General features: G+C 45.1%; 1 protein-coding gene and 1 pseudogene across 3 annotated transcripts; both read left to right on the top strand.

Annotated features, from left to right (window-relative positions):
* The first annotated feature begins 51,805 nt into the window (after positions 1-51,805).
* Positions 51,806-58,605, top strand: LOC147902239 (uncharacterized; annotated as a pseudogene).
* Positions 58,606-85,051: 26,446 nt separating this feature from the next.
* LOC147902238 (uncharacterized) lies at positions 85,052-131,686 on the top strand. Of its 3 annotated transcripts, none has more exons than XM_087374812.1 (5): positions 85,052-85,425; positions 129,638-129,812; positions 129,957-130,276; positions 130,615-130,992; positions 131,265-131,686. In XM_087374812.1, the coding sequence occupies exons 1-5, from the start codon at positions 85,402-85,404 to the stop codon at positions 131,601-131,603; spliced, it is 1,236 nt and encodes a 411-aa protein (XP_087230938.1). In that variant the 5' UTR covers positions 85,052-85,401; the 3' UTR covers positions 131,604-131,686. The 3 variants fall into 3 exon arrangements, with proteins under 3 accessions (XP_087230938.1, XP_087230936.1, XP_087230937.1); XM_087374810.1 differs by lacking the exon at positions 85,052-85,425 and adding an exon at positions 111,003-111,116; XM_087374811.1 differs by lacking the exon at positions 85,052-85,425 and adding an exon at positions 113,595-114,567.
* The last annotated feature ends 12,493 nt before the right edge of the window (positions 131,687-144,179 follow it).

Below are 144,179 nucleotides of genomic sequence, written 5' to 3'. Positions count from 1 at the left end.
CTTGGCTTACTCTTTCAGGGCCCCAAGTATTTTTTGAGAAACTTGATTCCTCTTGGGCTCTTCACATCCGACGACACCTTGTGGAGTCATGCTCTCTAGAGGATGTTCCGGCCACTCTTTTCAGGGCTGCTCACTCCTCGGTTGACTCTCCATGGGAGATCCTAGCTAGCATTGCAGCATGGCACATTTGGAGAGCCAGATGCACTGAGGCTTTGGAGGGTTCTCAGGTTCACCCTTCTCAGATCTTGGCCAGTACTTGGACAGATACGATACACACTCTGATGGCCATTTGGGCGACCATGCAGGGATCATCTCGAGCAGCCTCCTCCAGGAGAGTTACTTTTCTCAGAGATTGGAGAGACTCTCCCTTCTTTGCTGAGACTTCTACAGGGTTAAGATGGCATTTTCAGCCTCAGCCTTGGTTTCTTTCTACCTCATTCCTCTGAGGTGTTTTTTATTACATGCTTAGCATGGTGTATTTCCGCACAAAGCTTGCTCTAGCAGGTTTCTTTCTTACTTAATAGAAGTCTCTTTTTCGGGGAAAAAAAAAAAAAAGAGTTTTTGGCTCAGTGGCATATGCTTTGGTTCCAGATGCACATCGGACAAAGCTTGATGACAAGCATTGGAAGCAGGGGATTTAGGCTTTATAATCCCGCTACCAGGAAGGTAATAATCAGCAGAGATGTTCTCTTTGTTGAGAATGAGTGCATGCAGCCCGCTAGTGCAGACTTGCCACCATACGATGACACCCCTTTGGACATCATCCAGTTTGAGGATGATGAGATGGAGTCTCTTGATGCTTCCCCTTCTACTTCTCATAGTTCAGATGGCTTGCCACATGTTGAGGATGGATCTCCCTCAAATGTTTCAGATTTGCAGCCAATTAATGAGAATAGACAGCCTCATGTTTGGAGGCATTATCAATGTCGTAAGGCCACTAAAGATCCAAGTGGTTCAACAGAGAAATCTATTTCACGTTGGGCAAGGTTGACCATTCAAGATGCTAAGGATCAGCCTACTTTGGGGAAAACCAGGGCCAGCACTCAGAAAAATCAACAAAAGGTTAATTTTGCTTTGATGACCTCAGTGATGGAAGCTGAAAACGAGCCTTAGAGATTCAAGGATGCTCAGCATAACCTGGCATGGCAAAAAGCTATGGAAGAGATTAAATCCATTGAGAAGAATGCCACATGGGACTTGGTTGATGCGCCCATTGGGAAAAATGTGGTTGGCACAAAATGGATTTATAAGGTGAAATACCATTCAAATGGCACAGTTGAGAAATACAAAGCCCATTTGGTTGCCAAGGGGTATGCACAAGAGGAGGGGATAGATTATGAGGAGACTTTTGCTCCAGTGGCCAAGATGACCACCATTCATTCTGTCATCTCTCTTGCTGCGTTTTATGGTTGGTCAATGTACCAAATGGATGTCAAGACCGCTTTCCTCAATGGAGATCTTAAAGAGGAGGTCTATGTACATCAGCCCCAAGGTTTTGAGGTGAAGGGACAAGAGCACAAGGTATGCAAGCTCAGGAAGGCTCTATATGGGCTGAAGCAAGCACCTCGTGCATGGTATCAGAAGATACATCAGTTTTTGCTGTCCCAGGGCTTCGTAAACACTCATACAGAGCCAAATCTGTATGTTTTGCAGCAAAAATCAGAATTGGTCATGTTGGTAGTATATGTGGATGACATCATACTCACTAGTAGTGATTTGCAACAAAATACAGCAGTGCAGTCCGCTTTATGTCACAACTATGACATGACAGATTTGGGCCTATTGCATTATTGTCTTGGCATTGAGTTTTGGCAGACCCATGATGGGATTTCTATGTCATAGACAAAGTTTTTTTTTTTTTTTTTGCAAAAAAGAGACTTCTATTAAGTATTAAATAAAACCGTTAGAGCAAGCTCCATACGGGATACATCATGCAATGCATGAAAAGCTCAAGAGCCAAAAAGAAAGGATTGAGGCTGATAGTGCCATCTCAATCCGGTAGAAACCTCCGAGAAAAAGGGGGAACCCCTCCAAACTCGAAGAAATATAGTCCTTCTAGAAGAGGCTTCCCGTGAAGGGCCCTGCATGCTAGCCCATATGGCTATCAAATTGTGAACCGTGTCAGTCCAAATACCCGTGAACACATGTGATGGGTGTATCTGGGTGCCATCGAAGGCCTCTGTACATCTGGCTCTCCAAATGTGCCAAGAGGAAATGCTAGCCAAAATCTCCCAAGAGGTGTCCACTGAAGCATGAGAAGCTCTGAAGGGAGTAAGTGGTACATCCTGAAGAGAGCAGGGCTCTATCACCTGCCGGCGGACCGAGAGTGCCCAAGAAGAAGGCTCACCCTCATAAAACACCTGGGGCCCAGTAAGGGATAACCATGCGACCGAGCCCCGAGTCATGAAGAAAGGGAAAGTATGAAAGATGCTCAGTATCCGAGCAACCCCTTTCCAAACAGTCCTCGCCTGACTACAGTCCCAAAGGCAATGTCGCACTGGCTCCTCTGCAGAATGACAGCGAGGACAAGTGGGATCAACCCCAAATAGTGATCTCCATAGGTTCACTGCAGTCCCTCCATGAATAGAAAGCCAAAAGAAAAGAGTGATCTTTCTATTTCTGAGGGATTTCCAGAGCCTCCTCCAGAAATTTCTACGCAAATCTCCGGTGATGAGGAAGCTTTCCCAATGGGGGGCTCTGGAGGGAATCTAACCCCTATTGTTTAGCTGAAATCTCCTGGCATTACCAACCGTGAAACGAAAGAAGGGAATCCCCCTCTCTCGGTGGCCATGATCTATCCACTCCCACTCTCCTGGGTCCCACTGCAAGCACCTGATAGGTGCACCTCCATATAACCACAACCTCCAGGATCCCAAGGCCAAGAGCAGAGGGTCGGGGTCTAAGTACCACTGCACCGCTCCATGGTCCACAAAACCAGCAATCTTGACAGGCTGAAAGGCAACCTCTAGAAGAATATCATCCTTGGATGTAGAGAGTATACCTCCATCCCCAACGTCAAAGACCAGTGCATCTTCCCCGAGACCTCGAAGATCGATCACTTGTAAAAAAACTGCTGTCCTCGAAAAAGCTCCCATCCAAGTGGTGGAAGTAATAGGCAACTCAACTGTCCATTCCATCGGGATGGCTGCTGCGTACAGGGTTGTTGTAGAAATTTAAAATGGAGAACTGTAAGCCTGTGGCTACTCCATTGGAAAAGGAACTCAAGCTGAGTAAGCATGATACTGCTGAAAAGTTTGATGGCACTTTGTATAGGTAGTTGGTTGGCAGTTTGATATATCTATGCTCCACACGGCCTAATATTGCCTATGCCATAGGCCTTTTGATCCAATTCATGCATTGTCCCACAATCACACATTGGAATGTCCATGGCACACTCTCTTGTGGCTTGCATTATGCTTCAGATTGTGATCTAAAGCTGAGTGGTTTCACCGACTCAGATTGGTCAAGGGACATTGACGATAGACTATTGCGGTCCACTACTGGCTATTGCTTCTCATTGGGTTCAGCCTGTATCTCATGGCTCAATAAGAAGCAAGAGCGAGTCTCTCTTTCCTCCAATGAAGCAGAGTACAAAGCTGCAAATTCAGCCACTAAGTTGATGTGGTTAAGGAAGCTGGTGGAGGCTTTGGCTCTACGGGGGAGTTCCCATTAGGTATTTGCAGTGGGACCCTAGAGAGTGGGAGTGGATTGACGCAGGGCATCGAGAGAAGAGCATCTCTTTCTTTCGTTACACGGTCAGTAATGCTAGGAGATTTCAGCTCAATAGTAGAGGTTGGAGACCTTCTAGAGTTCCTCATTGGGAGACATTTGATATCACTGCGGATCTGTAGAGGTGCTTCTGGAGGAGACTCTAGAAATCCCATAGGAATAGAAAGATCACTCTCTTCTTTTGGCTCTCTATCCATGGTGGGATTGTAGTGAACCTTTGGAGATCCAGGTTTGGAGCCGACCCTACTTGCCCTCGTTGCCTCTCTGCTTCGGAGACTATTCAGCATTGTTTATGGGATTCTAGACAGGCGAAGAATGATTATTATTTTTTTCAAAAAGAGACTTCTATTAAGTATTAAAGAAAAACCGTTAGAGCAAGCTCCATACGGGATACATCATGCAATGCACGAAAAGCTCAAGAGCCAAAAAGAAAGGATTGAGGCTGATAGTGCCATCTCAATCCGGTAGAAACCTCCGAGAAAAAGGGAGAACCTCTCCAAACTCGAAGAAATGTAGTCCTTCTAGAAGAGGCTGCCGTGAAGGGCTCTGCATGCTAGCCCATATGGCTATCAAAGTGTGAACCGTGTCAGTCCAAATACCCGTGAACACCTGCAATGGGTGTATCTGGGTGCCATCCAAGGCCTCAGTACATTTGGCTTTCCAAATGTGCCAAGAGGAAATGCTAGCCAAAATCTCCCAAGAGGTGTCCACTGAAACATGAGAAGCTCTGAAGGGAGTAAGTGGTACATCCTGTAGAGAGCAGGGCTCTATCACCTGCCGGCGAACCTGCCGGCGGACCAAGAGTGCCCAAGAAGAAGGCTCACCCTCATAAAACACCTGGGGCCTGGTAAGAGATAACCATGCGAGCGAGCCCCAGGTCATGAAGAAAGGGGAAGTGTGAAAGATGCTGAGTATCTGAGCAACCCCTTTCCAAACAGTCCTCGCTTGACTATAGTCCCAAAGGCAATGTCGCACTGACTCCTCTGCAGAATGGCATCGAGGACAAGTGGGATCAGCCCCAAATCGTGATCTCCACAGGTTCACTACAATCCCTCCATGAATAGAAAGCCAAAAGAAAAGAGTGATCTTTCTATTTCTGAGGGATTTCCAGAGCCTCGTCCAGAAATTTCTACGCAAGTCTGCGGTGATGAAGAAGCTTTCCCAATGGGGGGCTCTGGAGGGAATCCAACCCCTACTGTTCAGCTGAAACCTCCTGGCATTACCAACCGTGAAATGAAAGAAGGGAATCCCCCTCTCTCGGTGCCCATGATCTATCCATTCCCACTCTCTTGGGTCCCACTGCAAGCACTTGATAGGTGCACCTCCATATAACCACAACCTCCAGGATCCCAAGGCCAAGAGCAGAGGTTCGGGGTCTAAGTACCACTGCAAACCCGCTCCAAGGTCCACAAAACCAGCAATCCTGACAGGCTGAAAGGCAACCTCAAGAAGAATGCCATCCTTGGATGTAGAAAGTAAACCTCAATCCCAACATCAAAGACCAGTGCATCTTCCCTGAGACCTCGTAGAGCGATCACCTGTAAAGGAACTGTTGTCCTCGAAAAAGCTCCCATCCAAGTGGTGGAAGTAATAGGCAGCTCAACTGTCCATTCCACCGGGATGGTTGCATCTATCTGCTGAATCCTACGTGCTACCCCTCCGAGGTGACTCACGGACTGCAATCTCTGATCCACAGGTAGCCTGATAAAATATTTCCAAGTGCCTACTGTGTAGGCGGGGTCTCTCTCCCATTTAGACCACTGCATGTAATGGGAAGTGCCCAGTGGTCTGGCATGCTCGTCAAGAATACTATCATTCCAAATGATCGGCTGCCTATCAATCTCTTCGACGGTAGAAGGCGGAATCCTTCGAAGAGTGTTCCTGAAGCTCCCCCAAGCTTTCAGGATGGCAGTCATGAGAGGAGAGGCAGGAGATCTGAGAGGGGCTGATGTGAAAATCCATCGAGGGCTGTCCACCCAATCATCTCCCAAGGTTGGTGTGCAAGCTTGAATGCATCCAAAAAAGAAATCCTTCCAAGGTTCCTGCCCAGGCATGAGTCCCCTCACCACCACCTTACAAAGCAAAGCCCTACACTGCAAGTCCGGGTCAATGACATTAAGGCCCCCTTCACATGTAGGGAGAATAATAGTCTCCCAGGCCACCCTTGCTGCAACATCTGCTGTGCCATCAAGTCCACTCCATAAAAAATTCCTGACTGGTCTGATGAGCTGAGTGATGCAATCCCTATACCGGCACCAGCAAGAACACACGAACCAAGAGGTGGTCAAGAGAACCTGGTTCACTACCACAACTCTAGATGCAAGGTTGAGTTTGGCAGAGCTCCAGAAAAGTAGCTTTTTCCTTATACTTTCTAGTACTGGGGCAAACTGTTGTGTTGGAGAGATGTCCAATCCTACCTGGCATCCCAAATACCTGATAGGAACACCCCTCTGAATCTAGGAAAAACCAATGTCAACTCCCTAGCCTTGAGTGTCCTCATCATTGATCCAAAAGCCAAAGGATTTATGCCAGTTAATGTGTGCCCCTGCAACTGAGCAAAAAATATCCAAGGCTGTCCGGAAAGAATCAAGTGACTGCAAGGAGGCCTGAATAAAAATAGCAGTGTCATCAGCCAACTCACAGTCAAAAAGCTCCTGCTCCTGTCTCAAGGGCAGTCTCAGCCCAAAAAGCTCAGCCTGAGATCTAAGGAAGATACTCAATGCTTCTGCCACAAAAAGAAAGAGGAAGGGGGCTAAAGGGCATCCCTGACGAACTGATCTGGAACTCTGAAACCTGTCACCCCTTACCCCTCCAATCAAAACCTGGTTGTGGGCTGATCTATAAAGGGAGCCCACCCCTCTGATCCAAGCATCTGAAAATCCAAACCGTAGAAGAGTGCCCTCAAGAAAACCCCAATCTACTCTGTCATAGGCTTTCTCGAAGTCCAAGAGTAAAACTGCTAGCCTCTGTCCACTCTGCATAGCCAACTCTGTGGCTTCCCAAAAGGAAAAGATATTATAAAAAATGCTCCTGCCATGCACAAAGCATGTCTGAGTATCATGGATGAGATCTGGAAGAAGGGCGGATGCTGATCGCCTTGGCAAGGATTTTGTAAAGAGTGCCCAAAAGAGTGATGGGTCTCCAATGGGATACAAAATTCATGTTGCCACCTTTCGGGATAAGGTGAATGAGTCCCTCGGTGAGTGAGTCAGGCATCTCGCCTGAGTCCCAAATGCCCTGCAGGGCTGAAGTAATATAATCACCTATCATATCCCAAAAGGCTATAAAAAAAGAGGGAGTAAGACCATCGGAACCAGGGCACTTGCCCTTATGAAGGGCAGAAAGAGCAGTCTTGAATTCTGTGTTGGTAAAGCGTGCATCAAGTGAGCATAACATCTCTGGGGTGACCAACACAGGTAAACTCTGTCAAACTTCATCTCTAGCCACCTCTCTGGCCTATGAGTTCGCATCTGTGGAAAGAAGGGAGGTATGAAAATCTAGCGCTAAATGCATGACGGTCTCCGGATGGGACTGCAAAACGTCGTCAGAGTCAATAAGCTGCCTGACACTCTCTCTACTATGTCTGGGGCCAAGTGTAGAGAAAAAGTGTTTATTGACTCTCCCTCCCATCTATATCCAAAAGGACTCCCGTGCATGGAAGGCATACTCTACTCTTTGATCAAGCAAGGTTTGCAAGTGAGCCCTTGCCGCAGCAAGGCGCTCCTGTATCCAAGCATCTGAAGGTCGTTTCTGCTCCTCCCTCTGAAAGGCTGCCAACTGCCGGCGGATACCGATCTCTCGCGTGAGTATCTCACCTCGCCGAGCACTAGCAACTGAGTGATAGAAGTCACTGATACTGTCAAGTGCTGTGGCCACATGTGAAGGACCGGCCACCCCCCCCTGCATATGAGAAACCCAGATCTCCAACACTGCCTCTGTGAGAGTCTCATCCATGTATAAGGCGTCTGGGATCCTGATACTGTGAGACCGTCCTCTCAGATGAGGCTCTGAAATGGACAAAATTACCAGAAAATGGTATGAAGTAGAAACACCAGGTGCAATGCAAACTGTCCCCCCTCTATCAAGAGCCCAGTCATCCACATAGAATCTGTCAATCCGAGCATGGATAGGCATCTGCACCCTATGGTTTGACCATGAAAACAAAAGTGACTGAGACTGAATAAGAAATGCATCATCTGACCAAACATCTCTGCCACTGAACCTGAACAAGAAGGCATCCCAGGCTGCTCTCTCAAGGGAGTGGATACCACCTTCTCTGCCCCCTTTCTTATCCGAAGGTGCCTCAACCATGTTGAAGTCACCTCCAATAATCCATGAATCCGCAATGTCAGCCCACAAGAGCAACTCTTTCCAAAACAAAACACGGTCCCCTCTGTTGTTCGGAGCATAAAGGTTGAGGAAACCAACCTTACGTCTGTCAATCAAAAGTAAAACCCACTGGGCCCTAGAGGGGGTTATGGTACCGTGTCCAATGACCAAAGGGAGAATAGAGTCTGAAACTGAAATGCATGTACCTCCTCTGGTTCCCAAGGCAGGAAGCCAAAAAGTCCGGCCTGAGAGCAGCTTACCTGACTTGGAGCAATCTCTGATATCCAGTTCGTGTTCCTGAAGAAAAAGAATGTCTAGGGAACCGCATGAAACACCTGGATGGAGCTGATTCCCAATCAGCTGTCTGCGATGGCGATGAGGGATGCCGCCCAATCCCTGTATATTCCAACTGGCTATCCTCATCAGCGGGAGGAAGTGGGTTGGAATACCTTACCTGACCTGGTGGCGGAAATAGAAGCCTCTACCGGAGCAGACCTCCTGCCATACACACGAGGTCGGAGGGGAGGAAAGTCCACAAGTGAGAGAGAGGATCTCTCAACAGGGAAGCCGATAACTGGCTCTCCAAAAGTAGATGGTACAAAATCATCATCTGGGAGGCTAGAGAGGTCCTCCAAAGCGGAAAAAGAGTTTCGCTGAGCCAGTCCTAGGGAGGGGGTACGATGGATTCCTACCGAAGCAGGAAGAGAATGTAAAACCCCCTTCCCTCTGTCCAAAGAGGGAGGCACCTGTACTGGATCTTGATCAAGAAGTGGTGCAGACGAGGTGCCAACAACCTGCGCTGTTGAGGAAAGTACAGCCTGATCCAAGGGTGGAGTCGAACAAGGCTCTTGAACAGTAGTCTCCTCCTGAGGCTCCAAGGGGGTAGCCTCCGAAGAGGTGGAGGAGTGAACTAGAGTAGAGGGCCTAGCCGCGACCGGAGCCCACCGTGGGCTAGAGGTGGCACGGGGTGCCGAAGGGACTCGAGTAGCCCTAGGAGAGGGGGGAGCCCATGTTTGAGGCCGTGTCTATGGAGCGGTATGTCTTGCTCCAGCTCTCTCTCGTAAGCTAGTACGAGCTGGTTGCTTTGTGGGCCTCTTTTTCTTCTTTGGGCAATCTCTGGCGAAGTGTCCCGAGGATCTGCAAATCCTGCACTGGTCTTGCCGACCTACAACCTCAAATCTCTGGCAGAAGAAGGACCCATCGGGTCGTTGTAGCATGATGTGGTCATCTGAAATATTGGGGTCCTGGACAATGACCCTAACCCTGGGTACCCTGTCCATCCTAACCGCCTCAGCAACGGAAGAGGGCTTGCCAGGGAGCGGGGGGATCTCTGCCACCACACCAAACCTCTCGCCAATAACTGAAAGAAGCCGGTGATAAACTGAGGGAAGACCAGGGAACCTGATGAAAACAGAAACTTCCTGCTTGTCCTCTTCAACTGGGTCAAATCCCAGTTGAAAGGAAACAAAAAGATCCTCTTGTAGCCTAGAAGTAGAAACCCGGCCTGTAGCAGGTCTCTTGTGACGTCCGGGGAATCTAGGCACACCTGAAAGAAACCCCGTCCCAACAAACGAACATCCTTGAGGTGGGGGGCGAGGTCCTGAGGAAGCGCCGATAGCATCCAATCTCTAGCTTGTGACCTAGAGGGGTGTGAGCCATGAATGCGTGCGAAGAGAGTCGTGGAACACTCATGTTCGAAATCCTTTTGCAACTGCTGTAGCTCGTCTTTTGAAAAAGTGACAGTTCTCGTGGCCGGTGTGAGCGGAGACGGATTGACTGAATGGGAACCCATTCGTCAATCGAGGTGTGTTGGCCGATTCAAACACAAAAAATAAAAACTCCGTCCGCTTTCCTGAATCCCAGGAGACCCCTATAGGAGAATAGGGGTAATCCAGATGAAGGAGAGGGTGAAGAAGAAGGGAGAGAGAAGAAAAAACCAGGGGGAGACAGCGGGGAGGAGGGAAGAGGAGGGGAGGATAGGGGAGAGGAGGAGTGGAGGAGAGGGGGAGAAGAGGAGTAGAGGAGAGGGGAAGGAGAAGGGAGGAGAAGCAGCAGCAGGCTGCAGTGGGGGGAAAGCAGCAGCAGGAGCGGGGGGGGAGCAGCAGGCTGCAGCGGGGGGGGAGCAGCAGCAGGTGCGGGGGGGGAGCAGCAGGCTGCAGCGCAGGGGGAGCAGCAGCAGGCGCGGGGGGGGGAGGAGGCTGCAGCGCAGGGGGGGGGGGCTGCAGCGCGGGGGAAGGGGCAGTGAGGGGGAGAGGGCAGGTAGGAGGGGGCAGCGAGGAGGGAAGGGAGGGGGCAGCGAGGAGGGAGCAGGAGGAGCAGCAGGGAGCGGGGAGAGAGGCAGCAGGGAGTAGGGAGAGGAGCAGCAGCAGGAGGGAAGGGAGGGGGCAGCGAGGAGGGGAGCAGGAGGAGCAGCAGGGAGCAGGGGAGCAGCAGTGAGCGGGGAGAGCAGCAGGGAGCGAGGAGAGCAGCAGTGAGGAGGGGAGCAGGAGGAGCGGGGAGCCAGGATTTTGCACATTCCACTGGCATACTTCAAAGAAAGCATGGGTCATCATAATGTACCTGTACTAACTAAACAATATGTCAAGGATCCCAAACCTCTATAGCCAGTTTTTCACCATAAGCACAGAGCTGGGGGACAGCATGTTAGATTGCCTCACAAAAGAGAGATTAACTTGATGCAATGCTCATAATGTGGAACCTATATAGTTGCCAATGCTCATGCTCAATATTTTGTCTGAGGATTTTTAGGACCTTAGCATAACGACTTTAAAAAGGTCAAGGCACTCACCTTTGAGGAGTTAAGGGCCATGGTGGTATAGATTAAGCTAGAGAAAAGATTTATGATGAGGAGAGAAGCAATGACTAAGCCTTTATTGCAAAAGGAAAAAGGAAAGGCATAGGAAAGGGAAAAAGCACAATAAGAAGAAAGATGAAATGTTTGATGCTCATTAGAGTAGGATTCATTTATGCTATTGACAAAAGTGATTGGTTGCTCCCTATCATGGTGGTCCCAAATAAATGCTTGAAAATATTTTAGAAGATATGTCATTGATCTTCTTTTCTTTACCTTTTTTGTAGGCCATTGGTTTGTGGTTGTAAGTTATGTCCACTGACCAAACCTTAAGACTGGCATTGGTTTATAAATTTTAATCAAGATGAATCTTCCAAATGCAGTTATAAAATAAACTATATAAATGGTGTTTCTAAACACCTTCTTTATTTGGGAATGGAAAGAACTTGTTGGTGAAACCTAAATATCAATTTATTTTTTAATTACTGATCAAATCATGCACATTTATGTGTTTTAGATGCACAACCAAATCCTAGAAAAAAAGACAATTTTGTTCACTCAAGTGCAATATAATTAAAACCCCTCCTAGATTCCCAAATCATTGAGGTTTTTCCAAATTCTTTAGTATAATGTTTGTAGCTTTTACGAGAGTTTTACTTTTGTCCTTTTAGCACTATTGTTGTCCTTCTTTGTATCCTACCTATCCTTTTTCCCATATTTTGGGATGTTTTTCCATGAACGTGCAGGTCATAGCTCACAAGGTTCACAACTTCCTTTGTAATGCTATCCAAGTCCTCTATATCTTTTTCATGAGCTTCTCCAAGACTTTGCGTGCATTTTTTACCCTTGTCTATAGTGCCAATTAGAGCAAGGTTGATTCCATTGAGACTACAATTGAAATCAAACACATACAAGTCTCACGATGTACATGCTTAGATTTACTTGTATACCCTTGTTATAAGTCTCACGATGTGCATCCTTGGATATAATTGCATACCCTTGTTATTGTTACGCTCAAGTTGAGGTGACGTGACCTCGGAAGGGTCAGTCGACATTTTCTTTAAAGGATCAATGTTTGTATTATATTTGTTTGAACTTCACATAAATGATAAAAAAGGAATCAAGGTCAAGGTCTTTGGTGAGGGTGACATGGCACTAGACTAGGTGGATCTAAGGCTAAGGGGTTTAAATGCATTAAATGTGCCAAGGGGCAAATGATTTCAATGATCCCAAGAGAGGGGTAAATGATGCATTTAGGAGGTACTTTAAAATGTAGACATGTGGCATCCTAGATCCATCTAGGGAATTGTGGGCTTTGGTATTCAGCTTGCAGGTCCTTCTCACGTTTTTTGATTGTAATGAGCTTGCTGAACCAGAGAAAGGCTGGGTGGTTATTCGTAGTGCTATCACCTGTTAATTGGTGTTCGTCCAATTCGTGGTCTTGAATGAGCTGTAATTTTTAGTTTTATCATTTTGGTATTAGAGCCGCAGGTGATTAGAAAAGGGGGATCACGAGAGTTATTGGACGAGCTGTTGGTCATCGCATAGGCGTGGACGTAGGCTGGTGATCTATGATGGTGTGAGAACGATTGACGTGACGGAGTGTCGGGCTGTTTGCGCCGTCTGGTTCACATTATATCCAGTAGTTTGTCAACGTTGGAGCTGTGTGTGAAAGGATAGCAGGATCGCGTACAGTCGCAGGTTTACAACTTGGTGTCTTAAGGGCTCTTTGGCATCATGGGGGGCTAGCTATTGCAAGGAGTCTGTAACTCAAGGAAGCGCCAAAGACGCGTGAAACAGTTACGGCTTTGGGCTGAGGTCACGAAAGTATTTCGAAAGTGAGTTTGGTGGTAGTGGTGCGCTGACGATTTTTGCCCTTTTGCGGTGGTGAGAGAGCCCGTAAGCGGTTCACATATTCTATCTGGTAATTCAATCGAGGTGACCTATGGGTCAATAGCTCTGCAATGTTCATGCGTTGCGATGGACAAATGGTTGTGTTAGTCTGTTGAGATACGTGCATTTTGCTGTGAACGAATATTAAGAAGCTTGGTTATATTTAGTCATATCAAAAGATTAAGGACTGTGTTCACGAAGGCCTACAAGGTCAGCAATAGCCAAATCGATGTCACATACATGAATTCGTTCAAGGAGTCTGACTGAGAATGATGGAGTGGTTGTAGGGACAAGTTAATCTCTTCATGCAGCAGAAATATGACTAGGGAGCTTTCTATGCCTTCTAAGTTTGTTGGAGTATACGCTCTTTTATTTGCCTTGGTGTTTGAGTTGTTTGAAATTGCAGATATTTCCCTAGTATAGGGAAAAGATTTCGGTTTGGTTCTCAACTAATTTTAGTTGATGGTTACGCCTGTTGAGACACCTTTTGTGGTTATGAGATTGGAAAGCAGTCTGTAAATACAGTTTTAGGCGATGTTTGATTTATTTATTTTTTTTAAAAAAACACCCATCGGCCTAAATAGAAGTAGAAGAATAAGCTTCTAGGGTGGATCCCATAGAGTCAGGAGTCCGGCTAACCCCGCAGGTGTCGCGCCCAGCAAGCCATACACTATCTGGCAGAATTGCATTATCGGAGGATGCCTTGCAACAAATTTTAGCGCAACAGTTACAAGCAAATGTAGGGCAATCCGAGCTCAGGAAAATGGTTCATAGTATGTCTGCTAGACCATCTCGAGAAGAGAAAGGTAAATCTCCAATGGAGCCTGAAACCAGTGTTCATACGGTCGAGCCTGAAACCAGTGTTCATACGGTCGAGCCTAGGAGGGCTAAGGTGCCTAATATTGCCAATTATAGGCCAGAAAAGTATTCTGGTCGGATGTCTGACCGTAGTTCTGATATCATAGAGACCTGGTTACACAAATGGGACGAAGCCTTCGCCATTTGTGAAATCAGGAATGATATAAAGAAAATCTGCGAGGCCACCCATATGTTTAATGAGGCAGCGGATAGGTGGTGGATAAAACAGCAAAAAGATGGAGTGGCATCTACTACTTGGGAGGGGTTCAAAAAAGAATTTAGAAAACACTTCTTACCTCTTGACGAAGCATCCCAAGCTTGGGATCAGTATCTAAAACTTCGTCAGAGAAATTTATCAGTGGTGGAATACACTGATAAGTTCATAGAAATTTATCAGTGGCGGAATACACTGAGTTGGCTGATGACACTGCTATTTTTATTGAGGCCTCTTCGCAGTCACTCGATTCTTTCCGGGCAGCCTTGGATATTTTTTGCTCAGCCGCAGGGGCACACATCAATTGGCATAAATACTTTGGCTTTTGGATCAATGATGAGGACACTCTAGGCTAGGGAGTTGACATTGGCTTTTCTTGGATTCAGAGGGGTGTTCTTGTCAGGTATTTGGGATGCCATGGCATCTCTCCAGCACAACAGTTTGCCCCAGTATTACAAAGTATAAGGAAAAAGCTCCTTTTTTTGAGCTCAGCCAAACTCGACCTTGCCTCTAGAGTTGTGGTAGTGAACCAGGTTCTCTTGGCCACCGCCTGGTTTGTGTGTTTTTGCTGGTGCTGGTCTAGGGATTGCATCACTTAGCTCATTAGACCAGTTAGGAATTTTCTATGGAGTGGACTTAATGGTACGGCAAATGTTGCAGCGAGGGTGGCCTAGGAGACCATTATTCTCCCTACATGGGAAGGGGGCCTTAATATCATTGACCCGGACTTGCAGTGCAAGGCATTGCTTTGTGAGGGGACTCATGCTTGGGCAGGAACCTTGGAAGGATTTCTTTTTTGGACGTATTCAGGCTTGCACACCTACCTTAGGACATGATTGGGTGGACAGCCCTTGCTGGATTTTTTCTTCCACCTCTCTCAGGTCTCCTACCTCTCCTCTCATGATTGCCATCCTCAAAGCTTGGGGGAGCTTCAGGAACACTCTTCGAAGGATTCCGCCATCTACCCTTGAAGAGAGTGATAGGCAGCCAATCATTTGGAGCAATAGCATACTTGATGAGCATGGCAGACCTCTGGGCACTTCCCATTATATGTAGTGGTCTGGATGGGAGAGGCCCCGGCTACACAGTAGGCACTTGGAAGGCTTTTATCAGGCTGAGGATCAGAGACTACAGTCCGTGAGTCACCTCAGAGGGGTAGCACACAGGATTCAGTAGATAGATGCAGCCATCCTGGTGGAATGGACAGTTGAGGTGCCTATTACTTCCACCACTTGGATGGGAGCTTTTTCGAGGACAGCAGTTCCTCTACAGGTGATTGCTGTTCACGGTTTCGGGGAAGATGATTTGGTCTTTGACATTGGGGATGGAGATATACTCTCTAGATCCACAGATGATATTCTTCTAGAGGTTAAGCCTGTCAGGATTGCTGGTTTTGTGGACCATGGATAGGGCTTGCAGTGGTACTTAGATCCCGACCTTCTGCTCTTGGCCCTGGGATCCTGGAGGTTGTGGTTATATGGAGGTGCACCTATCAGGTGCTTGCAGTGGGACCCAGGAGAGTGGGAGTGGATAGATCATGGGCACCAAGAGAGGGGGATTCCCTTCTTTCGTTTCACGGTTGGTAATGCCAGGAGATTTCAGCTGAGTAGTAGAGGTTGGATTCCCTCCAGAGCCCCCCATTGGGATAGCTTCTTCATCACCGTAGATTTGCATAGGAATTTCTGGAGGAGGCTTTGGAAATCCCTCAGAAATAGAAAGATCACTCTTTTCTTTTGGTTTTCTATTCATGGAGGGATTGCAGTGAACTTGTGGAGATCACGATTTGGGGCTGATCCCACTTGCCCTCGTTGTCATTCTACAGAGGAGTCAGTGCGACATTGCCTTTGGGACTGCAATCAAGCGAGAATTGTTTGAAAAGGAGTTGCTCGGATACTCAACATTTTTCATACTTCTCCTTTCTTCATGACATGGGGCTCGGTCGCATGGTTATCCCTTACTGGGCCCCAGGTGTTTTATGAAGGTGAGCCTTCTTCTTAGGCACTCTCGATCCGCCGACAGGAGATAGAGCCCTGTTCTCTTCAGGATGTACCACATATTCCTTTCACAGTGGAAACCTCTTGGGAGATTTTGGCTAGCATTTCCTCTTGGCACATTTGGAGAGCCAGATGCACAGAGGCCTTGGATGACATCCAGATACACCCATCACAAGTGTTCACTGGTATTTGGAGTGACACGATTCACACTTTGATAGCCATATGGGCTAGCATGCAGGGCCCTTCACGGGCAGCCTCTTCTAGGAGGACTGTATTTCTTTGAGTTTGGAGGGGCTCTCCATGTTTCTCGGAGGTTGCTACCAGATTGAGATGGCACTATCAGCCCCAATCCTTTCTTTTTGGCTCTTGAGCTTTTCATGCATTGCATGTGTATTCCATATTCCCGTATGGAGCTTGCTCTAACGGTTTTCTTTAATACTTAATAGAAGTCTCTTTTGTGAAAAAAAAAAGTGTAATGAAAGTTTATGAACCTCTACCTCAGTCAATCAAAGTAAAAGATTTTATCTTTGGATTGAATGATCGGATCAAGATGGAAGTTCGGGCTAAGTATGCGAACACGCTTGATGAAGCAATTGCCATAGCCCTGAACTATGAGGATGCCAAAGGGAACAGACCAAGTGGGTTTGTGCAGGTTGGGACTCGGTATGAGTACCCGAAGAAAACCGGGTTTAAGAAGAAGTGGATTAACAAAGGGAGTGTCTCACAGCCTAGTGGTCAAGCCAAGCAGGCGAAGCCAGTTGAGACTCCTAAATCAAGTAACACCATTGGAATGAAAAGAAAAGTAACACCAATGGCAGCCTGCTGGGCTTGGTTGAAGTCTTCTTTGAACCTAGAGCAAAGAGAAAAAGCGAGGAGAGAAGGCTTGTGTTTTGGATGCCTTCGGCCTCATCAATGGAAAGATTGTCCACGAAACAAGGATCGTCGGGTGGCTGAGATGGTGATCTCAGAATGCGACGTGGAAATGGAGGGAAGTGCCAGAGCAGAACAGATGCAGATTCAGCTAGCGGGATCTTCTCAAAGGTCAGTGCCTATTTTGTTATGTGTGTCTGTTGCTAAGCTAGTAACTAGTGCACCTGATAATGTCCTGTCAAAGCCCGCAGCAACGGGGTATACAACCTTTAACAATACGGAGTTAATTAAGATGAAAGGGCAAGTAGCCAATCATGATGTCATTGTGTTGTTTGACTCAGCGTCAACACATAATGTAATCAACTCCAAGCTTGTAAGGAGGCTGAAATTAAATACTAGCCCATCTGATTATGCATATACAGTCAGAATGGCAGATGGAAGTTCAACTGAAGTATGGGACCAAAGGGTTACCCAATTGGAGCTTCAAATTCAGGACTATACTGAGAAGCTTGATTTTAATATGACAAAGCTTGCTCATGCAGACATAGCCCTGGGTAAGGCTTGGCATTCTAGGAAAAATCTAGCCATAGATTGGAAAAAGCACATTTATCAATTCAAGATGAATGATGTGCTGTATGTCTTACGAGGTGAAAAAGATATACCTCAAGGACCGTTGGTTTCCGTAATGGAAGTTCGAAAAGCTCAAGAAGAATTTTTGTTTCTTTGTACAGCATCGGCAGAGCTGATTGATGGTCCTTCGGCTAGCACTGATGTTGCCCAAAATGGAGAGATGGCCAAGCTGGCTAATCAAATAGCAGAGGAGTTCTCTGATTGTTTTAGGGATGAGTTACCTTATGGGTTACCTCTAGAGCGGAATGTTCAACATAAGATTGAACTAATCCCAAGGGCAGAACCTGTAAATAGACCTCCCTATAGGTTAAGTTTTACCAAAGAAGCGGAGGTACGAAGACAACTAGAAGAATACCTCAAGTTGGGGCAGTTTTAACCCAGTTTCTCACCTTTTACTTCGCCAGTGATATTAAAAAAGAAGAAAGATGATACTTTTTGCGTCTATATAGATTACAGAGCATTGAATAATGTCACTAGTAAGCACAGGTATCCGATGGCTCGGATCGATGATTTGCTAGATGCATTACATGGGGCCGTAATTTTCAGTAAGATAGATCTTAAATGTGGCTACCATCAGATCCGTATTAGAGCCGAGGATGTGCATAGAACCGCTTTTAGAAGCAGGTTTGGACATTATGAGTTTTTGGTAATGCCGTTTGGACTTACCAATGCTCCAGCTACATTTGTCATGCTTATGAACGATTTACTACGTCCGTATATCGGAAAGTTTGTAGGACACTTTATTGACGATATTCTTATATTCAGCCAAAGTATTGTTGAGCATCACGAACACTTAAGAAGAGTGTTCACTACTTTGAGGAAAGCCAGTCTTTATGTAAATAAAAAGAAAATTGTACTGTGTATGGTAAGACTTGAACATATAGGATTCATTATTGCTCCTGAGGGGATAGAAATGGATCCAAAGAAAGTGGTTGCAATTCTGACTTGGCCAATCCCTCAGAGTTTGACCGCTTTGCGATCATTCTTGGGGTTTGTCCAATTTTATCGAAGGCATATTAAATGATATTTCGAAATAGTATCACCATTGACTGATCTGGCCTCAGATAAAGTACCTTTCATATGGGGACAGAATCAACAAGAGAGTTTTAACACCATAAAACAAGCTGTGGTCTCACGTTTGGTGTTAAAAATCGTTGATCCGCAGAAACCATTTTTTCTTGAAACCGATGCAAGTGGCATTGCGGTAGGAGCAGTTCTCCTCCAAGAGGGAAGACCAGTAGCCTTTGAAAGCAAGAAGCTTTCTCCCTCTCAATGAAACTGGCCAACTCATGAATTAGAGTTGTATGCTGTTGTCCATGCTCTAAAAACATGGAGACATTATTTATATGGATCAGAGTTTTATGTTGATGTTGATCATAATACTCTGAAACATTTTTGTAAACAACCTGACTTGAGAGGCCGCCAAGCTAGGTGGGCAGAACTCATGCAGGAGTTTAACTTGACGATTCAGTACCGAAGAGGGAAGGATAATAAAGTTGCTAATGCGTTGTCACGCATTGTGCATAATATGAGTTTCGGTATTAGAGAGTGCTCTAATGACCGAGATTAGAGAAACTCAAAAGGTGGACAAGTTCGTCTAGAGCCTTGTCCAGAGCCTTTGGCTTAAGGCTCATGTATTCAAACCCCGGGAAAAGGATGACCTGGCATCCAGAAAAGGTTAAACTTATGCAAGATATACCATAAGAGATGGTATGCTGAAAAGAAATGGCAAGGTAGTAGTATCTAATCAGAATGGTCTCAGGCAGAGAGTCATTCAACAATGCCATGATAGCCCATGTGCGGGACATCCAGGAGTAAAGAAGACATATGATCTCGTGAAGCGAGATTTCTTTTGGCCAAATATGAAAAAGCATATTCATGGATATGTGACACATTGTTTTTCATGTCAGGTAAGTAAGGCAGAGCGGGTGGAGCCACCCAGACTTTTACAGCCTTTGGAAATACCACTAGGTAGGTGGGAGAGCATTTTCATGGACTTTATTGTAGGTTTGCCTATGACACAAGGTGGATATGATTCTATCCTTGTGATAGTTGATGGTCTTACCAAGATGGCTCACTTCATTCCAACTAGAGAGTCTGTTAGTGTCCCGCAAGTTGCGGATTTGTTTATTAAACATATATTTCGTTTGCATGGATTACCCAAATCCATAGTGTTAGACAGGGATGTCAAATTTATCAGTCATTTTTGGACTGCAATGTTTGAGACACTAAGGACTGAGTTGGGAATGAGTAGTGGGAATCATAAAAACCCCAATCTACTTTGTCATAATCTTTCTCAAAATCTAGCAGTAACAATGGTTCCCAGTTATATCCCAAAAACAAACTAAAAAGGAAGGTATCAACTCATCTGAACCCGGGCATTTGCACTTGTGGAGGGTGAGAAGTGCAGTCCTGAATTCTAGATTCAAAAAAGGTGCATTATGAGAGACTCTCATGTCTAGTTTGTGATAAGTCCCTTTTTAGGTCACCTAGTGGAAAATTTACGAGTGTAAGGGCCATTAAGCATCCCCTCCCCAGAGGATTTTGGAAATCTGTCCTATGCATGGCTACAGGACAGGGCGTGGAGACCCCTAGAACTAGTGAGCGTGTGTTGTAGGTGTGTGTGTGTGGATGACATATTTTTTGGTCTAAAGTATTCCACCCCCCTTTGGCCATACAAGAACCCCGACGTTCTTATTTTCTCTCCTTCAAAGGCATTTCATCTGTGGCGGATGTACTTCAGGATGATGGCACAATTTTATCTTTTTCTATGGCTGCTCGCAAATATGGCTTGGGAGCTCATTATCGTCCTTTATGGCATAGAATTTCAGCAATGCTCCAACCGTACTTGCCGGTACCTCATTTGGAACTTCAGAATTGGCTTGAGGATTGGATTTTGCGCTCTCCTTCCTTATACGCCCGTCCTCTGAAGCTCTCACATATCACGGTGTCATCACTGTATAAAGTGCTATTACCTCCGCCTTGGATTTCCCACAAAGCAAATACTGTTTGGCATATGGATCGCCCAATGAAGTGGTGGAGAAAAAGGCTGCGTCTCCTTTGGCATTACAAAGTCCCTCTTCGACAACAGCTTTTCCTATGGCGAGCTCTCCTTGGCATTTTTCCATCCGGACAGTTACTCGCACACAGACATATTGCTTCAGTTGTTTGTCACAGATGCCAGCACTCTACTGAATCAGTGTTTCATATCTTTTGGTCCTGTCCAAATACTTCTGATCTCATTGCTCTCATCAAACAGAGGCTTCGACAACGATTTCCTACTGTTACTTTTGGCAGATTTTTCTGGTTGTTTGGCTTTCATCCACAGAGACAGGGCTTTGATTTATTTTTTGTATGGGTGTGCTATTGGACCCTATGGACTTTATGGATGGACAGAAATCATAGAGTCTTTGGTGATCCACTATTTTCATCTTTTCTCTGCAACAATCATTCTATGATTGTTTTTAGACTCGTTTGATTGATCAGGATGTGTATACAGCTTATACTGAGATCTTCAGTTAAGTAGTAGCTACTTCATTTTTTGAAGTGACTATGAATGTAATTATTCTACAGCAATAAAAGATTTCTTCCCACAAAAAAGTGTGTGTGGATGACATATGGAGTCCCCTATGCTCTAAGAAGCATGCATACATTTCTACCTATTCATGGATCGAGTAATTCGCTGGTTATTTAGGTTCTTCCATTTGTTGTTGGCACTTGCTTCTATAGGCACCCTGGGTAGTGAGCTAAGACCCTACGAGGTAGGCTGCAAGACAGCTGGCCTTTTTCAACACCTTACACAATTGGCTTTTTGTATTGTGTTTTTTTACATGTAATAGATGGTTCTTTTCTCTTTAAAAAAAATGGCATTGTTAAATATATGTAACTCTATCTATGAGGATAAACGTGGACTTAATGGTCGATGGTCTTGGAGAGGTTATGGGTAAAGAATACCATTCACCACAAAGTTTCAAAATCATGAATTTTGCTATTATTGGTTATTTGGCTAATTCTATTTAAGTGCACTCATAACAAATTTGGATTTAATGTTGCAGATGGAAGAGCTACCAATGCCTTGGAATTTTGAGCTTGATAGTTTCCAAAAGATTATAATATTAAGATGCCTAAGATCAGACAAGGTTTGTTTCATCTTCCATCGATTTACTGATAGATATTGTCATAAAATGAAGTATGTGTGGTTTCAAAATGGGCGTTTTGACTCTGCAGTAAGTTGCACCTAGCAAATCCATTTTGGCACCTATTGAATTCGACAGGTTTATATTGAACTTCCTATTGGGAAAGAAAGGAATGCAAAACACGTACAAATTCCAAACCAACTTGCATTCAACCACACAGCTGAAAGTACAAACGTGTCTTTTACAATGAAGCCAATATATACTAACCGAACGAACATGGTGAAGAGGGAGAGAGAGAGAGAGGGTAGGCTAGGGAGAGAGGAAGTGATACTCAAAGAGAGACATAATGAAATGGAAATGAAATGACTATAGCAAGGAACCAAAATGAAAGTACTCACATGTAGACCAAAGAGCTTGTAGCTTGATACTTGATTGTTTTAACACTAGACAAGTACAGCTCTTATATAAGATCACACACACACATATGAACACCTTTGCATATGGGATAACTCCCAATATGACACGTAGCATCCATAGGACACACTAGACTAGAACTCATACTAGAACACACTAGAACGCACCAAACTAACTCAACTTGGCTTCATATTCTAACATCCCCCCATGAAGGCAAGGTGAGAGACTGCTGGAATGGAACCAAGGAATGAACATGACAATGACGGTATCTACTACTCTGTGCAATGTCTGAATTAGACATGGCTCTCATGCTAACGCAGAGGCTGAAGTTTGAGCATGGTTCAGAGGTCGGAGTGAGCACTCACATGGCTTTACGTCCCAAACATGACTCAGAGGCTCATGTCTCAGCATGGATGCATGAACAACTCAGAGGTCTAGAAGACCAATGCACCAACATCCTAAAACTCATATGCTAGGCTTGATAACTAGACCCTATCAATGCCATACATGGCTCCCACAATACATCCCCCTCTTGACTCCAGGGACTAACTAGGAACATGGAGTCATGCACCAAACATATAAGAGAAAATACATCATTTTAGGAGTACTATCCAAGGTAGAGCACCTTTATTAACTTTTCGAACATTCTTTTTAGAGGGACTACTCAAGGCAAAGAACCTTTATCTTAAGCATACTCTGCAATAGCCTCCAACGTCCTCAGAAATCTTCATCCATCCATGACCTCTACTCCATCGTCATCCGGATTCGCAGCATAGCAACCCAGGTGGTGGGAGGATTCACTGGTGGAGACGGAGGCATAAGCTGAGGTAGGGAATCCATGTTGCGATTGTGAGTGCAGACAAATTTGGAAAGCTGTGGATACCAAGGACTCTAGGGGATGCCGGCTTGCGCGACCAGTTGTGCCAAATGTTGAATGCCGAGGCAAGCATCATCTAGCAGCTGCCATTGAAAGATTGCCTCTCATCGGATGTTTGTGACTCATTGTTGCAGGCCATCGGGGGCACGCTGTAGCTCATACAACCTGCAGCTTACATTTATCCTCAATGAGCTGCATGCACTTCTGTATGGTGGTTGTGTTCTTTTCTCCGTTTTGGAATTCTAGGGTGGCTACAGGAGGAACCATAGCTGCTCTTAGCCTGCTATCTTCAGACTGCTGCTGCTCCCCACTGCTCTTGCTGCCCTCCTTCCTGCTCCCCTCCTTGCTGCCCCCTCCCTCCCCTCCTTGCTTCTCCTCCCTCCCCTCCCCTCTACCTTCTGCTCCCCCCACCTCCCCCCCCGACTCCCCTCCCTCGCTGCTGCAGCCCCCCTGCGCGCTGCCTCCTCCCCCCCCCGCGCAGCCTCTTCCCTCCCCTCCCTCCTACCTGCTGCTCCCCCCGCCTCCTCCCCCGACTCCTCAACAGCCCAGGTTGTTGGCACCTCATCTGCAGCACTTCTTGATTAGGACTCAGTATAGGTGCCTCCTTCTGTGGATAGAGGGAAGGGGGTCTTACATTCTATCCCTGCTTCGGTAGGAATCCTTTGCACCCCCTCCCCAGGACTGGCTCAGCGGAACTCCTTTTTTGCTCTGGAGAACTTATCTGACCTCCCAGATGATGATTCTGTACCTTCCACTTTCGGAGAGCCAGTTATCGGCATCCCTCTTGAGAGATCTTTCTCTCTCTCACCTGTGGACTTTCCTCCCCTTGGACCTCGTGTGTATGGCAGGAGGTCAGCTCCGGTGGAGGGTTCTTTTTCCGCCACCAGGTCGGGTAAGGTATTCCAACCCGCTTCCTCCCGCCGATGAGGATAGCCAATTGGAATATACAGGGATTGGGCAGCATCCCTCATCGCCGTCACAGACAACTGATTAGGAATCAGCTCCATCCAGGTGTTTCAGGTGGTTCCCTGAAAATGTTTTTTCTTCAGGAACACAAACTGGATGTCAGAGATTGTTCCAAGTCAGGTAAGCTACTTTCAGGCCAGACTTTTTGGCTTCCTGCCTTAGGAACCAGAGGAGGTACATGCATATCAGTTTCATATTCTATTCTCCCTCTGATCATTGGACATGGTACCATTACCCCATTCAGGTCCTAGTGGGTTTTACTTCTGATTGACGGATGTAAGGTTGGTTTCCTCAACCTCTATGCTCCGAACAACAGAGAGGACCACGTTCTATTTTGGAAAGAGTTGCTCTCGTGGGCTGACATTGCAGATTCGTGGATTATTGGAGGTGACTTCAACATGGTTGAGGCACCTTCTGATAAGAAAGGATGTAGAGAAGGTGGTATTCATTCCCTCGAGAGAGCAGCTTGGGATGCCTTCTTGTTCAGGTTCAGTGGCAAAGATATTTGGTCAGATGATGCAATTCATGTTTAGTCTCAGTCACTTTTGTTTTCATGGTTGAACCATAGGGTGCAGATGCCTATCCGTGCCCGGATTGACAAATTCTATGTGGATGACTGGGCTCTTAATAGAGGGGGGACAGTTTGCATTGCACCTGGTGTTTCCACTTCCGACCATTTTCCGGTCTGAGAGGACGGTCTCATAGTATCAGGATCCCTGATGCCTTATACACGGATGAGACCCTCACAGAGGCAGTCTTGGAGATCTGGGTTTCTCACATGCAACGGGGGGTGGCCGGTCCCTCACATGTGGCCACAGCACTTGCTAGTATCAGCGACTTTTATCACTCCGTTGCTAGTACTCGGCGAGGTGAGGTACTCAGGCAGGAGATTGGTATCCGCCGGCAGTTGGCAGCCTTGCAGAGGGAGGAGCAGAAACGACCATCTGATGCGCTTGGGTACAGGAGCGCCTTGCTATGGCAAGGGCTCACTTGCAAACATTGCTTGATCAGAGAACAGAGTATGCCTTCCATGCGCGGGAGTCCTTTTGGATACAAATGGGAGGGAGAGTCAATAAACACTTTTTCTCTACACTTGGTCCCAGACATATTAGAGAGAGTGTCAAGCAGCTTATTGACTCTGACGGCGTTTTGCAGTCTCATCCGGATACCGTCATGCACTTAGCGATGGCTTTCTATGCCTCCCTTCTTTCCGTAGATCTTGACACACAGGCCAGAGATGTGGCTAGAGATGAGATTTGGCAGAGTTTACCTGTGTTGGTCACACCAGAGATGATATGCTCACTTGATGCACGCTTTACCAACACAGAATTCAAGAGTGCTCTCTCCGCCCTTCATAAGGGCAAATGCCCTGGTTCCGATGGTCTTACTCCTTTTTTTACAGCCTTTTGGGATATGATAGTGATCATATTACTTCAGCCCTACAGAGCATTTGGGACTCGGGTGAGATGCCTGACTCACTAACCGAGGGACTCATACAACTTACCCCGAAAGGTGGTAACAGGAATTTTGTATTGCATTGGAGACCCATCACTCTTTTGGGCACTCTGTACAAAATCCTGGCCAAGGCGATCAACATCCGGTTGCAGCCCCTTCTTCCAGACCTTATCCATGATACTCGGACAGGCTTTGTGCATGGCAGGAGCATATGTGATTGTATATTTTCCTTTTGGGAAGCCACAGAGTGGGCTATACAAAGCGCGCAAAGGCTGGCAGTTCTACTCGTGGACTTTGAGAAAGCCTATGACAGAGTAGATTGGGGTTTTCTTGAGGGCACTCTTCTACGGTTTGGATTTGCAGATGCATGGATTAGAGGGGTGGCCTCCCTTTACAGATCAGCCCACAGCCAGGTTTTGATTGGAGGGGTAAGGGGTGACAGGTTTCAGATTTCCAGATCAGTTCGTCAGGGATGCCCTGTCAGGGATGCCCTTTAGCCCCCTTCCTCTTTCTCTTTGTGGCAGAAGCTATGAGTATCTTCCTTGATCTCAGGCTGAGCTTTATGGGTTGAGATTGCCCTTGAGACAGGAGCAAGAGCTTCTTGACTATGAGTTGGCTGATGACACTGCTATTTTTATTGAGGCCTCTTCACAGTCACTTGATTCTTTCTGGATAGCCTTGGATTTTTTTTACTCAGCTGCAAGGGCACTAAATCCTTTGGCTTTTGGATCAGTGATGAGGACACTCCGGGCTAGGGAGTTGACATTGGCTTTTCTTGGATTTAGAGGGGTGTTCCTGTCAGGTATTTGGGATGCCAGGTAGGGTTGGGCAAGGGACGAGCATTTTTCGAGCGAAATCTTCCGAGCGTCCAAGCGAAGGGAAAAAAAAGCTTCCAACTATGCAAAAATATGACAAAAATGGATCAGAAGAAAACATAGTTTCACTTAGAAATATGAAAAGTATTATAGGAATGCCTATTTTATACACGAATATTTATGTGAATCTTTGGGAATGGTGAGAACATAATGGGATGGCTTTTAAAGAAACCCACATGTAGAGTAGACTTCTCTATGAAAATTCCCTTACGATCCTTCTTACAACTTTTTACTTAATAGGGGGTGACATTGAAAAACCTCTCTCAACCTATCTTTATGAAAGGGTTTCTTCAAAGAAAACTCATTGAAGCAAGCCATCAAGGTAGTTTCGCCAGCGAAACCCCTTTGAACAAGGTCTTTCAAGGTAGTTTCACTGGCAAAACTACCTTGGACAGCACTTTTAAAAGTGACATAACTTTCACATCCAATGTCCAAATATAGTCATTCAGCCACTCAAATTGATCGAAAAACCCCATTTGAGCACCTCTATGGGGTTATATTTTGGAAAACCTTGCATATATAGTATTAAATATTACATGTATTTTATGAGAGTGATATATAAGCCCAAGTTAATACTTATTTACAGTAATTTAAACTTCTGTAGAAACATGTCCATAAATATCTTTTTATTAATACTATAAAAACACTTGAAAGATATTGCCATATGATATAAATGTGTTTAATAAGTAATTATTTATGTATAATATTATTATGCTGAGAGTGATTATGAGAGACATTTCTTAAATGAATTATTTTTCAATACTTTTTTAAGGTAATAACAAGGGTACAAAGGGATGTCTATGAATAAGAAGATTTATATAATGTAAAAATGAATGAGTGACTAGTCTGTATAATTTTATGATAAAGGGATCTAGTTCTAATGAAAGTAAAAGTGTAAAAACCATGTTTCCTAAAGAAATACTATTTTTAAAATCTCTTGAAAAACACGCTCGTATAAACCTGCTCATAGGTTTTTGCTCGTAAAATTGACTGTTGACTCTGTGCCAACATGAACTTATGAAGAAAGAGAAGGTGTTACAACTTTGTGATACAACTTTGTGTTACAACTTTGTGTTACAACTTCTAGACACAACTTTGTGTTACGACTTTGTGTAACAACTTTGTGTTACGAGTTTGTCTACATGAAGAGAGAGAATGTGTTACGACTTTGTGACACAACTTTGTGTTACAACTTTGTGTAACAACTTTGTGTTACAACTTCTACATGTAGAGAGAGAATGTGTTACAACTTTGTGATACAACTTTGTGTTACAACTTTGTGATACAACTTTGTGTTACAACTTTGTGATACGACTTTGTGTTACATGCAGAGAGAGAAGCTCTCCAACTTGTATAAATACCCCATAATGGAATGAAGCCCACACTCTTTGGGGCATTGTGTTGAGTCTACTTTGGTATTCCAAGCATTTGTCTCAAGTGTCCATGCTTCCTTGCACTGCACGTCCAAAAGCATGTCCTAACCTTGCAACCCTTCTCCCCTCTCCTCCAACCCTGCAACCCACCCTCTCCCTCTCCTCCTTCCTCCTCCTCCTTCCTCCTTCTCCTCCTCCTCCCTCCTCCTCCTCTCTCCTCCCCCTCCCTCCTCCTCTTCCCTCCTCCTCCTTCCTCCTCTCTCTTCTTTCACCCATGCTCTTACACCTTCTTCCTCTCCCACTCCTATGCTTTCCTAAACCCTTAAACTCCATGATCTACGAGGGAGACGAGTTCTCCACCATGTACTCTACTCTGAACCTTGGAATCCTCCTTCTAACCCTGCACTCCTTCTAAACCTTGGAACCTCCTTCTAAACCCTGGAACTCTTTTTAAACCCTGGAACCTCCTTCTGAACCCTGGAACTCTTTCTGAACCCTGGAACCTCCTTCTGAACCCTGGAACTCCTCCTAAACCCTAGAACCTCTTTCTGAACCCTTAAACTCCTCCTAAACCCTACAACCCCCAATGAAGGCGAAAGCCTTCATTACCTCAACAAAGATGGTTTACGTGCCTTTTACACATGCTTGTACTTTGTTTGCTTACCACACTTAAGCCTACGTCTCTCACCGGAATACGACTCGAGGTCCTAAGCTACACATATACTACAATCGACAATCCCAATATATGTGTAGGTGACAAAAAGCCTCGGAATCCTGCAAACATAGAATACCCAGCTCTTCCTACGAAAGCAGCACCCCTCGCCGCCCGCCCGCGGCGCGGCGCCGCCGCCCCGCGCACCCCCCAACCCCCCGCCGCCCGCCCGCGGCGCGGCGCTGCACCCCCCAACCCCTTGCCCCCGCGCACCCTCTAACCCCCGCCACCCCCCGCTCACCCCACTCCCCCACCCGGCCCCGCCAGCGGGCGAGCCGCCAACGGCGGCGCCCCAGCGCCCTCCCCCATCGCCCTGCCCCCGCCACCCCCCGCCCTCCCCCGTCGCAAAGCCCCCCTCTCCCCTCACCCCCTCACCCCTCCGCTCGCGCCCTCTCCCCCGCTCACCCCACTCCTCCGACCCTCACCCCTGTTTCCCCCCGCCCTTCACCCCCTGCGCACACCCCTTCCCCCTGCGCGCAACCCCCCTGCGCCATTCCCCCCTTGCGACATCCCCCCCGGCGCGGCCGTCGGACGCCCCCAGCACCCCAAAAAAAAAAAACTAACCTAAAACTAACCTCAAGTTAGTGACTAACTGCGGTTAGGTTAGTTGGTTAACCTAGGTTAGGCTAGGTTAGTTGGTTATCCCTAGGCTAGTTAGTCTAACTCAGTTAGACTAGGTTAAGCTAGGTTAGTTAGCAGAAACCTAGACTAGGTTAGTTTTGCCTTTGGTTCGGTTAGTTTCACCTAACCTCAGTTAACTTAACTGTAGTTAGTTACACTAACTAAGTTCGACTATGGTTAGTCTAACCCTCCCTAGGCTAGGTTAGACTAACTGATTAGTCTCTAACTAGACAAATAGGTTAGTTAGTCTAACTAGAGTCACTTGGTTTCAACCCCTCAGTTGGACCTAAAGTCCCTTCCCACCACATTAGGACCCCCCAAACGCAAAATTTACCCCTCGAAACTCATCCGTTTGGGACCCAAATTGAACCCCGTTTGAACCCAGATTTCACACACGGAAACACCACATTACGGGGTATTTTTTCAGCCCATTGCACACCATTTCGGCATCCCTAGCACACGTTCATTCGCGCCCCTGTGTGGGCCTCATCTTGCATTAATTCACTCGTATTTTCACGCCGTGACCTCCGATTAACGATCCGTCTGCACCGGCACAATTCCCTACACACGTAGGACAATCTTAGGCACATTATTAACACGACGCTCCCTACACAAACTAACACCACTCTAACTCTCCTAACCACACCACATCCACACCCGCCCTTGGGGTAGCGACACCCTTGGCAAATCACGCACTATCTGCATGCAGTTACGTTCCGGCCAACGACTTCGACTCCAACGCTCACCCCATCCGCAACTAACTCCATTGCAACAACCGCCCCCTCCAATCCTCTACCCCGAATCCCCCCCTGAGATTCAACAACTTCCTTTAACTCCTCCACGCCCCAACATGGCTAGACGCCGTCATGACCATGATGGGGATATCGAGCTCGATGCAGAGGCTGACAACTTCTTCAATCGACGAAATCACAACAATCAAGGCCGACGCCCCTTGGGAAAACTGGAACTTCCCAAATATAATGGTAGGGGAGACCCAGCTCGCTTCCTCCAGCATTTTGATGCCGCATGTCGAGCAGGTGGTGATCAATCCCATGAAACCAAGGTGGCTTGGTTTCCAATGGCCTTAACTGATGAGGCGTCAGAATGGTACCTCGACCTTCTCGTGGAAGAACGTGCCACATGGGACCTACTTCAAACCGAATTCAAACGTCGCTTCCAAACAGAGAGGCTACAAGATGATCCTGCTCTCCAACTCAGCAAGATCGAACAAGGCCGGAGGGAAGATGTACGCACATACCTGGGAAAGATGAAGAGATTAATCGCCAAATGTGACCCACGCCCAGATGCAAAGTACCTCACGGCATGGTTCATAGCAGGGCTAAGAAAGAAAATCCACAAGGATATGAAAAAGATAAGTAGCTATGAAACATTCAGTGCTGCTCATGCAGTAGCCATTGACATCGAAGATGGCATGACAGATTCAGACACTAGCAGTGATGATGCCAGATCAAATACACGAGATAAACGCTCGAAAAAAGGTAAATCAAAGGACACTACCGAAACATCCAATGAAGATCGCCTAGAGGCCATGACCTTGAAGCTGAAAGAAGATATGATGCAGGCCATGGATCAAAAACTCCACTTGTCTCAGCCGCCAACTCAAACATATCCACGACGAGAAAATGTCTGGTGCCCACACTGCTTGGCAAATCATACAGCAAATGAATGCCCAGTCCTAAGAGCAAGGATCACTGCACAAGCAAATCCACCGCCACGGTTGTGGTGCCATATCTGCGTCGTCGGCGGTCATGATGAGAACAGTTGCATCTTCAACATGCGCAACAATCCGCCTCGACCACCACAATACCAAGCGGCACCCATGCCAGTATACAGGCAACCGGCACTTGCACAAGCGCCACCAGCTCCGAGGCTAAATCCTGTTCCCGTTCGGACACAAGTCCCACAACTACTCAGGAATCCGAATCCACGACCGTATCCAAGAGCACCAAATCCAGCTCCTCAGGCAGTTCCCATACATCAATTACAAGCCGAGGAAGTAGACTCGCTATTTGAGTATGAAGCAGAGTACCCAGTGTACTATGTAGAAGGTGCAGAGGGTCTAATACCAGTCTATGTAAATCAAGTGCGACCCAACACATTTCGAGCACCAATCAAGTGTTACGGTTGTGGAGAAAATCATAGGATCGCAGAGTGCCCTCATCGTGGTAGCCCAGCCACTTTCCAACCACTCTGCAGAGATTGTGGCATAGGACATGCCTGTATGGATTGCCCCATGAAAAATAAGGTCCCAGAACAAACAGAGGTTAAGCCTGACATCCCCATCGGCATCATTGGGGTGGACCATCAAAGTCTGGGTCCGGCAAGTCTAAGGTCACAACCTATCAATGTAATTACACGCCAACAGAAAGAGGCCACGAAGGACCCTATCATTCCAATCCAACCGAAGCGACTTCTGAGAAAGAAAGCACAAGTGCCTCCACCTCCGCCAAGCAATGAGCAGCCGAGTTCATCCACATTAACTCCCGAGCCTCGAATAAAAGAAGCTCCATTCCCGAATGCAGAGGTGGAGAAGGCTCGTTTTCAGGTACTTCAGCAATGGGTTCAAAATGAACAAGCTCAATTTGAGGCTCAGAAACAAGCTCAAGACCCACTCCATGACTTGGCCCCACAAAGTATTGATACTGTACTCGAGTCTTTGTTCCAACAACAGACTCCACAACAAAATGTACCGCCACGTCAACTTGAAGGAGCTGCACTCTCTAGCATCCTGAGTTGCCCTGTGTCAATTCCCATCGGAATCCTCTTACGGAATTGTCCCAATCTCTGGGCGAGTTTCAAAGGATGGATTGAACTCGCAAATCCCCCTCCACCTATGAACGACATTGAAGATATCCCTATGCGAATGGGTGAGAGAGATGACATACGCAATATCACTGTGCCTTTGATCCACAAGGCATATAATGAAGTCCAAGCCATAGTGGATGGTGGAGCAGGTGTCAATGTCCTATCAAAGGAGCTTTACGAAGAATGGGGTCTCCCACCAATGCAAAAGGCTAATTTCAACATACACCTTGCCGATGATTCACGAGCTAAACCCTTGGGAATAGTGAATGGCGTGTCCACAAAGATTGCAGGAGTCCACTTTTCCCTTCAATTCACAATCTTGGATCTCCCAAAAAAATCCTATCAAATCTTACTGGGACGTCCTTGGTTACGGGAAGCATCAGTCCTCCATGACTGGGGAACTGATAGATTGACAATCCAGAATCGAGACACTGCAGCCCGGGTGAATGTGGGGACAGGAGCGATTAAACCAATTGTTCCTAGAGCATTGGATGACACATCTTCCACGACAATCTCAAGCAAATCAGCTCCCTTGCAACAGCATGCCATAGCAGGTGACTCACAAAGAAATGTCAATAACTGGATACAAACATTGGCAACCATCGACAACTGCCATTCATTAGACCCCATCTTCTCACAGATAGATGCTAACGCACTACAGGTCGACACATGAAGAACCAATCGATCTAGAGATGCCATTCTTTATGGCTGACCTCGAATGGGATAATGAACCTGAAGAAGGTACCCATACCAATGATGACTCAGATTTTCCTTGGGACCTTGAAACAGAGGCTGCGAATGCTGCAATTGAAGATCAAATCTTTGATAATGACCTAGCCATTCTGCATGCCCTAATGGCAGTTGAGCTCTCAAAAGTTGAACCTCCACAGTTGAATAACAGCAGAAGATCCCGCAAGAAAGCTGCAGGAGGAAATCGCAGAAAAGCCAAGGCCGAGCACTTCAATGAATTCGAATGAGTCCAAACAAGGATTGTCGAATTGTACCTTGCAAAGGCAGTTCCCTCAAAATCAAAACCACCACCTCTTGAATGGTCCCCTGAGGGACTGGAAGGAGTATGTACAGCACATGAACCCTTACTTGGAAACACCTTACCAGTGGAAAAGTTACCCCACAGTTCCCAACGTAAGAAGTTTCGGAAATATAAGCCACATGTGCAGATGAAGCTCAATCAAGAGACTTTAGAAAAAGAAAGAAAAGAAGAGCCTAACAAATTACTAAATGCAACTATGCCACCCAGTACACATGACACCTGCCAGGCTAGTTCAACCCCATCAGAGGCCGATCTTCGAGAAGTGCCGGAATACTTTAAGAATTATACAAGTGGCAGTGCACCAATAGCAATGCCAAGACCAATCAGAGAATCTGAAGTTCAAGAAACCGATAGCATTGGAGAAACTCCAATCTATGAGGGACCGGCAAAAACACGCACAATAAACCTCGCCCTTGAAGGGGAGGAAGAAAAGTTGGTTTTCATTGGGAAACAGCTCCGTCAAGAAGATGAAATCAAACTCAAAGACCTCCTAATGGAATACCGTGACTGCCTAGCATGGTCATACAAAGAGATGAAAGGAATTTCACCAGAAGTGGCAGTTCACACGATCCCTATAAGGGAAGGTGCTCGCCCTAAGGTATGTGGACCTTATCGCACAAATCCTAAATATGGCACCATGGTTTATGACGAGCTGGAAAAACTCCTAGATGCCGGATTCATCTATGAGATAGAGCACACTGATTGGGTTTCACTCATTGTCATTGTGCCTAAACGCAACAAGAAGCTCAGAATATGCGTAAACTTGAAAAATGTGAATGCCGCCACAATTAGGGATCACTACCCCCTACCCTTAACAGAAACAGTGTTGGAAAAGGTGGCAGGATCCGAAATATATAGCTTCTTGGATGGCTTCAATGGCTATAACCAAGTGCAAATTGCTCCTCAAGACCAATCAAAAACAGCATTTGCTACAGAATGGGGTATTTTTGCATATAGAGTCATGCCATTCGGCCTTTGTAATGCCCCAGCCACATTCCAGCGAGTCATGTTCACAGCTTTCAAGTCATTTTTGAATAAGTTTTTACAGGTGTTCTTGGATGATTTTTGCATCCATTCAACCAAACAGGACCACTTCAAATGTCTGGAAGAAGTACTAATCAAGCATCTCCCTAAATCCAACAAAATGCCAGTTCATGGTCACCCACGGAGTTGTTTTGGGACACATCGTCTCTCAACATGGGATTGCAACTGACATGGACAAAATCAAAATCATCATGGAATTGCCTCCTCCTACAAATTCCAAAGGTGTACAGGTCTTTATGGGACATGCTAGCTATTATAGAAGATTTATATTGCGGTATGCCATGATAGCTAGACCACTTTACAAATTATTAGTGGAGTTCTTATGGACCGAAGAGTGCAACCAAGCCTTTGAGCTTTTAAAGTGGCGCCTAATCACAGCACCCATCCTTATATCTCCCAATTGGGATATTGATTTTCATGTTCATACTGATGGATCCAAGTATGCAATTGGGAGTGTGCTTTGTCAACCTGGTGAACATAAGAAAGACTACCCCGTCTACTTCGCCAGTCGACAACTCAATGATGCAGAGATCAACTATACAACCACAGAAAGAGAAGCCCTAGCAATTGTGTATAGCGTAAAGAAATTTCGGCACTATCTACTTGCAAATGATTTTGTCTTCTACACCGACCATCAAGCATTGCTTTATCTTGTGAACCGTCCGTGTACCACAGGAAGAATAACCAGATGGCTCCTCTTGCTGCAAGAATTCAACTTCAAAATCGTGGTCCGCAAAGGTGCCCAACACTACATTGCCGATCACATGTCTCGAGTCAAGACAGGAGAAGAAGCCACCACTGGAGTAGAAGACGACTTACCAGATGCCACACTATTTCAAATAGATGCTGTTCCAGAATGGTGTGGAGATATCATTGGGTACTTGATGGCAGGAAGACCACCCCCTGACATGAAAGCAGTAGATGCCAAAAAATTGATTCTAAAAGCTGTACCCTATCAACTCATTGCAGGACAACTGTACAAGATGGGCAAGGACCAGATATTAAGAAGATGTGTAATGCCTCATGAGATCCTGCCAATCCTGAGTGAAGTCCATGAAGGCATTGCAGGAGGACACTTCCAAGGGGAAGCCACAGCAAGAAAAGTTCTCCTCGCAGGCTATTGGTGGCCAACACTGTGGGCAGATGCCTATGAATATGTAAAAGGCTGTGATGTATGCCAACGAACTATTAAACCACAACACAAAGACTTCAATCCCCTAACAACAGTTGTTGCACAACAACCATTTGAAAAATGGGGGATTGACTATGTGGATCCCATACATCCAGCAGCAAAAGGAACACAGGCACGCTACATCATTGTGGCCACTGATTACTTTACAAAATGGGCTGAAGCTAAAGCAGTCAGAAAGGCAGATGCCAAAAGCACAACAAGATTCTTGTACGAACATGTGATCACCCGATTCGGATGCCCGATTGAAATTGTGTCAGATAGAGGCACACATTTTGTCAATGAGGTAATCCAAGAACTCTTGTCTGGCTTCATGGTCATTCATAGAAAAAGCACACCCTACTACCCCCAAGGGAATGGACTAGCAGGATCCACAAACAAAATCATATGCAATATCCTCACCAAGGTAGTAGAACCACAGCGTTCTGATTGGGCAGAGAAACTGAATGCAGCCTTATGGGCATGCAGAACCACATTCAAGGCTAGTACAGGGAACACACCTTTTCAATTGGTGTAGGGCCTTGAAGCCGTGGTCCCACTCGAATTTGTAATACCAAGTCTACGCATCGCAGTACAGGAACGCTTGGGTGATCATGAGTCCTTGAAAGAAAGGCTCTGTCAGTTGGAAAAGCATACAGAGACAAGACTAGTCGCTTATCATGCCATGACAACAGAAAAACGCCGGAGAAAGGCATGGTTTGATAGGAATCTGAAAGCTAAAGACATCAAGGAAGGCGACTTAGTCCTGTTATACAATGCCAAAGTACACAAGGGAAAACTGAAGTATCTAGGTCAAGGACCCTACCGAGTACGAAAGATGAATCCCATCGGAGCTGTGCTACTTGAAACACTAGATGGAGTCCAATTCAACACAACAATAAACGGGAGCCGACTGAAGCGCTACTACATCAACACGCAAGCCATCCTCGACAAAAACGAAGATTTGGGAAACCAAGTCTTCCTTAGTTAGGATTAGATTGTATCACAAGCACTCACTCGCATATGCACGTTTTCGCACATATAGTTTGCACTAGACTGTTACACGCACACTCACTGCATACCCACGTTTTTTTGCACATTAGGGATGTTTGAGTCTTAGTTTCCCTATCAAATCCGACAAATAAGCATATAGTTAGACACATCACATGCACTCACATGATTTTGCATAGGCACATAATAGATTGCATTAAATTAGTATCACACACTTTCATTCCATACTCTCAAAGCATGCAATGAATTCACAAGCAGTACACGAAGCTATGCCAAAACTCAAGATGAATCGGCAACAGAGTCTGCAGCCTCCGCAACGAGACCCCCGCCAAACATCACAGCCGTCTCCTATATGCAAAAATATCAAACTTGCATACTAATTATCTACAAGCTCAATGCTACGGGTGCAATCGCATCCAACATGTATGCAAGATAGCAAGAAATGCCAGCCTCAACAACGAGACCCCCGCCAAACCTCTTCCCAAGAAGATTCGATGGCAGAGTCCGCAACCTCAGCAACGAGATCCCCTCTGACATTCACAGTCATCTACCCCTCCTTAAGAGGAGATAAGCTTCTTGACCAACATCCTTTTATACCAATCCTCCACAACGAGACCCCCGCCAAACATCACAGCCATCTCCTATATGCAAAAATATCAGACTTGCATACTAATTATCTACAAGCTCAATGCTACGGGTGCAATCGCATCCAACATGTATACAAGATAGCAAGAAATGCCAGCCTCAACAACGAGACCCCTGCCAAACCTCTTCCCAAGAAGATTCGATGGCAGAGTCCGCAACCTCAGCAACGAGATCCCCTCTGACATTCACAGTCATCTACCCCTCCTTAAGAGGAGATAAGTTTCTTGACTATTGACTATAAATTGTATGGTGCAAAAGCATTACAGCAGGAACGACTCGCATACCACAAGCTAAATAGCCACTGGATTACGCACATGGCATCCCAACTCTGAAATCAACATAAGCCATAACCCGAGGACGGGTAATAAAATGGATCCGGGAGTATGTTGACTCTGTGCCAACATGAACTTATGAAGAAAGAGAAGGTGTTACAACTTTGTGATACAACTTTGTGTTACAACTTCTAGACACAACTTTGTGTTATGACTTTGTGTAACAACTTTGTGTTACGAGTTTGTCTACATGAAGAGAGAGAATGTGTTACGACTTTGTGACACAACTTTGTGTTACAACTTTGTGTAACAACTTTGTGTAACAACTTTGTGTTACAACTTTGTGTTACAACTTCTACATGTAGAGAGAGAATGTGTTACAACTTTGTGTTACAACTTTGTGATACAACTTTGTGTTACAACTTTGTGATACGACTTTGTGTTACATGCAGAGAGAGAAGCTCTCCAACTTGTATAAATACCCCATAATGGAATGAAGCCCACACTCTTTGGGGCATTGTGTTGAGTCTACTTTGGTATTCCAAGCATTTGTCTCAAGTGTCCATGCTTCCTTGCACTGCACGTCCAAAAGCATGTCCTAACCTTGCAACCCTTCTCCCCTCTCCTCCAACCCTGCAACCCACCCTCTCCCTCTCCTCCTCCCTCCTCCTCCTTCCTCCTTCTCCTCCTCCTCCCTCCTCCTCCTCCTCCTCCTCCTCCTCCTCCCTCCTCCTCCTCCTCCTCTCTCCTCCCCCTCCCTCCTCCTCTTCCCTCCCCCTCCTCCCTCCTCTCTCTTCTTTCACCCATGCTCTTACACCTTCTTCCTCTCCCACTCCTATGCTTTCCTAAACCCTTAAACTCCATGATCTACGAGGGAGACAAGTTCTCCACCATGTACTCTACTCTGAACCTTGGAATCCTCCTTCTAACCCTGGACTACTCCTAAACCTTGGAAAATCCTTCTGAACCCTGGAACTCCTCCTAAACCCTACAACCCCCAATGAAGGTGAAAGCCTTCATTACCTCATCAAAGATGGTTTACGTTTCTTTTACACATGCTTGCACTTTGTTTACTTACCACACTTAAGCCTACGTCTCTCACCGGAACACGACTCGAGGTCCTAAGCTACACATATACTACAACCGACAATTCCAATATATCTGTAGGTGACAAAAAGCCTCGGAACCCTGCAAACATAGAATACCTAGCTCTTCCTACGAAAGCAATAGGAAAGAGCAAACATTGACGCATCCGGTTGGGCATCTCTTTAGCACAGCAGTTTGCCCCAGTATTAGAAAGTATAAGGAAAAAGCTCTTTTTTTGGAGCTCAGCCAAACTCGACCTTGCCTCTAGAGTTGTGGTAGTGAACCAGGTTCTCTTGGCCACCGCCTGACTTGTGTGTTCTTGCTGGTGCCGGTCTAGGGATTGCATCACTCAACTCATTAGACCAGTCATGAATTTTCTATGGAGTGGACTTGATGGCACGGCAAATGTTGTAGCAAGAGTGGCCTGGGAGACCATTATTCTCCCTACATGGGAAGGGGGACTTAATATCATTGACCTGGACTTGTAGTGCATGGCATTGCTTTGTAAGGTGGTGGTGAGGGGACTGATGCCTGGGAAAGAGCCTTGGAAAGATTTCTTTTCTGGACGCATTCAGGCTTGCACACCTACCTTAGGAGATGATTGGGTGGACAGCCCTCGCTGGATTTTTTCTTCCGCCTCTCTCAGGTCTCCTGCCTCTCCTCTCATGACTGCCATCCTCAAAGCTTGGGGGAGCTTCAGGAACACTCTTCGAAGGGTTCCGCCATCTACCCTTTCAGAGATTGATAGGCAGCCGATCATTTGGAATCATAGTATACCATGGCAGACCTCTGGGCACTTCCCATTATATGCAGTGGTCTGGATGGGAGAGAGGCCCCGCCTACATAGTAGGCACTTGGAAGGCTTTTATCAGGCTACCTGAGGATCAGAGACTACAGTCTGTGAGTCACCTCAGAGGGGTAGCACGCAGGATTTAGCAGATAGATGCAGCCATCCTGGTGGAATGGACAGTTGAGGTGCCTATTACTTCCACCACTTGGATGGGAGCTTTTTCGAGGACAGCAATTATAGGTGATCGCTCTTCAAGGTTTCGGGGAAGATGCTTTGGTCTTTGATGTTGGGGATGGAGGTATACTCTCTAGATCCACAGATGATATTCTTCTAGAGGTTGCCTTTCAGCCTGTCAGGGTTGCTGGTTTTGTGGACCACGGAGCGGGCTTGTAGTGGTATTTAGACCCTAACCCTTTGCTCTTGGCCCTGGGATCCTGAAGGTTGTGGTTATATGGAGGTGAACCTATCAGGTGCTTGCAGAGGAACCAGGAGAGTGGGAGTGGATAGATCATGGGCACCGAGAGAGGGGGATTCCCTTCTTTCGTTTCACGGTTGGTAATGCCGGGAGATTTCAGCTGAGCGCAGTAGAGGTTGGAGCCCCCCATTGGGATAGCTTCTTCATCACCGCAGATTTGCGTAGGATTTTCTGGAGGCGGCTCTGGAAATCCCTCAGAAATAGAAAGATTACTCTTTTCTTTTGGCTTTCTATTCATGGAAGGATTGTAGTGAACTTGTGGAGATCACGATTTGGGATTGATCCCACTTGCCCTCATTGTCATTCTGCAGAGGAGTCAGTGCAACATTGCCTTTGGGACTGCAATCAAGCGAGAATTGTTTGGAAAGGAGTTGCTTGGATACTCAGCATTTTTCATACTTCCCCTTTCTTCATGACTTGGGGCTTGGTCGCATGGTTATCCCTTACTGGGCCCCAGGTGTTTTATGAAGGTGAGCCTTCTTCTTGGGCACTCTCGATCTGCCGACAGGAGATAGAGCTCTGCTCTCTTCAGGATGTACCACATACTCCTTTCAGAGCTTCACATGTTTCAGTGGACACCTCTTGGGAGATTTTGGCTAGCATTTCCTCTTGGCACATTTGGAGAGCCAGATGCATAGAGGCCTTGGATGACACCCAGATACACCCATCACAGGTGTTCACTGGTATTTGGAGTGACACGGTTCACACTTTGATAGCCATATGGGCTAGCATGCAGGGCCCTTCACGGGCAGCCTCTTCTAGGAGGACTGTATTTCTTCGAGTTTGGAGGGGTTCTTTCTTTTTCTCGGAGGTTGCTATGGGATTGAGATGGCACTATCAGCCCCAATCCTTTCTTTTTGGCTCTTGAGCTTTTCATGCATTGCATGGTGTATGCCGTATTCCCGTATGGAGCTTGCTCTAACGGTTTTCTTTAATACTTAATAGAAGTCTCTTTTTTGGGAAAAAAAAAAAAAAGAACCATAGCTGCTCTGGTCAGGGGTGGGATGGGGTTTCAAGGTGGTCACAAGAGTAACTAGAGCTGCTCTAGTCGGGGGTAGGGTGGCCAGCGGCTTCTAGATGAGGGAGGGTGCTCCAGCTACCTAGGCACTGGTCCTCCATGGTCATATACATTGTACCTCTCATGGGTGTAGATTCTGTTAAGTTACTTTGTGCTAGACACAAAAGATTTATACAAGTGTTTTGTATGTGTGGTGTGTGTGCGTGTGAATGTGTGCACATGTATCCTACTATAAAGTGTTCTTTTCTCATTATAGCCATCACATTTAGCCCTTTCTGCTTAGTAGATTTTCTATTTGTTTTTGGGTATTGTTTGGTCCAATTTGTTGGAAATCATAAGACTTTGGAGATCTAGATTGAGAAATATTTTATTTTATTTTTGTCTCCTCTAGATGGAGTAATTGTTATCTTCTAACTTCCGAAATGTATTGTTTATTGCACACAGCTTGTGTTGGCTATCATAAATTATGTTGCAGAGACATTGGGTCAAAAGTTTATCGAGCCATCTCCCTTGAACCTTGAAGTCTGCTACAATGATTCTTCTCCTATGACTCCTTTGGTGTTTGTACTCTCACCTGGTTCTGATCCCATGTCTGCTCTGCTGAAGCTTGCTGGAGACCACGGTGTAAAACTGCAGTCTGTTTCTCTTGGTCAAGGACAAGGACCAGTGGCTATATCCGTGATGAGTGAAGCTTCTCAAAATGGTTATTGGGTTGCATTACAAAATTGCCATCTTGCTCCTTCTTGGATGCCTATGTTAGAAAGGTATTGGGAGAGTGAACTTACGCCAGAGAAAACAAACCCCGGATTCAGGCTTTGGCTGACCAGTTATCCATCAGAAGCATTCCCTATATCAATCCTCCAAAATGCAGTGAAGATGACCAATGAACCTCCCAACGGCTTGAAGGCAAACATAACTGGCAGCTATCACATGTATCCCATCTCAGACCCCGATTTTTTTCAAAATTGCTCCAAGGGGAAAGAGTGGAGAAGGATGCTGTATGCATTGTGCTTTTTCCACGCTGTTGTTCAGGTACGTAATAGCTTCATTTTGTAGTGACTATACCTTAAACCAAGAAGAATTCTGTACATATTTTTTCATAAACCTGCAAATTTTACAGTGAAGTGGAAGTTTTATCACTACATGATGCTGTATATATGTTTTTGAAGTTGTAACCATTACTTTCTTTCAAATTAGATGTTCATTCTGAGTATCAAGTACACTGGATGTCAGGGTTCCCGGTGTCGCTACTAGGCTTTATGGTCGCTGTATCATGCCCAAAATTCTCAACATTATGGCTTTTCTTCTGTAGTTCTTTATAGGTTTTTCCTGATCCTCCCTGCATCGCTCCCTTCAGGATGCTGATGCACAAGGAAATCTTTCTCTGGCCCAATTAGAATATTTTTTTCACTGTTTCTTCTTTGGAATAGGAGTTTCTTCTCTTTGGTGCAACTTTGAATGAACATTTTCCTTTGTTTTTCTTTTCATCCTCTTCTAGTTTATGAGTAGTATCTGACTCAATTTGGGACAGCTACGACTGTATATTCTTCTCAATAAAAGGTTTGTTTTCCAAAAAAAAAGTGTGTGTGTGTTGTGTGTCTTTTTCACTTGGGTTTGTTACTAAGCACTCAAGACTCTGTGGAAAGATAGAAATCACAGTCTTTGGTGATCCCACCTTCCCTAAATTTAGTTTTTTAAAAGTCTCTCTATGGATATATTTCTTTGATTGTGTACAAACCCATCATATAGATCATGTTGTCTCCTTGTCATATAATGAAATCTTCTGATGGTGTAATATTAAGCTCCCCACTCTAGGGACTCCTTTTCATGATATAACATTTTATTTTATTTTTTGCAAAAAAGATGACTTCATTAAGTATGAATGAAAGCCGCAAGAGCAAGCTCAATTGCGGGAGTACATCATGACATGTATGAAAGAAAAAACAGCTCAAAAAGAGCTAACAAAAATCCGAGGTGGAGGCTGAAAATGCCACCTCAACCCTAAAATAGTCTCAGAGAAGAAAGGAGATCCTCTCCAAACTCTGAAAAAGGTATCTCTCCTAGCTGTAGCTGCTCCGGAAGATCCCTGCATGCTCGCCCAGATGGCCATCAGTGTGCGTATAGTATCAATCCATATACTGGCCATAGACTGGGATGAGTGGACCTGTGAACCCTCCATCGCCTTCGTACATCTAGCCCTCGAAATATGCCATGCTGCAATGCTAGCCAAAATCTCCCAAGATGTGCCTACCGAGGCATGAGCAGCTCTCAAATAAGTGAAAGGAACATCCTGGAGAGAGCATGACTCCACAAAGTGTCATCGTATAATGAAGGATAGTCTGAGTCCTGTCCCTCGAAAAACACTTGAGGTCCAGTAAGAGATAACCATGCCACTGATCCCCAAGTCATGAAGAAGGGTGCTCTATGAAATATGCAAAAAATCATGGCAACACCTTTCCATATCGTCCTCGCCTATCTACACTCCCAAAGGCAATGCTGAACTGACTCGACTGCTGCGTGGCATCGAGGACAAGTAGGGTCAGCCCCAAACCTGCTGGATCTCCACAGTTTCAGTGCAATCCCTCCATGAATAGAAAGCCAAAAGAAGAGAGTGATCTTTTTATTTTTGAGGGATTTCCAGAGCCTCCTCCAAATGTTTTTCTGCACCTCTACAGAAATATGAAAACTATCCCAATGAGGAGCTTTGGAGGGCCTCCAACCTCTACTGCTAAGCTGAAATCTCATGGCATTTCTAACTATGTAACGAAAGAAGGGGATGCCCTTCTCTCGGTGCCCTTCATCAATCCATTCCCACTCCCCTCTGGGTCCCACTGCAAGAACCTGATGGGAGAACCACCATATAACCAGATCCTAAAGCTGATCTTAAACTTCTATCGACAGTTGTTTCAGTTGAAGAAAGAGTCTTCTACAACTCTTTTAGCTCGTGAGGTAGTGTGGGAGTAGGTTCCTTCAGGAGTCACGCAGAGCTTGAGTAGAAGGCTATAGGCGCCTTTCATAGATGAGGGCAAACCCTTCTATAAAAAAAGTGTCCCGAGGAGGATGGTCTAACCTCGAACTTATATGTATGCTTCTGAGAGCACATACTTACCCCGCTCAGGTTAGCTTGCCAGGAGATCTTTGACTCAGGCTCCCTTCCGCAGTCTTTGAGTAGACACTGGATCTTCCTGATTCCAAAGGGAGGGGATAGATCGGATATTCATAGTGGAGACCAATCACCTTGCTTGACATGCCAAGGTCTTGAGCCTATGGTTGAGATCCCACTTACTAGACATCATCCACAACACCCAGAAAAGCTTGTTCGCATCCTGGACAACATCTTCACCTTCTGGGAGGCCGTGAAATGGGCTAGGGAGGAATCGTAGCCTCTAACCATCCTCCTCTTGTATTTCAAGAAGGCATATGACAGAGTGGAGTGGCACTTTTTGGAGGTAACCATGTAGAGACTTGGCTTCCCAGAGAGATGGATCAGAGGGTTCTCTGCCCTTTATGCAAGAAACTCTAGCCAAATGATCATTCGGGGACATACAGGAGAGGCCTTTCCTCTTTCTTGTTTGGTGAGGCAAGGATTCCCTCTTGCCCCCTACCTCTTTCTTTTCATAGCTGAGGCACTTTTTGCGGTCTCAGGCTTCCGGCATCATAGGGATGAGGCTCCCAATCTGGCAAGAGGAGGAGCTTCTAGACTTCTAGTTTGCAGATGATACAACCTTGTACGTGGATGATTCAGCATCCAATATGGAGAGGGTTAGAGGGGTACTGTCTATCTATTGTGAGGCTTCTGGAGCTCGCATCAACTGGAAAAAATATGTTGGTTTCTTCGCAGCAGGTGTAGAGGTGGTCTAGGACGTCCGAGACTAGGTGATAGATTTTATATTTCATTGGATCACAAGAGGAGAAATGAGATACTTGGGCTGCCAGGTTCGCATTGATATCTTGGCAAAGCAACAATTCACCCTAGTTTTAGAGAGTGTTCAGCGCAAGCTCTTGTACTAGAGCTCTGCCAAACTCTTCCTAGCAGGTAGAGCACTGGTGTAAACTAGGTCCTCCTTGCTACGGTCTAGTACATCATCTTTTCCTGGTGTTTCCATCGGGGTTGTATGGGGCAGCTGAGATTCTTGGTGTGTAATTTTTTGTGGGCAGGATTGGATGGCACACGCAACACCAAAGCTAGACTAACTTAGCAAAACAGACAGTGATCATGCTGTAGGCACGTGGCAGGTTGGGCATTATTGACTACTGGGCAAGTTGGTGGTATGAGGCCTCACCCCAGGAGCAAAACCCTATAAGCTCCTTCTCCAACAGGGGTTTCTTGAGAACACTCTCTGCACAGGAGTGCAATGGCAACAGTCTACAAGTGGATCTTCTTTGAGGCTCCCTTGACAAGAAAAGGATCTCCTTTGATGAGGAGCCTTTTTAGAGTGTGGCAGAGATTAGCGAGGGGTCTCATCAGGGCCATCCTCATCTTGCAGCGAGGAGTTTGAGAGATAGCTGCTCATATGGCACCCAGAGGTCCAAGACTTAGAGGGACACATGCTAGGACAACGGACACACATTCGATGGGCATAGTGGGGCAGTGGACCACCCCAATCCTTCAAGGCCTGGATTCAGCTCCTAGGGAGGCTGAGATCAAAATGCAAGCCCTCTATCACCTGAGGGGGGGGGAGGGGGGTATCCCGATGGCAGAGATTGATGCTATGATTTCTGATTCCTTGTGGGAAGGGATTACAGAGTCCCTAGATCCTGCTGGTCAGGTTCACGGAGAGGGATACCTCTTGGGATCCATTTCTTTCAAGAGTCTCTTGGGTCTTCTCACTGAATGCAGATTCTACATGGTTGGACCAAGAGGCTTATTACAGGTAAAGATAGAGTCGGATGATGAGGCAGAGGTGGCTTGGAGGGGTTGAAGTGGCAGAGAGTCAGGATAGTGGGTTGCTTGGATAGGACTTGGTACATAGACCCTACCATAGGGAGTAGTGTGGCCCCTATAGCTCTAAAAGGACATACCTCTCTGTGACCTCTCTATGACATATTGTGGGATCCAAGAGAGTGGTTTTGGCCACCTCGAGTAGCGCACTCAGACAGGATGGAGGAGGTCTCTTTATTTTCTTACACGACTCGCATTGGGCCCCGACTACAGCTCAAGGCAGCAACGTGGACTGCCTCAAGGTTGAGTAGGATGTCCCAAGAGAGGTTATCTCCCCCTTTTGGTCTCATCTTTGGACCGGTGATAGGACAAAACTTGTATCAAGTTTTTGAGCATTGTATATAGCTGTGGGTAGGCACATAGTTGTACACATCTAGGGTAGGTGTGGGCTTTTGGCATTTGTGGATTTTTCTTTCACAAGCATGATGGACTAATGTATAGTTTTTTGAGACAATAAAGTATGTTTTGCAGGGACTTCATGGGAAATGATGAAATGCAATGTGGTTGTACCAGATTTCCAGAGCAAGGGTGTCCAGTGTGTGGTCAAGTGAAATGTTTTTGGGGTCATGAAAATCAAGTCATGAAGGGTTTTTTAATTTTATTTTCCTAAGTCAATGTGCACTTGCATGTTCCAGGAATTTGACATGTTTTGGTGCCCATGTCAAGGGGCGTTTCAGGGTGGTCCATACACTGGCGAATGTGGAGAGAGAGTGTGTGTGTGTGTGTGTGTGTGTGTGGTGTGTGGAGAGTATCTATGTGTGTGTGTGTGTGTGTTGCCATACCTCCTCCAATGGTTCAGCCAGCTCGCAAGCAAGAGACTATTGGGTCTAAGAATCAGGATAAAAATGCCTCTAAAGCTGGAAAAGTGGCTTCACAAATCCCAGCCATATTCAAAGCCAAGGACAAAGGTAAAGAGAAAGAGAAGGCTCCTGATATTGATGGCTTTTTACAGCCCAAGCGGGTTCTCAGGCAAAGACCCCTTCAATCTCGCCACTGGGATGCATCTACTCCTACTCCAGGCCAAGCTTCTACCTCAGCCACTCCCTCGCCCTTACTCAATTGGGTTGGAGTCCTTAAAAAACATATTCCTGTCTGTGAATCTGAGGAAGGGCTATCTTTTGACCCAGGGAAGGAAGGGCTGCAGCCCATGATGGCAGATGATTAGCACTCTTTGGTTGTACATTCTTGGCCCTTTCCTTTGTATATATCCTCATGCCTGATAAACTTCTCTGTGTTACTTTTAATGTACAGGGTCTCTGCAATCCCTCTAAGTGGAGGTTAGTGTGGAATTATGTTTTAACCAGGCAGCCAGACATTCTCTGTTTGCAAGAACATAACCAGCATTCTATGGCAGGCCAAGTTGGCCATTTTGGGGGTTATGATATTCACTATGCAGGCACTAAGCTTTTCTCCGGTCTATGCATATTGGTCAGACATGAGCTGCAGCCCCAGCTTGCCTTTAATGACTGTGATGGCAGATGGATGGTGATTCAATGTGATGTCAATGGTGATATTTGGGAATTTGCCTCGGTTTATGCTTCACAAACTTCTGCCTCCAGAGCCTCCATGTGGCATGCTATTGCTTCTTACCCATGGCGATCTTGTGCTCTTCTTGGTGGAGACTTTAATAACTCTCCCATGTCTTCTGACAATACTACTCAAAGATCTCATATGATCCCTTATGAAAAGCAATCATGGGAAGAATTACTCACCACGACACATGCGCAAGATTTATGGACAGCCATGCACACTGGAATTGGGGGCTACACCTATCATCATAATGCCTTTACTAACTACTGGGCTCGCCTAGATAGATGGTATTTACTGCAGGCTCAGCAATATACAGATTTCTGCCTTCATATTGAGATTGATCATTCCCTTGGTCTCTCTGACCATGCTCCTTTATGCCTGCACATTCAGTTTGATCAGCCCTGGGATGACATGCCCTTGCATTCCATTCGGATGAAACATATCAATAAAGGCTATCTGCAGCATGCACATTTTCAACAATTGATCCGACATGCCATAATTCCCCTTGCAGCACATATCCATTATGACAGTAATTTTGCATGGCAACGCCTTGTGGACAGGCTTCAGCATGCCATACATGAATATGGGAGTCATTTTATGCTTGATTGGAGAGCTAAAGTTCGGCATGCTAAAGCAGTGGTTCAATCTTTGACTGTACTTTTTCAGATGCAGCCCCTTTCTTCCCAACAAATGGACACTCTCGCTCAGTCAAAAGCTCTTTTGCAAGCTAATGACCGACGTAAATTGGCCAAGTGGCAGGTTCGGGCAAGGATGACTCAATTTTTGGATAAAGGATGCTCTTCTAAATCCTTTTTTCAAGGGTTACATGCTTTCAGGAGAAAGACATCTTGCCTCAGAGTCCGCAAACGGGATGGGGAATGGACTCGGTCTTTCTCAGAGCTTCAACATGAATGCTTTTCTTATTTTCAGAAGCTATTTGCACCCCCTGATACTACTTCTTTGCAAGAATTACAAGCTCGGGAGATTCTTTTGCATCAAGTGCATCCCATTATCAACCCACAGGAAGCTCTCAAACTGGATATGCCTTTCACTGATAAGGAGCTTGATGATGCCTTGTCTCATCTTAGCCCTGGTAAGGCTCCGGGGTATGATGGTCTCACAGTGGAGTTTTTCTTACACTTTTGGGAGGATCTTAAAGGTGTCATCCTACAAATGATTAATAACTCTTGGCACACAGGAGTACTCCCCTCCTCATGGAAGCATGGCATAGTTAAACTCATTCCCAAGAGGAAATTGTGTGAGCATCTTATGGATTGGAGGCCCATCACATTGATGCCCGTTATTTACAAACTCTTTGCTAAAATGCTAGTGCACCGCCTTCATCAAGTGCTCTATGAGGGCTTGCATCCTTTGCAATATGGTTTCGTCCCTCGGAGGCAGATTCATGATAATATTGGCAATGCTCTCATGGCTATTGAATATGCAAAATATTCTGAACAGGATGTTTTTATTATGCAAGTGGACTTTGCCAAAGCTTCTGACACGGTCAACTGGGACTTTATCTCACAAACAATGGCTAAGATGGGCTTCGGGCCGAAAATGGCTAATGTCATCTACTGTTTATATGCTGGCTCTACAGCCCAATGCATCCTTGGAAATCATCTTTCGCAATCTTGGTCCTTGGGTCGTTCGGTCCGGCAAGGATGTCCACTCAGTGCCCTGTTGTATGCCATTGCCACTCACCCACTTCTCTCATATTTGGATCATCTTACCGCACAAGGTCTTCTCACTGGTCTTCAGATTCCTGGAGCCCCTTCCTTTATTGCTCAGGCCTATGCAGATGATTCTTTTTTTATGCAACATAATTCTCCACAGCAGTTGAAGACTATTATGGACACTCTTTCTTCATATGGCCTGGCTGCTGGCATGAATGTTAATTTCGATAAATCTAGCCTCATACCGTTGCATTCATATGATTGGCATACTCTTCTATGGCCTGGGCACATTATGCAGCCCTGTGATGTGGTCCGCCATCTTGGTTACCCTATTGGCTGGCACATCACTAGGAAACAACAGTTAAAATGGATTTTTGATAAGCTTCATGCCAAACTCCATTATTGGAAGCTCTCCACTTGGCCACTCCATGTTAGGCTCCGGATTGTCCAGTCGATTATTATGGCTTATGTTCAGTATTATTTGCCTTTGATGCACTGGACTTCTCAAGACATTTCTGCCTTTATGTCTCATGCTATGGAACTGTTATGGAAAACAAAGTCTTCTGCTAAAGCTCTAAGACTTATGAGGATGACAAAAGTCTGTTCCCCAAGGATGCACGGTGGATTGAATGTGCTGAATATTGCGCACCATGTCTTGGCCAGGAAAATTCCTCTTCTACTCACCTTTTTTCGTCAGAAGCAGCCATGGACTCATATGCTTGCAACCATGTGCACGTCCTTACGTACTACTGCACATGGTGCCTGGATCACTGATTTTTGGGAGGTCATTTTGGGCAGATTTGTAGGCTCTATCCCGGGTTGCCCCTTTGCTACTTCACTTATTAGCGATTGGCAACAGGTCCTTTCGCATGCTCATTGGGCCCCTTCCGTTTTATCTCATGCCAATTCCCTTCGGCAAGAAAGTATTTATTGGAGTGCTGTTTTTGATCCTCCATTGGCCCTCCAAGAGCCGATTCGGGCATATAATCTCAGCAAATTGGGGATCAGGTGTATAAATGACGTTGTTGATGCTACTGGTCACATGCTTTCCTTCCCTCAAGCCATGGCTTCTTATCCACTAGCCATGCATCACAGGTTTATTTGGGGAAAAATTGCTGAATTACTGCAGCCTTTTCTTCCCATCCCTCCTTTATCTAACAGGGACCGATTACATGATTGGCAGTTACACCTGGTGGGCTCAAATTCTCGTCCTGTTCCTCTTCCTAACCTAACGGTCAGCACGACATACTCTTTCCTCCAGCCGTCACCATGGATTCACTTACATGCTAATTCTCTTTGGCATATGGCAAAATCACTTGCTTGGTGGCGAAAGAATCTCCGCAATTTATGGAGAAGCAAATTGCCTCTCAAGCAAAAGCTTTTCCTATAGCGTTGTCTTACAGGAACCTTATCCGTGGGGGTCACTCTGGCTCAACGAAGGATTGCATCTGCTTCCTGTCTTCGATGCATGGCCCCTTCTGAAACGGTGTCTCATTTGTTTTGGATGTGTTCCAGCACTAAGACCTTCTTATGCAAAATTTCCATGTCGCTTCGCCTTCGTTTCCCTAACTCACCTTTTGGGAAACATTTTTGGCTTTTTGGCAGACTTCCGGCAACCCTGGTCCATTACTCCTTATTTTTGAACTGGGTCAGATATTGGGCTTTTTGGACCATCTGGCAGGATCACAACATGCGATATTTTGGGAATCCGTTCTTGCAATCTTATGAATATTTCAGACTCTCCCTACGGCAATCTATCTATGATGCTTGCCATCAAGGAGATCTTCCTCAGTCATGCCTGGAAATAGTTTTTCTTTGCTTTTGATTTCCTGTTGAGGCTCTCTGCTTTTTTGAGACCCTCATGTAAATTTTGCTGATAATATGATCATGGATTTACCAAAAAAAAAAAAAAAGTGTGTGTGTGTGTGTGGAGTGGGACTCTCTCTCGGGCAACTCTTTGAGGGTAGAGAATATTTTTTGGTCTAAAGTTTTCCACCCCCCTTTGGCCATACAAGAACCCCGACGTTCTTATTTTCTCTCCTTCAAAGGCATTTCATCTGTGGCGGATGTACTTCGGGATGATGGCACAATCTTATCTTTTTCTATGGCTACTCGCAAATATGGCTTGGGAGCTCATTATCGTCCTTTATGGCATCGAATATCAGCAATGCTCCAACCGTACTTGCCGGTACCCCATTTGGAACTTCAGAATCGGCTTGAGGATTGGATCTTACGCTCTCCTTCCTTATATGCCCGTCCTCTGAAGCTCTTACATATCACAGTGTTTGGCATATAGATCACCCAATGAAGTGGTGGAGAAAAAGGCTGCGTCTCCTTTGGCATTACAAAGTCCCTCTACGACAACAGCTTTTCCTATGGCGAGTTCTTCTTGGCATTTTTCCATCCCGACAGTTACTCGCACACAGACATATAGCTTCAGCTGTTTGTCACCGATGTTAGCACTCTACTGAATTAGTGTTTCATATCTTTTGGTCCTGTCCAAACACTTCTGATCTCATTGCTCTCATCAGACAGAGGCTTCGACAGTGATTTCCTACTGTTACTTTTGGCAGATTTTTCTGGTTGTTTGGCTTTCATCCAGAGAGACAGGGTTTTCATTTATTTTTTGTATGGGTGCGCTATTGGACACTATGGACTTTATGGATGGACAGAAATCATAGAGTCTTTGGTGATCCACTTTTTTCATCTTTTCTTTTTTTCAAACGATCTCTGCAACAATCATTTTATGATTGTCTTCAGACTCGTTTGATTGATCAGGATGTATATACAGCTTATACTGAGATCTTCAGTTGAGTAGTAGTTACTTCGTTTTTTTGAAGTAACTATGAATGTAATTATTCTACAGCAATAAAAGATTTCTTCCCACCAAAAAAAAAAAAGTGTGTGTGTGTGGAGAGACGAGAGAGCGTGAGAGAGGAGGTCGACGCAGAGCCAGGTCCCCGTACAGCTCCCTTTCCGTCCATACATCTGTACGGACGACATACGGTTGTACGGCGTTGTACGTATAGTTTCGGCTCATCCCTGCGACGCCTCGTCTGAACCCGCTGCTGTTCAACTCGCTATCGAATTTCCCCTTCTGAACTTCCTTCTGTTCGTCTGTACCTCCTTGCCTCTTCCGTACAGTATCGCCCCTTCGTATCCCATCAGCCTCTCTTTTCCGTACATTTCTGTCTATCTTCTCTGTTTCAGCATTCCGTAAGGTTCAGTCCGTATCTCCGTACAGGGCCTCCGTACGTCCGTACATCCCTAGCTCCTCCGTACAGCTTAGCCCCATCGTGTCCCCTCAGCGCCTCTGTTCCATACAGTTCTGTCAGCTTCTCTGTGTCAATATTCCGTACTGTTCTGTCGCTTCTCCGTACATCTGTACGTACCACACTCCGGTGTCCCTCCCGTACAGTTCTGCTAGCTTCTCCTTTCGTCAGTATAGTGCTTCAGCCCTCTCTCTTTCTCATCCCGTAGCCTCCATGGCAGAAGCAAACAAATATTCTCCCCCCATAGCTCCTTCTTCTGAAGATGCTTCCTATGTGTTTGATATGTTGAATGAGGATTTTCAACAAAGTAGAAGGGAATGGATTCAACTTGCTCCGGAACTCACTTACAAAATGAAGTTGCCTTCTCTTGTGCATCCTTTGAAGAAGCTCTCTCAAACTGCAGTGATCATCTTTTTCCCAGGAAAAATTCCCTCTGCTAATGATGTGGGACAATGGGTGAATTCTCTCCTAGGTGTATGCTATGTAGAAGGAGTCTATTTTGCCTCCCGAGGATTTTATGAAGTACATCTTTTGGATGCCTTGACAAAACAAAAGATGTTGGAAATGTCTCCTTTATTTTTTGGCCGACAAATGGTGCATATTATGCCCTGGTCCTCTAATAAGGACTATCAAAACCTCATCAAGCATCATTGCCCTGTATGGGTTGAAGTGGTTGATTTTCCAGATTACATGAGAACAGAGCTTCCAGGTTTAGCTATGACATTGGGACAAGTGATCTGTCCTCCTCGTCCCACAGGTAATAAAAATCGTTTTTGCATCTTGTGGGATACTGATAGACCGACCCTCTCCTCTATTGCAGTTGAGATTGAGGGTGTTAATTTGGGAAAAAAATATTTCACTTTAAAATGGGGCATTTTTGCTGGAGCTTGTTTTTCTTGTCACAAGTTTGGGCATCTTGCTTCAGAGTGTCCCTCTATCCTTCATCCACCTCCTCCAGCAGCTATCCCTCTGCCATCTAATAAAGGAGGTCAGAAGACATATGTGGAAAAGATTGAAGTTAAAGGAGCGAAGCCTTCAGTTCATACAGGGAGCCAGGCCAATTCAGCTCAAAATAAGGATAAAGGAAAAAGCAAGTTAGGGGAAAATAACCCATCTTCTCATGAGGGATGGCAGACTGCAAAGAAGACAGTGCCCCTCAAACAAAGACCTCTCCAATCTCGTAATTGGGATGCCTCTGCTCCTTCTCCAGGACAATCTTCTACCTCTCCAAGCAACCCCATCTTAAAGGCATGGGTTAATGCAGTCAAGAAGGGTCTTCCCCTTTGTGAAGAAGATGATATTATCACAGAATTGGATGTTGAGGGTCAGCAAGACCCTGTGGCAATGGCAGAGGCTTGAGGCCTCCTGTTCTTTTTGAGGACAGAACATCTCTTGTATATATTTTCATGCGTGCTTCTCTTAAATGTTTTTCCTATAATAATATACAGGGCCTCTGCAACTAGAATAAATGGAGGCTTTTATGGCATTATATAAATACAACTCATCTGGATGTTGTGTGTCCACAAGAGCATAATCAGCATTTTTTGGCTGGCCAGCATGGGTTTTTTTCTGGATATGATATATTTTATTCAGGATCTGAACAGTTCTCTGGGCTGTGCATTTTAGCCAGACATGATCTGCAACCCTGGATAGCATATAATGATCTTGGTGGACGATGGATGATTATCCAATGTATGATTAATGGAGAGATTTTTGAAATAGGATCTTTGTATGCTTCTCAAAATTCAGCTTCAAGAGCTCAAATGTGGAACTCCATCAAGCAATATCCTTGGTCTTCAAATGCACTACTTTGTGGTGATTTCAACAATTCTCCTCACTGGAAGGACAACACTACACATAAATCCCATATGCTGCCCTCTGAAATTCAGCAATGGGAACATATGACATCATCTCTTCAATTTGCAGATTTATGGACAGCAACTCACCCATCAGTTATGGGATTTACATATCATCATAATGCTTTCACAGAATATTGGGCCAGGCTTGATAGATTTTATCTCATTCATGCTCAGCAATATGATGAATATACATGTCAAATGCGGACTGATTATTCACAGCAATTATCTGACCATACTCCATTATGGCTCATTCTTTCTTTTGGTATGCCTCTGGATGACTTGCAGCTCTCTTCAGTCAGAAATTTACAGGTCGATCAATTATATCTCTCTCATGAAAATTTCCAGCATATGATCAGATTGGCTCGCAGGCCATTGCTTTCCCATGCTCAGGAGGATCTGGACTTTGCTTGGACCTCTTTCATACATCGTATTCAAAATGTCATTAAGGAATATGGAAGATGGTACATGGCAGAAACCAGACAGCATATCCAGTGGGCAAAATCATACAAGCAGTATTTGGTACAGATTAGTCATCAAAGATCTCTATCTGATTCTGAGCAGCATTTATTGTCTTGTGTTTCCTCCATAATTGATGCCAATGATAAACGCAAGTTGTCCAAATGGCAGATCCGGAAACCTATGCTAGATAAGGGCTGTTCCTCGAAATCTTTTTTTCGGAACTTACATGCACATAGACAAAGCCAATCTATCATGAGGGTCAGGAAACCAGACGGCCTTTGGACCCAAACTCTATCTCAGCTAGAAAAACAATGTTTGGATCATTTTGAGCTTCTCTTTTCTCAGCCATCTTCTTCTACACCTCAGGTTATTTCAGCCCGTAACAAATTTACTGAGTTTGTTTCTCCTATTGTCTCCTTGCAAAAAGCCTCAATGCTGGAAATGTCTTTTTCGGATGTTGAATTGGATGAAGCTCTTAGGCATTTGGGTAAACATAAATCCCCTGGTTGGGATGGTCTGACGGTTGAATTTTTTAAAGCCTTTTGGCCTGAACTGAAGGGTCCAATTTTGCAGTTTATAAATGTAGCCTGGGAGCATCAACATCTTCCCTCAGCTTGGAAGCATGGTCTGGTTAAGCTTGTGCCCAAAAAACCTCTATGTGAGACTATGGACGGCTGGAGACCCATCACTTTGATGCCGGTTATATACAAACTGATTGCCAAAATGTTGGTACATCGGATAAAGGATATGCTTCATGAAGGCCTTCATCCCAGGCAATATGGTTTTGTTCCTAGATGGCACATACATGACAATATCTCTAACACTATCATCGCAATGGAATATGCAAAATATTCAGATCAAGATGTGTTGGTCATGCAGGTGGATGTGGCTAAGGCTTTTGATACAGTACAGTGGGATTATGTTTCTCAAATCATGTTAAAACTTGGTTTTGGGCCAAAGCTAGTTAATGTCATATATTGGCTTTACTCAGATTCCACTACACAATGCTTTATAGGGAATCATTTGTCTGAGTCTTGGACTCTTGAACGCTCAGTTCGACAGGGATGCCCTCTCAGTGCTTTGCTTTATGCCATTGCTTCACACCCTTTGCTACTTTATATGGATCACATGGTTGATACTGGACAGCTAGCGGGGCTTCAGATTTCTGGTTCACGACCCTTCCTTGCACAGGCCTATGCAGATGATTCATTCTTCATGCCAAAGAATAGTCCTTTGGAGATTCGCCTCTTGATGGATACCCTTTCAGAATTTGGGTTAGCAGCTGGTCTTAAAATTAATTTTCAGAAATCAAAACTCTTGCCACTCAAGCATTGTGACTGGCATGCTATCTTGTGGCCAGGCCAGATTGTTTATCCGGAAAACATAGTAAGACATTTGGGCTATCCCATTGGCTGGAAAATCAGCAATAAGCAACAAATGTCCTAGGTGGCAAACAAAATTCAGAACAAATTAGAATATTGGAAGATCTCCAGTCTATTGTTCTAGCTTATGTCCAGTTCTATCTTCCTCTATTGCATTGGTCATCTCGAGATCTCACTTCCTTTATGTCTCAAGCCATGGAGATTTTTTGGAAAACAAAGCTTCATAAAAAAGCTTTACGGCTACTCAAAATGGACTTGCTCTGCTCACCAAGAATGCATGGTGGTTTGAATATAATAAACATCAAATTTCATGTGTTGGCAAGAAAGATCACTATGCTCAAGACATTTTTTGAACAAGAGCAGCATTGGTCTATCATGTTGGCAATTTTGTGTGGACAGATGAGCACTAATGCTTATGGACACTGGCTAGTTGATCCATCGGAAGTAGTGCTTGGCAAATTGCAAGGTAAAATCCCTGGTTGTCCATTTTCTAATTCCTTGATTCAGGACTGGAAGCAAGTACTCTCTCACATCAAATGGTCTCCCCATCCTGCTTCTTTAGCTTCTTCACTCAGAATGGAAAGTATTCATTGGAGTGCTGTGTTTTCCTCTCCCCTTGCTGTTCAACAACCCATCAGAGCTTACAATCTTATGAAAATGGGTATCCGGTTCATTGATGACGTAGTAGATATGCAAGGAAATATTCTCACTTTTCTAGTAGCATGTCGACAATACAATTTGGGGATGCATCATAGACCCATTTGGAAAGCTATTGCTGATCTCTTACTCACTCTAATTCCGATTCTGACATTGAATGTCAGAGACAGGCTTCAAGATTGGCACCTTTGGTCTTCAAATACAAGCATATCCTCTAAGCCTTTGAATTTATTGACTTCTATACAGGCTTATGTTTGATATTACCTCCTCCCTGGATTGCCCATCATGCTAATTCTCTATGGCATTTGAACAAGTCATTAGCCTGGTGGAAAGGAAGATTGCAATTGATATGGAAGTTGAAAATGCCTTTGAAGCAACGACTCTTTCTATGGCGATGTATTGTTGGTATTCTTCCAGTAGGGGTGAAATTGGCTCAAAGAAGGATAGCTTCGCCCCTTTGTCCAAGATGTCATCTTACATCTGAGAGTATTCTGCATTTACTGTGGTTTTGTTCATATTCCAGAGACCTTCTAGACAGAATCTCCTATTTCTTATCTCTCAGATTCCCAGCTCATAGGTTCTACAGGTTTTTCTGGATATATGGCAAACTATCAGCTTCTTTATCACAGTATTCTCTTTTCTTCCACTGGATCAGATACTGGGCCTTATGGACCCTTTGGTGACAGCGCAATCAAGCATATCTGAATTCTCCACTTCAGCAGCCATATGAGTTCTTCCGAGCCTCATTGCGGCAGTCTTTATATGATGCCTTACATGAGGAAGATTTAGATGTTTCTTGTATTCAGCTTTTCTTTTACTGCTTTTGATGGATAGGGCTTTGGCTCTCTTTTGAGCTCTGCCCAAATGTAAATGAATGTATCATAATATAAGTATCTTGGTTTCACCCAAAAAAAAAAAAGTGTGTGTACAGGGGTGCATGCAAGTCTTAATGTGCATGCTAATGTGTGTGGGAATTGTGTGACTGAAGGTTCAAAATGTGCATTTAATGTGCCTTGGGGGGATATTTGCATTTTTTTAAATGGGAGAGTGGTAAAAAAAGGCAAAGGTGAGTGGCATATATCAAAGAAGCATGCATGTACGTGGCTACATGAGGATGACGGAGAAGCTTTTGAAGGCGAGGTGGCGGCTAGGAGCTGGGAAACGTGGTGGTTATCGGAAGAAAGAAACGTGATGGTGGCATGTGGGAGTAGGGGAGGCGACTCGATTGCAGGCGTGGGGAATTCTTTTGTGGAGAAGAGAAACGTCGTCACTACTGCGCTCTGGATGATAGAGAAGGAGAGGCCTTTGGTTGGGGGTACGTGACAGTGTGGTAATTCTCAAAGGAGCTTGGTGAAGGCAGGCGCAACAGTGAACTCGTACGGAAGACGTGAGCTTGGTGAAGGCGGGCGCAACAGTGAGCTCACAGGGAAATGATGAAATGCAATGTGGTTGTACCAGACTTCCAGAGCAAGGGTGTCCAGTGTGTGGTCAAGTGAAATGTTTTTGGGGTCATGAAAATCAAGTCATGAAGGGTTTTTTTATTTTATTTTCCTAAGTCAATGTGCACTTGCATGTTACAGGAATTTGATATGTTCTGGTGTCCATGTCAAGGGGCTTTTCATGTGTGTGTACGGGGGTACATGCAAGTCTTAATGTGCATGCTAATGTGTGTGGGAATTGTGTGACCAAAGGTCCAAAATGTGCATTTAATGTGCCTTGGGGGATATTTGCATTTTTTAAAAGGAAGAGTGGTAAATTCTACGTGATGAGGTGGCTGGACTGATTGGGAAGGCATCCTGCTCATGCAAAGGTGGCTACGTAGCAAGGAATGTAGAGCTTCTAGATTGCGATCAATCACGTGTAGAGAAATCTAGAATTTTTGAAGTAAAGAGGAAGTGATGCACGTAACTAGGAGTCTGGTAGATGAAAGCGAAAGGTGAAGCGCCCATCAAGAAAAGGCCTACGTACGTGATGGGAGGGGGATTTTCCGACTGCATGCTTGGCACAAAGGGACTCCAGGTTTGGAAAGGATAAGCTCTGGGTCTGGGGTTACAGCTATGTGGTGAATTCAAATCGAATGGGAGAGAAGGGCTATTCCGGACGCTGCTGGTTATCTTCACGTAAGGGAGTGTGTGAGCTTGTGTGCGCTGAGAAGACCTTGGCGCTAGAGATCTCCAGAGATAGCGAGCTGTTTATAGTTGGCTGAGCATGGCTACCACACAGGCAGGATGGTCGTCGTTTGCACGTGAGCTGATGCACAGAATGTATGGTCTGGCTAAGATCATCTAAAGGACTGTTGGTGGCGCTACGATGCAGCACGGAGTAATCTTAGCGACAGAGACTCCATGAATTCCGTATGCAAGAGATAGAGGGACGAAGAAATTGCAGGCTAAGGGCAATGGAACATGACCTTCATCGATGATGGTTGTCCTAAAGGAGCTGGGCACTCTTCGTGGAAGAACGTGAGATTGATGCTTGCTGCAGATGTTCGTCAATCACTGATCTTCTGCTTTGTGAGGGAAGAGAAGCTATCCTGAAGGAATTGGAAGCCTCTTTGACATGATTATGATCTTATGCTGATTTGATCATGGGAGATTCCTGGGTACTGATAGAGAAGCAGAGGAGGTGGCGCTGTTGCAGCGTTGTGGGAGTTACGAGCTGTTGTTTTTGATGGAAGCTTAGGAGTGTGGGCTGTGGGTTCATAGTATTGAGGCTGACTATTCTTTGAGTTTTGGGAAAAAGTTCAGTTCTAAGTTTATCTGTTTCGGGCTATGTAGTCTTTTGGCTCTCTTTGAGTCTGTGTGATCCATGTTCTAGTCAGATTGTGTGGGAGATTGACTTGTGAATTTGTGTATGAGGATATCTACTCTGGAACCTGGCTCATAAGCTCATCATCTACGAGCCCACATTGCAGCTGATCCCTATGAAGTCTCAACTATTTGACGTGGTGAAGTACATAATTCCTGGTTGTCTTTCCTTTTTTTTCCTTATCATCTTTTTGGCGATCCTGCTGGGGACAGGAGGAGTTTTGAATTGAGATTGGGTACTCAAGACAAAACGGCCCAGAAGAATTGGCTAGGGAATGTTGCTTGAATTTCTGTGTGGTTAGGGATTGAAACTATGAAGACAAAGCCTTGCATGAGAGTTATTCATTGTGAGTTATGTGGGGAGTGTGGACATAGGAGAGAGAGATGCCTTGATGTTGAACTTCGGGTGATACGTCTCCGTGCTAAGGTTCAAAAGGCTTTGAAAGTGATTGCTCTTAGGAAGAAGAATGCTAGTCAGATGCAGGGTAAGTTTTCTTCAGTAGAGTGATTATTTTTGTTTTCTTCCCAGAAGAGGTTGGATGGTATTTCTGGTTGGAAGTGTGTTTGAGATAAGTTAGTCAAGAGGAGAGATGGCTCATGAATTTCCTCGATTTCACGGGTTGCCCAATGAAGACCCAGAGAGGTTTTTAGAGTGCTTGGAGTTCATAGCTCTTATTAAAGACAGGAATGCTCCAGAATTCCTTCTTCAGATTCTATCCTTTTGTTTGTTGGGAGAAGCGAGAACTTGGCTATAGACTTTCTCTGCAAGGATGCGAGATGATCAGAGTGCTCACAGAAACCCGACTTATCCAGGGGTGAGGACAGCTTCCCTAGACAGGTTTATGTGTGTTAGAGATCTTGATGGCATTTGGAGAGACCTATGTTTATTGCAGCAACAGCCGACTCAGTTAGTGGATGAGTATGTCGGTAAGTTCACTGTGTTGTGGAATAAATGGCAGGTGGCCTTACTACCTGAAGTTCCTCCCAGAGTCATAAAAAAGGATAGGTTTGTTGCTGATCTGAAGCCGGAGATTAGGATAAAGATTGAATGTAAAGAGCTAAGGTAGCAAAAGAGAAGGAGAGGAAGTAGATAAGATTGTCACAAATGATGCAGGAGATGCCAATGGTTCAGCATGTGCCTGAAATTCTCTCTCATGTGAAGCCAAAAATACAGAAGCCTGAAGTCAGGAAGGAGGAGAATATAAAAGAAGAAATTCATGAAATGGCAGAGCTTGGAGTTTGAATTTGATGAATGGTAGGGGAAGAGGTAGATCATCGGGTGGTTATGGCAGAGGCAGCATGCCTTCTTCAGATAATTCAGGCCCGTGGCAGGCAGGACGAGGTCAAGGGTCATTTACACCTTGTGTCCAGTGCTTTAATTGTGGAGAGTGGGGACATTACACCACACACTGTGATAAGCTTCCTCATGCTGGAGATGATGTTTATATATTTCCAATAGGGTGAATGATCATAGTGTAGAAGTAAAAGATGCAAGTCAGCCTAGTACCTCTGGAATCCGTAAAGCCACTGCAGAAGAGAAAGGGAAAGGTAAGGCAGTTACATTTGGCTTGTTGAAGTTGGAGGAAGTTAAAGATGTCATTCCATTAGGGAAGAGAGATAGAGAAGGGAGGTTGGTCCAAGTGCAAAGAAGGGGAAGCAGTCTGAGGAGATGATGACCTACCAAAAGAAGAAGAGCAGGAAGCCCAGAAGGAAGTACAGAACTGTAGATTATCCCATGGGGAAGGAGCAGGGAGATTATGATTTGGTGGAAGATCTTTCAGGGAGGAAACCGGACATTACATTTGCCCAAATGATTGGTCTATGCCCAAAGCTTGAAAAAGCATGGAGGCGGGCTGTAAATCCAGCAAAGAAGAACTCTCATAAAGGTACAATTAAGTTGATGTCTGTCTCAAAGTTGCCAGATCTTTTACCTGATGTAGAAGCCTGGCATAAAGGAAAGGGTTTTGGAGAGGCCTATATAGATGGGGGTGCAGAGATTTGTGTGATTACTCAGGATTGTGTAGAGAGATTAGGACTGAAGATATCCCGCTCCTCTAGTTATCGCATCAGAATGGCAAACCACTCCAAGGTGAAAACTTTAGGGATAGTACCTGGCCTAGAGGTTGAGGCATTCAGTGTTTCATGTCGAGTGAATTGTCATGTGATGCCTACCGGGTTGGGAGCCTATCCTTTGATTCTTGGAAGGCCATGGTTGAGGAAGGTAGGTGCAATTCAGAATTGGCAAAAAGGAATCTTTTATGTACATACGAATGGGAAGAAATGGAATTTCGATATGGTAAGCAGGGCTGAAGTTTCAGATTCAACAAGTGAAGAGGAAGAGAGAAGTGAAACTAGCAGTGAGGATGAGAGTTCGGTGACTTCAGAAAGTGATGAAGGAACAATAGCATTGGTGGATTTGGTAGATGAGGATTCACAGGTAGATTTTGTGGGGGCAGCAAGGTTTGGTGAGGAAGAGGTGGATAGGTTTTAGGTTATCGAGGATTTAATGCAGCCCAAATGTTCTCAAGAATCAACCCAGGTGTTGATTGAGCAATCATTGAATCCTGATCTCAATGTTGAGGAGAAAGAATAATATTTGAAGATGTTGCAGAAATACCCCAATTTTTTTATCACCTCTTATGAGGAGATTAGGGGATTTAAAGGGAAGCCTATGAGGATTGAGCTAAAGGAAGGTGCCAAACCTGTTTTTCAGAAAATAAGGAGATTAATCCCGGAACAGAGAGATGTGCTGAAGGAAGAGGTAGATACGCTTCTCAAGGCAGGAATAATTTATCCTATAGTTCACTCTGATTGGATAAGTCCTGTGGTCATAGTGCCAAAAGGGGTAGACAAATGGAGAGTCTGTCGATTACAAACCTCCGAATCCAGTGACAAAGAGAAACCACTATCCTCTGCCTTTTCTGGATGATATTGTTGATAAAGTGGCGGGTCATGAAATGTACAGCTCGTGTGACGGATATTCAAGGTACTTCCAGATAGCCATAGCCCAGGAAGATCAAATCAAGACTACTTTCATTACCCCCCTGGGGCTGTTTTTGTTACAGGAAAATGCCTTTTGAAGTTACCAACGGCCCCTCGCACTATCAAGAGAATTCAGATCTGATTTTATCACCTTTCCTGGATAGATTTTGTAAGTGTTTATTGATGACATTTGTGTCTACATTGGAAGAAGGGAGCACTGTGACAAGTTGGATCAGGTATTTTATGAGATTGATAATAATGGTGGTCAATTAAATCCTAAGAAGACTCAGTTAGCTCAGACCAGCATTAAAATATTGGGGCATATTGTATCTGAGAATGGGATATAGCCAAATCCAGGTAAAGTGAAAGCTTTAGTTATGATGTCCTCTCCTGAGAATACCAAGCAGTTGCATACCATTCTCCAGAAGGTGAAGTATCTGTCGAGATTTATTCATATGTTATCTCAGATTTTGTATCCTCTTCAGCAGGTGGTAAAATCTGAGCCTTTGAAATGGACGACAGAGAGTGAAGAGGTGTTTGAGGCAGTTAAGGAATCCTTGACTCATATTTTAAGTGTAAAGCCACCAGATTATTCCATGACTTTTTATGTGAATCCATCTGTAGGACCATATGCTATTGCTGCTATTCTTTTGCAGCAGGGAGAGGGTTCCAGATATATGAGGCCAGTCTATTATGCCAGCAGGGTGAAGAGTGAAGTAGAGAGGAAGTATTCAGCAGCTGAATTGGTCCTGGCTAGCCTCTTGTATGCCTGTAGGAGATTTCGGTCTTATCTATTGTCCAGGCCTTTTGTGGTTCTTACCTCATGTTCACTACTGCCTCATATGTTGAATAGTACAAACATCTCCACGAGCATGATTAAATGGATAGTAGAGTTACAGGAGTACTCTTTTACCTTTTTGGTTGAGAACTCTACCAGAGATTCCTTGGCTGATCTCCTCACCTATAAGGAAGGACCTATTTTAGTTGAAGATGTGGAGAAGAACACTGACATGAATGAAGAAAAAGTACTAGAGGATGCATTTGTTTTACACTTTGATGGATCTTACAAAAAGAGTTTAAATGAAAGTACAGAAGGAATTGTCATTTATGATCCTGGAGGACAGGAAATTCGAAAAATGGGAATTCAGCTCGAAGCCAGCAGTAATAATGAAGCTGAATATGCAGCCCTCTTTGAAGGTTTGAAAGTATGCATTAGTCTAGGTATAAAGAGACTCATGATTAAGGGAGATGCTTTGTTGATTGTGAAGCAAATTTTAGGTGTCTGGAAGGTTAAGCATGTTCATTTGAAGAGATGGATAAGTGCGGTGAAAAAACTATTAAATCAATTGGATGCCTGGACACTCCAGCATATTGAAAGAGGTAAGAATGTAAATGCACATGATGCTGCACAGGAAATTACAGCAGCTTATGTTGATGCAGTAGGAGTGCAGGAGCCCTTATACAAAGGAAGGGAGACATTAGCTTGTGAGGAAAGCTTCCTATTAATTGGTAAAGTGCCTGAAGAAGTTTTGAAACAAAGAAAATACAGATTCATTAAAAGCTGTACTTCTTATTGTCTGATAGATGATGTTCTTTACATGAAAGGGGCTGATCTGGTGCTCAAAAGAAAATGGAATGGACCTTTTCGTGTGATGAAGAAATTCAAAAATGGCTCATATCAACTTCAGGATTTGGATGGTCAGTAGCATAAGAATAGAGTCAGTGGCTTCAGACTAAAGAAATACATTCATAGGATCATGAGTATGGGCAGCTATGGACCTACTGTGATGAAACCAGACAAGCCGGAAGACCTCATGGATGAGGATATCTCTGAAGAAATGCAAATCTTATATACCCCTATCTGCAAGACATGAATGTCTGCAGACTTGGGGATGGGCAAAATGATAGGACAAAACTTGTATCAAGTTTTTGAGCACTGTATATAGCTATGGGTAGGCACATAGTTGTACACATCTAGGGTAGGTGTGGGCTTTTGGCATTTGTGGATTTTTCTTTCACAAGCATGATGGACTAATATATAGTTTTTTGAGACAATAAAGTATGTTTTGCAGGGACTTCATGGGAAATGATGAAATGCAATGTGGTTGTACCAGACTTCAGAGCAAGGGTGTCCAGTGTGTGGTCAAGTGAAATGTTTTTGGGGTCATGAAAATCAAGTCATGAAGGGTTTTTTAATTTTATTTTCCTAAGTCAATGTGCACTTGCATGTTACAGGAATTTGATATGTTCTGGTGTCCATGTCAAGGGGCTTTTCATGTGTGTGTATGAGGGTACATGCAAGTCTTAATGTGCATGCTAATGTGCGTGGGAATTGTGTGACCAAAGGTTCAAAATGTGCATTTAATGTGCCTTGGGGGATATTTGCATTTTTTTAAAGGAAGAGTGGTAAATTCTACGTGATGAGGTGGCTGGACTGATTGGCAAGGCATCCTGCTCATGCAAAGGTGGCTACATAGCAAGGAATGTAGAGCTTCTGGATTGCGATCCATCACATGTGAAATCTAGAATTTCTAAAGTAAAGAGGAAGCGACGCACATAACTAGGAGTCTGGTAGATGAAAGCGAAAGGTGAAGCGCCCATCAAGAAAAGGCCTACGTACGTGATGGGAGGGGGATTTTCCAACTGCATGCTTGGCACAAAGGGACTCCAGGTTTGGAAAGGATAAGCTCTGGGTACTCCGGGGTTACAACTATGTGTTGAATTCAGATCGAATGGGAGAGAAGGGCTATTGCGGACGCTGCTGGTTATCTTCACGTAAGGGAGTTTGTGAGCTTGTGTGCGGCTACCACACAGGTAGGACGGTTGTCGTTTGCACATGAGCTGATGCACAGAATGTATGGTCTGGCTAAGATCATCTAAAGGACTGTTGGTGGCGCTACGATGCAGCACGGAGTAATCTTAGCGACAGAGACTCCATGAATTCCATATGCAAGAGATAGAGGGACGAAGAAAGTGCATGCTAAGGGCAATGGAACGAGTTGGGCACTCTTCGTGGAAGAACGTGAGATTGATGCTTGCTGCACATGTTCGTCAATCACTGATCTTCTGCTTTGTGAGGGAAGAGAAGCTATCCTGAAGGAATTGGAAGCCTCTTTGACATGGTTGTGATCTTATGCTGATTTGATCATGGGAGATTCCTGGGTACTGATAGAGAAGGAGAGGAGGTGGCGCTGTTGCAGCTTTGTGGGAGTTACGAGCTATTGTTCTTGATGGAAGCTTAGGAGTGTGGGCTGTGGGTTCATAGTATTCTGAGGCTGACTATTCTCTAAGTTTTGGGGGGAAGTTCAGTTCTAAGTTTATCTGTTTCGGGCTGTGTAGTCTTTTGGCTCTCTTTGAGTCTGTGTGATCCATGTTCTAGTCAGATTGTGTGGGAGATTGACTTGTAAATTTGTGTATGAGGATATCTGCTCTGGAACCTGGTTCATAAGCTCATCATCTACGAGCCCACATTGCAGCTGATCCCTATGAAGTCTCAACTATTTGACGTGGTGAAGTACATAATTCCTGGTTGTCTTTCCTTTTTTTTCCTTATCACCGGTCTACGACCACATAGGATCTCGTATTTCTTCTGGTTGTTGGCGCATGGGCATCTACCCATTGACTCCTGGGACCGGAGCAGATGCGGATAGTTGGCAAATCTATATGCTGCACGGATGGAGTTCTGGAGACAATTCCCCTTTGCCTTTGGGGATGACACGTTGCACAGAGGATCTAGCTGGCCTCCCTTAGGATCGTGGCCAACATGCAGCGGATACAGAGGGACTTCACTTCGGGAATGGTAGCTTGGCTCACGAAGGGAGGACATGCCTACTCGACCGACCGAGTATCACCAGTGTACAGGATTCATGGACATCACATCTTTCGGATAGAGATCTACAATGCATGGCTGCCTTCTTGATCACACCTGTCGCATTCACTAGAGGATAGTGTTTGGGAGATAGTGTCAACATTACTTCTTGGAACATTTGGGTCGCTTGTTGCAGTCGACTGATGGAAGGCCTGGTAGTCTCTGCAACGGCCATCATAGTTGCCATTTGGTAGGACATCTTTTTCACCTTGCCCGCCACTTGGGAGGGCGGTACTCTAGGATCGAGAGCGACCGCCAAAAGTTTCAGCAAAGCCTGGCCTGCAGGAATCTTTTACACCCTTTCCACGAGGGGTATTCACTGGATGTATAGACCACCACCCTGGTTGCTAGCTTCTATTTCGGAGTCTCTCTAGGCAGTGAGCTGGGAGTTTTGAAAACAAACCGGATTTCTGCTAGTAGCTGGCAACCAGTTCCTTTATTCTGTACTTACCACCCTTTGCTCCTTTTGAAAGCCGTTTGTATGTTTTTTTAAAGCATTAATAGAATTTTATTTTCTCTAGAAACAAAAAAAACCCAATCCAAGCAGAGGGCTACATCAATGTGCTGAAAACCCAATCCAAGGATAGGGCTATAAATGTACTGAATTCTGCTTTCAATTCTATGAGGTGACTTATTAACTGCAATTTATGATCATTTGGAAGCTTTTTGAATTCCTTCCAAGAACCCACAAAGGTAGTGGGTCCTCTCTCCCATCTACACCATTGCATGTAACGAGAAGTACCAAGAGGTCTGCCATGATCATCAAGTATGCTGGCATTCCACATGACTGACTGCCTATCAACAATCATCAAGTATGTTGTCCTTCCACATGACCAACTACCTATCAATCTCTTCTATTGAAGAGGGGAGACTCACCGGAGATTATTCTTGAAGCTGCCCCAATCTTTTGAGGATGGCAACAATCGATAAGAGGGAAAGACCGGATCTTTTTTTACCCCCAAAGAAAAGGACTTCTATTAAGCATGAAAGAAACTACCAGAGCAAAGTAGTACATCATGCAAGCATGAGAAAACAAAACCCAAATAGGGTAATAAACTCAAGCTCCCATAATAGAGCTAGAGAAAATATAAGGTTGAGGCTGAAAGTGCCATCTCAAGCCTTTCGGGGACTCCAAGAAGAATGGTGGGCCATTCCACTCTCTGAAGAAAGCAGTCCTCCTGAAAGAGTCTCCTCATGAAGACCCTTGTATACTCTCCCAAATGCTCATCAAGGTGTGTACTGTATCTATCCAAATACTAACCAAAGTGTATGCTAGATGGACCTGGTAAGCATCTAAAGCCTATGTGCATCTCGATCTCCAAATACACCATGCTGCTATGCTTGCTAGATCTCCCATGAAGGATGCACATAGGCATGCACACGTCTATATGACAGCTAGGAATGTCATCCAGTGATCACGACTCACAACCAGATGTCATTGAACGGAAAGAGCCCAGGAAGAGTCATGTCCCTCTTAAACCACTTGACAGAGAGAGCCAAGCTACTGAGCCCCAAGTCATAAAGAATAGAGAACTAATGAATGTGCTCAATAAACTAGCGATTCCTTAATAGATAATCTTCATGTATCTGCAGTCCCATAAGGAATGCTAAACAAACTCTCCGATAGAAAGGCAACGAGTACATATGGAGTCTACCCCAAACTTGGATCTCCACTAATTCACTACAATCCCTCCATGAATAGAAACCCAATAGAAGAGAGTGATTTTTCTATTCCTAAGGGATTTCCAGAGTCTCTTCGAAAATCGCTTTTGCAAATCCTCAAAAATCTGAAAATTCTCCCAATGACGAGCTCATGAGCCTCTAGTCTTTGAGACTAAGCTAAAACCTCCTCATATTACTAACTATGTATTGACAGAAGGGGAGGCTCTTCTCTCAACGCCCTACATCGATCCATTCCCAGTTTCTAGGATACAAATGCAAGTACTTTATAGAGACACTTCCATAGTGAAACCCTCCTCGTAAAAGACAGCAGAGACACTCTCATTTCTCTCCCTCTCTCAACAGATACACTAGGGCTCAGGACAATCATTGGGCTAGACCCCCCCGAAAGGTTTTTATTCATCAAAGAGAAATCAAGTACATGAGTTCAGTGTGGAAGCTGTGTCTACCAATTCCAAAATGTGAATGAATTATTACATGAGCTCTTAGGCTCCCTTTCTTGGCACCAAGCCACTTGTCAAACTCTACATTACTTTCCTAATTACATGCCACTAAGGGCAACTCTAGAGTCTTCGAAGCACTTGGTCACGCGAACCACCTCCTAGACTCTTGTTAGGCTCCATTGCGCTTAGGAAAATCACTCTTCCTAGTACTTGCAACAATTAATTAAAGCACACCACCATGGCACCCATTAATTGTTAGTGCTTTGCATGCAAATAACACATTGTGGACTAATTCTAGTCACGGTGGGCATCCCCACTGAACACATGTGCACACATAACAAATATAAATATAAATATATATATATTTATTCTCTGGTTGACCGGAGTCAACACTCTTGATTATAATTAAGAGGCTTTCGAGGCGCCTTAATTATAGTCAAGTGTCTCCAACCGAAGTTGTCACATCTTGGTTAACCGTAGTTAACCTCTTGGTGCATGCCAAGTCTCATTGACTGAAGTCAACACTCTCTGACCGTAGTCAGCTCTGTGATTCTCTGGTTAACCGCAGTTAACCCTCTTGGTAATAAACCAAGTATCCCCGACCGAAGTCAGGTTTACTTGACCAGAGTCAAGTATCTTTGACCGTAGTCAATTCTCTAACCATTAAAAGAACTCTTTGACCATAATTACCACAAATGGAAAACTCTTTAATTATGATCAAATAAATGGTCAATTGTACTTTGACTTAGGATATTTGCATTGTGGTGACATCCCCTCGGCTTCTATTCAGTTGACCTCAACTGAAAAGCTTCCTTGTAAACATCCAAAAGTTGTGGATGATCGGACAACATGTCTTCATCCATCCACTTGGCATCTAATGCCGTATAATTCTTGAATTTTACAAGATACTTGTAAAACTCCTTGCCCTGAGGGCCTTTGCATATAGTATGGTACACAATCTGCTCTGGCTGAAGGACCTCCTCCAACTCATCCACTTCTGGTGGATCCTCTGATACTGGCTCTGTAGGCTCTGGCCCCTGGAATTTATTTAGAAGACTCACATGGAATGCATTGTGAATTCTGCAATGCTCTGGCAGTGCTAACCTGTATGCAACTTCATTTATTCTTTCTGTAACCTTGAAAGGGCCATAGTACCTGGAAGATAACTTTGCATACACTTTTTGTTTGCCTTTAAACTTGCGGAGCCTAGCTTTCTCGAACTTCAAAAGTACCCAATCCCCTTCCTTGAGATTTAACTGTCTCCTATGCTTATCTACAGCTCTTTTATGCTTCTCTTGAGACCGTTCAATTGCTGTCCGGACTTGGCTATAAGCTATCTGGAGGTCTGTCACAAACTGATCAGCTGCAAATATTTCATCCTTGGTCCTCAGGATAGGTGGCAGAATCACCTTCCCATAGATGATCTCAAAGGGGGCTTTCCTTGTAGAGCTGTGTACTGTATTATTGTAAGCAAACTCTACCAATGGTAGGTACTTTTCCCAGTCTGAACCTTGGTCACCCACATAGCATTTCAGCATATCCAATGTTGTAGAATTTGCTAGAATAGACTGGTCATTCAGGGATCTCGATCACTAACAATGGACTTAGGCATACCATGATGCTTAAAGATCTGCGCCATAAAAAGCTTAGCCATATGATCTGCCTTTATTATTTAGCGAACCGGAATGAAATGAGCTTGCTTGCTGAATCTATCAATGCTAGTTCAAATCCCATCATTTCTGACTTTGATCTTGGCAAATCAAAAATGAAATCCATTGTAATACTTTTCCACGGTGCCTAAGGCACGGGAAGAGGCATAAGTAGGCCAGGTGCCTTCCATCTAGCATACTTACTTTCTGACACGTAAGGCATTCAGTAACAAACTGATGTATATCTTTCCGCATCCCTGGCCAAAAGAAATACCTCTCTAGTGCTAGAGTTGTTGTTGTAATTCCTCTATGTCAAGCATAGGGAGGTGCATGGCATTCCTCCAAAATCTTTTTCCTCATCTCTAGGGTGATGCATAGGCAGTCATCTTTCATTAGATACCCATCTTTCAGGGAATAGTGACTGGTGGACTGCCCCTCTTGCATTTGCTGTAAAGTATCGCCAAAATCTGCATCATTAGCATATTGCTCCCTCATGCCTTCCAGGTCATGATGATAAAAAATAGTCACATTGTTGACCTAGGGTCTTTGGGACAAGGCATCTGCCACTCTGTTCTGAATTCTTGGGGTATGCACAATCTGAAAATGATACATTAAACTTGACTTGGCATACAGAGTAGTGGCATCATTGACCCGGGCTTGCAGTGCAGGGCATCGCTTTGTAAGGTGGTGGTGAGGGGACTCATGCCTGGGCAGGAACCTTGGAAGGATTTCTTTTTTGGACGCATTCAGGATTGCACACCAACCTTGGGAGATGATTGGGTGGACAGCCCTCGCTGGATTTTTACTTTCGCCCCTCTCAGATCTCTTGCCTCTCCTCTCATGACTGCCATCCTGAAAGCTTGGGGGAGCTTCAGGAACACTCTTCGAAGGATTCCACCTTCTACCGTCAAAGAGATTGATAGGCAGCCGATCATTTGGAATGATAGTATACTTGACGAGCATGCCAGACCACTGGGCACTTCCCATTACATGCAGTGGTCTAAATGGGAGAGAGGCCCCGCCTACATAGTAGCCACTTGGAAGGCTTTTATCAGGCTACCTGAGGATCAGAGACTGCAGTCCGTGAGTCACCTCTCAGAGGGGTAGCACGCAAGATTCAGCAGATAGATGCAGCCATCTCGATGGAATGGATAGTTGAGTTGTCTATTACTTCCACCACTTGGATGGGAGCTTTTTCGAGGACAGCAGTTCCTTTACAGGTGATCGCTCTTCGAGGTCTCGGGGAAGATGCACTGGTCTTTGACGTTGGGGATGGAGGTATACTCTCTATATCCAAGGATGATATTCTTCTAGAGGTTGCCTTTCAGCCTGTCAGGATTGCTGGTTTTGTGGACCATGGAGCGGGCTTGCAGTGGTACTTAGACCCCGACCCTCTGCTCTTGGCCTTGGGATCCTGGAGATTTTGTTTAGATGGAGGTGCACCTATCAGGTGCTTGCAGTGGGACCCAGGAGAGTGGGAGTGGATAGATCATGGGCACCGAGAGAGGGGGATTCCCTTCTTTCGTTTCACGGTTGGTAATGCCAGGAGATTTCAGCTGACAGTAGGGGTTGGATTCCCTCCAGAGCCCCCCATTGGGAAAGCTTCTTCATCACCGCAGATTTGCGTAGAAATTTCTGGAGGCGGCTCTGGAAATCCCTCAGAAATAGAAAGATCACTCTTTTCTTTTGGCTTTCTATTCATGGAGGGATTGCAGTGAAAATGTGGAGATTACGATTTGGGGCTGATCCCACTTGTCCTCGCTGTCATTCTGCAGAGGAGTCAATGCGACATTTCCTTTGGGACTGTAGTCAAGCGAGGACTGTTTGGAAAGGGGTTGCTCGGATTACTCCCTTCAGAGCTTCTCATGCTTCAGTGAACACCTCTTGGGAGATTTTGGCTAGCATTTCCTCTTGGCACATTTGGAGAGCCACATGTACAGAGGTCTTGGATGGCACCTAGATACACCCATCACAGATGTACAGAGGTCTTGGCCTTGGGATCCTGGAGATTGTGTTTAGATGGAGGTGCACCTATCAGGTGCTTGCAGTGGGACCCAGGAGAGTGGGAGTGGATAGATCATGGGCACCGAGAGAGGGGGATTCCCTTCTTTCGTTTCACGGTTGGTAATGCCAGGAGATTTCAGCTGACAGTAGGGGTTGGATTCCCTCCAGAGCCCCCCATTGGGAAAGCTTCTTCATCACTGCAGATTTGCGTAGAAATTTCTGGAGGCGGCTCTGGAAATCCCTCAGAAATAGAAAGATCACTCTTTTCTTTTGGCTTTCTATTCATGGAGGGATTGCAGTGAAAATGTGGAGATCACGATTTGGGGCTGATCCCACTTGTCCTCGCTGCCATTCTGCAGAGGAGTCAATGCGACATTTCCTTTGGGACTGTAGTCAGGCGAGGACTGTTTGGAAAGGGGTTGCTCGGATACTCACCATCTTTCATACTTCCCCTTTCTTCATGACTTGGGGCTCGGTCGCATGGTTATCCCTTACTGGGCCCCAGGTGTTTTATGAGGGTGAGCCTTCTTCTTGGGCACTCTCGGTCCGCCGGCAGGTGATAGAGCCCTGCTCTCTTCAGGATGTACCACTTACTCCCTTCAGAGCTTCTCATGCTTCAGTGAACACCTCTTGGGAGATTTTGGCTAGCATTTCCTCTTGGCACATTTGGAGAGCCAGATGTACAGAGGTCTTGGATGGCACCTAGATACACCCATCACAGGTGTTCACGGGTATTTGGACTGACACGGTTCACACTTTGATAGCCATATGGGCTAGCATGCAGGGCCCTTCACGGGCAGCCTCTTCTAGAAGGACTATATTTCCTCGAGTTTGGAGGGTTTCTCCCTTTTTCTCGGACGTTCCTACCGGATTGAGATGGCACTATCAGCCTCAATCCTTTCTTTTTGGCTCTTGAGCTTTTCATGCATTGCATGATGTATCCCGTATGGAGCTTGCTCTAACGGTTTTCTTTAATACTTAATAGAAGTCTCTTATTGCCCAAAAAAAAGTCTCTTTTTTGCAAAAAAAAAAAAAAACAATTTATGGCAATCACGGTGGGAAACTACTGGTGTTGAGTAGCATGAGTGAAGTGGTATTCTAGGGTCCTAGAGAGAGGCCTTATGCCGAGTAGTTCTGAATCGTTTGAAGGAGCTAGTGAGAGAGCTAGGAGGTACTTGAGGAGGGTGGAGAAAAGACTTCCCACAGACCAAACCCAATACAAGAAGCATTATGTGCAATGGAAGTTCGCGAAGTCCTCAGGGTGAGCATAAAGTGAGCCCATTGGAGCGGTAGCCAAAGCAAGTAACTTGATCGACACTCTTAATGACTTGGATCAACAGGATCCTTGGTGGTCAGATACGGACTCTAGAGAAGAAGAAGTACAAAGTGGAGAGTGGGTGAAAGAGAAAGGTACGAAGGCCGAAGGCTCCTCATTGACTCATCAAGGTCAAGACAGCTCCTCTCCTCTTGCAACGATGTCTTTATCAATGACCACTTTTGCAAGAGTGGTGACTCACTCTGCTCCCGACTTGACATCTGTTGGTCAAGCTGCTAAGGAGCTGTAATGAGTGTGGGTGCTACAGAGGACAAAACACAACACCTCCTGCAGAGAACCACAATGGGGAAGTCACTGCTGATGTAGCCATAGAGGAAGTGTACACAGATGGTACTGCATACGCGGAGGGCCTCGGTGTTGCTGAGGGAAAGGGTGAGAACATAGGAGATATGGGGCTTACAGAGGATGGGAGAGCAGTTGGGAAAGAGAGGGACAGAGTTGAAGTCATGTCGGATGAGTAGGAAGTTTGGAAAGAAGGAGGTAGTGGAAAAGGTAGCATAGGTGTAGATGGAAATGGAGATGAAACCTTTATGGTAGGTAAAGGCATAGCCAGAGCAAAGGTACCCTCGAGTGGGATAGATGTGGAAGTAAGATTTGGTAGGAACCCAGAGCTATGCATAACGGATGGCCCTACAACTCTTGCACATGCTTCAGCCTCTAGGGTGGGGGTGGGGGTGGCGGTTCTCCAGTCCTGCAGAAAGAGCTAGACTTCTCGAGTTACTCAACAAGGTCCATGTGAAGACTCAAAAGTTCAAAGGCCACCCCCACGAGGATGCAGACGCTCATGTAATGAAATTCCTCACTGCATGTAGAGCTAAAGGTGTGGAGAACAAGCATGTCTTCCTTCACATCTTCCCCTCGTCATTGGAGAATGTTACTGATGTATGGTACAATCAGTTTGCCCCATACCATTTCCAGATTTGAAAAGACCTAAGGGAGGAATTCTTATGCACTTTCAAGTTGGAAAAGTTCGAACATATGATTGTCTAGGAGTTGTCCACTCATACCATGAAACTTGGCGGGCGAACGCATCTCGAAGATGTGCACAAGGATGAGGGTCCTGGCTGCAAAGATGTATGTGCTACCCATCAATGCCGTCATGAAGGGGTAGTTTTTGAAGGCGTTACCTTCCACCATTGCTATAAGGCTGGCCAACAAACTCCCATAGCATGCCTCACTACAACTTCTTGGGGGAAGCGCTGAAGATGGAACGACAGCCCCAGTTCAGTTTTGCCTCAACATGCACTTCAACCGTCGCTGTCGAGCTTTCAAGAGAAGAGGGCTCACTGGCATGGCAACAACTCAAGAAAGAGTTAGAAGAAATCAAAGAAGGTCTGAAAGATAGAACAAGGGTGGATGGATAGTCACCCTTTGAAGCGCAGATAAGAAGTGGCCTCTAGTGCATTGACTGCAACAAGGTTTCTTGCCATGGCTACTGGGAATGTCCCTCAAAGCGTAAGGTACCCACTTCGATCTCCTTTTGCACATTTTGTGAAATTCATGGACATGATGCCTCCGAGTGTAGACGCTTCTACCAGAGTATCCGACTAGGGAACCTTTGGTGGCTACAGTCAACAGAGTTGCACACCGACCACTTCGGGACCAGTACCCCTAGTTCTTGCCCTTGGGAAGGCACCTGAACCACCTACCCCTCCTACTATTCCACCTCCACTACTTCCTAATCCTCCTTTTCTCCAAGCTCCCCCTCCCAATCAGATTGGGGCTCCATACTTCTATCCTTCGCCCTACAATGCACAGTATCAACCACCTATGTCAAGGGGTGGATATGGATCCCCTTATCAACACGGTAGGCGAGGTGGGTTCTGAGGTGGACGTGGAGGTGCAGGCAGAGGTACCAACATCCACAAACCTCAATTTCCTTGCCGCAAGTCCAAAATAGTGAGGTTTGCAATGGAGGTGACAACTATAGGACAAAAGTGTGAGAAGGAGGCACAAGAAGTCATATCCACTTTCTCCTCAGGAAGAACACTCAACAAAGAGAAGGAGATGGGGGTGAGACCCGAAAAGAAGAAGCAGGTGATGGAAGAGACACTGATTCAAAATTTAGAGTTACATTCTCTTCCTCACTCGAGCTTCGACCCTCGGTCAGAAGCTCGGCGGATGGGGGAACAAAAGGCTACTGCTACTATCCAGCCCTATTCTTTGATTGAAGATCTGATGGATTTCAGACCTCAACATCAACCCTATGACAACTTTGTCTATTGTTTCCACAGATCAAGCATCAGACTATCGCATTCCTAAATCGCATGCTAGGAGGTCGGCAAAGAGGATCTGTTCAGGGCGGACCCACACTAGAGATAGTACCAGTTCACAACGGGCTGATGCCAGATCACTGCTCAGCCTATGCTACTCTCACGTGTGAACAAATTCCCAAGATCAAGGTGGAAATCAATTGGGTGGAGCTGAGAGACGTCTTCTTGGATGGTGGGGCAGCTGTGAACATCATCCCAAAAGGTACGCTCCAACAACTGGGTTTAAAATTGACGAGTGACGTTCATTTTCAGGTGCACGTGGCTGATCAACGTAAGGTGAAGCCTATGGGGGCAGTCAAAGGTGTTCACGTGAAGATTGGGGGAGTTACATTCTTGTCCAATTATTGTACTTGATATAACGGAGGGTGAGCAGAAGTATCCTCCACTTCTCGGTAGACCATGGTTGCGTTCGGCAAGAGCTATTCAAGATTGGTCAAGTGATGAGGTTCGGCTGCCCTTGGGATCCACATCCATGGAAATAGATATGATTACTGGTAGGGCTCGTCACCGACCTGTGGAACTTAGGGAAGAGGATTTTGAAGAAGTAGGGGTGGAGGATGAGCAATGGGCACTTGGGATTGGCCCATACGAAAAGAAGAGTTGGCCTATGTGGAGGACTCACCCTTCCAAGACGAAACCTATGCAACAGCAGCCCGAGATGATGGTGAGAGCTTGACGTACTTATTGGACCAGACGAGGAAGAACTTGTCATCTTGGATTGGGTGGGGGGGCCTGGGATCCTTAGCCATCAACATGGTGGAGTTATGCCCACGAGAGGATCCTGAAGCCCATCTTGGTACTTCATGGACGGCGGTGCAAGAGGTAAGCCAGGAAGCATCTGCACCTAGTTTGGCTGATCTAATGTATGAACGGATGCTTTTTGGTCTTTGTAATAATCCCCACGTGTATCAGCAGCGGATGATGACCACAAGTACCAGACAAGGTGGTGGAGAGGTCAGTGGGGTGACTCAAAGACAGGACCATGATGCAGCAATGGAGACACACGACATGGATGCCTCACGACAATAGAGGAGGAAGAGAAATCTGATGAGACTAATAGTGCTATACAGGAGAATGATGAACTGGCTGAATAGTGATGAGACTGGAATAGAAACTGATGGTATTGCAGGAGACGCTCTTGGAATTGCAGAGGCCATCGACCCATGGGATTCCTCCAATACCGAAGAAGAGGATGACCACATACTTATTAATGTTACCTGAAGGCCGGTGGTGCCGGAGATGACTCTTGGAAGGATAGTTGACTCCATTGTGCATACTAACCAACCTAGGAGGGGCCAGGAGACTAGACAACTTGGAGGAACCTTTCACATTCTCACTAAAGTCTGGAAATTCAGACGTGACGGGCAATCCCACAAGACACAAGGAGAAGAAGATGTCACAGACCTTGCTCTACTCGACTTATACCCGTCAGAAGATGACCTCCCAACAACACAAGACATATGAGGTGGAAGGACTACCATACAGAGGAATCCTCAAGCAAGCACAAAGAGGCACAAAGAAGATGGCCCCAAGTGCTGCCTCCACATGTCAATCATTTCAAGAAGACACCCAGCCATCCTTTCCGAGGTCTTGGATGGAAGTAGTAGCGGGGGATTTTCCTTTGGATGTTACCCCTACGCACCAAGCAATGGAAGCAGAGGAACGAAACAACTACACATCAACAAGCATACCCCAAGTTGACCATGCTCGGGATTGGAGGTATCTCAACATTGGGATAGAGGACCAAAACTGCGACATCTCAAGGTAGCCAGTTGGGTCTGGGAGCATGATTATCTCCTTGATGCATTGTTTGACTTTTTTTAAGAGTATGTCGATGTCTTTGCCTGGTCATATAAGGATTTAAAGATAGTACCATCTGAGTTCATGGAACATCGCATCGATCTATATCCAGAACCAGACCCGGTGATCAAGGGACCATATCACATGAATCCTAACTATGGCAAGGCTGTCCATGCTGATGTCCAAAAGATGGAGCAAGCAGGGTTGATCTATCCTGTTGACTACTCTGAATGGGTCAGTGGCATTGTAGTGGTGCCCAAAAGAGAGACTCACAAACTCTGTGTTTGTGTCAACTATAGGAGTTTGAATGCAGCCACATGCCGGGATAGGTTCCCTCTCCCCTTTTTTTTTTCCATGAAAAAGACTTCTATTAAGTAAGAACAAAAACCCGCGAGAGCAAGCTCAAAGCGGAATACATCATGAAATCATGAGGATAATAAAAAAAACCCCCTCAGAGTGAGGTGGAAAGAAACCAAGGCTGAGGCTGAAAGTGCCATCTCAACCCTGTAGTAGATTCAGAGAAGAAAGGAGAATCCTTCCATTCCCTGAAGAAAGAAGCCCTCCTAGCTGAGGCTGCACGGGAGTCCCCCTGCATACCCGTCCATACGGCCATCAGAGTGTGTACGATGTCTGTCCAGATACTAGCCAATGTGTGCGAGGGATGAACCTGAGTACCCTCCATAGCCTCTGTGCATCTGGATCTCCAGATATGCTAGGCTGCTATGCTCGCTATAATCTCCCAAGAAGTATCCACAGAGGCATGTACAGCTGTAAAAGGACGGTGTGTAACCACATCCAACGAGCAGAGCTCAACCCGATGATGTCGAACTGAAATGGCCCGGGAGGAGTCAAGTCCCTCATAGAAAACCTGAGGTCCTGTAAGAGAAAGCCAAGCCACCGAGCCCCAAGTCATAAAGAGTGGGGAATGGGCAAAGTGACTGAAGATCCTGGCTATCCCCATCCAAATCAATCTCGCCTGTCTGCAATCCCATAAGCAATGCTGAATAGACTCCGAAGCAGAAAGGCAACGAGGGCAAGTAGGGTCGGCTCCGAATCTGGACCTCCAAAGGTTCACTGCAATCCCTCCATGAACAGAAAGCCAAAAGAAGATAGTGATCTTTCTATTCCTGTGGGATTTCCAGAGCCTCCTCCAAAAGTACCTCTGCTGATCCGCAGTAATACCAAAAGTCTCCCAATGAGGAACTCTGGAGGGTCTCCAACCTCTACTACTGAGCTGAAATCTCCTGGCATTACTGACCGTGTAACGAAAGAAGGGGATGGTCTTCTCTCGATGCCCCGCGTCAATCCACTCCCACTCTCCGGGGTCCCACTGTAAATACCTGATGGGAACTCCTCCATAGAGCCAAAACCCGGTGGAGAGTAACTGGGGGTCAGGGTCTAAGAACCACTCTGAAGCTGATCCCTGCATGAAAAGGCCTACGACCCTGATAGGCTGAAAAGCAGACTCAGGATGAGGGTCTCCCAAGCCACTCTGGCTAAGGCATCTGCTGTGCCATCAAGCCCACTCCAGAGAAAGTTCCTGATCGGTCTTCTGAGCTGAATGATGCAGTCCCTAGAACGGCACCAACATGAACAAATAAACCAGGCCGTGGCCAAGAGGACCTGGTTGACCACCACAACTCTAGAGGCAAGATCCAGCTTGGCTGAGCTCCAAAAGAGAAGCTTCCTTCTGATGCTCTCCAACACGGGAGCAAACTGCTGCGTGGTAGAAATACCCAAGCCGACCTGGCAGCCCAAATACCTGATAGGCACACCCCTCTGAACCCAAGTGAACCCTATGTCAAGTCCCCAAACTGGAGTGTCCTCATCACTGATCCAAAAGCCATTGGATTTATGCCAATTTATCTGCGCCCCTGCCGCCAAGCAAAATAAATCCAATGCTGTCCTGAAAGAAGTCAATGTCTGTGGAGAGGCACCCAAATAAATTGCTGTGTCATCAGCCAACTCACTGTCAAGCAGCTCCTCTTCTCTTCTGATAGGAAGTCTCAGCCCAAAGATGTCAGCTTGAGATCTAACATAGATGCTCATAGCTTCGGCCACGAATAAAAAAAGGAAAGGAGCAAGGGGGCATCCCTGACGGACTGATCTCGAAATCTGAAATCTCTCACCCCTTACCCCACCAATAAGTACCTGGCTATGGGCTGATCTGTACAAAGAGGAAACACCTCTGATCCAAACATCAGTGAATCCAAAGCGTAGTAGGGTGCCCTCCAAAAAACTCCAATCTACTCTGTCATAAGCTTTTTCAAAATCCAACAGTAGAATGGCAAGATTCTGGCCACTCTGCACGGCCCACTCTGAAGCTTCCCAAAAAGAAAAAATGTTATCAAAAATACTTCTGCCATGCACAAATCCCGTCTGAGTGTCGTGGATAAGATCAGGGAGAAGTGGCTGCAATCAGAGGCTGATAGCCTTGGCCAGAATCTTGTAACAAGTCCCCAGAAGTGTGATAGGCCTCCACTGGGACAATAAATTTCTGCTACCTCCTTTTGGGATAAGGTGGATGAGGCCCTCTGTAAGCGATTCAGGCATCTCGCCAGAGTCCCAAATGGCCTGCATGGCTGAAGTAATATAGTCTCCAATCATATCCCAAAATGCAATGAAAAAAGACGGAGTGAGGCCATCTAAACCTGGGCACTTGCCCTTGTGAAGGGCTGAAAGTGCAGTCCTGAACTCTGTGTTGGTGAAAGGTGCGTCAAGTAGAACATGCATATCCGGATTCACCAACACTGGGATACTCTGCCAAATAGCCTGTCTAGCATCCTCTATATCGTGTGTCTCAGGATCAGCAGTAAGGAGGGTGGCATAGAAATCTGAAGCTATGCGTAAGACGTCATCTGGCTCTGTCTGTAAAACCCCATGTGAGTCAATAAGCTGAGATACACTCTCTCTACTATGTCTAGGGCCAAGAGTAGAGAAGAAGTGTTTATTGACTCTACCACCCATCTGAATCCAGAAGGACTCCCGTGCATGAAAGGCATACTCTGCTCTCTGATCAAGCAATAACTGCAAGTGAGCCCTCGCTGCAGCAAGGCGCTCCTGAATCCAAGCATCTGAAGGCCGTTTCTGCTCTTCCCTCTGCAAAGCTGCTAACTGCTGGCGAACACCAATCTCACGTCTGAGAATATCTCGTCTCCTGGTAGAAGCAACTGAGCAGTAAAAGTCGCTAATACCAGAGAGGGCAGCGGCTAAATGTGAAGGATGTGGCTGCCCTCCCTGGACATGAGCAAACCATACCCGTAGGGCTGCCTCTGTAAGGTCCTCCTCTGTGTAAACGGCATCTGGGATCCTGATGCTGGCAGATCGGCCTCTCAAGTGAGGCTCTGAGATAGCCAGAACAACAGGGAAATGGTCTGAGGTGGAAACCCCCGCAGCAATGCATACCGATCCCCCTCTGTCAAGTGCCTTCCCTCTCCCCTTTCACTGAAAGGGTGCTAGAAACCGTAGCTGGTCATGCTCTATACTCCTTCATGGATGGATACAGTGGGTACAACCAGGTTCGGCAGGGCAGAGAGAAATATCAGTTAAAGACTACCTTCGTCACCCAATGGGGAACGTATGCTTGCCAAATGATGCCCTTTGGTCTGTGCAATGCGCCGGCAACGTTTCAACGTCTTGTCGCAAAAACTCTTCTAGGAGAACATCAGGAAGTTTCTTGAGGATTCTTGGATGACTTCTTGGTGTTCAATGGTAAGAGTGCAGAGAAGCTAGGTTGTGTTTAAATCCTGACAAATTCTTCCTCGCCTTGCATCTCCTTGGCCACATTGTCTCGGCTGAGGGAATGACCACGGACCTAGCGAAGGTGGAGGTGATATTGACCTTGTCTCTTTCTTGCACACCCCGAGAAGTCAAGTCCTTTTTGGAACATGTGGGTTATTGTAGAAGATTCATCCGGTTCTATGCCGACATAGCAGTGGCACTGACATAACTCCTTTGCCAGGAACAATCCCTCATCTGGTCCGCACCTCAGCAACTTGCATTTGACAATCTCAAGGACTGTGTAGTAAAGGCGCCCATCTTGCGGCATTGCCAATGGGATGTTGTTTTCCATGTACATGTACATGCAAGTGGGCTGGCAATTGGCACGATATTGGCCCAACCAGATGAAGAGCACAAACTGGACCTACCTGTGTACTTCTCGAGCAGGCAACTCAACGGAGCAGAAAGAAACTGAACACAAGTGCATGGGCATGGTCTATGCCATGACAAAATACCAGCACTATATCTTGGGTAGTGAGTTTATTATCATTACTAATCATCGAGCTCTCAAATACTTGTTGAACAAACCCACGCTTGGGGGGAGACTGAGCAGGTGGATACTTCTTCTTTTTCAAGAGTACTTTGACATCCTAGTGAGAGCATGCCGATTGCATCAACTTGCACATCATTTGTCATGAATCTCCTCAGATGAAGCAACCACAAGAGTTGATGATGACCTACCGGATGTGGGCCTCTTTCATGTCGGGTCACAGTACTAAAAGATGATTGCTTGTTTCCGGTCGACTGCTTCCCACCATGGTATGCAAACATTGTACATTTGTTGTCTATAGGCGAGTTCCCCAAAGTGCTAACCCCAGCACAAAAGCAGCGACAGATTGTTTAGGTTGCTCCTTTCAAACTGATTGTAGGACATCTGTACAAGCTGGGGAAAGACCACATCTTGAGGCGGTGCATGCTCCCTCACAAAACACAAGCCATCCTTGAAGAGGATCACTGAGGTATGGGGGTTGGTCATATTGCACTAGAAGCCATTGCTAGAAAGATAATGCGCTCAGGGTTGTGGTGGCCAAAGCTGCTGTTCCAAGACTGCTATGCCTATGTGCGCCGCTGCAACTTATGTCAAAGAGGTGGACCAAAGCCTAAATGACAGGAGTACCTTCCCCTTCAGCCATCCAGCCCTGTACCACACTTCTATAGATGGGGATTGGATTTTGTTGGACCCATCTCTCCTGCCACTCGAAGAGGGAACAAGTATGCCCTGGTTGCTACAGACTATGGCACCAAGTGGGTGGAGGCTAAGGCCGTGAAGACATGTACTGCTCAAGTCGTGGCCTCATTCTTGTATGATCAGATCACCTCTAGGTTTGGATTTCCTATGGAATTGATGAGTGACAAAGGTACCCATTTTTTCAACGATGTCATTGCTGACCTCATCACCCAACTACAAATTATTCACAAAACATCTCGTTCATACTACCCTCAAGCCAATGGCTTGGCTGAGAGCTCCAATCAGACCATGTACTATATTGTGGCTCATTTATGTCTTCATTCCTTGGCGGCTTGGGATGTTCTACTACTAGCCGCTCTTGTCGCCTACAGGACAACATACAAGGCCAGCATTGGGTACTCACCATTTCAACTAGTTTACGGCTTGGAGGCGGTTATGCCCTATGAATTTCACATGAAGACTACTAGGGTCATGGCATAGATAAATGATAACTTGGAGGCATGCACACTTGAGCGATTATGGGATCTTGAAGCCTTGGATGACGAACAATGTTGTGAAGCGATCCTTGCACAGGAAGTATGGCATAAGAGGTAGAAAGCATGGCATGACAGGAACCTCGAAAAGAGGGAGTTCAAAGTTGGTGACTTGGTCTTGTTATATTCCAGTAAGCTCCTGAAGCATAAGCCTAAGTTCATTAGTGGGTGGACAGGTCCTTTCTACATCACCAAAGTTATTCCAAGTGGCGGTGTTTACTTGGCCACCTTGGAAGGCAAAAGTTATTTGCACCCGTAAATGGATCTAGGGTACGGAAGTATATGGTCATTTTCGTATATATTATAATAATTATTATTATCATTATCATTATTTTAAAGGTGTTATACTCTCTCTCACCTTGGTCATGTGAGTGACAACCTTCTCACCCCTTTTCACCATGTTCATGCTTGTCACCTTGATCACCTTGTCACTGTGATAACCAAGGTGAACAGAGTAAAGAGTGTGTGCATAGGGTGGAAGGGGATGAAGTGGGTGATAAGAGTGTTCATGGTGAAACGAGGTGAGAAGGTTGCACTGGAATGACCCAGTGACAAGGAGATGACTAAGTTGAACATTGTGAAAGGGGGTGACAAGGTTGTCACTGGAATGACCAAGTGACAAGAGTGAACATGGTGAAGCAGGGGGACAAGGTTGTCACTGTGATATCTGGGGTGACAAGATTGAAGAGTTTGTGAACAGGGTGAAAGGGAATGAAGAGTGTGTGAAAGGGAATGACAAGGTTGCCACCTGATTGTCACCCCGTTTCACCATGAACACTCTTGTCACCCACTCCATCCCCTTTCACCCTGTTCACACACTCTTTACTCTATTCACCTTGGTTATTCCAGTGACAACCTTGTCACCCCGTTTCACCATGAACACTCTTGTCACCCACTTCATCCCCTTTCACCCTGTTCACACACTCTTCACTCTGTTCACCCTTGTTATCACAGCTACAACCTTGTCACCCCGTTTCGCCATGGACACTCGTGTCACTTGGTCATTCCTATGACAGCCTTGTCACCCCTTTCACCATATTCAACTTAGTCATCTCATTGTCAATGGGTCATCTTGTGACAACCTCGTCACCTCGACATCCCAATGACAACCTCATCAATTGGTCATCCCAGTGAGACAACCTCGTCATCCCAGTGACAACCTTGTCACCTCGTCATCCGAGTGATGATAACCTCTTCACTTGGTCATCCCATTGACAACCGCATCACTTGGTCATCTATGTGACAACCTTGTCACTTAGTTATTCCAGTGACAACCTCGTCACTTGGTCATCCCAGTGACAACCTTGTCATCCCAATTACAACCTTGTCGCCTCGTCATCCCAGTGACAACCTCTTCACTTGGTCATCCCAGTGACAACCGCATCACTTGGTCATCCTTGTGACAACCTCGTCACTTGGTCATCCTAGTGACAACCTCGTCATCCCAGTGAAAACCTCTTTACTTGGTGATCCTAGTGACAACCTCCACCTCGTCATCCCAGTGACAACCTCGTCACCTCATCATCCCAGTGACAACCTTGTCACTTGGTTATCCTTGTGACAACCTCGTCACTTGGTCATCCAGTGACAACCTTGTCACCTCGTCATCCCAGTGACCACCCGTCAAGATTGCTATTTTCGGCGATACTTGCTAAAATTGGCAAGCTCTCACTATATTTAGCAATTAGAGCTGGCTATTTTTATCAAGCCTTGCTATTTTTAGCTCACCCCCCTCTATTTCAGCCACCACTCGCACTTTTTATGCTCTCTTGCAACATTTGGCAGCTCACGTGCCTCCCTATCATCATCTTCTTCCCCTCTTGCCACCCTCTCCCTTCCTACCCGACCCCTTTGCTCCACCCTCTTCCCTCCCCTTGCTCCACCCTCCCCCTGGCTTCACCGTCTTCCCTCCCCTTGTGCCACCCTTCCTTCCTACCCACCCCTTGCTCCACTCTCTTCCATCCCCTTGCGCCACCCTCCCTATCCTATACATCTCCCCCCTCTCTCCCTCTCAGCCTCCCCTCCCCTCTCTTGCCTCTCCTATGCGCACACACCCCCTACCTCTCTCAGCCTCCTCCTCCCCTCCCTATCCTACGCACACACCCCCCTCTCACCCTCTCAGCCACCTCCTCCCCTCCCTCGCCTCTCCATCTCGGCCTCCCCTCCCCTCCCTCCTATCCTACGCACACCCCCCTCTCTCCCTCTCGGCTTCCCCTCCCCTCTCTTACCTCTCCGACGTGCACCCCCCCCCTCACCCTCTTAGACTCCTCCTCCCCTCTCCATCTCAGCCTCTGCTCCCTTCCCTCCCTATTCTACGCACACCCCCCCTCTCTGCCTCTTGGCCTCCCCTCCCCTCTCTCGCCTCTCCTACGTGCACCCACCCCCCTCACCCTCTCAGCCTCCTCCTCCCCTCCCTCGCCTCTCCATCTCGGCCTCCCCTCCCCTCCCTCCCTATCCTACGCCCACCCCTCTCTCTCCCTCTTGGCCTCCCTCCCCTCTCTTGCCTCTCCTACGCACAAACCCCCCGCCCCCTTTGCCCTCTCAGCCTCCTCCTCCCTTCCCTCGCCTCTCCCTCTCGGCCTCGCCTATCTCACCTCCTATGCATACCCCCCCTTTTCACCTCTCGGGCTCCCCTCCCCTCTCCTACGCACCCCCATCTGGCCCTCTTGGCCTCCACTTCCCTTCCCTCCCCTCTCCTACACCCTCCCTCCCCTCCCCCCTCTTGTGCATCTCTCAGTCGTCCCTTCACACCTCCTCATAACCTAGTCTACCTCCTCCTCATCTTTCCTACACCACTCCCCCTCATCCGAAGTACAAGCCTCGTCTACCAAAGGATACCCTCTTCACTTTCTTCTATGCCATGAGTTCCAAGGCTCATCGTGATCCCACACCCGCGTCTTCTCCTCTTCCCACGTAGGTTTCCCAGGGCATGACTTCCATGAACTTCCCCGAAGACATTCCACGTCCAAAACGCCGTCGAGTAGATACTCGACCAGATATCACGGTGATTTCGAAAGAGGATCGTGTCCATCCGTCACAAGGAGCTTCACCCATCTCATCTCGCAGTGCTTCAACATCCAGTTAGGATCATGGTGGTTCGGACTACACTCCTCCAGCCGGATCTCATGCCCTCGGCGACACCTCTTCTTCTCGTCCCATGTCGAATCATTCCACGGTGAAGGTGGCCTTCAAACTCCTACTTGATCCCAATCTCTCACTCTCATCTGTTTTATCCTCGTTGGCAACATCGTCTAGCATGCACCATCGGTGACACCAGTGGCACTTTCCTAATTGCTCCTCGCACCAGTGGCCCTAGGCCTCCGGTAATACTTTCGGAAGTGGTAGGACCCCCCACCCCTTCGACATTGAGTGATGCAATCCATAGAAAGGCACCAACAAGAGAAAACAAACCATGTTGTGGCCAACAAGACCTTGTTATCCACCACCCTAGAATCAAGGTCAAGTTTGGCTCACCCTCCAAAAAAGAAGCTTCTTCATGATACTCTCCAACACAGGGGTGACTTGCTGCAGAGGAGAAATGCCCATACCGACCTAGCAGCCCAAGTACCTAACGGAAACACCCCTCTAGATCCAAGTAAAACCAAAATCAGCCTCAAGGCTGGAGTGTCCTCATTGCTATTGGTTTTGTCCCAATCGATATGTGCACTTCCTACAATACAAAACAAATCTAAGTGTGCTCTAAAAGATGTAAGGTTGTGCGTGATGGCATCCAAAAAGATAGCAGTATCATCAGCCAATTCACTATCCAAGAGCTCCTCACCCTATCTGATGGGAATTATCAACCCAATAATGTCTGCATGGGATCTCAAAGATCTTCTCATTGCTTCAGCCATAAGTAGATACAAGAAGGGGGCAAGAGGTCATCCCTGGCATACTGATATGCAATCTAAAATCTCTCTCCCCTTTCTCCTCTCTGATAAGCACTTGGCTGTGGGCTGACCTGTATAATGAGGAAACCTCTCTAATCCATGCATCTAAAAATCCAAAGCATGCAAGTGTATCCTCCAAGAACCTCCAATCTACTCTATCATATGTTTTTCCAAAATCCAAGGGTAGAATGGTGAGGCGCTGGCCACTCCATAGCCCAATATGAAGTTTTCCAAAAAGAAGAAATATTATAAGAAATGCTTCTACCATGCTTTAAACCCGTCTGCAAATGTAGACTGATAGATTTGGTTAAAATCTTGTAAAAGGATCCCAACAAACTGATGAATCTCCATTGGGAGATGAAATTTTTGCAACCTTCCTTTGGGATAAGATGGATGAGACCCACTGTAAGTGAATCAAGTATAGTACTAGAGTCACAAATTCCCTATACGGCTGAGGTAATATGGTCCCCAATCATGTCCCAAAAAGCAATAATATAGGAAGTGTCAGCCCATCTGTCAAGCCCGGGCATTTGCCCTTGTGCAGGCCAAGTAGTGTAGTCCTGAATTTTGAATTGGTGAAAGGGGCATCAAGTGAGTCTATCATATGTGGTTTCACCACAACATTGGAATACTCTACCATACCCTATGTCTGGTATCATCTCTAGAAGGTGAGTTAGGATCTACTAAGAGAAGGGAGCCATAAAAGTCTGTAGCAATCCGCATGATAGCATCATATTTGTCTACAAAGCCCCGTTAGAGTCAATAAGATAAGATACATCCTCACTAACATGTCTCTGGACGAGAGTAGAGAAAAAGAGTTTATTGACTCTTCCTCCCATCTAAGTCCGGAAGGATTTCCGTGTATGAAAGGCATACTTTGCTCTTGCTCTAACAAAATTCGCATATGAGCCCCAGTTGCAGCAAGGCACTTATGAATCTAAGCATATGTAGGCCTTTTCCTCTCTTCCCTCTATAGGGATGCTAACTATTGATGGAGGCCCCTCTCCTACTTGAGAATATCATGTCTCCTATGTTAGAAATGGCATAATTAAAATCACTAACACCAAACAAAGCTTATGCAACATGTGACACAGATGACACTCCACCCTGCAAATGAGAAAACCATATCTACAAAACATCCTTTGTGAGGCCCTCCTCTACATACAATGCATCTACAGCTTGATACTAGCAGAGCGGCACCTCTCGTAAGGCTCAGAGATCAAAAGAACCACCAAAAAGTGATCAAAGGTTGTAACCCCTGGTGCAATGCATACCGAACCTCCTCCGTCAAGTGTGCAGAATCATCAATATAGAGGCATGTGCATTATGGAACCTCCTATTCGACCAAGATAATAGGAGCGAATGCAACAAAGTATGAAAGGCATCATTTGTCCAAGCGTCGTTGCCACTGTAAAGAAAGAGAAGGGCATTCCAAGCTGCTCTCTCCAAAGAATGAATGCCACCTTCTCTCTTTCCCTTTTGTCTGGAGGCAGCTCCACCATGTTGAAACCACCTCTGACAACCCAAGACTTTGCAATGGGGTCCCAAGAGAGGAGTTCCTTCCAAACGAGGACACGGTCCCCTCTATTGGTTGTGAAGAGAGTGGGAGAGAAGGAAGGAGTCTCACTTGCAGCTTTCTCACATACACAATGGGGGAATATACACAAAGGTGGAGGCTGAAAATAGTTTTCCTCTTCTTAGTTGTGAAAGCCAAAAGAACTCTCTCTCAGTACAAAAGAATAGGTAAACCCTATATGTGGGTCTCAAACCAAACTCAGCTAACTAAGGTGGCATACTAACTGAGCCACTAACTAGAGTACATAAAGATAGCTGTCATCCAACTATTATTCATGGGCACTGTACCAACCGCATCTGCAGCTAACAAGTCGGTGCTATAAATGCACGTCTTTAGGCAAAGGCACCAATTCCCATGTAGCATTTGCTTCCAAGGCATCCATTTCTTCATCCATGGCTTTCTCCCATTTTTCTTTTCCCATGGCTTGCTCAAAAGAAGTGTGTTCTAGTTTATGTATCACTTTGACCATATAGGCATAGTGAATGGCTATAAATCCATCATATTTCAGCCTATCCACAGCATACCTAGCTCTGGTAGACCTGCGTAAAATAGGCTCACTACCAGGTGCTCTCAAAACATCCCTTGTCTTCCTTACTCCAGGTGTAACAACAGAAGGAATACCCAACTCATCATCAAGGTTTTGTTCTGCTGAGCCACTGGATTCACCATCCACATAAGAGTGACCTACATTCACATCAACCATGGCTGATCTACTTTCTCTTTTCCCTTTTGTGATACTTGCATACCACTATCTGCATTGCTTTGAGGAGATTCTCCTGATCTCAATCTGCCTGTCCATGGCAAAGTATGTGAACCACTACTAGAGGACACTACAGGTCCACTAATATTTTGTGATTGCTGCTGTGAATTCTGTGCAGCATTACCATTTTGTGCATCTACATCATCAATCACATTTATTGGTTTATACCAGCTGCTCATCTCATCAAAAACAACATCTCTGCTCACTGTAAACTTACGAGTAGAAGGGTTATATCATCTATACCCTTTCTGCTGCAGAGAATAACCAATAAAGATGCACTTCTCAGCTTTTGGATCCAACTTGGATCTCAACTCATCTGGAACATGAACATAGGCAATGCAACCATAAACTTTCAAATGAGAAATATTTGGTTTCCTACCAGTATACCTCTCCTTTGGCGTCATGCCATGTATTACTGCAGTGGGAGTCCTGTTCATTATGTAGACTGCTGTAGCAATTGCTTCAGCCCCCAATAATAATCTGGCAGGTCTTTTTCGTTGAGCATGGCACGAGATACCTCTCCAATATGCTTGTTTTTCCTTTCCGCAAGTCCATTTTGCTGTGGGGTATGCTGCATGAATGTTGCTGCTTTATGCCATGCTCTTGCAGGAAACTTGCAAACTCATTTGAGAGGTACTCTCCCCCTCCATCTGACCTTAGGCATTTTATTTGCAGGCCTGTTTCTTTTTCAACCATAACTTTAAAAGCTTTCATAAAATACACCCAAACTTTTTTGCTGTAGTCATTAATAAAAGTGATAAAATAATGACAGCCTCCAATAGATGCAGCTTCAGTAGTCCACACATCAGAGTGAATCAATTCCAATGGCCTCTTACTCTCTTGAACATGTCTAGGAAATGGTTTCGTTGCCTGTTTTTCAAATTGGCAGGCTTCACATACCTTATGCATTTCTGCAACCTTGAACTTAGGCAATCCTGCAACAATATTTTGGGCCTGCATTAATTTAAGTCGCTGTACATTAACATGACCAATGTGTTTCTGCTAGATATCAATATTTGCAACTACACCGGTCCCATGTGCAAACATTGCTGCACTCAATTCAAGCATGTCCGCATCCAACGTAAACATTCTGCCCTTCTTCTTCCCTTTTGCTATCAAGCGGCCTTTATTTTTCATATCCTCAACAAAGCATCCATGAGGATTAAATCTGACCTGCAAGCCCTCCTCAACCATTTGACCAACAGAAACCAGGTTCTTGGTGATATTCGGGACATGAAATACATCAGACATGTATTTCTTTTTTCCATCCTGCATAGACAAATGAATTTTACCAATTTGCACAGTAGGATGTACAATATCATCACCAGTCTCCACAAATCTTGGTCTTTCCATTTTCCTTGCATCTTGCATCCATTCTGCATGACCTGTCATATGGTTTGACGCACCTGAGTCAACATACCACACATCATTGCTTTCTTCTGCACTTGTCACAGAATTGGTCATGTGCTGCACCATAAACAGATGCTCATTTCTGTCATCACCCTGTCTACTAGAGGATGCATAATTGCCTTGCTGCAATTTTCCAGTCATGATGTCATTCTGCTTTTTATAGCAGTCTTTAACCATATGACCCATTTTACCACAGTAGTAGCATTCAACATTGTTGTTTGCATTTTGGCCTCTCTGCCATCCACCACGACCTCTTTGGCTCCCCCTGCCTCTAAAGTTACCACGTCCTCCTCCATAGGACTGGTTTTCTTGAATTTGCTGCATATTCTGATTTCTACCACGGCCTCCAAATCGGCCTGCTCTACCTCTGCCTCTACCTCTTTCAGCATTTGAGTAGCAGACAACTTCTTTTGAAGTGTCTCCTGAAGAAGCTGCACTGCCATTTCTCTGCTCTTCAGAAATTAGAAGAGCAATCAACTCCTCAAAATCAAAAAAATTCTCACGGACGGTAATGGATGTCTAGAATTGTGCATAATCCTTTCCTAGACCATTCAAGGTCACAGAAACTAAATCATCATCTTCCACTGGCGACCCAATAGAAGCAAGTGCATCTACAATCTTCTTCACCTTCATGTGGTAGTCATTGATGCTCATATTTTCTCTCTGCACATTATGCAAGTCCTGCTTGAGCTGCATTTTTCTAGCTTGCGTATTTGTGCTATACATTTTCGTCAAAGTATCCCATGCCTCCTTCGGCGTGCTTGCATCCTGAATATGCACAATCATAGAATCTGAAATACTGATAGACAGCCAATACATAATTTTTCTGGCTCTCTCATGCCAGCCTTTAAATGCCTACAACTCCTGTTGATTGGGAACATTTGGAATAATTGGTTCTTGTTTAGCTCCAGTAATGAACTCCCAATAGCCTTTTCCCTTAAGGAAATTCGTCATTTTAAACTTCCATGCTTGGAAGTTGTTCTTGTCAAGCTTTTCAATGACAATCTGTCAAAGAGCATCAGACGCCATTACAAAACACTGCAAAATATTCTGTCACTGCAAAAAAACACAACTTCTGCCTCACAAGGGCAAATTTGCAAAACTGATGAGAGTGGTATTTGACCACACAGTCACTTCCTAGTGACGATTATGCATCAACAGGCAATAAGAATGATTCTGTCACTCCCAATATCTTTGCGCATAGGCATACGATGTAATTTTTGCGATAACTTTTCACCGACCTGCAGAACAGTGGTCGCACAGCAAAAACAGGGCACTTTCTTGAGTGCCTGCGGAAAACTTCCGCCACCAAAATGGGCCCCGAAATGGCCTCGAATCAAAAAAATAATGTCACCAAGGACTTCGCCTGGTGCCGTAGCATATACTATCCTCTCGCCACACCGCGAAGGGCGTCCCAATCTGAGACAGTGTACTCTTGCACTTTCCGACTATGCTACCTGCAGAGATTTGCTCCCAAACTCAAAAAAAAAAGGAAAGCAACACTGATCCTCTTACTAGGACACCGCAAACTTGGTTTGCTTTCTTGAGCTCCTTACCACGAACGAAGCTCTGATACCATGTGAAGAGAGTGGAAGAGAAGGAAGGAGTCTCACTTGCAGGTTTCTCACATACACAATGGAGGAATATACACAAAGGTGGAGGCTGAAAACAGTTTTCCTCTTCTTAGTTGTGAAAGCCAAAAGAACTCTCTCTCAATACAAAAGAATAGGTGAACCCTATATGTGGGTCTCAAACCAAACTCAGCTAACTAAGGTGGCATACTAACTGAGCCACTAATTAGAGTACATAAAGATAGTTGTCATCCAGCTATTATTCATGGGCGGTGTACCAACCGCATCTACAGCTAACAAGTCGGTGACATAAATGCACAACGGTCACCCTGGCATATCACGAGTGGAGCTCGATATCTCAACAGTGTATTGTCTCCAAAGCAGAAAGGCAATGAGGGCAAGTAGGGTCAGCCCCAAACCTAGATCTCCAATGATTCACTGCTATCCCACCATGAATAGAAAGTCAAAAGAAGAGAGTGATTTTTCTATTCCGATGGGATTTCCAGAGCCTCTGCCAAAAAATTATTTGCAAGTCTGCAGAAATCTGATAATTCTCCCAATGAGGAGCTCTGGTGGGCCTCCAACTCCTACAGCTGAGCTGGAATTTCCTGGCATTACTGACCGTGTAACGAAAGAAGGGGATGCCCTTCATGAAAAGCAATCACCTGTAAAGGAACTCCCAATCTGGAGAATGCCCCCATCCAGGTGGAGCAAGTAATAGGCATGTCATCTGTGTCTACCCAATCCAAGGGCAGACTGATGGCTTTCGCCAGAATCTTGTAAAAAGTGCCCAATAGAGTGATGGGTCTCCATTGAGACACAAGATTCCTATTACCCCCCTTTGGGATGAGATGAATGAGACCATCTATAAGTGAGTCCGGCATCTCACCAAAGTCCCACATGCCTTGCAGGGCTGATGTAATGTGATCACCAATCTGCTCCCAAAAAGTAATAAAGAAGGAAGGGGTAAGTCCATCCGAACTTGGGCACTTGCCCTTGTGAAGGGCAAGTAATGTAGTCTTGAATTCTGCATTGGTGAAGGGTGCATCCAGAGAAACATACATCTCATCCTTCACCAATACAGGGATACACTGCCAAATAACCTCTCTGGCATCATCTATGGTCTGTGTGCCCGGATCTGCAGTAAGAAGGGATGCAAAAAAGTATGAAGCTACACGCATGACAGCATCAGGATCTGACTGTAACACTCCGTCTGAGTCAACAAGCTGCGAGACACTATCTCTACTATGTCTGGGCCCATGAGTAGAGAAAAAGTGTTTGTTGACCCTGCCACCCATCTGAATCCAAAAGGATTCCCGTGCATGAAAGGCATATTCTGCTCTCTGATCCAACAATGTCTGCATATGAGCCCTTGCTGCAGCAAGGCGCTCGTGAATCCAAGCATATGTGGGCCTCTTCTGCTCTTTCCTCTGAAGGGATGCTAACTAATGGCGTATACCAATCTCACGTCTCCTGGAATCTGGAACACGGGTGCAGGAAGAAGGAGAAAGAGAGGGTAGGAGAGGGGAAGGTAAGGAGAGGAGAGACTGAGGGGGGAGGCGTAGGGGAGTTGAGATAGAAAGGAAGGGGGCGGGGAGGGAGAGGGTGGTCGGGGGAGAGGAAAAAGGGGGGGGGGGGGGTTAGGAGGGAGGGAGGGGGTGGGTTAGGAGGGAGGGAGGGGGCTGGCAGGGAGGGAAAGGGAGGGCGGGGGAGAGGAAGGAGGGGGGGGGGGGGGGGGGGAAGGGGGGGAGAGGAAAGGAGGGCGGGTTAGGAGGGAGGGAAAGGGAGGGCGGGGGAGAGGAAAGGAGGGTAGGGGGGCGGGGAGAGCAACGGGGGGGGGGAGAGGGAGGGCGGGGGAGGAGAAGGGGGCGGGGGGGCTGGCGGGAGGGGGAGAGGGAGGCCGGGGAGGGAGAGGTAGGGGGCAGTGGGGAGGGAGAGGTAAGGGGCAACGGGGGGGATGGATGGCGGGGGAGGGGGCGGGGGTAGGGGGGCTGGCTGGTGGGGGAGAGGGAGGGCGGGGAGGGGGAGGGCGGGGAGGGGGAGGGAGGGGGCGGAGGGAGAGCGGGGAGGGAGAGGTAGGGGGTAGCGGGGAGGGAGAGGTAGGGGGCAGCGGGGGGGGAGAGAGGGAGGGCGGGGAGGAGGAAGGGGAGAGGGAGGGTGAGGGAGGAGGGAGAGGGGGCTGGCGAGAGGGGAGGGAGAGGAGGAGCAGTGATGGGGGGGAGAGGGGGGGCAGCGACGGTGAGGGAGAGGGAGAGGGGGCTGGCTGAGAGAGGGAGAGGGGGGGGCAGTAGCTCACGGGGAGAGGAGCAGCTCAGACTCTTGATTGTGTCACCTAGAGTAGCATTTGAAGTGGCATTTGAGGGTCCTAGAGGGGAGAGTTCTTATGCCGAGTTGTTCTGATACCCTTGAAGGAGCTAGTGAGAGAACTAGGAGGTACTTGAAAGGAGAGTGGAGAGAAGACTTTTTGTCGACCAGACTCGATACAAAAAGCATTATGTGAGACGGAAGTTGGCGAAGTCCTCAGGGCGAGCACAAAGTGAACCCATTGGAGCAGTGGCCAAAGCAAGTAACTTCATCGAAACTCTCATCGATCTAGAACAACAAGATCCCTAGTGGTCAGATCGGGACTCTGGAGAAGAGGAAGTACAAAGCAGAGAGCAGGTGAAGGAGGAAAGTACGAAGGAAGAGGGCTCCTCATGAGCTCTTCAAGGTCAACACAACACCTCTTCTCCTCTTGCAACGATGTCTTCATCAACAGCCACTTCAACATGAGTAGTGCCTACTTCAGCACCGACCAGTGCTTGTCAAGCTACTATTTCGTCTATTATGCATAACTTTGCTCTATCGAGTCTAGTTTCTACATCCATGACGCCTATGGGCTCTCATTTTGCTCCGGTCATGTCCCTACCCTCTATGTTGCCATTACCATTATCTATGTCCTTTCCTACCATTTATCCATCATACATGGCTTTGACCCCATCCTTCTCTTTCCCAACTGCCCTTGCATCCTCTTTGACCCCCATGTTTCCTATGTCCTCACGATCTACTTTTGCAACGATAGCACCTACGACACATGCAGTACCATCTATTTCCTCTATGGCTACATCTCATCCGGTTCTATGCCGACATAGCAGTAGCACTGACAAAACGCCTCTGCCAGGAAGAGTCCTTCCTATGGTCCACACCTCAGCAATTGGCATTCAAAAATCTCAAGGACCATTTAGTGAAGGCGCCCATCCTACGGCAACCCCAATGGGATCTCATTTTTCATGTCCATGTCGATGCAAGTGGGGTGGCCATTGGCGCAATATTAGCTCAACCGGATGCAGAGCACAAACTGGACCTGCCTGTCTACTTTGCCAGTAGACAACTCAACTGTGCAGAACGCAACTATAGTACCATGGAGTGCAAGGGCCTAGGCATGGTTTATGCCATGACAAAGTACCGGCACTATCTCAGTTTATTATCATCACTGATCATCAAGCTCTTAAGTATTTGCTGAACAACAAACCCACACTTGGGGGTAGATTAAGCAGGTGGATATTTCTTTTTCAAGAATTCGACTTTGACATTGTAGTGAGGGCAAGCCATTTGCACCAACCTGCACATCGTTTGTCATGGATCTCTTCAGGTGAAGCACCAACAGGGGTGGAGGATGAATTGCCGGACACGGGCCTCTTCGGAGTGACAGTGAACAAAGGATGATTGCTTGTTTGCAGTGGACTCCATTCCACTGTGGTATGCAAACATTGTGCACTTGTTGTCCATAGGTGAGTTTCCTAAAAGGCTAACCCCAACCCAAAAGAGAAAACATATCATTTAGGACATCCAAACCTTGAGATGATTTGATCACAAAGAAAAGTAGCTACCACTTGAGCAACGCATGCCTTTGCAGCCTTGGCCTCAACCCATTTGGTGCCATAGTCTGTGGCAACCAAGGCATACTTGTTCCCTCTTTGAGTGGCAGGAGAGATGGGTCCAAGCCCCATCTATAGAAGGGGGGCACAGGGATGAATGGCTTCAGGGGAAGGTACTCACGTCGGGTAGGCTTGGGACCAGCTGATTGACATGAGTCACAACGGCACACACGAGAATAGCAGTCTTCGAACAACATCGGCCACCACAATCCTTCATGCATTATCTTCCAAGCAGTGGCCTCCAGGGCCCTCCCATGCCTGAGTGAGCCTCATCAAGAATGGCCTGTGTTTCATGAGGGAGCACCGCCGAATGATATGGTCTTTACCTAGCTTGTACAACCGTCCAGCAATCAATTTGAAGGGGGCATCTTAGCAATCGAGGTGCCCACTTCCTAAATGATGTCATTTGGTGACCTCACCACCCAAATGCAAATAATTCACAAGAAATCTAGTTCATATTACCCTCACACCAATGGCTTGGCTGAGAGCTCCAATAAGGAAGTTTGGCAGAATAGACAACGGGCGTGGCATGACAGGAACCTCCGTCGTCTTGCGAGTTTAAAGTGGGTGATTTGGTTCTCTTGTATTCCAGCAAGTTTTTGAAGCATAAACCTAAATTTGTTAGCGGGTGGACTGGACCTTACTTCATCTCCAACTTTTACACAATGGTGGCAGTGTATATTTGGCCACTTTGAACGGTATGGTGCTCCTAGCCCCAGTGAATGGTTCCAGAGTGAAGAAATATCAGCCTGCGTAAACCCTTCTGGAGGAGTTTGTATATACCCTTTTCAGCAAAAAAAAAAGTTTCGCTGTTCAATTTGGCTTTCTTTAGGTTTCACTCTGTCCTGCTTTTTTGCTACATTTTTCAGGCATTTCTTCCCTTCATGGTATTTCATGGAGTGTCAGCGGGTTCCCTTTAAGCTTCACAATAGGTCTGTTGTAGCAGGTGAAGGCATGTTCTACTTGCTTCATGCTTACAAGACTTGGGTCATAGGCAGTATCATGACTCAATCACTTGGAACAAGGATACATGCCTTGGGACATATATTATATTATGACTCAATCACTTGGGACAAGGTTACAAGACTTGGAACATGCATCACTTGGACAAGGATACAACATGACGCAAGTCACCCACGAACTTGTGCAATGTCTCATATCTACACTCAGTCCATGGTGCATTGGTTTTCTTTCCATAGACAGAGAGAGGCGGGGCGTGGTGGTATCAACACTTCCTCACTTTTCTCACTTTCTCTCTCTAGGTGCGTTCTCTCTCTAGAGAAATTTTATCTCTCTCTCTCTAGATACTCTCTCTCTAGAGATATTTTCTCACTTTCTCTCTCTAGATGCACTTCTCTATTTATACACACTCTCTCTAGATGCAATTCTCTCTAGAGAAATTTACACACTTTCTCTCTCTAAACACACACTCTCTTTAGAGACCTTTTTCTCACTTTCTCTCTAGACGCACTCTCTCTGAAGAACTTTTCTCACTTTCTCTCTCTCTAGACTGTTTCTCAAATTCTCTTTCTAAATGCACTCTCTCTAGAGAACTTTTCTCAATTTATCTCTCTAGATGCACTCTCTCTCTAGAGACTTTTTCTCACTTTCTCTCTCTAAACGCACTCTCTAGAGAAAATTTCTTACTTTCTCTCTCTAGACTCACACTCTCTCTTCAAGCCAACCTAGTGCACAGGACCCTTCTCTCTCCTATTGCACAACCACCTTCTCTCTCCTGTGCACAACTACCTTCTCTCTCCTGCTACATAGGTGCACAACCACCTTCTCTCTCCTAGTGCACAACTACCTTCTCTCTCCTGTGCACAACCACCTTCTCTCTCCTGGTGCACAACCACCTTCTCTCTTCTGGTGCACAACCACCTTCTCTCTACTAGTGCACAACCACCTTCTATCATGTGCACAACCACCTTCTCTCTCCTGGTGCACAACCACCTTCTCTCTCATGTGCACAACCACCTACTTTCTCCTGGTGCACAACCACCTTCTTTCTCCTGGTGCACAATTACACAACCACCTTCTCTCTCCTGGTGCACAACCACCTTCTCTCTCCTAGTGCACAACCACCTTCTCTTTCCTATGCACAACCTTTTTTTTTTTTGTGAGAAGAAATCTTTTATTGCTGTAAAATAATTACATTCATAGTTACTTTGAAAATGGAGTAACTATAACTCAACTAAAGATCTCAGTATAAGCTGTATACACATCCTAATCAATCAAACGAGTTTGAACACAATCATAGAATGATTGCTGCAGAGATCGTTTGAAAAAAATAAAGGATGAAAAAAGTGGATCACCAAAGACTCTATGATTTTTGTCCATCCATAAAGTCCATAGTGCCCAGTAGCGTACCCATACAAAAAATAAGTCAAAACCCTGTCTCGCTAGATGAAAACCAAACATCCAGAAAAGCCTGCCAAATGTAACAATAGGAAATCTCGCTCGAAGCCTCTGTCGGATGAGAGCGATGAAGTCACAAGTATATAGACATAACCAAAAGATGTGCAGCACAGATTCAGTAGGGTGTAAGCATCTGTGACAAACAGCCAGAGCAATATCTTTGTGTGCAAGTAGCTGACCAGATGGAAAAATGCCAAGCAGGACTCGCCAAAGGAAAAGCTGTTGTCGAAGAGGGACTTTGTAATGCCAAAGGAGATGCAGCCTTTTTCTCCACCACTTTAGTGGGCGATCCATATGCCAAACAGTAGAAATCCAAGGCAGAAATAATAGCACTTTATACAGTGATGGCACTGTGATATGTGAGAGCTTCAAGGGACGGGCTGAAGAGGAGGAAGAGCGTAAAATCCAATCCTCAAGCCTATTCTGAAGTTCCAAGCGAGGTATCGGCAAAAACGGTTGAAGCATTGCTGAAATCCTATGCCATAAAGGACGATAATGAGCTCCCAAACCGTATTTGCTGGCAGCCATAGAAAAAGATAAAAGTGTGCCATCATCCTGAAGTACATCCGCCATAGATGTAATGCCTTTAAAGGAGAGAAAATAAGACCGTCTTGGTTCTTGAATGGCCAAAGAAGGGTGGATTACTTTAGACCAATAAAGATTCTCAGCCCTCAAAGAGTTTCCCGACAAAGAATCTTGACCATGCCATTCCAAGTGGGATAAGATATGTTTCCAATCGAGAAGCAGGCGAGAAACAAAAGGGCAGCCTCTGATCTTGCCTTGGATAGAGCCAAATATGAAATCCCACTGAGTAGGCTGCCGATGCCCAAAGGCAGAAGTATGAATATGTAATAAGAGAGAGCAGATCATGAAAGCCCAAGGCTGATCTCCTTGCATAAACTGCAACATCATTTTTCCTCTGCGAGCAAGTAAATGCATTTGAATATTGAGAATGTTCAGACCCCCGTGCATCTTTGGAGAACAGAGACGATGCATAGAGAGTAATCTGAGACTTTTCTTGCCATTTTTTGTACACCAGAAAATTTCCATGATAGCTGACATAAATGAATTCAGCTCTGCCTTAGTGAACATAATGAGAGGTAGATAAAATTGTATGTATGCTATCAAATGGATTGTGCGATTCGCAAACGAACATGCAGTGGCCAAGTTGCAAGCTTCCAATATTCAAGTTTTGCACTAACTTTGTCAACACCTAATCAGTTTGTTGGGAACGGGTGAGTTTCCAACCTAGAGGATAGCCAAGATGTCGAATAAATTGAGAAGCGGGGACAATTTTCCTAGGCCACAGAAGACTGTGCCATTCCTGTTCATGCAACAGCAACAATTTTGATTCCTGAAAATTTACCCAAAGACCAGCAACCAATCCATATGTAGAAAGAGCCTGCATAATCATGGACAGATCACTCAGAGTATTTTTTGGAGTAAAGAATGAATCATCAGCATATGCTTGAGCGATCATTCTGTGACTGCCAGCAATCTCCAAACCATGCAACTAGTCAATGTCCAAAAGGTGGTCCAGATATTGAAGCATTGGATGAGTGGCTATGGCAAAAAGTAAAGCACTCAGGGGACATCCTTGCCTAGCAGAACAACCAAGAGTCCAGGATGTAGAAATATCCCTTGAAAGTATGCAGGCAGCTTTACTATCTTGATATAACCAAGTGATGACTTGCTGCATTTTTGTGCCAAATCCCAATGCCTGCATAGTCGATGAAATAAAATCCCACTTAACAATATCAAAGGCTTTGGCAATATCAACTTGCAATAATAAAACATCCTGCTGCGTGTATTTGGCATATTCAATTCCAACATAGGCATTAGCAATGTTATCTGTGATATGCTCCTATGCACAACCACCTTCACTCTCCTAGTGTACAACCACCTTCTCTCTCTTGTGCACAACTACCTTCTCTCTCCTAGTGCACAACCACCTTCTCTCTCCTGGTGCACAGCCACCTTCTCTCTCCTATGCACAAGGCCCTTCTCTCTCCTGGTGCAGAAGGACCTTCTCTCTCCTGGTGGTGCTGCAAAAGAAAAAAGAGGGGCGCTTCTCTCTCCTGGTGCATGGAAACCAACATTTTCTCTCAGGGTGAAAGGGACACGCCATGTCCTTTCGCTTCAGTGGTGGAGGGAACAAGGAGGCTCGGTGTTCTCTAGCTTTGGTGGTGGAGGGAACAAAAAGGAGGCTCGGTGTCCTCTAGCTTCGGTGGTGGAGGGAACAAGGAGGCTCGGTGTCCTCTAGCTTCGGTGGAGGAGTGAACAAGGAGGCTCGATGTCCTCTAGCTTCGGCAAAGGATGGACAAGGAGGTTCGGTATACTCTAGGCTTGGTGGTGGATGCAAAAGGTACACTCATGTCCTCTAGCTTCGGTAGTGACAAGGCTTTGAACCCTTCTCTCTCTAACAAGCACACTCTCTCTCCACCCCACCACTACTCTCTTACAAAGCCTTTCTCTTTCCACCCATCACCTCTCTCTAACTTCATCCTCTCTCTCCCCTCTTTTCCACCTCTCTCTAGATCCCTCACCTCCCCTCGTGAACGCTTCTCCTCGGCTATTTTTACCAAGCTCCGCTAAAATTTAGCAAAGTTGCTTTTTGCAACTTTGGCTACTCAGAACCTCTCCTCTACCTCGGCTCCCCCTTACTCCTTCCATCACATTCCTTGCATGCAAAGCCTTCATCTTGCGCCTTCAATCATCCCCTACCTGCCTCCTCTCTTGAAATCTCAACGCCTCCATCCATCCATAGCCCCTTGTTCCTCAACCTCCTTGGGCGCTGCCCCTCCTCCTCCTCACTGCTGCCTCCCCCTCTTCTTCCTCCTCCTCCTTGGGCGCCCCTCCTCCTCCTCACTGCTTCCCCCTCTTCTTCCTCCTCCTTGAGCGCCCCCTCCTCCTCGCTGCTCCCTCCTCCTACCCCCTCCTCCTCGCTGCTTCCCCCTCTTCTTCCTCCTCCTTGGCCACCCCCTCCTCCTCGTTGCCCACTCCTCCTCGTTGCTCCCGTCTCACTACCCCCACCTGCTGTGCAATCACTGCCCCCCACTCTTGCACAATCACTGCCCCCCCTTCTGTGTCATCACTGCCCCCCCTCCTCACAATCACTCCCTACAGCAATCATTCTCTGCAGCCCCCCCCCCCTCGCAATCACTCCCTACAGCCCCTCCCTCCGCAATCATTCTCTGCAGCCCCCTCCTCCTGCGCAATCACTGGCCCCCCCCCCTCTTGCGCAATCACTCCCTACAGCCCCTCCCTCCGCAATCACTCCAGATAGCTTCCCCCCTCTGCGCCGTCACTCCTCTCCCCTCTGCTCCTAACGCCTCCACCTCCTACGCCATCTCCGCCTACGCCATCACTGCTCCCTTTCCTTCTCTTGGGTACCTCGTCTGGTGATAATCGCCCTAACATCTCCATCATTCGCTTTCCCCAACCTCTTCTTGGTTCTCTCCTGCCTTCACGCTCGTGCTGACTTCACTCCTCCCTGACATCTCCTTTATCCTCTCCTCCTCTATGCCAAAGAGGCACACCAAGTACAAACCTCGATTGCCAAAAGACAAACTCCTCACTCCCTTTTATGCAAAGATGACTCCTCAGGGGTCCCCGTCACATCCCTCTCTAGTGCCACAGAGTACTCAGGCAAGCAGCTCCATGAGCCCCCCTACATCTCGACCGCTCCCCAAGAAGACCACGACTTCTCCTCCCATAGCACCAGGTGCATCTGTTGCCCCAGATTCTCCTATAGGTCCAACAGCACCAGGTGCAACTGCTGCCCCGAATTCTCGTAGAGGTACTTCTACTTTAGTATCTGCTCCATTGGGTACTTGTGCTGTACATGCTCCATCTGCTCCATCAGCGGGCCCTAGCATCACAATGAGCTCTGATGAGGACCGGGATCATCTTGCAGCTCATTCTCCCACTTCCTCGAGCGACTCCAATTCGGACCATGAGGGCTCAGATTATTCACCCTCACTTGCCCCACAACGAGTGGCACCTCGGGATGCACCCACCAATGATGAGCATCCCTCCAGACTCCAGGTGGTATTCAAGACCATTCTTGATCCATCTCTCCATATTTCATCGGTCCTATCTATACAGGGGAGATTGAGGCACTCGCCCTCACGGAGTTTGATGGTATTAATTTTCCGCCGGTGGACATTTCCTTGTGCACAGCTTTCATTCGGAGTTATGACATGTCCTCTGACACCTACGAGTTTATGGGTTCCCGCCACATTCTCACCTGAACTCTGGTGTCTACTTATTTGTGTCTTCCCACACTTGCTATTCAGCAATCTCCAATCCTGACATCCTTTCTCGTGGGCTGTAAGTGGCACAAATGGGGAGAAGATTGCCAACAAGCAGTGGAAGGACAAAGAAGAGAGGAGGGATTGGCCAGGTATTTCTTTGCACGTTTAAATTCAGCGCTTGGCCATTTCTTTATCTTAAGGAGTATTCGCCCTGCATTGAACACCCTCTTCACCGCGACTCCTTTTGACTTCGCCTCTGTGTTTCATTCCACCTTCCGTGCCACTGTGCAAAAACATCGCGGAAAGACACATACATGCACATGTGGACCACATCTTACCCGCCTTCTCCAGCAGTGGCAGGCTACCCCTCCTCCTATTGTAGCTGCATGGCTTCCATCTGCCCACCCGACCCCTTCTGTTTCGCGGGTGACATCTTCTTCCTCACCCTTTACCGCCTCCCCTACCCAGTGCCATAATCTCCCCTCCAACGTCTTAGTCTCTCTCTCTCAATGCTACATCCGCCACTCCACTACCTCTCCAGCATGTCTCATCTCAAGAGGATCCACTACTTCATGTACTTTAGGAGCCCAATTGGCGGTCAGTTTTGCACAAGTCCCAGATGCTTCCTCCACCGATGCTTTGGCATCTTCTTTCGGTGTACCATCTCTTCATCTCAGAGGGGTATCCTCATTGGTCAGCACTGTCACAGATTCCATTATTGCCACTTGATCTGCCACTCCATGACCACCCAGATGGTACAACAGCTTCACTCTGTGTTTCCCAAGTCCTTACATCAGGCACACCGCAGGTTTGTGCTACATCTCAGGAGCCATTCGATCTCAATCTTACATTGGGCATGAGCGGTGACAGGACTATACATGGACTGTAGGCACTCTTAGTTTACTCCTCCTCACAGCTACAGGCCCCCCACTTATCCCTCTGACCACCCTCCATTCTCGCGCCTCCTCGTCGACCACGTACTAGCTACGCCGCACCCAGCACTACCGACGTCACATGTACTAGTGCTGCTACTCAGGTCATCATATGTACCAGTGCTGCTACGCAGGTCGACTCGATTCTAGGGTATCTCTTTGAGGGTGGTGTCTTGCCGGAGTCTATGGAGTGTCCTTATGTGCATGAGAATGATATGATGTCCATTTATCTTGCTTCATCATCTATACAATCATTCTCCACTGTGGCACAAACACGTAGACATGAGAAAGATTATAGGCGTTTGCTCACTAGAATGAAAAGGAAAAGGTCTCCTGTCAACCTGGAAGAAGAGGACGTCCATAAGATATTCACTATTCCTCTGCATGAAACCTTGGCACGAAACAACCGCGCTACGAGAGCACTTGCTGACTACATCGGGCTCGATCATCTATCGCGTGTTGCAGCCTTTGAGCCAGTGGAGCAGAAAGGTATGCAGGCCAGCTTTGAAGAGCTAGGCAATATTATCAATATGGCTGATCGCATGTTCTTCAATGACAGGTATGCTTGGACTCAAAGGTCGTTGCATTTACATCAGCGAATCGTAAATGACACCTTTGCCCAGTTAGGGGCTGCTGTTTTTAATGCAACAGGCCATACACAAATGCTCCTGTGCTAGAAGCAACATCTGAAACTCGAAATGGAAAAAGAAGCACATGTTAAACAATACAACGAACAGCTCCAGGGCAAGGAGAGAGCCTCTAACACAAAGATGGACAGGCTGAACGCACAACATGAACTGGAACTGCATCAGAGGGACTCTCAACTTCAGAAGGTTTTATGCACACATACCACAGAAAGAGATAGGCTGGCACAAGACCTAAGTGTAGTTCAAGCCAACCATGACTGCCTAGCCACTTCACATTCTGCAGCAGAGCGGAGGATAGCTGAGTTGGAGTCTCAGCTTGAGACTCAAGAGCAGGACCTCGAGGAGATCCAGGAGCAATACTCTGCATTACAAGATACACATGCCAAAGTCAATGCAAAGACATATCACCCAAGTACATGGTCATGCGTCAAGGGTGTTCATGTCGCGTACTCACGCTTTGCCAACCTCTAAGAACCCGACTCATTGGTGGCATAGATGTTTTATCTGGCGGTGCCTTGTCAAATATAGGATGGCTACAGGTGGTGCACATGGAGTAGTTACAATGCAACGACTCGGCGCAAGCTGGCCGTTGCAGGAGACATGAAGAGACTCAGCGGCGGGATGGCTAAGGATGAGGGGACAGCCAATAGGAGAGAGGGAGGGGATTTCCCATCCTAAAGGCGAGGGTGAAGAGGGAAGATGAGGAGGATGGGGATTCATTCAACATTGTACGGGGATTGAGAGTGAGAAGGAGAGAGGCTAGAGCTACGAGCTCGCCTGTTGCATTGTTATGGTGTATTGCTATTGTGGATAAGTGATCTCTGATCTGTGGTTCGGAGAGACTAGTGTATGAGGATCCCTTCATTCTATGATACACACTTGCTCACATTATGCTCTTGTCTACCGGTTTCTCCATTATCTATTATTAGCATTGTTCCTTCTTATCTCCTTTCGGGGTTTGTTCTTCCTATTCTAGCACACAACACTCCGTAGCACCTTCGACTAGTGTTGTGTCATAGGTTCATGCATCACGTAGTGTAGCGCAACTGAGGTAGAGTTGTGTCATAGGTCTACACATCACCCACTTCACGCTCTTCACATCAGTGGCCTTAGGCCTTCGGTAACACCTCCGGAAGTGAGCGGACCTTCCCCATAGACAGAGGGGGAAATAGCAGGCTGGAGTTGTGGGATGGAAAGAGCAGCAATAGGTGGTAGCATTAGCAGCTGGAGTTGGAGCGGAAAGAGTAGCAGTAGGTGGCGGCATTTATGAGGCTAATGGTGCAGCAAATCCATAGCAAACCAGAGGCTAATGGTGCAGCAAGTCCGCAGCAAACTTGAGGCTGATGGTCACAGCAGAAATCCCCAGCTAGACACACAGGAGCTCCGTGAATCACCTCCAATGTCAATGTAGATCAGCAGCTCATGGAGAGGCTAAGGGTGGAAGGAAAAAGGGGATGCCTTCCAAGAGGAAAAGAGGGAGAGTAGCTCCTCTTTCTTGGCCTCCCTCACGTCAATCCCTTGGAAGAGCAAGGAGTAAAAGGGAAATGACTAGGAGAAGAAAGAATGGTGGAAGAAAGTAAAGGAGGAGGAAGGATAGCTCTGATACCACATGAAGGAACATGGTGGAGAGGGAGAGGGAGACGGAGAGAGAAAGGGTAGGCTAGGGAGAGAGAAGATAATATTCAAATGGAAACATAATGAAAGTCACATTGATAAGCTTGATGTAGACTCCTTGATGTGTGTTGATGTGACACACAAGTACTATAATACCAAAGAGTATATGGGATATTTCCCAATATGACATGTGACACTCGCATATAAGACTCTACACTCCTAGTAGAACACACTCAACTTGACTTCATGTTCTAACAAGCTGCCAAAGTGAATAGACTGGTCAGTCGAATCGGTTCTATCTCAAAGCGAACAAGATGGCAGGTGGGATTTTACGGAATGTACAGTCCACTGTACAGCCAATGTATGGGCAAAATGGTGCGACTTTCTGCCTTGGAAGACAGTAGCAAAAGGTGTGAATTCTGGCCCGACAAATCAGCAGAGCAAATGATGATTTAAGATGAAAATTTTCAGCTTGATAGCTCGAAGGTGGTTTGACCAATTTTGTTTGGTCATTTTAGAGATTGGTAGTACATGTCTGATGCATTCCTCATAAGGTTTAGAAAGGAGATCAATGAGGGAGATGTTTGCACCAAGCTAGCGGACTTGAAGTAGATGAAGAATGTGTCCGTCCAGGACTCCTTACGGATGTGATCTCTCATCAACCAGATCATCTCATGATAAATCCATGTGTGCTTGGTTGATTACATGTTGCATGCAGATGGATTACACCCCCCGAGAATTGTCAATCTAATCAAGACATATGAAGAGCTACTGAACCAAGCTATTGTTTTGGAGAAAAGTGGTGCAACCAAACCCAAGCAAAAGAAAAATGATGAGGAAAGTGAGAAAATATAAACTTAAGTCCAAGCTTTAAAAAGCTTTTCAGGAATTGGGCATCCGAGAGGAAAGCACTATCCCAATGAGAAGTAGCGCAATAAGTGTTCCTGAGATGGATGACTGCAGAACCAAATATTGTGATACATGTTCGAAGTTTGGACACAAATAATCCAAGTGCAAGTATGCTAAGAAATGAAGGAACAAGTAGAGAAAGGTTGTGAACACAAGTGAACAAAAAGTGGTCACACCGAAACTCCAATAGAATGCTCAATCCAAATGAAATGCAAGTACTTAGTATACATAGTACCCAAGTACTTCACACCAAATAGACTAAGTCCTAGTCTATCCTACACCACCATATTATTGTATGTTTCTACAGATCCCCCCTCAATGATATGGCTGAAGTACTATAGAATGATCTCTGAAGTACCTGCTGTACCTAAAGTACCATGGTTGCACAATCCATGTGTGGATATAGCAACCTATGGGAGTAAAAAGAAACAATGTCATTTTCCCCCCTTGACATTGTTTTAATGTCTCTAGTCCCCAAGCCATGTCGACGATGTGTGAAAAGAAGTGCTAACAGTCTTTTGGTGAAGATATCTGCCACATTGTCCTCGATGGAATAATAAACAAGGTCGATGAAGCCATTTGAAATACAATCCCATATGTAGTGATGAATGTTTCATGCAAGCATGAAAGATAGGATTGTTGCCAATGGCAATGCAATTCTGGCTGTCACAAAGGATATAGGTTGCTTCACCACCCTATGCATGATTTAAGTCATGAAAAAGCATCCCAACCACATACATTCCATAGTGGTTGCATTTGCTACTTTATACTATGCTTCACTAGAGGAAAGAGAGACTCGGTCTTGCTTTTTACTGAGCCAACAGATACAAGCTAAACCCAATGAGAAGCAATAGCCGGAAGTGGATCTTCTATCATCAATGTCCCCTGACCAATCCGAGTTTGCGAAACCACTCAGAGAAATGTCACAAGTAGAGAAAGGTTGTGAATACACGTGAACAAGAAGTGGTCACACAGAAACTCCAATAGAATGCTCAATCCAAATGAAGTATAAGTACTTGGTGTATATGGAACCCAAGTACTACACACCAAATAGACTAAGTCCTAGTCTATCCTACACCACCATATCATTGTATGTGTCTACAAGAAACACACTGCAGATGTCAAATAGATAACACAAGAAATGAAGCCCGAGGACGAGCGTCCTCCAAGGCCAAAGCAAGGATGAGGAAAGGGCAAAGGCAAAAATGACAAAGGACAATGTCAAGGAGCACCATAAATCAAATGCTATTTATGTTGGGAACATGGTGATACAAAGGCACAATGTAAGTTATGGTTGGAGCACATCAAGATGTTAAAAGCAATGCAAAAAGACGGGAGGTTTTGACCCCAATTGCTGAGCAATCCTTGCTGAGGTGATAGACTCAGTTGATGCCAATACAGTCACTCAGCCTCAAAGACCACCCTAACCATGGCATCCAAGGTGGGAAAGAAATTGAAGGGAAAAGTCCCTATTGTTGATTTGGCATCCAAGCACAACCTAATTCCACAACTGCCCAAGCCGAGCAAAGCTTAACAAGTAATTCTAGCCATGCTAAACCAATCAAAGCCCGAGCTCTAAAATGACCCAAGCATGGGAAACATTCCATAATATGAAGGTGAGCCTTACAATGACATGACCTTTGCAACAACTAGCTCCTTATTGCTGAGAATACCTCCTTGAGAAGCTCAAGGCCAAGCAAAAGCCTCCACTAATAGTGGATTTTCTTGTTACCATTCCAATCATTGATACTTGGTGGTGGATGAGGAAGTCCTAGTCATTACTACCAAAATCAAGAAGCAGCACATTGTCGATGGGTGACTCACGAGGGCTCATAAAAAATAGACCTTCATGTAGTAGTAATCGGTGTCTACACACTCTTCAATAATAGCAACTTGGGGTCTACTTTGAACCAGGAGGTGGCTTGTCTCCCAAGTCCAAAGTCACAGAGCAGGGAGATAGGTTTGTGGTTTGAGAGTGAAGTGAGAAATGAGTGGTCAATCTCTCTTATATAAGGCTTGACATGAGAGACTAATTGTTTGCATCATTGTGTGCCTTTGTATCACATGGTTGTGGTTTAGAGCTTGGATCACCATGGCTATTGAAGGTTTCTTAGACAACATCCACTTTTCTTCAAAGAATGGATTATCAGAGCCTTTTGTGTGTGTGAACATGTTGTTCTTTTCTTTCGGGCATCTCTACGGCAATCACTCTATGATTTTCTATAAGCCCTAGATCTAGATTATCCTGCCTTCTTGTCATATAATGATATTTTATGATGCTTGTAACTGGTCGTCCCACTCTTAGGGACCGTTTTCTTGTAATATAATGATAAAAGGATTTCACCCAAAAAATAAAAGAGATTGTCCTAGTAGCTAATGTCTTGTGTGAATGAGTGTGTTGCCTCTCGGTGGGTGCAAGGGTGGATAGGTCTAGGAATTCATTGATTAGATCATAAGTGTGGATCATAGATGAGGTCATTGGGATTCCCATTGAAGAGCTATAAATGTACTCAATTGGATAATGGAATTTTGTCGAAGTTTTTTCGGTCTTATCTCCTTTGATTTCCAACATGCGAAAGACGAAAGGCAGAATAACAGGATATCACAATAAGGTTGAATGGTATGTGCATGTAGGGGGCTGTACAGGGGGACTATATGGCGGTTATGCAATAGTACATCGTCCATACTACCTATACAAATCAATTGCGAGATAGGGTAGGGGCAACTTGAGGAGTGACAAGGAGGTCTAAGGGTGGGGGTTGAGCAAGAGGTAGGGACAACTTAAGGGAGAGGGGAGGTGAGAGGGAGGTGGTATGAGGGAAAAGCAGGGAGAGTCGAAGTGCTCAGAGGAAACCAAGAACGTTCCTTGCCCAGGTGCCCAAAAAGGACACAAAATTTTCAGATCGTTTGTGACATAGAAGGCAAATCAAGACACTTACTCGACCACTCTGATGCCAATTCACATAGAAGAAAATATACCTGTAGGTTCAGTAACTAGATAACTCTCTATTTTGGCAAAGACTTCAGATTGGGGTCAATAGAACAAGTGTCTAGTTTGCAAACTTTTCAGGTACTTTGCTAGAGATTGCTCAAAGAATACGAAAAGGCCCAAGAAGACTTCAAGTGGTGTCTCCCCTCGATAGAGTGCTTTAGTGGCAGTGGCACTACCGTTCTCTACTACATCTCGACCAAGATGGGTTGCGTTTGGAATTTTTGGACATTTAGATTCACTTTCAACAAATCTAGAGGCCCCTTCTTCGGATCTTGGTCCCCCTCCTCACCTTGAGCAGGTCATAGTTAGAGATGGTAGACTTAGAGCAGGTCATAGTTAGAGATGGTAGACTTACAAGTTCAGCTCCGGAAGATCAAGAGGTCCCTTCTCTAGATCCTAGCCCTCAACTTACCTTGAGCATCCCCCTTATCCTTTACTTAGCAGGTCACTCTTCTTGATCAAGGGCCTAGGGTGGCATTCATTGCCACCCTCTGCAGAGCAGGTAGGGATTTTAGGAATTTTGGTTCCATTTCAGATGAGTTAGAGTCATACGTTCTTGACTTTGGCTGATTGTGGAGAGTTGGCGAAGTTTTTTCTTCTACCTGTGTTGCTCTTCCGCTTCATCTTGACCTAGTGGCTTTTCCTCCCCTCACTTACCTCCACTATTCCAGGAGATCATCTCTGCAAGGGGAAGCTGCTTCTGCCATAGATCAGGGAGGCTGTTCAAGGCAAATCACTCCCATTGGTGAGGTTTATTAGATGGAACATTCATGGCCTTGGCAGTATTCCTCATTGCCGCCAAATGCAGCTGATTCATAACCAACTTCATCCAAGTGTTATTGGGGGGACCTATGGACATTATTTTTATCCAAGAACATAAGTTGGAACGTGAGATAAATTGTTTTAGGTCACGCTTTCTTGTCTCCTGCTTTTGGCACTAGGGGAGAAACTTGTAGTTTAGTTTCAGATTCTTTTCTCTCCCTAGTGGTTGGAAACAATCTCATCACGGCACATTGGATTTACTTTTGATTGCTGGGTCTAAGGTTGGTCTTCTCAACCTTTACACCTCCAACAATAGAGGGGAATGTGTCTTGTTTTGGAAGGAATTTATTTCCTAGGCCCCCATTGTACGCTCTTGGTCTTTTCAGTTCAATGGCAAAAACTCTTGGACAAATGGTGCTTTTCATGCTTTGACTTTCTCACTCCTATTTTCTTGGTCAAATAGGAGATATTAGATGTCCGTCCATGCATGGCTTGACAAAGTTTATGTTGAAAATGGGGCGGTACTATTTACATTGCTCCAGGGGTCTCCACTTTGGATAGAGCAGCCTTAGCTTCAAGGGCTTATGTCAGTGGATTATTGGTCCCGACAGTCATTCAACGGTAATGCCCATTGGAGTCATTTTGATTCTCCCCCTCTAAATATGGAGGTTTGGGTGATGATCCATGAGTGAATTTATTAATTTCTTTTATGATCTCTCAAGCTGTACATTGTGTATGAGCATAATTTTTTATTTTAGCTTAAGGTAGTTGTAGTTAAAGTCAAATTCATAGCAGAGTCATTTGAGCCTGCCATTTCATATTCTAAATTGGTTAAGATGGATTTGGAAGATTCCATTTTGGATACAAAATTAATAATTGAGTCGTCATAATATTCATCTTCTTACATCTCATGTTTGACATCAAAAAAATATTGTATTTGCCAATACTTCATTTTTGAATTTTAACGTTTCATTTAAAACTATCAATATTTTAGTTTGATATTATGAGAACTGACAAAATATTACATTCAAGAATTCAGTAAATTTGTTACAACATCCTCTTATTTGTATAAAATGTTAACCTTAAATGTGTTGTCTATTCTAGGAACGAAGAAAATTTGGACCTCTAGGCTGGAACATTCCTTATGAGTTTAATGATTCTGACTTGAGGATAAGTTCAAGGCAACTCAAGATGTTTATTGAGGAGTATCCAGAAAAGGTTATCTTTTTGTCTCTGTAATGGAATGGTTTTCATAGTAGTGAGCTGATCTATTTCCTTCAGCAATGCATAGTTAGTTCAGTTCTATATTTCAAACCCCCACCTATCCAGTAATAAAAGGTCAAAACTGGTAGCTTGTGAGCTATGAATATTGTTGAACCATCCTATACTAGCATTACGATGCTACCTACAAGCAATTAATTACCGAAAGGAAACCCCTAGTATAACCCTATAAAGTAGTTTGGTAAAGAATTGATATTTGCAAAAAAGTAGTTTAATGCATTTGCATAACCTTGCTTTGGGTTGTGGAGGATCCCATGAAATAGATTTTTGGAAAGTTCTTACCTTTATAAGGTTTCATTTAGAGAAGTGATGTGTAAGTACATCAAGTAGTCTTCCTCACAATTGACTTGCAAGATTGTGGTTGTTCTTGAGAAATTCTGCAGATGAGATTGGGCATTTTCTCCCTTGTGTGGGATTAGTGGTGGACTGTCTTTACCTTTGTACATTATGCTGGCTCTACTTGGTTCGGACTTCTTCCTTGTGATGGTGATTAGCCCTCGTCCTCACCAAAGTTCGCCCAATTTTTTTGGAAGTGGGATTCTTTGACTCTCTTGGTCACTCCCTTAGGATTAGTCTTCTTCCACAATTGTCTCGATCCTTCTTGTTTTGGCTTCAAGTCCACGATCCACTTTTGTGATACTGTTAAATGTTTTCTCTACTCTTTAGATTTATGCATATTGGGTGACGAGTAGAACCAAGTAATATTCAATTATGTGGCTCTCATAATCATATGGAAACATATATCACCCCGATAATGACCTTCTCAACCAACTGGATTGTTATTGGCTAAGCCAATCTAGATCATCCTGGTTTGGTGTTGCTATTATATGTCTATTGTTTTAGAGTGTAGACGTTTCATATTTGATGGAATGGATGTTTAACAAGTCTTAAGTGTTAATTACTTATACTATGATAGCTTTGTTATCTTCTTTTGTGAGTTCAATGCGTTGACATTAACACTTGTCCAATTGTTAGTATTTTTATTGTTTCGAGAAGTGGCTGGCCTATCTTCCTCTACAAGATCGAAACACAATGTGAAGGGTGAAAGGAAAATTTTCATGGAGCCAAGAGCTAAGGGGTTAGCCTTGAGCACTATGCTCATGGCATACGAGAATTGAAAGCCACCTAGAAGAAGCCTTGTCCCCATAATCAAACGTCAAAAAGGTGAGGAGTGAGGTAGGTAAGGCGGCAAGCATCCAGTCCCTGGCGTGTGGTATGGAAGAGTGGGACCATGGATGCATGCAAAGAGGTTTGTGGAGCTTTCAAAATCCACATCCTTTTGAAGCTGCAACAACTGGTCTTTTGAATATGCAGGTTCTCAGTCTGGTGGAAGCAATCAAGGATTGGACGAATGGGTATCCATTCATCCAATCAAAGGTGAGAGGCTGAATCAAAAACAAGTAAATCTCCCCATCACTATTTAGAAGGCTGAAGGAGGAGGGGATAAGGGGAGAGGGGCCAAAATATTGGCTAAGAGGAAATGGCTAAGAGGGGAGGGGCCAGAGGAGATAGGTTGAGAGTGAAGAGGCTGAAGGAGAGGGTTAAGAGGGGGTAAGAGGGCTAGGAGCACAGATGAGATTCAGGGGCCAGAACTAAGAGGTGGGAGGGCTAGAGAGGTAGTCGAGGGGGGATCGAGGGGGATAGAAGATGGAAATAAAACAGGGGCTAGAGAGGTGAGGTGGGAGAGTAGGGAGTGAGGTGAGTGAGTAGGAAAGGTAGACACGGGATAGAAAGGTGAGGCGGGTAGGAAAAACTCAGAGGCGGGGGGAAGAGGGGAGGGGGCAAGGAGCCGAGAGGGGGCAGCGGGGAGCAAGATAGGGAGGTGGGGCAAGGAGGAGAGGGAGAGGGAAGCAAGGAGGGGGGGGAGATGGCAGTAGGGGGGAGGGAGGTGACGGGAAGGAGCAGTAGCTCACTGGTTGTTGACACTGCTATTTTTTTGGATGCTACTCCACATAACTTTACTTCTTTCAAGATAGGCTTGCATCTATTTTGTTCCGCAACAGATGCACATATTAATTGGAATAGATCCAATGGCTTTTGGATTAGCGACGAGGACACTCTAGACAGGGGAGATGATTTCTATTTTATGGTTCCAAAGCACCTTCTCCTCGTAAGAGGGACTACTTTCTCTTTGAATTGGTCGGCACACCTTGTACCATTCGAGTGAAAGAATAGTTTCTCCTCTAAAAGAGGGGTGCACTTAAAGGTCTTTGTTAGGAAATGGAGTCAATTTGAGTGACTTCTAGTGTGTTTTATCGAGTCCTAGAGTGAGTCCTAGACTATTTTATATCTAGGAGTGCCACATGTCATATTGGGAGTTATCCCATATACATTTGGTACTTAGAGTGTGTGTGTGCCTATCCTATAAAGGCATTGTACTGTCACTTGTCAAACCAATCAAGCCTCAAGCTTCTTTGGTTATGTAAGTACTTTCCTTTGGTTGTTCATCTCTTTCTAAGCATTTCATTTCCTTTTCTTTCCATTTCCATTTCATTATGTTTGGTATCTAGCCTAGCCTAGCATGCCTCCTATCTACTTCCATCATGGGGTATCAGAGCCTCCTTTCCTACCTTTCCTTCTCCATGCTCAAACTAGAGGATAAGGGAAGCCCACAAATGGAAGCCATCCTCCCCTCCATGTTTGAGCTCCCTTCCATTCCCTCTTTTCTCCCCATCTCTTTCTTCTTGGAGAGCTTCCTTTTTCCTTTACCTTAGCCTCTTCATGGAGCCGTTGGAGCTGCTGCAAATTCGCCTACTGCTGATCTACATCGACATGTGGCTGCTGCTCACGACTATTTCTGCTGCTCACACTGCCCTCGCCAGCAGCCTCAAAATTCCCGCCAGTTGCTGCCTCTGATTCCGTCTCAGTTTCCAGCTGTTGATGCCACTGCTATTCACGCTTCAATCAGCCCGTAAATGCTGCCCGTAATCTGCTGCCTATGCCTCAGATCTTGTGGCCCTTTCTTGCTCCAGCATGCTGCTGATTCCGCTTCAGATTTCAGCCCTTTGTTGCTCCAGCTGCTCATGCTCAAACAGCTCACTATTCTGCTCCACCTGATGTCAAATTCTTTCCACCTTGGAGCTGTCGCCTGCTGCACACCACAATGAATTCTCTTACTTCCACCTCATTGCTCGTGGAAAAGTTCAAAGGGGAGGGATTCCTACCTGGCAAACGAGGATGCAACTTCTTCTTATGCGCGGAGGAGTCTGGGACGTTGTTGAGGAAGACTATGAGGCCTCGCTTGATCAGCTACAATGCAAGATTTGGAAGCAACAAAATGCTAAGTCCATTGCTATCATTGGTCTATGCTTGGCTGACTCACTTGTTCATCATGTGGACTTCAAGAAAACTGCTAAGGAGATTTGGGAGTGCCTGGAGAGCCTTTTCGGTAACAAAATTACAAACTCCAAAGTGTTTTTGGAATGACAATGTTTCAAATTGCAAATGGAGGATAATGATGAGTTCTGTGATCGTTGCAATCGCTTGTGCAACAACTATCCAGTTTAAAATGTCCAACAGATGATAAGGACAAAATGGAGGTTCTCATAAGAAGTATGGAAGAGCTTTCTCGTTTTGAGAACACCCTTGAAGTTCTTCACCTTGCAACGACCACCTTTGATGACATGGTGGCTCTTATCCTTGAGAAAGACCACCGTAACAAGAACACAACTGCAATAAGAAGACTTAACGAAGACCAGTCACTTTTTTTGAAAGGCAAAAGCAAGTTCAAAACCTTCAAATGTATTTACTGCAACAAGTTTGGCCATTTGGAAGATCGTTGCTTTCAAAAGCTGGCAAAGCAACAATCAGAGGAGCATGTGGGCTAACATGCAGGGCCCTTCACGGGTAGCCTCTTCTAGGAGGACTGTATTTCTTCGAGTTTGGAGGGGTTCTCCCTTTTTCTCCGAGGTTGCTACCGGATTGAGATGGCACTATCAGCCCCAATCCTTTCTTTTTGGCTCTTGAGCTTTTCATGCATTGCATGGTGTATCCCGTATTCCCGTATGGAGCTTGCTCTAACGGTTTTCTTTAATACTTAATAGAAGTCTCTTTTTTGAAAAAAAAAAAAAGCTGGCAAAGCAACAATCAAAGGAGCATGTCCACTTAGTGCAGGATGCCACCAATGAAAGCAAAGAGGATGACAGTCCATAACAAACACTTACCGCTGAAGTCCGCAATCTCTCTCCTCCTCTAGAGGTAGGCGAGGATGATGAGTATATTTTCGAGATTGATGTATTTGGGTACCCTGCCCTGGGTTGTTTCCCAAAAACGAATGAAATAATGATGTGTGTTGGGTCAATAAAGGTTCTCTGCCTTGAATGGTCCTCCTAAAATGATGTATTGCTTTTCATATCTATGATGTGTGGCTCCATGTCCCTAATTAGTCCCTGGAGCTAGGAGGGGAATGTGCTGTGGGAGCTATGTATTGGCTTTGATAGGTCTCCAGGATGTTGGTGTATTCCCTAGACCTATGAGTTGGTCATGTAGCCATGCTAAGACATGAACCTCTGAGCATGTTGAGTCTCATGCCATGAGAGTGCTTGGATCAATCTCTGAACACGCTCAGACTTTAGCCTCTGCTTACATAGGGTGCACACATTAGTAGTCCTGTCATTGTCATGTTCTGTTCTTGGTCCCATTCCAGTAGTCCCTCACCTTTCCTCCATGGGGGATGTGTTAGGAAATGGAGTCAATTTGAGTGACTTCTAGTGTGTTTTATTGAGTCCTAGAGTGATTTCTAGACTATTTTATATCTAGGAGTGCCATGTGTCAAATTGGGAGTTATCCCATATACATTTGGTACTAGAGTGTGTGTGTGTCTACCCTATAAAGGCATTGTACTTTCACTTGTCAAATCAATCAAGCCTCAAGCCTCTTTGGTTATGTAAGTACTTTCCTGTGGTTGTTCATTTCTTTCTAAGCATTTCATTTCCTTTGCTTTCCATTTCCATTTCATTATGTTTGCTATCTAGCCTAGCCTTGCATGCCTCCTATCTAGTTACATCAGTCTTGACTCTGGGTCTGTAACCAGCCACACAAGAGGAGGGAGGGGGATCATGATTTTCTAGTTAGCACTCTCCCAGATCCGTATCAAAGCCAAAGCTCTAGTACCAATGTAACAAGCTTTTGAAGAAGGCTAGGGTCTAGGGGGTATTCGTAGACCTACGCACTAATGGAAGGTGCATCAGATACTTGGGTTACCAAGTCGGCGTGGGTATCTCTCATTTGTAGCAATTGCTCCAATGTTGGAGAGTATCAGGAGGAAACTCCTTTTTGGAGCTCAACCAAACTTGACAAGGTGGTTGTGGTCAACCAAGTACTATTGGCCACAACATGGTTTATTTGCTCTTGTTGGTGCCATTCTAGTCGGCTTAAAAGGCCTATGAGGAATTTGCTATGGATTGGACTAAATGGTTCAACAGACACCAAGGCTAGGATGTCTTGGGAGACTTGATCCTCTTCATGTGGGAAGAAGGCCTCGATGTAATTGCTCCAAACTTGCAGAGCAGGGCATTGTTATGCAAGGTAGCGGTCAGGGGGATTTTTCCAGGACAAGACCTTGAAATGGTTTTTTTCATTCGGATGCATGCATTCCTGTTCTCCTTTTATGGGTGATGGATAGTACTAGGTGATTTAGGAGTACTACTCGACGAGTTTCCCCTTCCTCTTGGGAAGAGAGTGATAGGTAGCTTGTCATTTGCAATGACTTACTTGATGTTTGTGGAAGGCCAATTGGTACTTCTCATTATATGCAGTCGTCTAGATGGGAGAGAAGTCTAGCATCATTTGTGGGTTCTTGGAAGGACTCCTAAAATCTTCCAGATGATTGTAAACTCCAAATACTAAGACACCTCAAAGAAGTAAGGTATAATTCAGCATTTTGACGCAGCCATACCCTTGGATGGGCTTGATAAAAGGGGACAAGCCTTACTATCAATCTACTTGGCTAGGAGCCTCTACAAGGTTAAGTATCCCACTTCAGCTTATAGGACTCTGACCTTTAGATAGGGGTGGCTAGGTCTTCGATGTTCACTTTGGGGGCAAATTGTCCAGGTTTACAAATGATATCCTTGTGGACGCTACCTTTCAGGCTGGCAAGGTTATAGTTTATGTGGAGCAATGTTTTTGACTTCAAGATGGTATATAGATCCTAACCCAGATCACGCTTGAGTGCATGGAGGATTTGTCTCTATGGAGGTGTCCCATAAAGTATTTGCACTGGGACCCCGAGCAATGGGAGTGGAAGTGGATTGATGCAGGGCACCAAGATAAAATGATATGTATAGTACCACCTCTCCTCCCAATCCACAAACTCCACTTGTCTCTTGAGTCTCGTCCCGGTATGTTATTTCCCATGTGTATCCATCGACTACACTCAAGGGGCGCTTTGCACCCTAATAGGCCTCTATATAGAAAGCCATACTTCGTCATGTATATGATTTCTAAAAAAGTCCCTAGATCTAACCATAACTATCATTACATTTCCAAATCGTTTAGGTCAGGGTCTTAGTGTGGTCTGAGTCTAATAGGCCCCAGATGCATCCATGAAGGGCCTATCAAAAGACCATCACGAACTACCGCCACTAAAAGTCCTCGTTGTTGCCGATGTCCCGTTGTTGTAGGAGGGTACGCCTGTCCTCTACCTATAAAGGGTATGAGGTTCTCATCCATGTGAATTTGTTGTGGTCCCATACCACGAGAAGGAAAGAAAGAAAGAAAGTCTATTAACATCCCATGGGACCAAGAGGTCTATGGGACAACATGAAAACCAACTAGTACATTAGCTTAGGGAGGGCAGCTCCCAGGGAGTGCAAAAAGCAGCTCCAATTATTTAGAATACCTAAATTACGACTTGGAAAAAACAGAATCGGCCATACATCAATTTAAGACTGAGAATCTTTTGGCTTGGATTTAAACTCTTGAATGAGTGCTATGCCCTCACAGCATTCTACCCATTTTCCATGATTCCTAGCATCTTTGACCTTAGCTAATTCCACTGCCTTATTTTTCAACTGAGCTCGTGTAAGTTCTTTGGCTATCTATATCTTAGTTGCTTTCAACTTGTAGGATTGTTGGAGAAGCTTGACCCATAGATCTCGTGAGTTAAGTGTAATGATATCATGAACTTTAGACTGTATGATACGAGTTGCTATGGGTTCATCATCATCATCATCAAGAGCATCATACTTATCAACCGTCCAATCTGTGTTAGGCATTGTTGCTGCTTTGACGTGTGCTGAGGTGTCCCTGAAAGAGTCCTCCTCTTTGTACCATCCTTTGGAAGAGTCTCCTTATTCTGTTCAAAGCATTCTCACGCCTAGCTTAGCATGTTCTTTAATCTCTTCCTGAATATAAGCCTTATTTACCTTTGCATCAAACTCCACAATCACTTCCCTCTTAGTGGTCTGTACTTTAGTGTGAACTAGATCTTTGATTGTAGAGACTAGGTAGGGGGTAGGGGGGGAAGCCTTGAAAGATTTTACAACCTCATTAATGATTGCCTGCTTGCCAGGTCCTTCGAGAACCTGAATTCTAGCAACTGCATCCGCTGCCATTTGCATCTTTAACTCTCTTACTTGTTCTTGTAGATAAAAAATCTGTTCATGGTGCCCAATGATGGGTCGGTCCAGACCTCCTCGTAGGTATGCATGTGCATATGGAGAGGGTATCATAGCTGCAATGGTGGCGTATCGGGTCCTACTGTTTGAGGTTGTCAGGGTTGACTTTATTTCAGTTTAAGTTTCCACTATCACGCCATGAGACATTGTTTTATTTTGTTTGGTGCTATGGGACCGCGAGCTCTTGTAATTTTTAAAAATTGCAACATTGTACTCTCCTTCACTCATGGGACAGCCTTGTGGGACGGTGAATGATAGTTGTGGGGGATCTGTTGCTGATATTCGAGTTCAAGCATTCAAGTTCAAGCCATTCTGACCAGGTGACAACTATGTCAACAAGCTGACTAGGTGACAACTATGTCACCGAGCTGACCAATTGACAACTATGTCACCGAGCAGTGAGCTGACAAGATGACAACTATGTCGGTGAGCGAACAAGGTGACAACTATGTTGCCATGTCAAACAGGTGACAACTATGGCAACTAGAGATAGAAATAACCGTGGTCACTTGTGTACCACGGTGAGATCTCTCGTGAATCCACCTAAGTCATGTCAAGTGCAGAGGGGCAGCCAACCAGGAGCTCATATGGAGAAGATAAATACACACCAAAGGAGTAAGAGGGCTAAGCGGCGCACAGAGAGGTGCACATAGGGTAATCATATCACCGATTGGGAGGAGGCTGGCGGGTCAAAAGTGGTTGAAGCCATGAAGAGTCCGAGGGGTGGAATGGCTAAGAGACCGAGAGCCACTGCCAATGGGAAGGAGGGGATAAGATTTTCAGCTAGAGAAAGGGACCCTCCACGGGAGCAGAGGGGATGGGGAAAGGAGGGAAAGGGGCATTCTTTTAAGTTTCAGCCTTGCGACCATACTCCCCCTGGAACCCAAAAACTTTGATTTCTCATAAGGTGCTGGCGGAGTCATCGAAGTAACATCCGCCAATCCCTAGTCGGCATTGCGGCAGTGTCGGGTTGGAGGCGGGGGTGCACGGGTCGTCGTCGGGGGCGCAGCAGCGTCGGGTTGGAGGTGCGGGCGGGCGGGGCGTGAAGGAGGTTTTGGAGTGAGGAGCTCTCCTAGTGTAATGTTGTGGTGTCCTATTGGTGTACTTCTCTTCTACTCTGAATAATATGCTTCCTCCCATCTCTGTTCGCAACTATAGCTCTCCTTCACCCCGTGTATTCCCCTCTTCATCCCCCTTCACTTGGTATAACGGACCCTGTGTCATGTGGCTTGAGTTCTCTTGTGTTCATGTTGAAGGATGGCTCTTGTAACTTCATTTTGCTAGGCTTGCATCACTCTTGCTTTCGCTCTCACCTTTGGTGACACCATTCTCCTCATGCGTTCCGTCGTTGACAACATCGTTCTACATGCACCATCGGTGACACTAGTGGCCCTCCCTTACTTGCTCCTCGCACCAGTGGCCCTAGGCCTCTGGTAACAATTCTGAAAGTGTTAGGAACCCCGCCTCAAACATTGGTCAATCATGAGGGTGCAATAGTTTCCCAGTGTCCATGAGGTCTCCTGCTTTGTGTATCGGTACGATAGTGGTGGTGCTCCATGCTGGTGGGAAGCCATGACAAACTGCAAGGTTAAACGTCTGTGCAAGAATCGGGGCTAGAGCCTCCTGCCCATGTGTAAAATGCTCTGTTTGTGGGCCCTCACGGTCCTGTGCTTTCTTGTTGTGGAGCCGGCAAAGTGCAGCCGGCACATTCTGCGTAGTGAATAGATGGCAGGTAGTGGGCTTGGGCATAGAGGACATGTCTCGGTGTCTACCTCGGGACATCATATAGGGAGCATGCATAAGTGTGCCATACTCCCAGTAATGGGGATGGGTGGCTTCCCCTTCGAAAGAAGTCCCCATCCACTGGTTGGGTCTCCTCCTCGAAATGATTTGCCGATCTCATCCATCTTGTGTGTGAGGAAGGCTCGTCTCTTGCGGCGTGTCAACCATTGAAAGATCCACTGTGCCTCATATGACGTCAACTGACCCAAGGCTCGCTCCTGTATGAGGTGGGCTTGCATCTCTCTGCACTCATCATCAAACCAGGGGTTTTGAGGCATCTTCCCATCTCGTACCTGTGCAGATCGGGTCATAGGAAAGGATCTAGTGGCAGCATTCTGTATCACTATGACAAGGGTGGCTAAAGCGTGGGCGAGGTCTAAATCACCCTCCAGTAGGACCGGAATTTTTTTGGCTAAGTGACTCACATACACTGGATCAAGGGCACGGTCAAAGTGGATCTGGATACGGGCTGCAGTAGGAACTCTTCTTGTGACTGGCGTAGTAGCAAGAACACCGAAGGCCAGATATGAATGGTCGGTTCCGAGTGGAGGGGGTTGATGTGAGGTCATGTATCCGTGAGACAAAAGCCAATGGGCCTAGTAGGTAGTCCACTGTGCTAGTCCCGCCTCCATGTGGGAAACATGTGAATTCCCCAGATGATGGCCATCTTTGAAGACCATTGTAGATGATGAGATCGTGAACAGCTCCCAGCTCAAGCAGATGTCACCCGTATGTTGTCACATGTGAGGTATCTGCAGAATGTCTCCCAATCCCAAGCTCTGCTGCATCTAACTCCTGCATCATGTGGGGGTCTCTCTCATATGTGAAGTCGAGTAAGCCCACTTGCCTATCCCTTGTCCTTGCATTGAAATCCCCCAGAAGGAGGGTGTCTCCCTGTCTAGAGAACCCTATGATATCATCATGTATCGTCTCATAAGGGCGGTGTCCTGAGCATATGATGACATGTTTGGAGGGAAGTAGCATACTGTAATGAAGATCGGTCGGGCATCTAGCAGCTGGAATCGTATCCACATATGACATGGTTCCTCTCTTCGTGCCACAGATATGAGTGATCTCAAGTGTGTCTTGAAAAGGATAGCTACGTCTCCAAAGCCTCGTACTCCACTATCTCTCCTCAGTTCTCTCCTATGAGCTGACTCCCAAGTGTATCCTGTCATTGTGGGCAGCCCTCTCTTTGGTCTCTCATGTGTCTCAATTTAGAAGATGATGTCTCCTTTTGTGTATGTCTCCGCGAGAAGCCACCTGGGTCGGGACCAAAGGGTACCATTACAGTTCCATACAGCCATACTCAGCTTGTTTTGTGCACTCTGCTCCCGGATCTGACACCGTCATAGCTCCCTTCTTCCTTCTCCCCTTCTCCCTTATCCCCTCGGTCAACTCTTTCCTGGATAATCACTTTGCCATCCCTATAGGCAGCCCATTTCCCTACTTCCCTTGCTGCCATTACCCGTGTCATGCCTTCCCTTCTATGTTCTTGCTGTAGAAGGCTGAGGTCATCATCCAAGTAGATTTTGGTCCTCTTTAAGGATGCTCGCATGCTCATGAGGTTGGACCTATGTATTGTAGTCCAGAGATTCAGCACTAAGGGTCTTGTTGGTATCTCCGTCTTCCCTACTCTCCAAGCTGCCTCGCATGTAAAGTTGACTCCCATCTTGGCAAATAAGGCTTGAGCATCTGTCATTGGGGTGTCTCCTGTTATGAAGCCTCTAAATAGGACATTCATTGCTTTACGGGACCGTTTCTCTTCTTCTAGTGTCTCATAAATGAGCTCTTTTTTGGGAGCTACTGCTCCCTTTTTAACAACTCCTGTTCATTCAAGCATCATTTCTTTCCCCTTGTTGAGCTGTTGTGCGAACTCGGCATGTTTACCATTCATGGTCGTCTGCATGGCCTCCATCTCTTTCTTAAGAGCTGCATTTTCTGCTTTGAGCTTATCCATAACTTTTTTGCCTCCATCTGATGGTATTGCTTGCCCTTCATTTGTTGTAGCTCAGTCTCCAATGTGTGTACTTTGTCTTGTAGCTTGGTCTTCTCATTTTCCCATTTCGCTCTCTCCTTCTCCCATTCTTCTTTCTTGGCCTTCTCCTTCATTCTTCTTGTATCTTCCCACCTTGTTTCCTAATCTCAACTAGTGTTTTGTCCACATGTGCTTTCTCAGCCAATAGGGCCACATTGGTCGCCTCCAAGCTCGCTTTGTGGCGTGCACAGTAGGGCTCCTGCGCAGTCGTCGAGCAGGGCTAGGAGGCTAGGGTGTAGTTAGGCGTAAAGCTGGCAGGGTGGGTCTAGGCTAGGCGCTAGGATGTACGTTAGGCTTTAGGGCTATAGGTAGGCGCTAAGGGTGGTGGGGTGAGCTGAGGGTGGGCTGAGTGGCTGGCGGGGTGGAGCGGAGCAGGGTGCAGGAGTGGAGAGGCAGCGAGCTGGAGAGAGAGATGGAGCGAGCAGGAGAGAGAGAGAGAGAGAGAGAGAGAGAGAGAGAGAGAGAGAGAGATCTATTAACACCCGCGGGAGACCTCACTGGTCTATGGGATAAGGTACACACCAAAAAAGTTGCAAACATCTGGGTATCTAGAGAGTTGAGGGAGTGCTCAAGGCAACTCAGCCCCAATTATTTAGATGCATAACTAGCTACTAACTCTATCTTAGACAAATGGCTTTAGTAACATCAGTTTAAGAATGAGAGTCTTTGGGTTTAGATTTGAAATCACAAATCAAGGCTTGTCCATCACGATAGACTGCCCATTTTCCAGCTTTGCATCCTTCACTTTAGCAAGTTCAACATTTCTTTGTTTGAGCTGAGTCGGAGTGAGCTCCTCAGATATCCATATCCATATACCTTTCTGCTTGTTTGTCTGTCGGAGAATCTTGGTTCTTCCTGCCCTCTCTGTGAAATAAACTTGTACTAGTGTTCCCTTTCGAGAGATGCAATTCATCCCATTCTATCTGTGGTATCTCCTTCTTGAGACACGTGAGCTTTTCTTCTTCTATGTATCCCTCAGTAAATAATCAACCGGAAGCCAAGGCAATCCTCTGGAAGCCCCCCAATGTGCAATATTTTCTTATTTTTTGCTATGTCTTCCTGCTCTTTTACCTCTGTGTAAAGATTTGCTTTGTGGATTTTGTTGTTGGCTATAATAGCCACATCTCTCTTGGCTGAACTGACTGATAATCATCTCTTCGACCGTCCAAGCAAGTGTTGGTGTTGGTGGAGATGAGCTGCATTTTTGTAGAACTTCAGCAATGATCTCCTACTTACCATTATTTTTCATCTCCTTCACTTTCTTCCCAAGAGCTGCTACCATAAGCCTGAGCTCTCTTACTTCCTGCTATAGATAATAGATTTGCTCCTACGGGTCTGATCCAATCCTTCGCTTGAAGTATAGTGCATACAGGCTGGGTTTCGCTGATGAGGCTGCAATATCAGCGTACAAGGGCTTGCTAACTGGTGTGGTGGCGAACTGCTTCATCTTAGGGAAAGAGGTGGACTCCATAACAGTAGCATGTGCAATCTATGGACCCCTTAGTTGAAGCTAACCCCTCAAACTGGGCCGGGGGATCAGCCAAGTTTGAGGTGTATTAGATCTCTCCCCTTCTGCTCTGCTCTTCTCTGGACGACCTAGACAAAAAGGCTGCTCTGCTGCTGTATGGACGGCGGTGGCGGCTGTACAATGAAGGTTGAAGGTGGTTGTACGGCCTGTACGGCAATGGCTGCACGGCTTATACGGGGGGGGCTGAGGGGCTAGGCAACGGGCAACGGGAGGGAGAGGCGACGGGCGACGGGAGGCCAACAAGAGAGAGAGAGAGAGAGAGAGAGAGAGAGAGAGATATTAATGTCCTCGGGAGGCCTCACGGGCCTATGGGACAAACACACACCAAAAGGTGAACACCAAAACATCAGTTATAGACTGAGAGTCTCTTGTGAGTGTATATAGCACTCACAAAGTTATTATAGGTTAACAACAGTCTACTACCAACAATAATCGGCCTGCATTACATCAGTTTAAGACTGAGAGTCTTTAGGCTTGGATTTGAAGTCTCTTATAAGTGCTTTTCCATCTCTGTAAACAGCCCATTTTCCTTCCTTTCAAGCATCCTTTTAGCCAATTCAGTGGCCTTCATTTTGAGCTGAGTTGGGGTGAGCTCCTCCACTATCCATATTTTAGTGCCTTTCAGCTTATTGGTTTGCTTAAGAATCTTGCTTCTTTTAATCTTGTTCTGAAAGCATACTTTGGCTTGTGTCCCCTCCTGTAAGACACCTATTACATCTTCAGCATCCCATTCTAGTTGTGGGGTTCTTTCGATGATAATTTCCAGTTTTTCCTTTTGAGTTCCTTCGAACCAGCCCTGTGGTAGCCCCCCTATGCGTACGAGTCGTGTATTAGCCACCCTCTTTTCCTGTTCTTGTACTTCTTCATACACATCCGATGTGTTAACTTTAGTGTCCAGTGTTGCTGTAATTTCCTGTTTTACTGTTTGTGACCAGAACCTGGACTTTAGTCACCATCTGTGGTGTAGGTGCTGCTGTATTGTGTATCTGCAGTACCTCATGAATAATTTCCTGTTTTCCTTGTGCTTCCCATGCATCTGTTTTCCTCTCTAAAGCTGCAAGTCTGAGCTTGAGCTCACGGATTTCCTGTTGTAAGTAATAAATATGCTCTTGTGGGTCTATCATGCTTACCATTCTCTTCTGCTATAGATAGTTCTTTGCATATGGGGACGGTCTCTTTGCAAACACATAGGGGGGAGGCGAGGGGAGAGCTGCAACGGAGGAATATAGTGCTTTTGTCGGGGTCGAGACAAGTGTCTTGATCTTGGGGGAGGCCACAGGTGTCTTGGCATCCCCATCCATAGTGGCCTGCATATCTTCAGGCGCCCCTTGCTATAACTAACCCCCAGGGTTGGGTTTTGGGGCTCAGCCCAAACCCTGGGGTTACGTTTCCCTTGTTGAGGCGGACAGTGGCTTCTGGTGGCGGCGACTGCTGGCTGCTGTTGTGGTGGTGCTGCTGTTGGCGGCGGTTGGGGGAGGCTGAGGCGGAGAGGCTGAGCGGAGGGGCTAGCGGGAGAGAGAGAGGGGCTGAGCGGAGGAGGATAGCAGGAGAGGTGGGAGAGGCTGAGCGGGAGAGGCTAGCAGGAGAGGGATCGAGGTCCGGTCTATTTCAGCCCTCCTCAGAGGTGACTGCCAAAGACAAGGCGTCACCCTTGACGTAGCCCATCAGATACAGAGATCAAGGAGACCACCGCATCGAGAGACTGCTCAACAAACACAGATACGAGAGCTCCTCACATCTCATCAGAGAGCCACCAAGTTACTGGATATATGGAGCAGTTCTGTGATAACACGATGCTCGCCCTGATTCGAAGGAGAGCAAGTGATTCCAGCCCAGGGAGCAATGCCTCCTTTGCCGCAAGGATCATCTCCAACCCATGCATAGACTACCTTCCAGCCAAGAGACACTTTGAGAGAGAGAGAGAGAGTTGGTTGCTGTCCGCTCCTGCACACCATAGGGGGGCAGCCCACGCCCTTCCTCCCGCTACTCCGGTGTCATCCAAAGGGGTGTTGCTAGCCTAGATCTATTGCTACAAAAGCATCACCACCACAAGTGGGGTGCTCTTGCCTTACATCAGAGTTACGAAGCATCCTTCTATTCTCTTTGGTTCTACTAATTAGACATGAGCCACAAGGACAAATAAATCACGCACCAAAGCTAGCAACAAACACTCTGCCATTCCATTCAATCACTTGTGACCCTTTGTCAAGCCTAGCTCCATAGTATTCGAAATAGCAGCCATCCCTAAATCAAAGTTGTGCATGGTGAGAATCGTTGATTCCTAGCTGGATGTAGCACATTTAAGCTTTAACATTGCACTAGCGTTGTAGGAATTATGAGTCTCAATGCATGGGTGGATCAGAGAGGGCTCTTTTAGGGATCCTGCAAGAGTCAAGCAAGGAAAATCATCTCTGAGCTAGGCTTGCACAATGCCATGTACTAGACTATCCCATCTGGCATTGAATCGGAGAGCAACTACGTATGTCAAGTAGTCTATGGCAAGTTGAAAGGATGTGTACTCGGTGTCAATGAGTAGAGGATTGATCTATGAATCTGAAATCTTCACGAAGATTCCATAGCCTCTGCTTGGCCATACCAGGTGCACCAGGGGGGGAGGGGCGGCTGCTCCTACCCACCCTCTGCTGCAGCATCACCTAGTATGCTCGCCACCAATGCTGGGCTTTCAGAGGGAAGGGAGAAAGCACGAGAAAGAGTGTGGAGAGGAGAGATGAGAGGATAAGGTGAGAATAGAAGGCTGAGGTGGAGAGGTAGAGGAGGAGGATAAGATTGACCAAGATGCATGAGGAGGTCTGCCACGATCCAAGGAGGGGGAGTAAGAACTCAACCTCTCCCAAGAAAAACACCAAATTATCCTAGGCCTTGGGGTAAGGAAACTACAAAGCACGAACCAATAAAAAATAATTCCAAGACTCAAATAGATTAAGGCTCAAGTAAAGATGATATTCCCCAAAGCAAAGGTCCCCTTCAAATACAAGTATGGCACTTCCCTATGGCCTCTTTACAACCCATCATTTGTGGGATAACTCCTATGCCACATGGCACTCTCCTGCTCAAACCCCATTTAGGCCTCTCCTATTCCATTCTTCACAAGGCCTGCACCACAGCCCTCGATGTCAACAAATGGGCTTGAAGAGGGTGAATCAAAAGTTTATTATGAATGAGCAGATTGTGTGAAGATAAGGAGAAAAGAGTACGTAAAGTACTTAATCAAATCGATAGACAAAGATATCAATGAAGGCACCTAGATATCTAAAGAGGAGCTCAAGGAAAATTTTCCCTTCTTGTACAAAAAACATCAGAGGAGAAAGGGAAAAGCTAGGCTGAAGAAACGAGCTAGCTTGTTTACAGTAATGTATCTCCAATCAGGAGATTGAAATCTTTCAAACAAAAAGAGTTCGATGCAGGAGCGTGCATGCTCAAACAAGAGCCATGGTACATTGTTGTAAAGTTGAGATTAATGAAGCCACTAACCTCAAGAAAGAGGCGGGCACATGGTATCCCTAGATGTAAAGTAGGAAAAAGATAGACTTAGCGGGGTATTAACTCCAGAGATAAGGTTTTCACATGGATTCCCCAAGCTCCCTACTACAGAGAGCATTTACGTACAGAGCTGAGTGAAACTCCTCCTTCCTTCCATTGCAATTGTGAAATATGTGGACTCTTTGCTATCTCCTACGTTGAGTGTTGCAGTGCTATGTGACTATAAGAGGGAAAGAGAGTGTCTCTCTTTGTGTTTATCAGTGGATGCATTTGTATGTGTCCTCCTGCTTGTGATTTTCTCTTCAGACTGGCTACGGGTCTTCATGCTCGTTTTTTCTGGATTTTGTTTGGCAAGCAATTTTGGTTGTTTGAAAAACATCCTAAGATTTTCTATTGTCTTTGTATCAGTCTCTCTGGGATGCTCATTCTTTTGGAGACCTTCCTCTGGCCTAGTTAGAAGTGTTTTATTACTGCTTCTAGTTTTGAGTAGTAGCTATTCCCTTTTGGACAGCTATGAATGTATATTCTTCTAAATGAAATATCTGCTTAACAAAAAAAGTATGTATGTGTGTGGTGTTGATTAAAGGAATTTTGCTTGAGAAATCCTTCATCACCACTATCATTGGTGCCAGCCACCCTTCCGAGGGTCAACTAGCACATAGCCCACCCTCTGGTGTCATTAGTGTCATTTGACTCCTTGATCACTTAGTGGTCATCCTCCTCTTCACTATTAGTATTTTCATCTTCCTCCTTGGTCTCATGGTGAAAATCGAACCAAAGCTTTGAATTTCCTTCGAGAATACCCTGCTAGATGAGATCAATCACCAGTTGGGAGAAATAATATTCCCTTAACTAGGTGTGACCACAAGCACTGATGTCACTTAGACGTTTGAGCTGCGTGATGGCAGGATGTTTGAGCTTCATGATGCATTGAGCATGTTGGACGCCCACGAGTAGTAGTAGAGATCCAAATAGCAGTCATGGACCCTCCACTGGCTATGAATGGAATGGATAAATGCATGTAAACTGAATGGAATGGATGATGTCGAAGACCTTGACTTGCTTGAAAATTAATGAGGATTCGTGGCCTGTTGGCGTATCCACGTACTATGAATTCCTATAACCTATATGGAGTGGATGATGCTGAAGACCTCAAAATCAATTTGGATTTGGTTGCATATGACTTATCATCACTGCTTGTAGTACTAGTCTTTTGTATCACTGCTTGTAGTACTAGCCTTATATAGTATGCACTGTTATCAGGTTGTGTGTATTCTCTCATCTCTATTTTCATTAGCTATGAATAAATGCATGTAAACTGAATGGAATGAATGATGCCGAGGACCTTGACTTGCTTGAAAATAAATAAGGATTGGTGGCCTGTTGGTGTATCCACGGACTATGAATTCCTATAACCTATATGGAGTGGATGATGCTGAAGACCTTAAAATTAATTTGGATTTGGTTGCCTATGGCTTATCATCACTGCTTGTAGTACTAGTCTTTTGTATCACTGCTTGTAGTACTAGCCTCTTGTATTTGTATTTGTATCACTGCTTGTAGTACTAGCCTCTTGTATTTGTATGAACTGTTAATTTAAGCTGTGGTTTTACAAAAAAGAAAAAAAAGGAAAAAAAAAGTATTTGTATGAACTGTTAGCAGGTTGTATGTATTCTCTTCTCTCTCTTTTCATTAAGCGTTCTCTCATATTCGCATACACTTGTACCATTGGGCCTCTTGTGAACTTGTAACCTCCCGTGCACTCATACCACAGCACCTCTTGTACACCTGCACCAAACCACCTTGCGTCTCTTCGCAGCATAACCCCATACAGTAAGAGACAAGTATAAACTGCACCTAGAAGCAAGAATCCTCGATCTAGGCACAAATTCTAAAGGATCATGGACTAGTTGAACATATATAGATCAAATGATTTTTCATGTACATCATCCGTATTAGAACTAATTGTTTGTGGTCCTCATTTATGTAGATTCCATATAAGGCACTTAACTACCTCACTGCAGAATGCAACTATGGTGGCAGAGTGACAGATGACCATGATAGAAGAACCCTTAAAACGATTCTAGAAAGCTTGTATTGTGAAAGGATACATGATGATGATTTCCCATTTTCAGAAAGCGGACTATATCGTGCCCCTCCTGATGGTAAGTTTTATAGAGGGACAATCAATTTTCACGTCTTCTGAACAATTGATTGGCTTTGAAAATTGAATGGCTCAGGGTTTTTCTTCTAAATAAAGCTAGAAGGTAGCCTGTCTCAATTTCTGATATTTTTTGTTGAAATTACAGGAAACTACGAGGATTATCTAGAATTTATTAAAAGACTACCCACACAGAACCGTCCTGAAATTTTTGGTTTCCACGAGAACGCAAACATTACCAAAGATTTGAATGAAACTGCTGGTCTCCTCGCATCTCTTCTGCTTGTACAGCCCTCCGACACTGCAAATGTCAATTCTTCAAGTGGATCTCAAAATTCCAATGAAGATATAATTTTGGAAATATGTAATGAGATCTTGGGAAAGATTCCAAGTAATTTTGACATAGAGACTGCACAATCCAAATATCCAGTAACTTACTTTGAGTCAATGAACACGGTCTTATGTCAGGTCTCTCTCTCTCTCTCTCTCTCACAAACAGGAAATCAACTTAATGGACAGCTACAGAATATAGAAATACCTCAGGAAAGACATACTCTTATGTTTATTTAATTACTTTTTAGGCTTTGCTGCACCCATGAGACAAAATACGTGGCTGGATGTATGCTAAGTCACTGCAGGAATTGAACGTTATTTCTTTATATTCTTTTGTATTTCTTTTTACTGTTCAAAAGTGTCTGCTGTTGGATTTTGGGAACTGTTATGGGGCTATGCAATCAATCAGAATTACTTCATTATGCGGTATGGAGTTAAATGCCCTGACACAAAGGGAATTAATGGCATTTCAGGAACTTGAAAGGTTCAACAGGCTGCTTAGTGTCATCAGATCTACCTTGAGAGAACTACAGAAGGCTGTAAAAGGACTCATTGTCATGAGTGCCGAACTGGAGCAGCTAGGCAAAAGTCTTTTAGATGGAAAGATACCTGCCATGTGGGCTGCAAAATCGTACCCATCTAGAAAGCCTCTTTCAAGCTACGTTTCAGATTTGCTTGAGAGGATCAAATTTTTTCAAGAGTGGTTACTAAATGGAACTCCCACGGTATATTGGTTGTCTGGATTCTTCTTTACCCAGTCCTTCCTAACGGGAGCCAAACAGAATTTTGCCCGCATGAAGAAGGTTCCTATTGATATGATTGACCTGGAGTTTAAGATAATGCCAGATCCAGTAAGTTGTTTTGAAAAACTTAAGCATTCCTATAATTTTAAGACCATTCCTATAACTTTAGGACCATAATTTTGAAAACTTAAGCATTCCTATAAATTTAAGTCCATACTAAAGGCTTGAGTAAAAAATATTGCCCCTCCTCTTTCACGACGAGGGAGGCCATTTTATAGTATTGAAATACATGGGAATAACAGAAGTGGGGTTTTCATTTTGTCATGCAGTTTCCCTTTCTTCAAATAATTGAACATTACTTGTTTCCCATTTTTGAACAGGGATTGTGTGTCACCAAGCCAGAGATTGGAGTGTATGTAAAAGGCTTGTTTATTGAAGGAGCAAGGTGGGATTCTTCAAACAATACACTCGGTGAATCAGAACCAAAAGTACTCTACTCTCCATGTCCCATAATATGGGTCATCCCTCGTGAGATCTCCATGTTTGAGCAGTACGCTCATTATCTGTGTCCCTTGTACAAGACGAGCGATCGCCGTGGCATCCTTTCTACAACAGGACATTCCACTAATTTCATAATGGAAGTGAAGCTCCCGACGGACAAACCTCAAGAGCACTGGATTAAACGAGGCGTTGCACTTCTGTCACAGCTAGACGAGTAATCGTACAATGTTTACAGCGAGGTGTCAATAAATACTGGTGGGCACATACTCGTTGTGTGCTCCAGTGATCAGGAGTGATTCAATAGTTCGCGACGAATAGAATCCGAATTAAAAGTTATATTAACTCACTTTGCATATATATATATATATATATAAAAACTAAATAGCCGGCTTTTATTAAAATAAAGGGTAAAATGGGGGGGTCCAATCCCTCACAAGGGTAAAATGGGGGGGGTGAGTCCCCTGCAAGACCCTCACAAAACTTGGCCCACCAAGGGGCAGAGCCCTAGGCCTACGCTCGAAGAGCAGGCTACGCCTCAACCACAACAACTCACACTCACCCCTGGAAGACCAAGTTCATCTCAGCAAGACATCTACTCACCACCAAGTCATAATCTCAGCTGTAAATGAAGGCTGTGTGAGGGCCACTTTGCTTATATTGGCTAAGTGCCATTGCATCTTACTTATAAGCCTGATCTTAATTTTACACATGTACTTGGTTTCTTAATCTTTTGGTTCACATGGTTGTAGTTCTCTCTCTCTCTCTCTCTCTCTCTCTCTCTCTCTCTCTCTCTCTCTCTCTCTCTCTCTTCTCTCTCAAGGACTACATCATCACCTTAGACTTGATGTGAAAAAAAAAGAAACGCAGGACTGTCCTCAGACAAACACAAAATGACTCAGTACTTTACTGCTAACCCCATACAATCATATCCACTTCTTCAAAATCCAACTCTAGAGACAAAATTGTATCTTCGGGACTTCTCCGGGATCAGTACTGTAATGTGGTAGCTCTCAAGGTAGAGCTTACGCACCGACTTTCAGAGCGGGTATCCAGAGCACACAAGTAACAAGTCAACCTCCCACACAATCTGACTAGAACACACCCAGACTCTTTAAAAGAGGGGAAAGCCTACACAGCCCGAAACAGACTGAACTCATATCTCAGCCTTCGCTTATGCACATGCTCACAGTCCCTTTCATCTACGGAATCCCTCTCCTACAGTGTAGCCCTTCAATCAACACCGCTGTGATCCTTGCGCTGCTCTCTCCTCTTCACTCTAGGAGCCTCCCACCATCGCACCAGCTCTTCGTACAGCTCGTCCGCTCTTCACAGACTCCTCTCTCCCCCGCTATCTCCTGCCTCTTCTCCTTTATCTGCAAGCCCAAGACTCCACGTACCATGCTCGCTCATCAACCAGAAGCTTCCCTCTTCTATTACGTAGCCACATGTATGAGCACGATGCCTTCTCAATCAGTCCAGCCACCTCAGCCTAATCTGCCACCTCACTAGTGACATTTTACCACTCTCAAGACATTTCCCCAAAATCACATTAAATGCACATTTTGGACCTTTAGTCACACAATTCCCACACACATTAGCACGCACATTAAAGCTTGCATGCTCCCCCATATACACACATGAAAAGCCCCTTGACATGGGCACCAGAACACATCAATTCCCATAACATATAAGACCACAGTGACTCAGGAAAATATAAAAAAACCCTTCATGACTTGACTTTACATGACCCCAAAAACATTCACTTCACAGACTGGATACCCTTGCTCTGGAGGTCTGGTACAACCACATTGCATTTCATCATTTCCCTAATAAGTCCCTGCAAAAAAACTTTGTCTTTCAAGTTCAAAATAAAAAGGTCTTTTACATGTGCAGCCAGTTACATTGGCTTATTCACACACAACCCGCAAATTAACACTATCATGTGTTCAGTGTCTACCCTCACGCACAATCTATGTGGAGAAAAATATATACAGATTTTATCCTATCATATTAGCCCAACCAAAAAGCTGCAAACACTCATGTTTGACAGCTTGGAGCCAACATAAACTGCACTGCAGCAAGTATATCTTCAGTCAAAACTTCACTGGACACATCTTTTTCCATCACAACTGGCCCACATGTTGACACTTGCATTATTCTTATCACATACTTCTTCAACCGGTACCCATTCACTCGATTGGTGTGCAAACTTCCATCCAAATCACTCAACTGATAAGATCCATTTGAATACTTCTTAAACACACTGAAAGGACCCACTCACTTTGTCACAAATTTAGTCTTGAAAGTACTATCCAGTTTATTGTCATATCTTAATACAAAGTCTCCTTCTTTGATGTTCTTATCCATTAGCTTTCATTTGATTCTTTTCCTGAGTCTGAGCATAGTGTTCAACTGCTTTCATTCTATCAAGCTGAGCTTCCTGTAGTTCAACCAACCTTCTTTCATACTCGGTGTTAGGTTCTTCATCCATTTTCATGAGCAACTTCAAAGCTGGAATTTCTACTTCTAATGGCAACATAGCTTCTTTTCCATATACAAGATAAAAAGGAGAAAACTATGTACCTTCCTTGACTGCTATTCGGTAAGCCCACAGTGCTTGTGGCACAACTTGATCCCAGTTTTTCCCATGCATCTTCATGATCTTACTCATCATATTAATCAACTCTCTGTTGAAATATTCATTCTTACTGTTACATTGAGGATAATAAGGAGTAGCATATCTATGCTTAATTCTGAGCTTATCACACAACAAGTCAACCAACTCACTCCTAAATCCAGGCCCTTTATCACTTACCAATTCTAGAGGCATTCCAAATCTACAACATATATCTTCATATATGAACTTGCTCACTTGTTTAGCATTGACTGAAGCAACTGCCCGTGCTTCTGCCCATCTCGAAAGATACTCTACCACAGTGAGAATGTAACACTTACCTCCTGAAGTCATGGGAAGTGGACCGATTGCATCAATCCCCCACTTCTCAAATATGTTGTATGCTATGATGAGATTTCTCAACTCTGGATGTGATACTCTTCTTCCCATCTGTTGGCATTGTAAACAGGATTTGTACCAATGCTTTATATCTCTCTATAGAGAGGGCTAGATATACCCTTCCATTAGTATCTTTCTTAGCATTGTCTTGAATGCGAAATGTCCACCACAAATCCCCTCATGATTTGCCTCAAGCACATGCATGATCTCAGCTTGCTATGGGATTCTTCTCAAAACTAAATCTGCACCCTTCATATACAAAACATCGTCAATAAGACAATAAGGCTCACAAGTCTTAACAAATCTAGAGTAATAGGAAGTGGATGTTTTATGAACAATTTGCATCTATACAACTAACTCGGCAATGATGTCAAACCATTCCACCGGTTGCTTTGTCAATACTCTTCCTGTAAGAACCATCAAAGAACAAGGTATAGCTGTCTTCTAAACTTTTTTCCTGCACTCTTTCAGTATGATCTTCCACTTCCTTGACTAAAATAGGAGTATCTTTGTAAGTAAGCAAATCGGCCAGGGTTGCTCTGGTTGAGTTCTCTACCAGGAAAGTAAAAGTATACTCCTGCAATTCTGTTACCCATCTCACCATACTTCGTGAAAAATTAATACCATTCACAAGTTGTGGCAACAGAGTACAACTGGTAAGTACCACAAAAGAATGAGGCAATAAATAATTCCGAAATCTTCTACATGCAAATACAAAGCTGGCTAATACCAATTCAGCAGCTGAATACTTCTTCTGTGCTTCACTTTTTACCCTACTAGCAAAAAACATAGGCCTCATATACCTTGATTGCTCTCCCTGCTGCAATAAAATGGCTCCCAATGCATTTGGCTCCACTGAAGGATTGACATAGAAAGTCTTATCGAAATCAGGAGCTTTAACACTTGACACTCTTCCAACAATCTCTTTGACTGCTTCAAAAACCTCTCCACATTCACTTGTCCATTGCAAAGGCACCTTCTTCACTGCTTGTTGTAATGGATACAAAACTTGAGAAAGCATCTGGAAAGATACTTAACCTTTTGCAAGAAAGTATGCAACTGCCTTGTCTCTGTTGGAGGTGCTAGAGTAACCAATGCTTTGATCTTTTCAGGTTCTGGCTCTATTCCGTTCTCAGAAACAACATGACCCAATACTTTAATACTTGGCTATGCCAACTTACATTTTTTGGGATTAAGTTGTCCTCCACTATCATCAATTCTCCCAAGTACTTGATCCAGTTTGGAACAATGATCCTTCCGATCACTAAAAATACAAATATCATCAATAAAAGCCTTGCAAAATTTATCAAGAAAAGGGGCAAGTACCTCATTACTGTTCTCCTGATAATGCGAGGGAGCATTCTTCAAACCAAAAGGCATCTTCTTATAAGAAAAGCAGCCCTAGGGAGTATGTGTTAATTACAAACCGTTGAATGCTATGATGAAGAGTAATCACTATCCTCTCCCACATGTGGATGACATACTGGATAAGATAGCCGGTCATGAGATGTATAGTTTATGGGGTATTCGGGCTATTTTCAGATTGCAATTGCTCCTAAAGACCAGACAAAGACAACTTTCATTACTCTCCATCGTCCATCTTTCTTTGGTACGATAACCACAGGGCTGGCCCAGTCAGAGTGAACAATGGGAAAAATTATATCAGCCTTAAGCAACTTGACCACCTCCTCTCGAAGTACCCTCACTTGCTCAGGTGTCAATCTTTTCATTTTCTGAAATACCGGCCTTGCATCTTCTTTTAATTCAATCTTCAAAGGCTTCCCTTTAAACCCTCTAATCTCTTCATATGATGTGATAAATAAATAGGGATACCTGCGCAACATGGCTGAATACTCTTCCTTTTCTTTCAGAGTAAGATCTGGATTAATCATTTGCTGTACTAATTCCTGTGTTGAGACAGGTGCCTCTTTAGATTGCATAAACTCCTCCATTGCTTCAAATCTGTCCTCTTCTAACTGATGTACAGTTTCAGCCTGCTCCTTTGTACCCAAAAAGTTCACTCCCTCAATGAAAGCAACCTAAGCTTCATCACTGTCTCTCAGCATGACTCACCATATCAAAACTGAACTTTTTACCATTAGATGTATATATTGAGATTATTCCCTTCCCCAATTTTGAATAGCTCCCACTTTTCTCAACCAAGGTCTGCCTAAAATGAGAGGGTAAGCACCCATACCTGCCGGCATAACATGACAATCTATTCTGCAATGCACATTGAAGACTTCCACATCCAAATCCTTCACTACCCCCAAACTCTTCACTCTGGCATGGTTGGCCATTCTTATTCGGAAGTGAGAAAGATCAATAACCTCCAAACCCACCTCTCAACACAAGATTGAGTCATCACACATATCTGGGCACCTCCATCAATGTATGCCTCTCCAAGCTCATATCCTTTATGCCATGCCTCCACCGAAGGGCAAATATCAGGAAGCTCCAAAATAGACATAATATTTTTTGCTACTTTATGCACAACTCTCTTCTTACCTGGATTTACAGCTTTCCTCCATTCTCTCTTCAGCCTTGGATAGAGCCCAACCATCTGTGGAAAAGTAATATCCACCTTTCTGTTAGACAAATCAGCAATCAAATCATATTCAGCCTGCTCCTTTCCCAAGGGATAATCAGCTGTTCTGTACTTCTGTCTGGGCTTCCTTACCTTTTTCCTCTGGTAAGTAACAACATCTTCAGCCTGCTTACTCTTTTTTACACTTGGCTCTCCTTCTTCATCCCTGTCTCTCTTCCCAAGAGGCAAAACGTCTAAATTACTCTCTTCCAATCCAAGCACGCTGATAAACTTACCTTTCCCCTTATCTTCAAAAGAAACCTTCTTTACTACGTTACTACTTGAAGGTCCAGGCTCTTTTATCTCCACTCCATGATCAGTTGACCTATCATTTAAATTTGAAGGAAGTGGGTACACATCACCGCCAACTCTGGGGGGCTTATCACATTGCGTACTATAATGTCCCCAATCTAGACAATTGAAGCATTGTACATACAGAGCGTACACTCCCCGTCCTCTCCCATCTTGCAAAGGTGCTTGAACACTTGAATTGGATGCATTACCTGCTCCTCTACCACCTGGAGTCCGACCTCGTCCTCTTCCTGCCATAAGGTTTAAACTGAGATTCTTCATTAATTCAACCATTTCATAAATTTCATCCTTCATTGATCCCTCTTTCTTTTCTTCTGGCCTCACTCGCTCAATTACATTCTGCAAAGGCATCTCCATAACAGAAGGAACAACGGGCACGCCATACTCCAACTGAATTATCCTTCTTTTCTTCCTCTCTTTCTCCTTAGCCACTCTCAGGGCTTCCTCAAAAGTTGGCAGGTCCTTCACCTCAACCTTCACCCGTATCTCAGGCTTTAATCCTGCAATAAATCTATCCTTCTTTATGACACGAGGTGGTACTTCTGGCAAAAGAATGGACTGCCATTTATTCCACATGACCATAAATCTACTCACATAATCATCCATAGTTTGGTCTTTCCTTTGATACAAAGCACATAACTCCCTCCATACTCCATTTGCATCCCTGGTACATGCAAACCGTGCTAAAAAACCACTTCTTACCTCTCCATAAGTGAGATTCCTGCGTTCTCCTTGCTCATTTTGAAAACTGGCCTGAAATTCCTGCAACCATGTACGGGCTTCTCCCATCAAGCACAAAAATAAAATTTGCAGCAACACTTCGGGTGCATTTCTGTCTTTTATGAGAGCTGTGAACTCCATACTCTCAATAAACTTTTCAGGGTCTTCATTGGGTAAACCATAAAATCTTGCAAATTCTTGAGCCATTTTCCAAGATCACTGAGTACTCCTTGACTTGTGTGGACTTTCACTCACCAAAACAAAGACTATCCCCAGCAGGATCGCCAACACAATGATGTGAAAAAAAAAGAAACACAGGACTGTCCTCAGACAAACACAAAATGACTCAGTACTTTACTGCTGACCCCATACAATCATATCCACTTCTTCAGAATCCAACTCTAGAGACAAAATCATATCTTCGGGACTTCTTCGGGATCAATACTGTAATGTGGTAGCTCTCAAGGTAGAGCTTATGCACCGACTTTCAGAGCGGGTATCCAGAGCACACAAGTAACAAGTCAACCTCCCACACAATCTGACTAGAACACACCCAGACTCTTTAAAAGAGGGGAAAGCCTACACAGCCCGAAACAAACTGAACTCATAGGCGCTCACCCTTCGCTTATGCACACGCTCACAGTCCCTTTCATCTACGGAATCCCTCTCCTACAGTGTAGCCCTTCAATCAACACCGCTGTGATCCTTGCGCTGCTCTCTCCTCTTCACTCTAGGAGCCTCCCACCATCGCACCAGCTCTTCGTACAGCTCGTCCGCTCTTCACAGACTCCTCTCTCCCCTGCTATCTCCTGCCTCTTCTCCTTTATCTGCAAGCCCAAGACTCCACGTACCATGCTCGCTCATCAACCAGAAGCTTCCCTCTTCTATTACGTAGCCACATGTATGAGCACGATGCCTTCTCAATCAGTCCAGCCACCTCAGCCTAATCTGCCACCTCACTAGTGACATTTTACCACTCTCAAGACATTTCCCCCAAATCACATTAAATGCACATTTTGGACCTTTAGTCACACAATTCCCACACACATTAGCACGCACATTAAAGCTTGCATGCTCCCCCATATACACACATGAAAAGCCCCTTGACATGGGCACCAGAACACATCAAATTCCCATAACACATAAGACCACAGTGACTCAGGAAAATATAAAAAAACCCTTTATTACTTGACTTTACATGACCCCAAAAACATTCACTTGACCACACACTAGATACCCTTGCTCTGGAGGTCTAGTACAACCACATTGCATTTCATCATTTCCCTAATAAGTCCCTGCAAAAAAACTTGTAGTCTTTCAAGTTCAAAATAAAAAGGTCTTTTACATGTGCAGCCAGTTACATTGGCTTATTCACACACAACCCGCAAATTAACACTATCATGTATTCAGTGTCTACCCTCATGCACAATCTATGTGGAGAAAAATATATACAGATTTTATCCTATCAACGTTATGAGCATTTTGTAATATTTATTGATGAGAAAACTTGATGTTGTAAATGAACTAAATTTTAAATATAAAGTTGTTACTTTATGTATATGACTTATGTAGGAATTTGTTTTACACATATTTATTATAAAAGTGTATCTCATCATTGCAAAGGATATGTTCTAAATAATCGGGTGCCTTTTTCTCGAATAGATAAATATCTACTAATTTTTGTAGCAAAGTTATTTCCTTCAATTTTACTAGGATTCTTGTAAGGTGGATCACATGTTTTCTTTGATTTAGAATGACATGAAATATTCTTTTAGAACACGGACATACAATCATGTAAGTACTTTTGTCGACTTTCTATAATGAAGCATTTCATGGATTGTAATATTAATTCCTCGAACAATGTAAGTTGTTCCTAGTTTGGTTGGTATTATGGTTTCTATGTGGTACATGGAATCAAAATTTCTTGAAAATGAAAGAACCAAATTATTGAATGAAACAAGTTTACGTCTTTGCTATAATTACTTTATACATTTGAAGTGTAGTAAAGGTTTTTATTTTTAAAATGTCATTTAGAAAGTGGTAGGATATGTTGAAATAAAGAAGTGTGAATTGACATACTTGGATTTATTGCTTTAAAGATATTGAAAAAAAGCTTCTAATCAAATACAATAGGCAAGTGGATTTTGTCCTTTAATGAGGCATTTAAGCTCATTTGCTTTGGATGGGATCATCATTTACAAGTTGTGGATGTGCTACAATTTGGAAACACAAAACACAATTAGATTTATGGAACTATATGATTGTTCGTGTCATGTAGAAAGTAGTGGGATATGTCTAAGTAACAAGAAAGAAGTGACATACTTGAAATCGTTTCTCTGAATATTTTAAACGAAGTTTGTTTAAATACAATAGGTATGTAAATTCTATCATTTGATAAGGCAATTCAATATACTTGTTTCGGATGATATCATCATTTAGAGGTTGTGCTTATGCTAGGAAAAAAACTTATTTTGTGAATATGATAGCTAAGCGTATTTTGTTGTTCAATGAGGCAATCAAATATATTTCTTTGGGATGATATCATTGTTTATAGGTTGTGGTGTGTAAGGAAAAATCTAGAAACAAAGAAACATGACAAGATGTAAAAATTAGGTTGGTAGTATGAATCTAGGTGGGGAGCCTGTGAGTTTGAGCAAGAAGGGGGGAGCAACCATAATGTGAGCCTTGAGAGAGGACGAGTGAGAGCCAAGTGGAGAGGGGGGGAAGCTGAGTAAATAGAGGAGAGGAGACTGGGGCCAAAGTGAGCAAGGGCCAGAAGAGAAGAAGAACAGAGGAAGAACCAAGTGGGAGGGGGGGAGCAAAGCGACTAAGGAGACGAGGCTTCATAGAGGAAGAAGGGGGGGAAGCTGACTACGAAGAGGAGGTGGGATGTGGTGGAGGTTTTTGCTCCACCTCCCTCCCCTTCCCCCAATTAATCGTTAATATTTTAGCCTTTATAAACACCCCTCTCCCATTCACATCCGCTAATACTAATTGATTTTTGTTCTCTTAGGGACATAATGCTAGTATTGTTTGCGTTTACCCATGTTAAAGAATACTTATTATGTGAATGCATTTGTTATTTTATGTGGAATAAGTGTACTTCGCCTAATCATACATTTCAAATGCATTGAAACCTTGCATTTTAAAAGGTAATTAGTATGCAACATAACATTCAAAGCTAGCATTTTAAAACGTAATCAGTATGCACTATAAATAGGGAAATGATAAATCCAATAAGCACATATTATTCTCGTAAAGCAGTTTGTGTTCCAATTCTCAAATAGCTTATGTCTCTATTTGATAATGAGTGAGATCAAATTGGCTTGTTTTATGTTAGCAAGTGTACATTTGTGGGTGTCTTGAACAATAGTGTCTTAGCCTTGCCAGATAAGCCAGGCATGTAAGTTGTAAAATCTTATCTTCTTTTATGTATTTTGTTCTTCATGTATGTATATACGTATGTATGTGAACATGTCATCACATACATATTTTTATATCATGGTATGTTCTCATTTTCAAGTGTACATTTTTTAAAAAATAAGTTTCTATGCAAGATAAATGCAGATAATCTATCTCACCATGGGACTCCTTGCATAGAAGTGGCTCACTTAGTGTGGACCCACGGGATTACGTGTGTAGTTACTTGACTCCATTGAAGTTCCTTATTGGAATCACTTCTCCTCTCATATTTCTTTGGTAGTGGCAGAGTTGGCAGACACATTACTACAGATCAGGGTTGGTATGTCACTTGTATTGTGTGGCTGATCATTGGACACTCATACATGCCCATGCTGATCAATTTTCCTTCAAGGTTCATGGAACATATACCTTGCTTTGTGATGTAGGTAATGTGCATAATAAGATGATCAGGTATTGCTATAAATAGACTATTACACTCTCGTAATCTTGTTGCATCAATAATTTTCCCATTGACATACATTTTTTACCTGGTGCGTGAGTTATTGGTGGGTGTCTTTTGGCAAGAAAAAGCCACACTACCAAGATGGCCTCGATGGGCTGGGTTGTAGGGGAGAGAGCTAATAAGAGACTCTTTCCATGTTGAAAGAGTCTGGAAAGAGTGCAAAACAAATGACCATAGCGCACTCGTATGTCTGAGGAGGTGCATAGAGATCTCGAAACTTCCTCGGTTAATATCATGGTATACCTTCTGCTACATATCTTTTATGATTTAATCATATTCTTATACCTCGCATTTATGATCCTTGGAGATACAATTATAGACTTCTTTGCAGGTTGTGGGGGCATGGGGTGACTTAGCAAAGAAATGCTACGGCATTGTCTTTGCATTGAAGAGGATGAGTACATGGTCCACAATCTTCTTCATGATCCTTCATGTGATGTCATGTGATCCTTCTTTTTGTTTTAAAAATTGAATTGTATAGCCTATAGTAGAAGAAAACCATCCAAATTTTGCTTACTATTTTATCAGAAATGAGCAAATCTCATAAGTTTTGTGCTGCCATGCAATAGATTGCTCTTTTTCATCTATAGCTATCCATTGGTTGTCTCCATCATTGTTTTGATGTATTTCAATGTTTATCCAAGCTTCATGTCAAAAAAATTTAATGGTTATGATCTACGTTGTTCAAACAATCTGGCCTTAGCCAAAAAACATGGTTGAGGGAGAGGTGAGAGGAATGTTGGGGTGCTTGGATGAGGAATAGAGACACAAAAGTGAATATGCGCAGTCAATAGAAATAAAATTTAAGACAATGGTCAAGATCCATATGTCAGAATACACACATCACAGATCTCTTCTTTGCATGATTTTACCACTAGCTTTCCATCCTTTATTCCTAGCTTTCCATCAGTGCAAGTTGACATAGGAGCAAAGGCATTGGGATAGTCTTAACAAAATTGCATATAATTCATGACATGTATGGATGAAACTTTCAAATGCTTCCCCTCTTGTAGTCTACTAGAGGCTAGTGCAAGACTTCATTGCATTGATGTATGTTTGAGTGCTCTTCCTACTTTCTGTAAGGAAAAATCATGGCATTCCCAAAAACCACATCATGAATTGGAGTTATCCTAGATCCATATTCTTGGCCTGAGAGTGCATCCGGTTTTGTTTTGCGGTATTGTACATATTTTAAAATTGGAAAAAGAGGGGCAGCTTTATTGGGGGGAATTCTCAATTGGTATCAGAGCGTGGGTGTTCTAGTTGAGCCCGAGTGTGAGTATAGAGCTCGAAGTCTGCTGCTACAGCTCTGTGGGAGGAAGAAGAAGCTCCGTTGGGTGACTTTACCTACATCTTGGTGTGTAGAGACCTTGCATAAACCTTTGGAAAGTTGTGAGTGGTTTTTTGTAAACCAACAGGTGGTTTTGGTCGAAAAAGACGTTTTTTGATGATTCCCATGTTCCTTTCAACGGCTGAGAGTTCGTAATGACTTGCAGAGGCAGCCATTGCTTGCTTTTGGTGTCCATTGCACTTCGGGAGTTCAGAAACTCCTTCATTTTTGAATTTGGGATCATTTCATTGGATTTCTGGCTCACTATCTCTGCTTCAACGTTTTTCTGCTAGTGTGTTGGAACTCGAGTTTGAAACAACCATTCGCAGATCTGCCAGTTCTAATGGACTCAGGAGATCTTAAAACGTCTATGTTGCTCATCATTCACACTCCGGTGGTGTTTACAAACAAGTCTGTTTGTAAAAACGTTTTTTGGTCCATGTGTTGGACCCGGTGATTGGGACCACAGTTTTCAAAACCATATGTTCCATTTCATTCCAGAGGCCCAAAAACCCCTACTTACCAGCTCTTGCACGATTCCGTGGAGATTGGGAGAAGTTTTGTCTCTTTGAGGCACCGAATCGTTTGTTTCTCTGTCAAAAAACCCATTCAAAGGTTCAAACCTTTGATTTTTGGATTATAGGTGAATTGCAAGGTTGACGCCCTATTTCCCATTCATCAATTGGGATTTTGGAGTTCTAGTGGAGATTAGTAGAGAGCATGAGGATTAGTATATGACATTTGCCTTGGAGCCAAATGGGCCCAAAGTGGTTGTAAAATGAGAATGAGAGAGGTACATGAGAGTACAAGGGTTATCCCTCCCTTCAAAAGGTGGAATGTATGTAAGACAAAGGTTTTAATTTGGTCTTCATCGTGTACTTGCAAGTTTTGGAATAGAAGCTCTCTC

The sequence above is a fragment of the Dipteris shenzhenensis genome, chromosome 5 (assembly GCF_047967505.1).
Source record: "Dipteris shenzhenensis isolate YYH24624 ecotype China chromosome 5, Dip_SZ_1.0, whole genome shotgun sequence".
Lineage (NCBI taxonomy): Eukaryota > Viridiplantae > Streptophyta > Polypodiopsida > Gleicheniales > Dipteridaceae > Dipteris > Dipteris shenzhenensis.
Note: the sequence above shows the minus strand (reverse complement) of the source record. Positions and strands in the feature narration are given on the sequence as shown.

What these genes read in the sequence shown, in the direction of transcription:
- LOC147902238 (XM_087374811.1), top strand. Translation starts at nt 114,283, where the DNA reads ATGAATTCTCTTACTTCCACCTCATTGCTCGTGGAAAAGTTCAAAGGG. An exon ending in ATATCGTGCCCCTCCTGATG is followed by an intron (nt 129,813 to 129,956) that starts GTAAGTTTTATA and finishes TTGAAATTACAG; the next exon opens with GAAACTACGAGGATTATCTA. An exon ending in TGAACACGGTCTTATGTCAG is followed by an intron (nt 130,277 to 130,614) that starts GTCTCTCTCTCT and finishes ATGGCATTTCAG; the next exon opens with GAACTTGAAAGGTTCAACAG.